The sequence below is a fragment of the Coccinella septempunctata genome, chromosome 1 (genome assembly GCF_907165205.1).
Source record: "Coccinella septempunctata chromosome 1, icCocSept1.1, whole genome shotgun sequence".
NCBI lineage: Eukaryota > Metazoa > Arthropoda > Insecta > Coleoptera > Coccinellidae > Coccinella > Coccinella septempunctata.
The window spans coordinates 46143485-46287663 of NC_058189.1; the positions used below are offsets into that span (position 1 = coordinate 46143485).

Here is a 144179-nt window from a genome sequence, read left to right on the forward strand (position 1 = left end):
ATCTTATAATATATTTTTTTATTTATTTTAGCCTTGAAAAAGAAACGAATTTGTTTCGAAACGTCGGCGTTGTCACGAAATGAAAACAATAGAAATCAAACAGTGGCCAATATTCCCAATAATTTTTTCTTCCACATTATAAAGGTTCTGTACTTTATTCAAACTATCGTGCCTGTTCGCAGACTCGTGGTGACTCGAAAGCACCACTGGAAAATCGAGCAAAAAGATTGGTTATATCCTCAGGTGAAGAAGCTTCAACTTTACCTATGAGGGACGTGTACCCACGACTAGTCGTGGGTACATGCTGATGTACAAGGTTGTGTAAGGTGTCATAAAAGAGCTCCACTTGAGACTCCACATCTGTACCTGACAAAATGGAAGATTGATTATTTTGTCTTCCATTTATGCACGATGAATTCCACATCCTTGTAATTATCCATTAATGGCTTCGAGAGATACCCATTCCCTACCACTGCATCGAATGCATTTCATCTTTGGGATGATTTTTTTGAATCCAACAACTGATATAACGTCTTGAACCATAAGCCAAAGAAGATATCCAACATTTTCTCCTCTCAAAAACTGCATATTATTTGTCAACAATAAAAACTTTCCCTATGGCAAAATTAAATATATGTATTCAAAAACTCTTGTCCTATCCATGCAAATAACTAGGATTCCCTTCAATCAGTTTGTATGAACTTAAATTGTGTTCATCACTGATTCTTTAATTCATTTATTTTCTGAAGTTAATTCACATTATGAGTTATAGGTAATTGCTGAGACCTTTATGTAGAACGGAAGGACAACACAGCATTGATTTAAGACCCAAAACTATTTTGACAACCTCATATTTCCGTACTATAGAGTGTGCGCTTTTGTGAATGTGAATGGAGTATATGTATCCTGAAAATTCTGCGGCTAAGCGAATCAAAGATGAAGATCACACAAGAATGTGTTTCACAATTGCGAAAAACGGCTTTAGAAAGAACTCGAAATTGACAGGTGAAGAAATAATGGTGTGATCACTTCGCATTTCAAGATATAGTCAGAGTGAGACATAAAATGACAATATGTCATGGGTGTAATTTCGATACCTAATTGAAACATGAGTCACCTCCATCTTGCTGACGTAGCTGTAATGGAAATTACTTTGTCCTCGCAACTTTTAGCATCTGATGAACTGTCGAGAAGAAAATGTAGACGAAGGATAACGTCGTCCTAATCAATATTCTTCGAAGATGATTGAATAACAAAGTTTGAATTGAAATTGGTTCAGTTAAAATTCCAGAAAAATCGTCGATGTGAAGTTTATTGAATATTGAATTAAACTTCAACAATGATGGACTATTTGCTATTCAAGAAGCAGTCAAGAGAACAGGTACAGAATCAAATGGTGGATTTTGAAACATAAAAAAAGACTTAGATATTCATTATCTCTGCGAAATTTGTAGTACCTAGAAATCTATCAAAGGATATATTTTCAACAATAATGAAAAGTATCTTGCGTCATTTATGCAACCATTTCAAAAAGTGGGAAGTATCGATCTACCAGATGCAGTGCGGAGAAATTGTGAATTTTTTTCCGGATCATATCTCGGAAATGGCATATTTTCAGTCATGATATTGATTGATATTATGATTTGCAGACGTTGAACAATTAAAAGATTAGGTACATACTCAGGCATGTACCAAGAATTGTTTTGCTCGAAACCAAATCAATTCAAGATTTCAATAACTCAGATTTATGATTTCGCCATATTACAATTCCATTATCAAATAAATTCCACACGATCGCATCGTGGTAGTTGATATACAAGGTGGTATTGAAAACGATCACTTGAATCCCCTCGAGCACCTCTTATAACTCTGTAATTTTTATACTCATCGGAGAAGTTGAAACTACTGAATTCAGTAACGTAGTTGAAATAATCATAGAAATTTGCAAAGCAAAAGTAAGAATGGGACGGAAAATAAAATCGGACTGTAATGCATTTCAAAGATTACCTTTTCGTTTTTCTACGACCATGAAATTCTCTTCAATTCGACTTTCTATCCCCTTCCAAATACCTGTGATATCATCATGAATTCCAAATGCTAACCAACCTAACCTAACCATCAATGAAAATTTTATGAAATTAATTTATAAAATGAAAGAATATTGGGAATCTTGGACTAATTTTATTTATTGTTCCTCAATACAACGCCGACGTTTCGAAACGACTTGTTTCGAATGATCTCGAATGAAAATTTTAAAAATTTTAATGTGTTTAAATTTTTAGCCTTGAAAAAGAAACAAGTCGTTTCGAAACGTCGGCGTTGTATTGAGGAACAATAAATAAAATTAGTCCAAGATTCCCAATATTCTTTCATTTCATCTAACTAAATGGACGATAACCTAAGAACAATTAATTTATAAAATTTATAAACGATTGATTTAATTTCTGCGAAATTCCATGTGAATAAGACAAAACTCCTATTCTTCTCTTATGTCAACTTTGATTACTCCAGCACCATCTGTGTATGTAAGAAATAATTCGTGTCCATTAATATCAATACGTTCCTTCGCCATTATGCTATCGAAATACGCCAACTGCGTGTGAAATAATCATTGCGTACGTTACGTGGTATTTTAGCAGCACCAGTAAAGTGATACCTATTTTCCAAATTATTAGTTTTAACGACCATCGATAGCAGTTTGCAATCGCAGTACAATTAGAGCCCAACTACATGATATAATCCAGTACACGTTTCGCACGTATCTATTATCATTTACAGCGTAAGCTCTATTAGAATGGTATCATTGAATCTGTTGTATGTGCACTTTCGGTGGCGTGTATTATGCATTAAATGTCGACATGTACGCAACACCGACAGCAATCATATTTCCATTATTCCAGGGGATTATAAGACGAAACAAACAACCCTGTTGAATATGGCATTGATCGTGATAGTTATGACACAATAGTCAATAATTTTTCAACAAGTATTTATTATTCACGAATATTGTTATTTATCCATACTCATAATCAATTTATTCCCTTGATCATTATGAAATTCGTGATTAATGAACAATTATATTCTATGAAACATATTCATTCAACATATTTGTTCGATTTCAACAGTCGGTGTGGTGATGGAATACACCATATTGCCATCTGACAGGAAACGAGGACCAACATTCCTTGCTTGATGATCGCGATATACCTACGATTCTTGTAATCTGAGAGTTCGAGAAAATTGATACATGCTGCCATCTTCTCTCTGAGGGTTGGGGAAGTGAATTGGGTTGGTCCTCGTTTCTGTCAGATAGCGCTATGGTGTTTCACTTCACTATACCATAGCCGTCTATAGAGAAAGCCTGGAATACAATCTGACAACGCAGCAGATTGGCCAACTTGGTGGGCTGATTTTAGTTCTGTAAATAGCGCTGTATGCTTGCGTTTCCGAATCTTATATGCAATATTGAAAGGTTTTTGAAATGGTTCCGTGATGAAATACCTGCAAGTATATAGCGTAATGCCCTACTTAGTCAAGGAATTAAATACATACCGCGATGAATAGTTCGTAAAAGAATTGAATTCTAGAAATATTCCTGAAATCATTTTCAAATCAAATGAAAGAATTTTTTTTCCAGGTTGACAAATAATTACTTTCACAAGAAAAAACACAAGAGTTCTTGGCTATGATTGAAAATGGCTTTTTCATGGCATGGGCCCTACTGCGACGTTGTATTTCAATCGTAAACCACTAACCAGGCTCCCTAAAGACGGCTGTGACCATACCTAATGCGACCATTTTCATTGAGGTATGAATTATGTTGTTCTGACGAGGTCAAATGAGACCGAAACTCTTCTCAAATGGTATTTCTGTTCATACTTGAAGTTATGGTGTTTTGGTAATTTGATTCAGATCGTAATATTCATTTATTTTATATCTTCGGATGTTATATACCTACCTGGAATAATTTCAATTTTTTAAATTTTATTTATCTGCCAGAAGGCGCAATCAATTCACGAGTTTGACTTCCGTGGCACTAACCAAGGCAGTGGTTATTGCCACGAATTCGAACGTTTCCAGAGCTCTATCTCGCTGCTTGATGATTGCGATATGCGATTCCTGCAATCTCAGGGTTTAGGCAAATGGAACGTGAAATGAAGGGAACAGTAATTCATCCCATTTTCGTCATTGTATGAGTTGTGTTGCTTTGAGGAGGTCAGGTAAAACCGTCAGGTCAGCATCTCTCCTAGGTAAACGAAATGGTCTTTCTGTTAAACAAGAGTGATGGTGACTTGCATAGCGTGTGCTATGTATCTGAATTGATTCCCTTCATTATTGGTAACCTGCCAGATGGCGCGCTGAATTTATGATAGATATAAAATAAAATTAGGTGAGATATTTCAGAAATAACATTTTCACAGTTCTTTTAAACATTGTACCGCCCCATATTCGTAGACAGACTCCAGTTCAGAATTGTTGGAATAACGTTCACTCCTTTTCCTACTCATTTCCAATTCTGTCCTATATTCCAGAAAATACGATTTCAAGACTGAAGTCGCGCAAACCGAAAGATTTTTTTTAGTGTTGGAACGTTATTTGAATATTAGTGTTCTTGATTACATATTATCAAGAATGGATTGTGATGAAATGAATGGCACTAACGCTCCTCTAGAGCTCAGGGAATTTCATAAAGATATAAAGAGGTTGATGAAAAAATGTTATACGCATAAACTGTCCATTGTCTCGCCTGCTTGCTAGCCTAGGCTATGAATTTGCTGGCCGTATTATAATAGAGATTTTGTCGTCCTTACTGAATGAAAATCTATGCGTGTCATTTCCTCGAAATGAGGAAAATTCATCATTTTTCTTATTTTGTTCATGACCATTATTATTATTTTTTGAACCGCGGTCGTTATGGCTCGGTTAGCCTTCTGGGAACTGCGACCATTCATGAACTCAAGGAGGTCGTAAATGGTGTTGATAAAACTTACAACATTCTTAGGGGCCGTAGCCTTTAGTGAGCATCCAGGACCTGTTTCTCTATATAGTTATGAAACACGTATCTTAAGTTCTATTTTTAAAAAGAATTTTTTTCTTTTCGATATTGCCTATTACAACTTTACAGATAAATAATCGAACATCTACAGATCAGATAACTTTAATTTTGAAATAAATCACAGCAGTTTTCAAGTCGAGCTCTAGACATCAACTAACTCATAATTCTTATATGAAAAATTAATAAAGGAATATTCCCATCTCTTGCACTTGTGATTTCCTGGAAATCCTGGGTATCGAGTTCGGTGTCAAGTCGGTTGTTTCTCTTAGAGACGGTCTCGTAACAATATGAATGGTTCTTAGGCCAGTTCATGACTAACAATCATCATTTTGCAATACCTGTGCTTCCGATCGAAATAAAAATGACCTGCCCTTTGTAGCTCAATTCTGTTCAAAATGAACTCCCAACAGATATACGTAAAGTAACTGTAGAATTTCCATAGATAACGTTATTTAGTTGCACCCATAATGTAGATAATTTCCGCAATGCTAATCTTGTTTTATCTCCTGATTCATAAGTTTCGATTACTTTCAGTTTCGGAAAGTTTTATCTCCATTGAATGGGTGAGTGATAAAGCCTCGGATAAAGCTACTGACTCTGATAGAAAACGATGTTTCAGACAATTGCGTCCAACTTGGCCTATCATTCATTTCAAAAGTTCAATTATTGATATAGGTTGATCGCTAAAGACCAACATTTTTTCTAAGAGTGTTACAATTAGAAGAATAGTTTTGTTTGGTTATGTCGCTCTACTTCTGGAATTGAAATCGTTCCTATTGTAGTATTATAGTGAACCATGCTAGAAAATTACAGACCAAAACTCAAAATTTTTTTTTTTTGCTTTCACGTCTAATAAAATACTCTTCGCCTTGCATTAATAGAATTCGTCTTCAAATGATTCGACACAGATCTGTCCTTCGACATAGATTTGTCCATGTTTTCTACTCGAACAAAAAATAGGCTGTTAATTTTTTTCTCCTAAAATCAATCGACGCTTATCACCGAACGGTACGGCTGGCCGTACGGAAGAGTTGAAAATGGCCTACTGCCTCAGCTGCATCACTTTACGATCTATACAGTTTTCAGTTTTTCAGAGTGAACACACAAATGAATGGAATATTTATGAAATATGTCAAAGACCACCGGCACCGTGTTTCACATAAAATACCCTGAAAATTGTCTTGTATGGAAAAAATAGGGAAAAGTGATTATATGAATACGAAGCTCGACGGAGTTGTTCTTCTGAATATCACTATACTTCTCAAGTCGAAAAAATATTTCACTATTTCAAATCAGAACTGAAAGGGAAAAATTTTCGACCCGAAAGAGCCTCGACCTCGAACGATTCGTAACAATACGGATTATTTTCTATTCCATCTAAAAACTACAGATAAAAAATGTTTAGGATGAATAAGTATAATTTGAATTTCGAATATTCTCCGAAATATTCAGGAGACTACAAGACCACTGCGAGACTCGAGACGAGACAGAGAAAAGTCTCGCCAATGAAATATCAAGTTTCGTCGAGTGTCTTGTCTCGGAAATGAGATGAGACTCTCGTGGGCATCAATAGCATTCATAATAATAAGGATAAATTCAGATGCATACCACCCGCTGATATGGATATCAACAAGTGTTACGATCTGAATTGAACTAGACAATTTGCCATCGTCGAGGCCCCAAATGGAGTACGCCCCATCGAAGAAAAGCAGATGCTGACCATGGTTTCGGTCTCATTTGACCTCATCAGAGAAACATAGCTATTTTCTCCGCGCTATGGAAAATCATGGAACGTCTTGGAGTACCCGAAAAATTCTTAGAAGTGTGTAAAAGCCTTCATACCAACAACACCGCTAGAATACCTCATAATGGCTCTGCAACCGATTATTTCTTAACCAACTCAGGAATAAAACAAGGCTGCGTGTTAGCGCCTTTACTGTTCAATATTTTCGCCATAGCTGTGTCGATGATTGCTGACATGAGTATGCCTGTAAGAGGCGTTGGGATAAGATTCAGATTTGATGGAGGCTTGTTTAACCTGAAGCGCCTCAGAGCAAAAACCCGTACCAAGTTTATCAAGGAACTTCAATATGCAGACGACTGTTCACTTATCGCTAGCAGCTCAGAGGAGCTACAGATAATGTTGGACACCTATAAACATATATACGAAGCTTTAGGCCTTAGACTCAATATCGACAAAACCAAAATCCTGGTTAGTCCGCCAGAAAGCCTTCAATCAGATATCAGCCTGGAAAATGAAACTCTAGAACAGGTCGAGCAGTTCAAATACTTGGGAAGCTTCATAAATACTAGGGCTAACCTAGACACGGAAATTTAAAACCGTATCAATTCGGCACCACGGGCATTCTGGAAGCTAAAGGACAGAGTGTTTCAAAATCACGACCTCAATCTGAAGACCAAGACAGCTGTTTACAAGGCAGTGGTCCTCCAAATGCTTCTTCATGAAAGCGAAAGCTGGACGCCCTACTGGCGACATATTAAACAGCTTGAACAAACGCAACAACGTCATCTAAGACAGATAATGCACATCAGATGGTTCCACAAAGTTTCGAATGCAGAAGTCTTGCAGCGCGCGACTTGTACAACAGTTGAGACTCAGGTAAAGAGAGCCCGACTCAGATGGAGCGGCCACATTCTGAGGATGCAAGACACAAGACTCCCCAAAATAGCTCTATATGGCGCATTCACTGAGGGAGCCCGGAAACCAGGAGGCCAGTATAGGCGGTTTAAGGATATACTACATCAATTCTAAAATCAGTTAATGCCAATCATAACCGGGAACAACTAGCGTTAGATAGGTCACAGTGGAGGTCTTTGGTACACAGTTATAATGGAGACTCGAGGAGGACACAGCGGCGGCCAGATCTGGTTGGTGACTATCCATGCCCGGAGTGTGGTAGGTCACGGTTGGGTCTCTACAGTCACAGGAGGGCACACAATCGCAATTAGCCCTGAAAAATTATAAGTCTGTTCGAGCCTTTTTTTTCTTTTTTTTTCCCTGTTTTGGTCTTTTGGTAGATTCATTCCTGGTAACGGGATACAGCAATGATGATGATGATGATGACGTAACACCGGTTGATATTCATAACAGCGGGTAGTATGCATCTCAATTTATCCTTATTATTGTATTCATCATAAAGTAAGTCAAGGGGTCTGTTCTGTGGTATTCATTGCCTCACCGTTTAGGCGTGATCTTTCCTATTAGTATTCACAATATCGAGACCAATAAAAAATGTTATTTGATGCTATATCATCCATAACTACCTTATGTTTGGTTATTTGCTCCTCAAACTGCATTCAATGATCAATACTCTCACTTCACTTCCCTCTCCCTGCTGTATTCATGTTCAGCACCTGTTTCTTACCACGTAAACGCTTCGTATCTAAGGAAGCCGTAATTATTTGGTGAAACCATCGAAACGAGATCTATTGTTGTATACACAACGGAGAAATAAAAGTAATCACATAGGAATTCACCGTGGTAGATGGGAAGAGTATCTTCGAATAGACCATATTCATTCTTCGAAATGTGTAGCGCTATACCTGAATTTCACTCCATTCAGGCATTTCGATGCGGAGTAATCTCATTACGTAAACGGAACGGCGATTGGACTGCTATTGGGAGATCTCCCGTTATTGCTTTGTGCTATTGTTATATCTAGATATCAGAGTGCACTCTTCAAAGAATAAGACTCCGCTTTCCTATACGATACATCGATTTTCGTATCACGATAAAGCGTATCTAGTTTTTAGTTGGAATATACAGAGGGTGAGCTCAAAAAGAAACACTTTTCTCCTATACCATTTTTTCCGATTGGGCCCTAATAAAAATATACAGGGTTAGAACTATTTAGAGGGGGACTACAGGGATATCGAGAACCGTTAGAAATACAGGGTAGCTTAAATTACGAAAAAGTTGCGTTATTCAAGCAGTGGCGGATTTACATATTTGCCGCCAGTAGGCTATTCAAATTTTGCCGCCCTCACCATAATTATTTCGTTCAAGTTCAGCATTTCGTTCAGCAACTATAAAAACAAGTAGGAAAGACGAAAACAAACAGCAAATATAATATATACATGGTGCATAGGAATAGTTGCGAAAAATTAAATTCTTTGTCAAAAAATAGGATGGATCTTCAATGTAAAATTTTTTTTATGAGCCCCCTGCTGAGTTACAGCTCCCTAAAGGTGGCACCTGAAAAGCAGTTTTTAATTTTTTGCTTGAGAATCGAAAAACTGACAAGAATGAAATTAAGCAGATATTTTATGCGGGGAAGTTTTCGGTGCTGTTCCTCTATGATCGAAAGCCATTCCTAAAGATTGTTCCGCAAGAAACTTTTTTCCATATCCATATTTCACAATAAAAAAATTGATTTTGGGTAGCTTGATCCATTCTTAACAAATAAGGTCTTTTATAGTATCTTGCGAAAATTCACGGTTTTTTAGAAAAAAAGACCGTAAACAAAGTGCATATCGGACATTTCTGCGTTTGCGCACACAATCATTTTAATGAGTATGTGACAAAATTCTCAAGATGATAGCCAAGTCAACAAATAATTGTAACTAAATCAAGTTAATCAAAACTAGTCAGTTATCATATCAAAATTACATCCACTTACTGAATAAATTCTAGTTCAGAAATGATTCCAGCCTCTACGACTCACGCTATCATCATGATTAGTTTTTTTTATACCGTGAATTTTAGCAAGAAATCACAAGAGACCTTATTTTTGAAAATGGATTTAGTTATCCAAAATTAATTTTTCATTGTAAAATATGAATATCGAAAAAGTTTCTTGCTAAACAAAGATCAGGGATGGCTTTTTCTACCCCTTTCTATCACAGAAAGAGAACCTAAGATTTTTTTTAATGCCTACCTGCCCATATAAAATGTCTGCTTGATTTAATACGTAATCAGTTTATTGATTTTCAATAAAATAAAATTGAAAACTGTTTTTCGGGCGCCATCTTTAGGGGGCTGTAACTAAGCAGGGGTACAAAAAAGGAAAGACCTTCACTATTTTTTTAAAGCCCCCTAAATTTTCTGCAACTATTCATATGTAGGTATCATATGGCCACAAACTAACTGACGCTGACAATAAAATAAGAAGGTAAGTCATAAAAGTCTCACCTCGGGTTTCATGAACCTTGATCAGGGAATCAACCAATATGTAAATTTGTTTTTGTTTTCAAGTTATAATTCAGTCAAGATTATTTAGAATATCATTCTCGCATCAAATAATGATGTTTATTGGTCCACTAAATTATTCTCAATTGCAACTTGTTCAATATATTCAAAAATAAAAAGGTTTCAGTGACTTCGTTTTAGAAATCAAGTGACTGTCTAGACTGTCAAATCGTTGATCGCAAAATCAAAGTTTTATGAAACCCACTGTTGAAATATCTTTCTGCTATGTCGTCATACGAAATTTTGTTCATTAGTTCTGACTCTATACACAAAAAAACCAAAGCGTTCAGCTTTTCTTGCCTCAATGTGGTTCTTAGGTACCTAACTTTTCACCTTTTTCAAGCAAAAAAAGCTTCTCTCGGCCGAACCAATTGTCACTAGTGTATACATAGAGCCATAGGTACGAACTGCTATATTGAAGTTTGGACAAACATTTCCTGAATTGTGTTTTTGTAGCAACCAAAGAAACACATCCCAATGATTCAGAATCTCCAAAAATTTTTCACCCTCACGAAGTTTCAGTAAAGAGTCCAATGCGGCCGAAATAAGAGGGAAACAGGAAAATAATAACCATGCAGGGCAAAATAATGATGCACTTCTTGTTAAGTTTTTTTTTATATTTCGGGAAAATCAGATGTAGATAGATATTAAAATAGCTTTGAAATACAAGTATTTCAGTTTCTATAATGGGTTAAAAAAAAATAGTCCCCAAATTTGCCGCCTCCTAAAATCTGCCGCCCTAGGCTTCAGCCTACTCAGCCTCTATGGTGAATCCTTCACTGTATTCAAGGATGGGTGGGTGGGTGTAAACAGTTCCCAAAAATCTCTGATGGTTCCTGAGATATCTCGAAAAAACTGAAAATCAAGATTATCATTTTTTCTTCATAACTCATTCGTTTTTGGAGATAACTACACGAAATTCGGTGTGTAGTCATAATCCTATATAGCATATAATCCTACTTTTTTGTAATTCAAGCCACCCTTTATTTTTAACGGTTTTCGATATTCCTATAGTCAGCCTCAAAATAGTTCTAACCCTGTATAGTCGTTTCAATTCTTCATAATGATCTATGCCAACAAAATTCCCTTCAGAATAGCAAGCTCGCCCCTGTTTCACAAGGCTCGATCGGGGAATCAACGCTTGATTTACGGATAAACGTTAATTTGTTTTCAATCGATAATTCAGTCCTGAGCATTCGGAATATCATTCTAGCATCAAATTATGATTCATAGACATCCACTCAATGATTCTCTATTAATTGCTACTCTTTCAATATATTCAAAAATGAAAAGGTTCCAGTGATTTCGCTTTGGAAATCGAGTGACTGTCGAATCGTTGATCGCAGAATCAAAGTTTTGTGAAACCGGGGGTAAATCTATTCACATCCGTGGATCTTTTGAACAGAGTTGCATTCAGAAAAATTATCAAATTTTTTTATTTTTGAACATAAGATTATTGGAAAGCGGCACATTATACGAGAAAATATGAAGAATACTTCGTGTTCCGTTTTCTAATGCGAGATCAAAGTATCAAGAGTTCAGTTGCTATAGATATAATAAAAAAAAGATGGATGACAAGATAATTTGTCTAGAGGAGTAAAAAATTGTAGAGCTACGAATAATAAACGTTCTGCTTATAAAATTGAAATAGTCTTTATTACTTGAAACTGTATACTTCGATTTTTCAAAACGTTCAAATATTCAGAGAAACCGTCCAACTTAGTTTCAAGAATTGGGTTCTTTAAATTTTTGGTATTTTTATGGTACGTAATGGTTATAATGAGAAAAATGAAACACGTGGAGGATATCTTCTGTTCGAAAAAGATCAATCAAATAAATGAAAAACTATATTCCGAAATTTTTTTCATTCGATAAAACTGTTTGTGAGATGGTTTTTGATTTTTCAACAGCCTGTATCATTTAAACTGAGCCAATTCGCAAAAAATTGGAAAAGAAAAAGTGTTTTTTTGACCTCAAGATTCTACCGTTAAAATATTTGTACGAGTCAAAGACTCACCCGGTATAGCCCAGTATATATGTCTATATCCTTTCGATTAAGAGCATTACAATTTTTAACATCAACCAATAATTATAGCATGTGTATGAGATACAGTTTCAGCAGAGGTTAGCATAACGGGGTACCATACAGTTTTGCGTATGATATAAGAGCTTGGGGAAAAACAGCATACTAAACTCGCGACGTCCCTTTGATATTTAGTTCGGACTGACAGTATATCTCCAAAGTATTTGACCTATCTATGTGAGTTTTAATAGTTTCAATTACCACAGCTCAATTCTTCATGCATGTTGAAACTTCGAAATTTTATTGTTTTGAAATGGGTATTGAAGAAAACGCTCTTGATGCTATGCGACGCAGAATTGAATGCTCAAGCAATTTGATAGAGACAACCTTCCAGTATGGCTTTTAAGATGACTGTATAGTCGAAACATGTAGGCCGGAAAATAAATTGTTTTCAAATAAGAGTATATTTTTTTAGACTATTAAACTTTTTTAATATTATCGCCATAGCATTACTGTTGTAGACTGATGTTTTTCAGCAATGTACTTTTAGATGATTATTTTCAACAAACATCAAGGACAAAAAAATGTTACCAAGAATTGTAAATAAGGAAACTCTAGTTGAAAATGGGTTTTAACTGTAGCATATAACATATAACGTATACAACGAGGTTAACTTGTATTATTTACGAGTAGATTCTTGTCATGAAATATAAAACGGTTTTCATTTTTCGATAAATATGTGTAGGTTTATATTGAAATCACGAAAAATCATTTCTTCCATTTATGTCTGGAAAATTCATTCGATACCTACATTGATTTTGATGAGGTTATAAGTTATAACCCCACCTTGTTTAAAATAATTTTCAGATCACATTGTGTGTATAAATTCAGTATTGAAGATAAATCCCACGTAATACACCAATCCTGAAAAGCTTTTTTAAATAACCAGAGTTTTACGAATTATAGGTACGTGAGTTTATGAAATGTTTAGAGTGTTTTCTGAATCCTCATAGTTGTAAAATATCGAGAATTATTCGAAGCCAGTACATTCTTTTTTATGTTGTTTATAAGCAACCTCTAATGGATACACTTTCGTGCGAAATATTCCAGAGCAAGCCGTTTGAATCCTGCAGGATGATTCGCAAAATGCAAGCATCAGAAATGTGGGGAACTTGTTTGGAACCAAAAAATACTCTGTCGTTCATTCACAAAATACATCGTTTACGAAGAAAGTTTTCTGTGAAATATTTTTATACCATATTTGTATAAATGCGGGATCTCTGCTATCTAACTTGTTTCCTGCTGTATGAAACACTCAATTCTTTACGGAAAAGGATTCATTAGACGTAATGAACTCTTAATCTATTCAACAAAACGTAACATATTCTTGATACTCTATACGTCTACTATATTCTAAATCTAGAATTGGGTTCCATTTATACAAAATACCTCTAAATATTGTATAGCGCTGAGTCATATTCATTTATCTTTTACTCTTGGGTTCGGGTTTCAATGATATCAGCTCCATGTTAGTTATTATATTATGGATTTTCCTTCTAATTCATTTGAGCAGCTAAATCAATACGTGGGAGGAATTTGAATAACAATTTTCAATTATTCAATTGTTCAGATTTGACTCCTGCCAAAATTTAATCAATTGAAAGAGTATTTTCACGTTTAGCTTTTCAACTCGTTCGTTTCAGTTCTGATCCAATTGCGAACTTCAATATTTGACATATTCCAAGTTGAAGTCGATCATGGACACTAAATAGAAAACTTGTTTTCTGGCAGATGCAGGTCCGGATTTTCCTATGAGCGGATTTTTCCATGAACGGAAGAAGAGCTTGGTCTTTATTGTGCGAATTCATAGGTTCAGTGAGTATTAAATAGTATCAGGATGCGAAGTTGCTCGTTAGACCATAGGGTAATATACTCGTTCATCAACTCAACGAAATTAAATTACTCTTTATTTTTTTCAGGACCACCGTTTTCAGTTATTACACCATTATCAAATACTGGACTGAGGAAAGTAAACCTGTGAAATGGTTGGTATAATATGTGAATGTAAAATGTAAGGATACCTCTGGGATCTTGACTTATTAACTTCCAATATTGAAAATTATTTATTATACACTTTAGAAACACTCTACATTTGTATACCTAGTTCTTACTCTAGTCATGCTTAGACTAACTTAACAACTGAAACTTCTACTGCTGTCATATTAGAACCATACACCTTAATTGTTAGATACAAACCCAACAAACACAAATATACAGCCACTGTACTTAATAACAAGTTCCATCTGAATGCAGCACAGAAATTGCTGTAGGTACCTACTGAACCTGCACTGTTTCTGTATTGATAATACTGCATTTTAAGAATGCAATTTTTTATACACAGTGACTGCATAGTTTCTGTATTGATAATTCTGCATTAAAAAATGCAGTATTTGATATACAGTTACTGTATTGATTATTCTGGATTTTAAAAATGCAGCTTTTGATATACAGTGGTTGCACAGTTTCTGTATTTATAATTCTGCATCTCAAAAATGCAATATTTGAAATACGGTTACTATATAGTTTTGTATTGATAATTCTGCATTTCAAAAATGCGAATTGAGACACGTCCAGTCTCGGAGACTAGTATTGACTTGCGTGTCAGAGAGTGCTTGATACTGCTCTCGATACTATTTTATCGCTGGTGGACAGGTACCACAAAGTTATTGAGCAACCCAAAACATTGAGATAAATGATGAATTGCAAATATTCCGAGTTGCTCAGCAGTTGAAACCCCCCCATATTGGCGATTAGGTTATTAATTAGGGTAGGGATGCTGTCAGACGATGGACAAGTATGTTGAAGAACGTTTATTGGATTGTCAGTAAAACACATAAAGTAAACCGTGCATTCATCAATCAAAAAAATATTGTTTGATATCTTATAATTAAGAAGGCAGAAAATGTTACAGTTATTGCACAGTTTTTGTATTCATAATATAATACTTCATTTTAAAGTTCAGTTTTTGGTAAAAAGCTATGTTCGATTATTTTAGTCATCCTTCTATGTACTTTAGCCATAAATTTCCTTGACTGGCTATTTTGAACTGACTTATCTTCTGGTGAAGGAATACTTAAAGCATTCTGAATAGAAAAAAAAAAACAGAATATCGGTTCATTTTGATCGTTGGAGGTGGAGTTCTAAGGCTGTCAGAATGAAACATACTGCATCAATCCCTAAAATCAGTTAATGCCAAACATAACTAGGAACAACTAGCGTTAGACAAATCACAGTGGAGGTCTTTGGTCCACAGTTATAAAGGAGACTCGAGAAGAATACAGCGGCGCGGCGGTCAGATCTGGTTGGCACACTCCACACTCCATGCTCGGAGTGTGGAAGGATCTGTAGGTCACGGATGGGTCTCTTCAGTCACAGGAGGGCACACAGTCGCAAGAAGCCCTAAGAAATTATAAGTTTGATCGCACCGTAAGTTTTGTTTTTGAGTCTATTTGTAGATTAATTCTCGGTAACGGGATACAGCAATGATGATGATGGTTTAGATTAGATTCGGATAGAGACTGAAAATCTGTTGAGTAGGTGAATAGTGTGTGCGAAACTATTGAACTGTGTTAAATAGTGAACAGACCTTACTCTGTTTTTCGTTGTGATAAAAGTGTGCGAGGTGCATTTTCACGTGATGATTGATTCACAATTTGCAAAAGTGACTATTGAAACATGGTGGAGAAAGAGATACGAGAAACATTGTTGACAATAAATGGGAAAATGTGAAAAAAATTAAGTATGCGATATTTCAAAAATATCTCCTTCACATGTGTTATGTTGAAATTTTCAATGAAGGTTATGTCTATTTGAACCCTCTGTCATTTTTCAATAATTCAAAAACCTTTCAGAAAATATGCATATCCGTACGAAGCTTATTCAATATTCAAAAGCTCCAGTATAAGGAAATCGCAAGAAGGAATCGTAACTTACAGGGATAAACACAATGTCACGCGCATGCGAAGGACCAATATTTAACACGGCTGGTTCACATTTGAATCCTGGCAGCAGTTGAGCGCGAAGCAGCAAGCGTGAGCGGGGCATTTAATGAAAAAACTTTTCTTTTGCGACAAGTAATTACGAACTTGGTTTCTGGTTACTCATTGACAATACCGTTCAATTTAAAAATAAAAGAGAACTGTGCGTGACTCGGGATAAAGTTTCATAAACAATTTATGTCTTTCACTATCATAACTTCTGAGACTAAATGTGAGTTGAAATTGCTACACATTACCATTACTGAAACGAAAAAGAGAGGCGAATAAGAGTTGAATGCACCAGCCCTAATTGATATAATCCGAAATTCCTTACTCTCCAACAATTTTCGGGAATAATAAGAAAAATTCATATGAAATATATCAAAAATATTCCCTCTGGCTATTCCAATAATTGGACAAGTGAATCATCTGTTCTACATCAAACATCAATACAAATAAAGATTGCGTAGAAAATATGCAGTATTAAGGCAATTCCAGAAGAGAAATCATGAAAAAGCATTTCAGATAATTGCGGTATTCTGAATTCAAATAGTTAGTTACAACTTCACATCTGACGATCAATCATCAGTTTGTTTTCCATACGTAAAAATACTTAGTGTAAGCCTTATAAAATTGAATAAGCAACCTACCAAATCACCCATTCTTCGAGAGTGAAGAGTTAGAATACCCTTATATCCCAATCTTTAAAAAAAAAACACCTTTTGGCCATAATAGGCTACAAATTGAATAGGAACCGACAGAATTGAATCATAGGTTGTACTTATCATGGGTTCTGCTTATAAGCAGAAGCCTGAAGTTTGTCGCACTTACTCTATAGAGAATTCAAATGGACCCTATCATATACAGGTTAGTGAATAAGTGCGACAAACTTCAGGAGATGATTCTGCATAAAAAAACAATAAGATTATGCTATATTACTTTTGTCCGAAAATGCTTCATTTTCCGAGATACTATTTATAGTTATTACGCATTTTCTGACATGCAATCAAGAGTTTTATGGCGCCATCATTGGCGCGCATACCGGTAATGATCTCCATTTTGTGAAAAAAATTATTTATATTACTTCAAACTATCAATCATTTTCGAATTCTTCTATCTAATACAATAACATTTAACCAGAACAATTACATAATATAACACTAATAAAAAATAAGCGTAAAGCTAGAACAAATGTTCAAAATGACCTCCCTCAGATGTAATAAATGATTCGACTCTTCGCCTCATTGATTGTCGTATTCGCGCAAATATTTCTGGTGTGTTTCTTATTGGCTCAAAGCCGATTGGTTTCCCAACATTTCCGATGAGAGTGGAATAAACTAACGACTTAAGAAAACCCCAATGGCTAATATCGAGAGGATTTAAATCAGGCCATCGAGCAGGCCAATATTCCGTTCCCCCCCTACCTACACTGTATCTAAGTAGTTGATTGCATACATGAATGCTAAAATAGGCTGGTGCACCATCATGCATGAACCATAAGTGTTGTCTCAGCTGTAGAAAGATTTCTTCAAGAATAAGAATTTCCCATAGGAAATGAAGGTAAGAGTCGCCTGTTAGTTATGATGGGAAGAAACATGGACCGACTAAATGATCATCAATTACTCTTATCCATACATTTACTGAAAACTGATGCTAAAAATAAGCTTCAAAGATTCCAGGTGGATTTTCCTCAGCCCAGAAGTGATTGTTATGGAAGTTTCTTATACACTGTCGTCCAAAATTAGCTATTTAAACAAAACGTCATTCAAAAATTATGATTTTGAGCGATTTGATGGGGAATCCAATCGTGAAAAACTAGGCGCGGAAAAAAGGCTTTAGGTAGTAAAGCTTGCACACGTTGAATATAAAATGGATACGATTGCTGTTCATTAAGAATTCTGAATGAAGCTTAAATTCAAGATGTTGGCAATTTTTTGATTACTTGTTTCAGGACACTGCGCCACTCGAGAACTGCTTCTTCGAGTTGCACAGTATTTGTCGCGGACGCCCGTAGCCATTTGTTTTTTAATTGTACCATTTTCGCGCAAACGTTGGTGAAGACGAGCAAATATTGTGTAATGGGGTACCCTACGTCCTGATACAACTCAGCATACAATCGTCGAGATGGCAGACCATTTCCATTACTTCGACCATAGACAATTCCACATTTGTATAATTTTCCATTCTTTTCGATAAAAAAGTTACTCGTTAAGATGTTTTTTTTTGTGCTTAAAAACGGCGCCCCATACAAAAAAGGAATAGCAATAAATAAATAGTCAACTTTAACCCCCCGTATCTCGAAAAACGAAGATTTGCGGACAAAAGTTGTATAGCATGATGTCATTATTTATTCATGCAGAATCACCCCCTAAAGTTTGTCGGACTTATTCCCTGACAACCTATATACATATTATCATACTTCCAAGCAGCATTTGTTGTTTTTCTAGGTCTTCTCATTCGCATTCACGAAATGCCTTTTTATGCTTATTGTATAATTTTGTTTGAATGAATATTAATGAGGATACCAAACTAAATTCAATAAAAAGAGCATCCAGTCGTAAAAGCCAACATCAGTATAATGAAAGAATGGTTGTAAAAACTGCATTCACCTTCCAAGTACCTACTTCACGCATTATTTTTCAGAAGCAGATTCCTCAGAACAATATTCCTTGATAAATATAATCCAAACGAGCAGTTTCAGAGTCTACAATTCCTCCATACAATAAATTGATATTTTCAGAATTATTTCCCTGAAAACTTCTTTGGAAAATTGCTGAGACCTCCCAGTATATTCCTTAGTCACATAGTTATCATAATATTTGAAATTTTGGGAGAGTTCGTTGTATTTTTTGGTTGAAAATTTTTTTTCTATTCTATGGAATAGATTTCGAGAAGGCTTTTTATCAAGTATTGTAAAAAACCATTATGAAAAATTAAATATGAATCGCATTATTTATGTGACTGTATGGATGGCCCTTTCTTCTATTCTCATATTGGTTTACTTTTATTACTTTATTCATCACATTTTTTTGGTGAGTCGTGATTGTTTATATTTGCGTACAGGATTAAGGCCAAGGTGTTTTTTTATCCTGACTTTATCTTGACGTTTGCGAATTAACTGCTAATGGTCCCATCTATCAATGTTCTATTGAACAAAAATATACCTATTTCCTTATTGAGTTGAGTAGACGGTTAAACGGCGAATAATATTATGTATAATTTTTGTTGTTGGAGATGTATCGAGAGAAAACGAAATTTATAGGTTTCAAGGGATCTCCAAGTATTTTGCACTTTTATTTACCTGCGAATGATGTTGTTTCGTTCTTCCGCAAAACTGCAAGTAGTGAGTCAATACAGAAGCGTTCATTTCTCAAATTATTTTTCCAAATTTGTCTCCGCTAAATTTTACAAAATAATATCTTTTTCGGTCTCCGAATAAAGAGAAATTCTTTGTCATCTCTTTACTCGCTATCTTCCTGATTGTGGAAATATAAGTCGTTCAGTTTTATATGAAACATAAATATTAATTAAGTCACACCGAATATGTTTAATACCGTCTGATAAACCATCGATATCAATATATCAGGGTTACTATTAGAAATATTAGAATGAGCAGCTTGCAATTCAAAAGAGCAATTCCTGATACTTTTGCTTTGCTTTTTGGCAAAAACTGTCGGCATTATAATATAGGAGTTGATTGATGGTTGAGGCAACGTCCTTTTGATATTAACGATATCAACTTTACTCAGTTCTAGTAATAAAGACATAGTTCCATGGCCAACCGACTGCTTTTATAAAAGTGAATGGACTATACATCGGTCGAGTGCTTTGTCATATTTATAAACTTTCTAGAATTTCACATTTATTTTCTTTACTAGTTTCTAGTATTATTAGATATTGATACATCCGTTAACCTGCTCAGAACCATTGAGTATTAAACCCATTAATACTCAATGTTAAGAGTCAAAATTCAAAACCTCCCTTATACAGCTCAATTCACCGCGATGGTCTTTTAGACGTTTATGGAGAACTACTCATGATTTTGTTCTGAAAATTTTGGGATCATCGGCAATGAACTTCCTTCCTAAAATATTTTCAGATCTCTTGCTTCAGTTATACTGGCAACAGCCTACTACTTTTTTATTTCGAATGGAACACTCAGTATATCTTCTTATCGTAAGATAACTGATTTAATGACAATACAACAGTTTATCATACCTTGGGTAAAAACTCAACGTTTTATGAGTTAATGAACAAAGTGGTGAAAACTAGAGGTCAAACTTTTTGAGATATTTCTGCTGCTGAAAATCTTAACCATTATCAGTTTTAAACTGTTTGCTTTTTGGATCTAAAAATATTTAGGGTCATCAAGATTATAAGATCATCAAGTTGAACAAATCGAATTCGTCTAAACTATAATGTATATTTTTCATTGTTCTTGGAAATGGAGTGGAGTTAATAAACTGAATCCTATACCAAAATTGGAAACTTCGAGAGTGATCAAAGAAGAACTTGAAATGGGGGCAAAGAGCCATTTCGGACTACTTCATGATTCTGTGACTTTCGGAAACTGAAAAAACTCAAATTTTATGTTCCGCTAAATAATTCTGACGTTTCAAGAATTGTGTCTGATGAATTATTCGTTGGAATTGTTGAGAATTCATCAACAGGTCATGAAATGTCAAAATTGCTCAGGTGAACATCGAATATCTTAGGTATAGTTATAAATTTACCCTATTTTATCTGCAAAGAATCTACTGACAAAATTTAAAATGAATTTTGTAATTTTAAAATATTGAGTTTAGATGAATTCGATTTGTGCAACTTGATGATCTTCCCATAAACACGCTGTAGATTACAGGCCGAGGCAGCAAAGAGATTTACCTACATAATAGAAAAATCAAAAATGGTGAAAATTTTCTGAAAAATACTTCCCCAGCAGAAATATATAAGAAATGTGACCTCTAATTTTTCCCATTTTTCTAATTAAAATCCAACAAACTAATAAACCTTTCAGTTTTCAACCAAGCAGTGGTAGAATGTTGAAATTGCCATCAAATCAGCTATCGAACGATGAGAACGATGTAGAGGTATAATACTGGTTGTGCCGTGCAAATTTTAATACAAAATTGTGATTAATTTATATAAGTGTATATATTATATAGTATATAATTACACATTATTCACAAAATCTAACCGAAAAATTCAGACATTCTTTGTTTGACAGTAAAGCAAGAATTAAACACTTGTTATGAAATGGTTTAGGATTTCCTGTTCCAAAACGTAAACATCACCCTCTGTTTGCAATAAACAGATCCCCCACGCTACCCCAACAAGAGTAATTCCAACAATAACATTGTCCAGACTGGATCTCATAACAAAGGTTGTCTCGAATACATACAAGACTACACGTCACCTCCTGGAGCCAAACCCGGAATAGTTGCAGATCAAATAATCGTCATAATCGTGGTGGCCTACGAGAGACTCCTTAGAGTAAAGCCAAATAAACATAATTTCCTTGGAAGAACCACAAAAAGGTCCATTTAATGTGGAGTGAGACATCTTCTGATCGCAAATTCGTAGGCGTGTGATCATTTTGGTACCTTCCTTGATTTGGTGACCCCGCATGATAGTTGTGGAGACTCAGTGGGTTTTGGAGATTAGATGGTATGATGGTAAAAAGAAAAAAAAAGTTTTTACGATGTATGCACTTTCAGCGGTAGAGAAAGCGTCTGCAGGTTTTTGAAGATGTAAAAAAAATCGTCAGGTATACATACTAGAGCGTGTCAGATTCAGATACTGTATGTATATGCCCTACGTGTCTCTGATAATAAATTCATGTTAATCGGACAGTTTGCGTGGTGGGACTGGTCGTATGGAAGAGTTGAAAATGGCAAAAAAAAATTTGACGAGCGTGTCACCTTTTTAGAGGATATGTTAATTGGGCTCAAAGGAAGCTACTTTTCAAGAGACTGAGATTTCGGATGTGACACAAGGTCACAGTAGTCGTTTGAAATCGTTTGAAAATGCAAGAAAAAATAGTTACTCGTACATACTCGAGCGTGTCAGATTTTCATAAAGATGGTGAATCTTGCTGTTGCAGAGGTGTTGACCCATTAATCTAACATTAATCAGAAGAGTTCTCTCAATCCGACACTTTGAAGATGATAACAAGGCATTTTTTCAATACCTCCCTTCCTGTACCTCTAATCGTTTATGTATTCATTATGAAAGTTGTAGATAATAAAATGCTGTACAACTTCTGCCTGAAGCAATTTTACATACTCTTAACCGTTTTCGAGTTAGAGGGCTATAAGGGCGAGGAGCTCAGCCGCACATGCGAAATGCCAAGGTCAATGTAGAAACTCGGTCTGATGTACATTAATTGCCATATATCTTAAAACGTCCAAACGTTAAAAAAATTTCTTCGTAGAAAATTTGTAGAAAATATTATGCTCTACAACGTTTATAATGAATGCGAAAACAATTTGAACCCAGCAGAGGAGTGATCAAAAAAACTGATTTTTGTGAACCTTATGGCCAATTTTTATAGTTTCAGCTTGCATAAGTTTTCAAATAAAAAACGCAGCCACCACGCTAGATAATGTATTCTTGACGTGTGACTTTGCAAGTTTGGTGCCCTCCCAAACATTTTCGTCACGCTTAAATTGTCACATAAAGGGAATATATACTTTTCAACATGTAATTTACCACATATATTTTAATATGACACGCTCGAGTATGTTTAATTTTTGGTAGAAATATTCTACAGGGTCCAAGGTATCTCTCCTTATGTTAATCTGACAGGCTTCAATAAATCCCGAATTTCCCTCTAGGGCTTCCCCACAATGGGCCTGTTCCGATATTGCTGGTTTTACTGGCCAGCAATCGAATAACAATAGAACTCGAACGACTGGGCCAATAGGCATCGTCTCTGAAATACTGACAGTACTGTTCAGGAATATCGGAACAGACGGTATGAGAAACGTAAATAGTAATTATATATCATTCTGAAGGATCTTCAGTTCTTTTGATGAATATGCTTGAACACTTATTTTTGTCGTGTTAGGATTGATGGGTTAAGTTATTAAGTTATTATTAAGTATTAAGTAGTGGAGTTTCTGGACGATTTTTTATTTATTAAATATTCAGATTATCTACCGTTCATTTCTTAGCAGAAACACAGTGTCTTCGTTCAACATTTCGTCTTACCTTCGTACTATTCTAAGTAAAACCTCATCACATTATCCTGACCCTGTTATGTTTTCTAGAAAAGTTTATTTTTATTTTTAATCTTTTACTCATACCTCAAGTGCAACATAATATTGGAGAAAACATTAAATAAGAAGCTCAACATGTCAATACTTAAACATCTGAACGTTCAAACGTTGTCTTGTTGACAAACACAGAACCATAGACATAGAGACATGGACTGAGCAATGTCAGCATGAAATTGGCTTTTTTTATAGAAAGAGAGAAATGATCGTCGGGCATTTACCTTCTCTTTTTTGTTCACATAGAGGTGAGTGTGGACCAATCAATATTCTAGAAAGAGACAACTGCATGCCTGACGTGCGTTTCTCTCTGTCACTTTTCTTGACCGTATTTCATGCATAGATAGAAAGGGAAGGCACAGTCCATGTCTATATGTCTATGCACAGAACACTCTAATGACAAAAAAATTCCTTTCAGAATAACAATCTGAATATATGACGCTGCACATTTGTTATCTGTTATGTTTTGATATTCGTATGTGTGGATCTTAAACAGGGTTGCATTGGGCCAAAGTACCCACTAAATTTTTCGAAAATCACAAACATATTTTTCATTTTTGAATATCAAATTACTCGAAAAAGGCGCATTATTGCATTATTCGAGTATATTATTAGGAATACTTTTATATTTTTTATATTCGTAAAATAATAATCATGACACTCTCTTCATTGAAACTAATTTAGAAATATACACCAGAAGAGAATTATAACAAAAGAAATATGTTCAGCAAACGCAAATCGTTTGAAGTCGCACATCATTTTTCAAGCCCTTTGTGAAAAAGATCGAGATCGCTACCTTCTACCTTCAAATTCTAATGGGCATTTAATGGTATGTGATACTATTGGTCTTTAATGTCGTAGACTGAAAAACTCCTGAGACTCGCCCGATATTCTTTTTTTGCAGAATTGATATCCTGAAAATATTTTCAATTGTGTGTAATTGAATCACATGAGTAAATTATTTCTGATGAGTTTGGCCATGTAAAATGAAGCAGCTACGGTGGTTCTCTTCAAAATTTACAAATCAAGATGCAACTCAATGTAATTCCCACTTCGAATGCCAGTGGCAATTTATGGATAGTCAATTGCGATATTTAGCAATTAACGCTCCAGCATAGTTCACTAGAATATGATCAATATCGATTACAGTGAATATTCTATTTTGAGCGACAAAGGAGTTTGCTGTTGTAGCTATGTACGACCGTTCTGATAATGAATAAAAAAAAAGTTAATTTACTACGATTTAGATACCTACAATATGTTACTTCTAACTGATCCGTTGTTTCAGGAAAATCTGACCATCAACAAGATTCATCCAAACGTCAGGATGCTACCTATCGAAACAGTTTTCCTAGGTGAATACATTGGCACCTCGCTTGGTACCAAAAAAAGAGTTCACTGAGAAACCAATGACGACAATAGAACTATGAAAACCATGATCACAACAGCGTGATTGAACATTGAATTTCGAATGATGTGGATTTTCATGAGGTGGATTCATTTCGTTACATTTTTCGTAATACTTCAGGGTAAGTGCAATATTTAATGAAATAAATGTTTTGGAAAAAAATTCCAGAGCTTCCGTCAGATCTAACGTTATGTAAGAACATAATATCATTAAAAATATTACGTAGGTACTAAATTATGAAAGCTACCTTGAATACATACAAAATGAAATCGGTTTTAAGCTCGGTTTTGAATCATGATTTCAACTATAATGTTTTGAGTGAACAAGAGAACTTGAAAAAAGCATGTTGATAGCATCAAATTTCTCCAGAGAATATTCCGTGAGATATATCAGGTTGAAAAAATACGAATTTAGGCAGTGAGGATGAGGGTTTTCGTTACATGCTTATCAATTTTTTGATGCGTATCATTAACTATCATTCCTTTTCGGTTTCATTTTTTATAGTCAGGTTTGTTTATTTTCTGTTCATTTTCTTTCTTGAATTATTTTTGTGATACCTTAACTGGCGTTTCACCATAAAATGCTTTTTTATTTTCAAGATTAATACTTTAAAGTTTATTTCAATAAACACGATTAGTCCTGTGTTTTGTCAACCTCAAAGTGATGAAAATACTTGACACAAAATGGTGTCTTGAAAAGTAAACTGTAAAGTTTGGCTTTGATTTCATTGGCTTACGAGAAACGGCTTTTAGGGAACAAGGATAGATATAATGGAACAAATCTGCTCCGACAAACTCACGAAAAAACTAAAACCAAAAGCCTCAAAGGACTGAGGTCGAATAATATTGAAACGTCTCAGTTGGGAAATATCGGTCTTACGAACCAAGAGCCCAACGCAACTATTTCTTCACGACGTTTCGGCAATTTAGTATGCCTCCTTAGGCAAAATATCAACATAAAAAAATTACAGAAAAAAACAGTGACAGGGGAAGAAAATAAATAGTATAGGAACATCACAATATTCGTATAAACCATGAAAAACATCACAAATTATACACTATAATTCAACACTTATTACGAAAAAATAATAATTCAAAACATTAAAGCCCGACAGAGGCAAAATAATTTGCCGAAACGCATTGAAGGAATAGTTGCGTTGTGTTTTTTTTCCTAAGACCGATATTTCTCAACTGAGATTATAACTTCGAATGAGATTTTTTCCTATGAATTATTATTAAATGAATATCAAAACGAATTCGTCCTCATCGAATACGTACCTATGAAGAAACGAATCACATTGCATTGAAGAGAACTGCTAATTTTGTGCTTCATGTGTTCATCAGTGGAGCGAACATTCATTATTAATTGGATTTCCTTTCACTTCACCTTCATGAATTTGTTTCGAATAAGCCTGAAATAGGCTTAATTGCTAGAATTGTCCATAAAATATCTTCATTCGTATGTTTTCCTCTACACCTAAAACACGCTGTAGAGAGGGGTTTCATACTCATAATTGATGGAACTTCCAATGAATTGAACGTTCTTATTAGCGTCCATAGCTTGGTGGTTAGAAGCGTCGGTCGGCTTATAGCTTATTAGTATATCGCAACCGCAAGGTACTGAGTTCGATCCCGGGCAAAAGAAGGAATTTTCTAGTCCATACGGGTACGGGTCACCATTCACCGTTGGGTTCAAATTAACAGTGCTGTGCACAGATTACAGAGTAGAATAGATCTGACACTCACGTTCTACGATGAAAAATACAGTTTATCCCGCCCTCAGCGCCCCCATGCGCTTGCCACCCAACTAACCGGGAGAAATGTCGGTATAACGGGAAACTGCAATCGCATGGCGCGAAATTTAAATTAGCCCATTCACTGGTATTTTAGACGTCGATAGAATAATATGGATTATTAGGGCGAATTTTAAGGAGAAATAAAACTTGTCATGAACAATATACATATATTGATATACCCAGCACAGGAAAAAAAAAATGGAAATACATAAGCTATAATTATGGCAATGAATATATGAGCAGAGGTAAAATGTCAATAGGGTCACATATCTTCGTAAGACAATAATTATAATAAACAGTAATAATATTGTTCATAGGAAATGAGGTTGAAATTATTATTTCTTCAGAAATCTTCAACATTATCCAAAAAGGACAAAATGTTTGTTGGGAGTCGGCAATAGAAATCAAAAACAGCATGCCAAAGCTTAGCATGCATTAATAATTTGGAAAAAAAAAATTAGTTGCCCAAAGACCCATGTGGATTTTATATTTTCCTGCAGGAAAGATTTCAAAGTCTCTAAACAACGACTCCGTTTTATCTTCCTCACAGTTAGATCCCCCGGAATGCACTGACATAAAATTAAATAACTATAGTTTTGAATGATGAAATAAAGTGTTCAACATTTGGGTCAGTATTTCTTACTCCATGTGCTCTAATGTACACAAAAAGGTTTTCCAAATAATCTTGATTGAAAGCCCCAGTGAGAATATATTTAAAGTGATAATCACTGAACAGTTTTTGCCTAAGGTAAAGGAATGCTTTCAATGTTGTCACTATATTCTTCAAAGTGGGCACCACAATGGATCTTTTCTTTCGAGGGCAATAAAATGAAATACTGTTGAAAATTTGTATCGCCTGCTCCCAACAAACATTGTGTTCTGTTTGAATACTAACCGTCTTCTTTGAGAGTTTCGCAGTGGATGTGCAAACTCTGGATACATTCAACGAATCAAATAACTCTTCCAAGAATAGTATAAAGTCAGCAGTGTCGATAGCCTCTCTGGGAAGCTGAAGCGGATGCTTGATTTCTAAAAAGGAAAATAGTAAATTTTTGTATTATTATGTTTGAAAAAAAAACTTACCCTATTGAGAAATGAGCTTCATCATTGACCCCACGGAGTGGCTTAATACCTGACTACACAGTTTGACTTTCATTTCCATTAACACAATTTTTAAAGGGTTTGGTTGGATTGATTTAAGTATAAACGATTAATGTTATAATTACGTGGTTCTTTGAATCAAACATTTCTTACAAGAAAATCGATTTCCTGATAAGACTGTCGAGTTCAATAAATGGGTATTTTTAATTTACTCTCGTATAAGATCTCGTTTGTAAACAAGAATTTGCATTAAAACATATTGACATTGACACTGTTGGCGTTCACAAATCCAATATGTCAGAATACAGTAATCTGTGGAGAATATGATATATATTTTCGTATGCAGAGTCACATAGCGACTGATTGCAGAACTAAAAACCGTATTTGGGGTGGGGGTAAGGAAGTGCTGTGCCTAAGGTGGCGTGAGGACACAGTAACAAAGCCTACACAGAACACAACTGACTCTCCGAACTCGCACAAGCTTACGGAGCTTCTGAAGGGTACTTCGGTACCTATGGAGAATCAGGATAATATGAATATGAGTAATTATGATATTTCGAAATCAATAAAATAGGAGAATTTGGGCGATATGCAATTTGAATTATCGCAGCTTTTTGGGAATATTAATTTTCTTGCGAATAACTAGTTATTCTAGTATTAGGTACGATTGCTATTCTGTACATTCGTTTCACATTATTCAACTAAAACACAATTTTATTTATTACTTCTACAATATCAACTGATATTTTTGATCTTCCTTCATCACAATCCCAATATAATGCTATTTGTTATAATATTAAACTACTTGATCTTTACCCACCCCATCACAGATGCAGGATGATAAATCAGTTTTAAGTCTCACCTATTTTGAAAGCCTCTTTTCCACTTGTAATTAACATATCTTATCAACACATCGACAAAGCACGAGTGCGAATCAAAACTCCATATTGAGGTAGAATAATTGGGAATATGAAATTATTAGAATAATATTATAATTAATGAAAATGAAAAAGTAGTGAAAAATACCAGAACCATTGTATAAAGACCTTTATACAATGCCAGAATTAGACTACGAGTACATGTACGAGTATGTATATGTGAAATAATTATGGATCATATTGACGCCCCATATCTTTATTTCAATGTATTAGGAAATCAATTCTTTATAAAGGTAGCAAACATTCAAAATGAAAATAAAACAGCAGAATGGTATATGCTCACTGCAATATTTGAGAATGTGAAATTATTCGAACAACTCCTTGAACAAGAAATGTAAATCTGGGTAAAAATAAAATGAATACTGAAGGAAATATCGAAAACAACCACTACTGGTACTATAGTGTCTAGTGTCGTTTCGGTAGTTATACCGGAAGTTAAGCCAAACTTCTTTATTTAAAATCCTAAATTTTATTACATTTTCCATTTTTCCAATAAACTACGGTTTATTTGAATATTTTCATGCCCAAACCTCAAGATTGTCAAATTTGATGTAAAGATAGTCTTGAAGTTAATCCAACTGTTTCTTGATTGAACTCGACTCTAATTGAGTTATAACAGTTCATTCAAAACCATCTTCACGTGAAATTGGAGATCAATGAATTAATAACTCCAGAACCTTGAAGCATGGGTGTGGAATTTTTCAAATAAACCATTGATAAAATTCGCGTGAAACACCTTGTACAGGGCATCGCAAATTGCTTGATTTTGAATGTTGATGATATTCTTAGATTTTCGAATCAATTTGTTTTCTGAAGTAAATTCACATTGTCGGAAGAACGTGATTACTGAGGATTTTCACGACCTCATATTTTCATACTATACAAAGTGAAATGGTCAACCGAGTGCTTTTATGAACGTGAATGGACCATATGTTGTTGGTATAACAAAAAATGAGTTTCTACATGTTAGCTTGGAATAATTGGTTATGGGAAATTTATTGTCAGATTTTCCAACGATTTGCAAAGCATTCGAAAGATATCTTATGGTCTTCAGAAATTCTTTTTATTTCAACCGAACATTGGGTCACATTCTTTCAGTCATCAGCAAAAGTTTTGTGTGAAGGCCGGTCCACACTACTCATGCTCGTGCTTATGTAACTAGGGTGGCTAACGAGTAATGTGGACGATAGCCCGAGCCAGGACAAGCGCGCAAGCCTTATGAATTTTTGGCTTGAGTGGCTCCGCTTGTTGTCGGCATAGTTGTCTCTGTTTGTCGGTTCATCAAAGGTAAGATGTCTAAAACACTGTTGTGTGCACTTGTCACTTTTTGCGAGCATCATCATTTCAGAAAATCGGGGATATGGAAACAGTTTCGTGGCGGCGACACCATGTCATTTGCTTCGTTCTCTCCTTGTTCTACCAAAGGAAGTCGAATGATCTCTCGTTTTATTTTGTTTTGCATTGATATGTCGAATATCGATCAACGAGTGCAAAATATGAACTGGCCCATTTTGTCAGCTGTTAAGGATTATTTGTGATTTACAGTTTAATTTTCTTTGTAAAAACAAATCGGTTAATATTCAAACACTATCGAATAAAGGTTCGAAGGAGTACATATTTACTATTCTCCTTCAAGATAATTTCCCTTTGACAAATTGAATTCGTGAGGGGAGTTATTCAATATGATTTCGATAAAACACAGTTGACGAAAAAAGAATTTTCACTGTATCTACTCATACAGAATATTTGAAGAACAGAGTCGAATAGATGGATGTATTTCTGATTCTCAATACATGTTCGCAATTCACATTACGTATTTCCAATACAGTTTCTTTGAAATATATGCCATAAAATTTAGCAATATCGTCCCGAATGTTCGTTCATCTGATTTGGCTCTGCCTCAAATTCCAACAACACCGAATTCTTAGCTGTAGTTCTTGATTGTCCATACAGAAAACTGAACGACATGTTGAATAAATGAATGTTCTACATCCCTTTATCGAAACTTATACATTTTCACACACCAATAATCGCTTATAAATACAACATATTCGTAAGTCGTAGTAAAGTATTCAATATATTTTCAAATATCAATTGACAATGCTCTGTCTGTCTGTCAAATTCTAAACAGCGCCACCTACACTGGGAAAAACGGAACTGATCCCATATCCCCACGAAATTAAAAACAAAATCGAATCAGTGAATACACCAGAGTTTTAAAAATCTTAGGCGGATCGGCCACCGAATGCGAAGTTGCGCGAAGCTGAGCATTTTCAGTACTAATATAATTGACAAGCTACGAATCGAGTGACGTAGCTCGTGATTTAGCATTGAAAAAGCACAGCTTCGCTCAACTTCGCATTCGGTGGCCGATCCGCCTTAATCAAAGGAAAGAGTCGCTCGATGCTCGTCGAGCCGCCCAAGTCATATGGACGACGACATGCTTGAATGAGGGCAAATGAAGTGCATCCTCGCGAGTAAAAGCTGGACAAGCAATTTAAATAAAGTTGATAATGATAGAACGAATACGACCTCCAATCAGACGAGTCACACTAGCCAAAAAAATGATAATACTGAGTTCACCATTTTTGCAAGATCGTCATATTGATTGTACCTCATTACAGGGTATTTATCAGCGACTGGACTGAAGTGGGTCCGCGTGAATATTCCCGAATTCAAGATGCCAGGAGAGTCGGCAGTTCTGTATTGCAACTACGATTTGGGCGGAGACGCTCTTTACGCTGTCAAATGGTACAAGGGACATGAAGAATTTTATAGATACCTTCCCAGAGCCTCTCCACCAGCAACATCATATGACGTAGATGGAATTTACGTTGATGTGAGTTTATTTTGTATTCACTTAGGTATCAGCTGTTCTACTATAAACTGAATAATTTCAGTGTGTTGATGAATTTTTCGAGAAAGTGTTGAAGATATTGTGCGCAATTCCTGTTCATTGCAGTACGTTCAACGATCTGCCACGCGCATGTCATGGCCAGTCTCGATTCTTACGAAAACTGGAAAACTAGTAACTGTTAGATGTAGTGAACACACTATATGTTTGTCAAAGAGTTATTATCACAAAGCACTAATATAGATTATAATGACTTTTCTATTTCCATGGTGACGGAATAATTGAATTTTGCGTCGATTGTGACGGACGGAATAAAGTTTAATATAAAATATATTATAATATTTTCTTTTTGTACAGAGTAGAGGACATTATAAATGGAGACGAGGTTGAAAGCAAAATGTTAAAATTGTGGAAAAGTGGCAGATTCTTCAAATAAATTGATAAACTAAGAACTCACAATGGTTTTCAAGCCCTGAAGCATTATAAGTCTCCTTTTTCCTCATTATCCGTGCGAAATGCAGTTTGTGAACGACTGGGATCGTTGGAGGCAAACTCTGAATTTCTACTTTACGGCCGAAAAAATTACTGATGCCAAAGCAAAATTTATGTTGCTAGGCGGTCAAGAAATTCAGGATTAATTTTAATTTCGTTGAGAATGGTGTCCCATGAATGTTGCGCTATCCTCTGTGCCCTACTCAAGCTTGAAATCTTCTATTATAAGAGTATTAAAAGAAGGATTTCGGTAATATCGTCATAAAATGCTTCCACTTCATCATCTGAATATGCAGTCATCGGGGCGTAAGTTTGAATGATTCTCAGATGGTATCTGAAGTTCAGTTTCAGGGTAAGATACATTACTCTATAATGAAGCATGTGACCTGAATACAGCAGGAGTTGTTCTTCGCCTGCTCTTTTATGTCGCTAAAGACTAAGATGCCCCAATTGATGTGTAACAGTTCTTCCTCAAGATCTTCCAATTTTGGTTATGTTCTCGTGTTATAGAAATGTTGCAAAGAATTTTCTTCTGTCCCACCCTAGGGGGCAAGATGGGGTATGGGCGATATATTTCATATCTGACAATAAAACTCGCATACAAATATTGCTTGATCACCCTCGTCATCTATTCCAGCACAGTTACAGTGTGCCCATTTCCCCCAGATAGAATATGCGACCCATTCGTCGTTTTTGTTCTCTTACCATTTTTTTCATATTTCTATCAACTTCCGTCAGTTACTTTTTTATAATCGTTTCCTTTTGAAGACTACGTTAAGATTGCAGTTTTTTCTTACTTTGAGACTATCTTGAGATAGAATAAATCCCAATTGAGCTCAAGAATCATTATGGGCTATGGGGTAGCTATACCTCATCATGATTTTCCCCATCTTGCCGTCCTGTGAGTTTTTGAATGAAACAATGTTACTCAAACAACCAAATAGAGATATGGAAAAAATCACGTTCTCAACTTTTAGTGTTATAACAAATCAGCAAGAATTACTTCCATTCTGTTCTAAAAAACTAATATTGAAATACACAACACCTGCGATGTAAAATATGAAAATAACAACACTTGACAAAAACCGTGTTTTTGAGCGTTTTCAAAAGATAGATATACATTTGGGTAAATGAGTTCTCTTTTCTCAGTAGCATTTTCACTATGTCTTGTAGTGTTCTAGCAGTATTGTTGGAACAGTTCTTGTGAATTTTCACCTGAATTTCGATTTATGATCAAATCAGCCTGGAATATGGAAGTATGTTGAAAAAATTGGGATAATGACTCAAAACATAAATTATTCCCATCATATTGATTACAACCATGACGAAGAATATTTCATAACATTACTGATGATAAATTCGATATTTTCCGTTTTATTTTCATGAATATGGAATAAATGAACTTCTGTCCTGCGCTGAGTGATTTCGTGGAGACAACCTTTCATATATCACAGGAAACAGGAGACTTACTCTGTACCTATCTATTATGTACAGGGGGGGCAAAATTCGTTGTTTGCTGAAGGGATCTCGAGAACTATAGCAGCTAGAAGAAAACGGATGACACATTCTCGAGCTCTTTTTTCCTGACTATTCCAAATCTGAACACACATCCAGCCTAACGGTCATAGATTTTGAGTTATGAAAGAAAATTGAGGAATTGTCATTTTCAATGAAGATGAATAACTCGCTTATTTGAACTCGTATTCGAAATCTGTTGTTACATTCTACAGGAACTTTTTTATGAGGAATTTGTATATGATAATATTAAATTTTTTGATACTGTCATTTTCGAGATACGACAGACGACAGGGATTTCTGATTTTTCAAATGTAAATTATAGTTGAAAGTTCTTTAATCTTGCTGGAATTTTTTTGCTGATTTAAAAATGTATCATATGTCACCATTCAAATGAATGTTACACGAAAAAAAAATTCAATACTTTTTCCTGCCTTTCGTTTCTCTGTTGAATTATAAGTAGGCTGGCTTACCATAGCAACCGTTGAAAATGCATTATATTTTGTGAACCTGAGCCTCTATGATTGGAATCACGGATTGCCATCGTTTGTTCACGTGATGTTTGGTATGCTCATCTTACGATGGTTCACAATTCGAACAGTACCGTTAACAGAAGTACCTATTTTTCATCATCTTACTTTTGTAAAAATTATAATTATAGATAGCTATCGTATTTCATTTATATTACTGACCCTTTAAGTTTCTTTCATATAAATAAAAAAACGATAATTGAATAAATTTCCTTCTTTAATAATCAGACGAAAGTCTTTTACTCTCTTTTAAAGGATATCAATATATAAAAGAAACAATTATTCGACTGTCGGTGATTCCTATCACAGAAGGTTGAGTTCCCATAGGATTATGTGAAGTTCACAAACCATAATGCATTTTCTACGGTCGCTATGGTTACGCCAGCCTACTGAAAATTCAACACTGAATAGAAAAGCATGAAAAAGTATTGAATTTTTTTTTACGTTATATTCATGTGAATAGCGACATATGATACATTTTTGAAATCAGCAAAAAAATTGCAGCAAGATGAAAGAACATTCAACTATAGTTTACATTCAAAAAATCAGAAATCCCTGTCGTATCTCGAAAATGACTGTATCAAAAAATTTATTAATATCATATTCGAATTCCTCATAACAAAAGTGACTGTAGAATGTAACAACAGATTTCGAATACGAGTTCAAATAAGCGAGTTATTATTCAGCTTCATTGAGAATGACAATCTCTCAATTTTCGTTCATAACTCAAAATCTATGAACGTTAGGCTGGATCTGTTTTCAGTTTTGGAATAGTCAGGAAAAAAGAGCTCGAGAATGTGTCATCCGTTTTCTTCTAGCTGCTATAGTTCTCGAGATCCTCTCAGTATACAACGAATTTTGCCCATTCTGTACAGGGTGACTGCGACATGGGGCAGCGGTCGATAATTCTAATCCTATCAACTTTACAAAAAAGAGTTTCAAATAAAACTTTCCTATTTTCAAGTAGAGCATCTCCTTAAATTATTTAGAACTATACAAAGTGTTTCGTTTCTTCTGCACAGCTATCAACTTCGTTATTTTAAATGGAACAGCCAATATGTTTTTACATTTTTGAATTGCTTGTTAAATTTCAATATGAGTTTGATAATAAAACTATGACTGAATTCAAAGGTTTTCGAGAAACGTGACTTTTTATCAACATTTTGACAGTTTGAGTTACTTACATAAAGGACTATAGCTCCGTCCCTACTCTATGTAATTGATTCAAATTTGGACTGTGTCTAGTCAATAAATTAAACACTAAAAAGTTTCTTTGTAAATAACCATATCATATACTTTTTATATACTTATAAATATTCAATGTGCATCTCGGAGAATCAGGATGAAATAATAATAATAAAAAATACAAAATTATCTAAATTAGCTCGGCTGCTTGCTAGCCTTGGCTGCGCTTCGGATATCAATTCGCAGGCTCGACTGTAACAATCAGTTTTTCGTCCTTGGGTACATAAATAACTGTTTAGCACTCCAACATGAATTAAATAAAATAATTATTTAATTCTGACAGATATAAGGATTCAGTCATCGTAATTTCAAGAGTGATTCCAAGTGAACAATTTTCTTGCCGAATTTGTAGATTGGATATAGCCTTCCTGATTAGGAAGGATTTCTTAATTTGTCGCAAAAATTATGTTCATCAGCTGGTCTCTTGACTGGATGTGTTCAGCATAAACCATATAATTCAAATTTTCCATAAGAAATATTCTATTGGGTGAAGATCCAGAGATCTAGGAGGCCATGAAACGGGTGCCTCTCGTCCTTTCCATATATTTGTCAAGGTAATTCCTCACTTCCAAGCCAAAATGGGATCCAGGTTCATCATGTTGAATATATTGAATTGATATGGCAGATCCTTGATGAAAATCCATCTGTTTACCTTCATCCACTTGAAGATGCTATTGTTTCAACTTTGTCCTGTTTCAAAAATTAATGAAAAACGAATTATGGATTTGTCAGCGTTGAGTGTTGCCACGTAGTGAAGCTTAATTCAGGTTCTTTTTAAAAAGCGAAAAAATTATGTATTTGAAATTTCAAATTCGAAGAGATATTTTTACCTTGAACAATTCAAATGGAGAGATATAAGTCCAGCCCTGGAATATTGACATAAGTGATATCTCTTTGACTAGATCTCAGCCTACCAAGTTTCCGTAAACTCCGTCGATAATCTTTCAGTAGAGAAGTAGTACAAAACTTTGAAAGAAAAATTCGCAATTTCCAGAGTAGGGGGTGGGCATGAAGATAGCCGGTACAAAACTGTAGCGTTAACATAAGTGAAAAATTGAAATTTGGGGCAGCTGGATACATGGATCTATAAACTGTCTAACCCATAACTCATAACTCTTCAGATTTTCTGACTGGACACTTCTCATAACTAAACCAAGGATTCCTACGCAAATATACCTTTTTAATTTCAGCATTCGAAATCAGATGACACGAAAGTGACACTTCATTCAGTTGGTTGGAGGACGAGCGGTCTCTTCAGATGCGAGGTGTCAGCAGAAAAGCCCTCCTTCGCTTCAGCTCAGAGTGAAGCGAGAATGGAAGTTGTGTGTAAGTCTTGAAATGCTTATTTCTCAGCGAAAATGGGAAACTGTTTATATTCCTGCAACGAGCTTTTTTCGTTGAAGATTTTTTGCATTCACTTCATTACCGTAAATAATTACTTTCATAGTCATAAATGTAAGGAATCTAACTATACAGGGTGGGTCTTTGACTCGCACAAATATTTTAACAGTAGATACTTGAGGTCAAAAGAAACACTCTCTTATTTTTGCCATTTTTTTCAAATTAGCTCAGTTTAAGTGATACAGACTGTTGAAAAGCCATAAAAAAATGATATTTTCAATTCTAAATCATAAACGGTTTTATCAATGAAATGAATTTCGGAATACAGTTTTTCATTAATTTGATGAATACAACATTTAACAAGGATAAATTCAGATGCATACCACCCGCCGATATGAATATCAACAAGTGTTACGATCAGAATTGGACTAGCCAATTTGCCATCGTCAAGGCCCCAAATGGAGTACACCCCATCGAAGAAAAGCAGATGCTGACCATGATTTCGGTCTCATTTGACCTCATCAATTCACATCGTAACACTTGTTGATATTCATATCGGCGGGTGGTATGCATCTGAATTTATCCTTGTTATTGTATTCATTGCCTTTAGGCGTGATCATTCTATTTTTACAACATTTAACATACCCACCTCTTCCCGTTTTCTCATCATGACCATCACGTACCAAAAAAATACCAAAAATTCCAAGAACCCAAATCTTGAAAGTAAGTTGGACGCTATTAAATGAACATTTTTTGTAACATAAAAGTATTCCTCATATTTTCTCGTAAAATGCGCTGTTTTCGAATAATTCAATGTTAAAAAATTCAAAAGTATCTGTGAAATGTGAAAAACTGGGTACTTTGACTGAAAACAACTTTGTGCAAAAGATCCACAGATGTGTAGTGTCACAGATTTAGCTAGTTATTCTGAAGGTTATCTGTTTTTTCTAGGGTTGGCACAGTTCATCATGAAAACTTAAAATGGCTATCTCTTTTTATCAGGGCTAATTCGGAAAAAATGGTACTTACAGAAAAAAGTGTTTCTTTTGAACTCAAGAATCTAGTTTTGAAATATTTGTACGAATCAAAGACTTACCCTGTATGTCGTATTTCAATAATAACTTCGATTCGATATTCGATACAGTGAAGAAATTCAAAAAGAGATAGATGGGAGTTGCTATACAGGTTGTTTCACAGGGGGTTGGCCATAGGCTAGTGGTGAATAAGAGTCATCTAGACCTCTCAGAAATATTGCTTCTTTTGTGTCCAAAAGCCATTAGTTTCGAAGATACTGTGGTTTATGGATTTCGGCCCTAATTTTCGATATCTATAACGAGAGAATGAGTGGTCGGATTTAAATGAAATTTTGTGGTCTTGTTTACTTTAAATCGCTCTTCAAGATGGCACATGCAATTTCAAAATTATCAAAACAGTCTTCAGAATATTGGGATTTACCTTTCAAATATCGAAATCTCTATTTTCTGAATCAGCTGAAAAACATTTGTTTTCAGAGTTGAAAAAAGAACATTTTGGCCAATTCACACGACAGACTTTTTGAAAAAGAGAAACGAAGGAACGAAATCGTATTTCGTGTTCAATGAAGTGTAAAGAATTCACTACATTTTTATAGATTCATAAGAATGTAACCAATTAATTCATTACTTCTCAATAAAAGAATCAAATTTTTTTTATATCGTTCATCTGAATTATCTGATATAATATTCCGCCGGGACAGTGTGGATGCCGACTACGGTTTCGGTCTCATTTGACCTAGTCAGAGAAACACAACCCAAACCGCGAACACAATGGAAATAATTGATGGCCCTTTTATCCGATGTCAGTAATCGTTATGGTGAAAGAAAACCCTTTAGCGCCATCTGACAGGAAACGAGAACCAACTCAACTCACCTTCCTCACTCTCAAAGTGAAGATCAGCATATCTCCATTCGTCCAAGCCCTCCAATTTGCAGGAATGGTAACATGCGTAGCACTATTATCGAGCCGGGAGAGAGGGCGCTAAAAACACCAATATCGTTAGTATGTCACACATATACTCCATTCACTTTTATTTTAGCACTCGGTTGGCTATGGAAATTTGTGGGGTTATGACGCTTGTCAAAACATTTTTGGCTTTCAAATCAGAGCTATGTTGTCCGTTCTACGTAAAAGACTCAGTAAATACGTATTTCATCACATTTCAAATCACTTCGGAAAATATAAAGTCGAAAATATGTGACGAACATAATTGAAGTTTATACAAACTGATTAAAAGCATACCAAATCTAGTTATTTGCATGGAAAATACTTACAAAAGATCAGTTATTAAATGTATTTATTTTTGCTGTGAAAGAAAATTGACTCATAAAATGCACTAGCTAGAGGATACTTAATGTTGGTTATCTTCTTTGGCTAATGTTTGAATACGTTACATCAGTTCTAGATTTGATAAATATCAACCTAAAGATTAAATACATATGATGCAGTGGTGGAGAATCTCTCGAAGGAAATAACGGATAATTACAAGAATGTTAAATTCTTCAACAAAAATCATCTTGCATCAATGGAAGTAAAAAGAATTAAAGGAAGTTCCTAGTCAAGAGGAACTTTTGATCAAAAATTTCACATGAATAAACAGGACAGCTGGCTCTTATTTATGGTTGTATATTTTCAAAACTTTGATATAATAATAATAATTATGTATTCATTGGTATCTTAAGAAATTTACAATTCACAATTGGACAAGTCAAATGAAAAATAGAAGAATCAATTTTTGGGAACTTTTTATACGATGGCATTCATCGAAAATCCTGTAGTGAGTTTTTGCATTATTTCACCCAAACATATAATTCTCTAATGTCACCACTTTTTTCGGTCTCCCAGTTAGTCACCCTCTTCATTCATAATCTTTATGATTGTGGTAATATTCAGCTAAAATGTAAGTCTCTTAGATTTAGATGAAATTCACAATTGGACAAGTCAAATGAAAAATAGAAGAATCAATTTTTGGGAACTTTTTATACGATGGCATTCATCGAAAATCCTGTAGTGAGTTTTTGCATTATTTCACCCAAACATATAATTCTCTAATGTCACCACTTTTTTCGGTCTCCCAGTTAGTCACCCTCTTCATTCATAATCTTTATGATTGTGGTAATATTCAGCTAAAATGTAAGTCTCTTAGATTTAGATGAAACATTATATAAATTCACTTACATTGAATATGCTCGCTACCGTCTGACGTATTGAGGATTTCAGAATATCAGGGTAACTCTTTGAATGAACGGACCTGAATTCTGAATAGCACTTTCTGAAAACCTGTCTTCTCTTTCTTCAATCACTTTCCACATTTTCGTAATTTAAATTTATATAAGTTGTGGCAACGGCGTTATGACATCAACGACATTTCATGAGTGCCAACCTTACAAAAGCGAAAATTATTTCATGGCCAACCGAGTGCTAAAATAAATGTGAATGGAGTATATATACAATAGAAAAAACAAACTAAAACAAGAAGCAATTCAATTCAGATCAATTCTGAAAGCATTGAATTATGGAGCAAAAAGCATTACCCATCGAAATTGCTTCCAACCTTGTTTTGAATTCGGCCCTTGGTAGTCTTTGAACCAACAAGGCAACCTATTATAAATGGAATTAGCCGACTGTGTTCTGATGGCCACAGTCAGATGTAATCTATACTTATACACTACTGATTTCCTGTGTTGTACCCATGGATATCTGATTGCAAATCTCTCAAAATTATCATAGACATACATGAACATACATACATAATCATACATATTTACATACAAGTTTGGAAATACAAGAAAATATCAGTAATCTCCAAATTCTTGAATTTTTTTTTTTTTTTTTTGGTGTAGCAGGGGGAAAATCTGCAAGACAGACGAACCACCCTCATCTCCTGAGGGGGAACAGCGTGAGGTTTCTCACTCTCCTGAGCTCGAGACTCACTAAAAACCCTACTGCTTCTTGAATTTTGGTTCCGGGCATTTGCCTATAAACCGTTCATCTCTTGGTCGGTTTTCTTCTCGCACACTATCGTGCTGGGATTTATGTGTTTATCCTCTATTGGATTAACACTTTATTGAAATTTTCAATAAGTTTCTGTTGTTATTTTAATCTCTTTTTAATTGATCTCTTGGTCTCCTTCGGTAAATTCGCATTCTCCTTTTGTCTTCCTCTGGGTCGTAGTCCACAAGTCTCCTGAGTTCTTGATTCGGATGGTTTTTCGCTGTTTCGAATAATTTCTCTGCTTTTCTGTTCATGAATTCCGTTATGGTTTCCCATTTCAGGTCCTTATAAATCTGTCTATTCCTGACAAACCAAGGTGCATCTCTTGCACATCGTAGCAGCTTGTTTTCAGTGGCCTGAATTCTTTTGATATGGCTCTTTGCCGCGAAACCCCAGGCAACTGATCCATAAGTCAGTTGAGGCCTAGCAACGGCTTTGATTATCTTCAATTTTGTCTCTTTCGACATGTGGCTCCTTCTTCCTATCAGAGGATAGAGTCTATTCATCGCTGCTTTCGTTTTGTCGATTGCTTGTTTGATATGATTTTTCCAGGTAAGTCCTTTGTCAAGCGTTATTCCTAAATATTTGGCTTCATTTTTCCAGTCGATTTCTTCGCCGTCAACATCCAGTTTTGTTGTGGGTCGCAGTCTTCTCTTCTGTAGTAATATTGCTTGGCTCTTTTGTCCATTGAGCTTGATTTTCCACTTTATGCACCAGTCATTTGTTTCGTCAATCGACTCTTGTAGAACTCGTTCTATTATTTCAGGGTTTCGGTGTCGAGTTGCTATGCCTGTGTCGTCAGCATATAACGTTAGCATGGTTCTTGGATTTTTCGGAATATCGTGGATGTATATGTTGTAAAGAAGTGGCCCAAGTACTGATCCTTGGGGTACTCCAGCCTCTATATCTCTTGTTGAGGAGCATTCTCCTCCCACTTTTACGTAAAATCTTCTATTTTTGAGATAATTCCTGATCAACTTGCATATTTTGATCGAATATCCAGCACATCTCATCTTATATATTAATCCTTCATGCCATACTCTGTCGAATGCTCTGGCGACGTCTAGTAAAATAAGACCTGTAGCTTGTTTATTTTGAAATCCCTCTGTTATGTACTCTGTGAGCCTTAATAATTGTTGTTCTGTTGAATGCTCTCTTCTGAATCCGAACTGTTCTGGTGGTATTAGTTCCAGATTTTCGGTTTCCTCATTTAGCCTCGTGGCGATAATTCTTTCTACTACTTTTCCTAACGCCGAAAGTAGACTTAGACCGATAGTAGTTTTGTGGAAACTTCTTCTCTTTGAATGGTTTATTGAATACTATGACTTCTGCTGTTTTCCATTTTTCTGGGTAGTGTTCTGTCCCCATAATTCCATTCGCGATATTTGTTAGAGCGGCTATACCTTTTCTAGGAAATTTCTTTAACATAACATTCGTTATTTTATCGCTTCCGGGAGCTTTCCTCTTCTTCAAACTTCTAATTATTTCCCTGATTTCATTTGGCGATGTTGGCTTGTCTATTTCAGCAGTCGCTGGTAATTCATCCATTTCTTCATCATTTTCTTCAACCAGTTCTTCCAAATCTTCATTATCGTCGTCTATCCTGTAATTTATTCTCGATTCTCGTTCGATCGAGTCCGCCAATGCATCTGCCTTATCAGTATTGGTATAAGCCATTCCCCTTTCTCCGTGTAGGGGTGGAATTTTAGTCTTTTCTCCTCGTAGGCTTTTTTGCATTCTCCATGCAGAATGATCGATTGTATTCAGTTCTTGAACCCTTTTGTTCCATCTGCTTGTTCTTAGATCTTTCAGAGCATTTTTCAGAACTTGGCTATGTCGGTTGAGGTTCCTTCTATTTAGATCATTTTTGTTCATCCTATATATTCTTCTAAGTCTTCGATTTTCTTGTATAAGATCTTTTACTTCTTTAGGCGTATCGCCATGCGGATGACTTGGTGCTGGTCTCTTCACTCTTCTCGTGCTTTTTTCGTAAGCTTTTAATATAATCTCTTCCAGTTTATCAACCGCACATTCCAAATCGTCTGGAGTGCTTATTGTTGGAATTTCTGTTATTTCCGATTGTATTAAATGGCTGTATTTAGTCCAATTGGTATATTCTCTTATTTCCAGCAGTTTTTCTCTTGGTTCTTCTCCAATTGTCAATTCCACGGGATTGTGGTTTGAGGTTCCATCTTCCAAAGTTTCAATCGAGAATTCTTGAGTTATATTTTTCAATATCGCGATATCTATTACATCTGGTATTCCTCTTCCAAAAGCAAGATATGTCGGTAGCTCTGGTCCAATAACTATGGCATTTTGTTTTTCGGCGAAATCCTTGAGTTTTTTGCCATTTCTATTCTCTGTTATGCTATTCCATAATGGGGATTCACAGTTGAAATCTCCGATGGAGATTTTCGGGTTTGATCCTTCCAACATGTTGTTTATCTCTTCTTCCAATAGATTGTTTTGTGGTGGCTTATACGCCGAGGTTATTTCGACTCTTTGCCGATTTAATTCGGCAAAAATCGTCACTTTTTCTGTTTTTCCTTGTGTTTCGTCGGATCTACTTTTAAAGTAGTGTTTCAGATCTGTTCTCACCAATATTGCTACTCCTCCTCCGGTGTTTGTAATTCTGTCACATCTATATGTTTCATAATTCATGAAATTCAATCTTCTGTTCCGGTTTATTCTTGTTTCCTGTAGGGCTATAATATCAGGTTGTCTTTCTGATATTATTTGTTCTATCTCGGCTTTCCGAGTGTTGATCCCGTTTATGTTCCACGAGATTATCTTGAGGGATTTCTTCCTAATATCCGTAAGGTCCATTAATTCAGTTTACTGAATAATGCTTGGAGTTTTTTCTCCATTTCCCTCTCAATATTCAACATTATCTTGTTGAAAATTTTTTCCGTGAAGATATCTAAATCATCGGCTGATTCAGATATCTTTTTCTTCTCCTGTTGGCTGTTCACAGCCTGTTTCATTGTAAGTTTTTTCTGTCCTTCTTTTTTCTGGACGGGTTTTGGAGTTTCCCTCTTCTTTTCCTGCTCTGTAGGTTGGGTCTTCGCTACTTCCTGAATTTTTTGTTCAGAAGTTGTTGTTTTTGTTACCTTCTTTTTCTGTTCAACTGATTTTCGGGAATTTTTCTTTCTGGTCACCAACTTGAACTCGCTACATCCTTTGTAGCTAGCTGGATGGCCCTCTTCTCCACATAAGACGCATGTGGCATTTCTCTCTTCACCTTTTCTGGTGAGAGTGCAGTCATTGCTGCTATGACTTCCTGAGCACTTCACGCATCTCCACGGGAAGGAGCATTTGTTTTGTGCATGTCCGTACCTTTGGCATCTAAAGCACTGGCTTGGACTTTCAGGCCTCTTTTTATGTTCAACCACAATACAGAGGTTGTAGAGTCGCTTCACTTCGAAGATTTCCTTTTTCTGGGTTTTAATCAGGTAGAGAGGTATTGCCTTCTTTGTCTTGTTCGATGTCATTCTGGATACCTCAGCGTCTGATATTCCCTGGAATATCAGGTCGTCCTTAATCAACGCAATATCAGCGTCGATTGGTAAATGCCTAATAACGGCATATATCTTCTTCTCCTCCTCCATTTGGTAGGTAAAAAATTCTTTACCATGCTGCTCGAAGAATGTAGTGATTTTTCCAAAATCATCTACGGTTGACGCGATGATTTTTATACTGTCTTTAACTGTAGTTGCACGGTTGTAATTTATCCTTTTTGTGTAGAGAGCTTTAGATATCTCTACCCAATCTGAGGTGCCCATCATCGTGATGGGTGGAATTTTATCTCTTTTAGGCACTTCCGTTGCCTTCTTGACAGTCTCCTCATCAGAAGAGGAGCTTTCTTTTCGCGCGCGTTTAGTTGGGGGCGCGTTTGGGGCCTTCGCGACCTGCGTTGAATCATTTTTCCTTGTTTCGGGTAGTGGAACAATTCCTATAAGGGAATTATTCTTGGAACCCGCTACCGGCTTTGTGATTGCGGCGTAAGTGGGAGATTTCGTCATATTATTGCGGGTCATTTCCTCCCTCAAGAGGCGCATCTCACCGACCAACTGTGACACAGTTTCAGTCAGTTTGACTATTTGAGCTTTCAACTGCCCATTTTCTTCTCTGAGCTTTACAAGCTCCTCGTGTTCGCCTTCGCTGAACTCTTCAGCATCGGTCGCTTCCATGTAGGAACCCTCATTATCTGAGGTTTCCGACATGGTTTTATAATCAAAAATCTCAAAATATCAAACAATTTGAAAATAATAAAATATTCAGAAATCTTCACTGAAATAGTCTAATATAAAACTATGGTATAAAGCCGAATGTTTTATACGCTATGATGAAAATCAGAAAAGGGATACGAAAAATGAGCTCACCTGATGTTTTCTGCAGTACCAACGAGAAAAAAAAAATTCTCTGGACACTTAGGATGAACACCAACTTTGAAAATTTTAACGAATTGAAATTCCGATAACAAATATAGAACCTACACAAACTTCACAGACGGAATCAAATATTCCGTAGCTTGGTTAGTGGGCACTTTCACCTCCGCTTTCTCTTTTACGGCACTGTGACACTTCGACTTTCTCGTCCGCTTTCTCTTTTATGGCACTAGGAGCACTGTAGCACGTCTTCTCTTGTCAAGCGAATGACTCGGAGAAATTCTTGAAAGATTCCTTACAACATTCTCTGTATCCAATACCAACTACCAATCTGATCGCACGTGTTTGCAACCTGAAAATATCATCTAGTCTAGCACAACTTCCCCAGATCAGGACACCATATTTTAGCCTAGACTCCACGAATGCGAGGTAAACAGTTTTCAAAACCTCACCGGAGAGATGATGCGATAAAAATGTTCTTGCTGAGAGTGGATACTAGTTCATCCACATGTGACACCCAGGTGAGCTCAGCGTCCAAACGTACAACAACGAATCTTATCCATTGCCCTATATTCCTTCAATGGCTTCGGTCTTCAGGCTCAAAATTAGTTGCTGTGTCTTTCCATCATTCATACGCAGTACACCACTCCAAAGCTGAAGCCCTGAGACCTGGCCTCATCAGAAATGCTGGACAACTAAGCCATATCAGATGATCCGTCTGCAATGGTAGTATCATCTACGATCAAGATTATTTCAGCATCAGGAATATAATCCAGAAAATCATTGATAGAATTAAAAAAAAAAAAAAGAGAGGTCCTAATCCTTGTGGTACTCCAATTTCTATTGGTCTCATTTCTGAATAAGTACCATCAACAAATAGTGTTTGATATCTACCACTCAGAAAAGAATGAAAAAGTCTCACAACATCCGACTTTATTCCGTACTTGCTCATTTTCATCAAAAGTTTGTCAAAAGCCTTCCAAAAATCGATAAATAAAGCAAGACAGGCCTCTCCACTCTCGAAGCAGTCTACCACAAAATCCCAGAGTCCATCACTGCCTTGGTTGTGGCTCATACTCTTCGTATAAACACATTGCTTACTCGGGGGTATACTTCAACAGCACTAACCTCATGAAAACTGAATTTTATCGTGTGGTACTGGTACACTTCTTCTGGCAGTATCTTCTTAACTCAATAGAGAATGCGGCAAACTCCTCAAAGTTTTTCCGCTAACGTAGAAAAATTATATAATCTTCATGAACATTTTTTTTATTTCGAGTTTGAGGAAAAGAAATATGAAATCCGACAGAAAGATACTCCATCTTGACAGCGAAATCAGTCGTGAAACTTCAAGTTCTCCCTATTTTCAATACAATAAATTTCAAATTGCTTTGTTGGAATTGATATCAGGCATAAATTAGAACTTAACACCTGCAAGCGTAGCGCGAAGAGTCCCTGAAGTAATTTATGTTTTCATTTGTAAGTTGCTTACTTAGGGTTGAGTCATTCGCAGTTTTTGGGCTGTAATTTTGTTGGTAGTGGTCTTTTATGGCACCTGATGACGCCACACAGCCGAAGTTTACGACAGTCTAGGGAATAGACCTACATTTATCCTTCTCTCATTCATGTTGCCTACTCCCTCTGGTATAACGTACGGACAAGGAGCGATCGCTTCATTTCAGAACAGCACCAAACCGAAAACAAGCAATCGAATGTTATCCAATCGGTAACAGTAAGCATCGCAATCCAATATAAAAATTTGAATATTTTTTTGGAAGATATAAACCTGAAAGGGAAACCAACAGTGTCTTCATTTTCCTTCGGGTTCATTCAAGAATTTTGCGAATAAAAATGAAAATAACTTTTTTTACGAATAATTCTAAACGATCATGTGAAATCATACTTAGTTACGATTGACTACGAAGTTTGCGAAGAACACAACTTTGAGCTAAAATTCTGTTTCTGGATTGAAGGTTTGATTATTTTTTTAATTTGAATCTGATATATTTCTGAAATCATTTTGTGTTTTTTTGTTATCACAAAGGAGTGAAATAATAATCCCCTATGAATTAGATGATAGTTATAATGTGTGGTAACGAGAGTAGAAAAAAGAAGAACGATCGCTGCTTGGAGACCACAGATTTTTTTAATCCCGATCATTTACTAGTAGACATTTTATTTTTTCAATTAATGTGTAAATTTTGATTCAAACTATAGTTTGTATAGTTAGTTAGAGTTGGCTGAATTTTCCAGCAGTGTTGACAGATTATTTGATTCCAAAATCGTCTAGACGCAGATTAATGCTGCTCCGTCTCCTTCATATTTGATGTTTACTTATACAATTATTTCATTTATTACGACATTAAAATTGACGGCTGTTTTTGAAATTTTCATTTAAAATCTCAATAATCTATATCTCAGAAACAAGGTGTCACAGACCGAAAGACCATGGAATCTTTGACTCATAAAATCATCCGAGGAAGAAGAATTTGTGGAACATTATTCTGAACCACACTGTTTATTTGGCGACAGTTTGAAACTTTATTTATCCTATGAATGGAGTTAGTTCTACGGAGAACACGTTAATTACATTAATTTTGGAAATGAGAAAGTAGGAGGATAAATTCAGAAATTACACACAAATGACGCCGCGCCCTATCGATGTCCTTTTGAACTTGATCGAACACCGGATAGTAGGATACCAACTACAGGAAAGCTGTAACTGCGGGGAAAAATTTGTTCGTTAAATTGAGGTAAGAAAATTGAAATAAACCAATTATTCTTCATTAATAATAATAATAATAATAATAATAATGTCTGGCCTGTCTGGCAGCTATCTAGTAGATGGCCTGCCCGGCAGCCATCGTAACGACGTAGACGGTGCAGCCAGCCACGCCTGCTGTCCGCAGTCCCATTCCTTTTTCCTCTCTCTTTCACATCCTTAATAGGGGTGCTCTTTCTGCTCTCATTTCTCTACCCCTCACCCAAACCGAGAAAGGGGAGAACAAACCCATGAAAATGGTGATAACGAGAAGCCTCGGAAACAAGTCGCTGCCTGGGGATCGTCAGGGCATGTCTGGAGCCGGCGCTGGACATGACAGCATGCGGGACGTCGGTGGCAGGATGTTGAGGAAGCGGACTCCTGCTGCAAAAGAAGCTACAGCTCCAAAGCAACAACAGCAACCAACGAGTCCAATTCAATCGCCGACTCGAACCGCTGAAGGTGCTGCGCAGGATATTCAGCCAGTGCTCACCCAAGCGGGGTTAGTTAGAAAGCGCATGAAGTGGACAACGTCCATGAATGAAACTATAGTGCGCATATATAACTCCATCACGGGACTAGGTCAGAACACGAACAACTATAGGAAAAGGCTCCATGAGGAATTCTGCAACGCCTACCCAAATCTCAATGTCACAGAACAACGAGTGGCAGACCAGTACCGCGTAATTCTGAGGAATGAACTAATACCAACGGCCCAAATAGACGCAATTAAACGAGAACTTCAGAGTCCGCCTGCAATAGAGAATAACAACAACATCTCTGATGAAATTCACATGCCTGGGCAACAACAGGCAGAAGAAACTGATACTGAAAGTCCATCTTGCAACGCAATTGAGCCTGAACACCAGGACGATAGGGAAGAGCTCCGCCGACAAATTGACTCTGACATGAGGAGATACTTTGCCGAACTGGAAGGAACAGATCCTCTTCATCGAGTAGCACCTCCACGGCTCAATACATCCAAGAAACTGTCACTTATAATCGACATCTTGAATAAGGACGTTTTACCTGAATACCTACAGAACGGAAGTTCATTGGAATATCTGCATCTAGTTTTTCACTGTGCAGCGCTAACGACAGCGAAAACCATAGGGGCAAAAATTCGCCGAACGAGCAATGATGGTCCAAAATTACACAAATTACACGCGCCAGCATGGCAGAAACGTCTTCAACACAAAACAGAAAGACTAAGAAGAGACATTGGACGACTGACGGAGTACTTGAACGGGAATCGAGGAAGAAAGGTTGTGAAAGCTGCCAAAGAGATCATGGATAGAAACAGGACACACACAGAACGAGAGACGAAGAATGCTTCAGCTCACCATTGCCTCGACACTCTGAAGCAAAAATTAAGTCTGTATGCAGAACGCCTGAGGAGATATAAAAGCAATTATAGCCGGAAAAGAGACAATAATTCATTCGAAAAGTCGGAAGAATCTTTCTACCGGTCACTCACATCTTCGGATGGAGAGAATGGAAAGTTACCACCAAAGGAAGCCATTGAACAATTCTGGACCGAACAATTATCAACGAAATCTCACTTCAATGGAGATACTGGATGGATTGAAGATGAAAAATCTGAAGCTATAAAATATGAGCCGATGCAGCATGACATGATCACAATTGAAGAAGTAAAATCAGCTATCAGAGGACTGCACAACTGGAAAGCACCTGGGCCTGATGGATTACAGAACTTCTGGATCAAGAAACTTTGGATCATGCATGACAAATTGACCTCCGCAATAAATGATGTCATTGAAAATCCTGAAAGAATGCCAGTATTCCTTACACATGGCACAACATTCTTGTTACCTAAAGACCAAAGGAATACAGAAGACCCATCCAAGTACCGACCAATCACATGTCTTCCAACGATGTACAAATTAATCACATCGTGCATTTCAAACCGAATTCACAACCATTGCGAAAGAAATAACATCATCGCCATGCAACAGAAAGGATGCACCAAAGACAGCCGAGGATGCAAAGAACAACTAATAATAGATTCAGTTATCTGCAATCAAGCGTTCTCCAAGCGAAGGAATCTTTACGCTGCGTACATAGACTACAAAAAAGCATTCGATTCTATACCTCACGAATGGCTCTTGACGATTTTGAAGATTTACAAGGTGGATCCCAATATTGTTAAGTTCCTGAAAAACGCCATGTCAACCTGGCGTACTAGTCTTCAAATGAAAGCAGCAGATTGCTCCATTACAACAGGACCTATTCCAATAAGACGCGGAATTTTCCAAGGAGACTCGCTGAGCCCTCTGTGGTTCTGCATGGCCCTGAATCCCTTGTCTCATAGATTGAATTCTACGGACTACGGATTTTCCATCAAAAGCGGCAGTAGAACTATGATGAAACTGAATCATCTCCTTTACATGGACGACTTGAAACTCTTCGCATCTACCAAAAAACAAATGCAACTGATGCTGAAAATGGTGGAAGGATTCTCGGAAGACATCAAAATGAAGTTTGGACTAGAAAAATGTCGACTGCTTAACATAACGAGAGGGAAAATAGAAGATGGTACGTTCAAACTCAGGGAAGGTGCAGAAATTGAAGCATTGAAGGAAGGAGACACATACAAGTATCTAGGCATAAAACAGGCAAGAAAAATCAATCAGACCCAGATGAAGAAAGAATTAACGGAGGAGTTCACTCGAAGATTGAGGAGGATAATGAGAACTGGTCTTAACAGCAAGAATCTGATAAAAGCGATTAACACCTACGCTTGCTCGGCGCTGAGCTATTCATTTGGTATTATCTCTTGGACGACCACCGATTTAGCAGCTTTACAGAGAAAAATAAGGACGATGCTGACTAAACACAATAAACATCACCCTAAAAGCTCAATAGAACGGACAGAGCTGCCACGACATCTTGGGGGTAGAGGAATTGTTGATTTGTCCAACCGGATGTCCCAGGAAATTGAAGGACTTCGAAAATATTTCTTGAGCAAGGCAGCTTCGTCAGAAGTCCATCGAGTAGTTTGTGTTGCTGATAGTTCTACACCATTAAAGCTACAACAGGATCACTTGGAAACCGTCGAACACTCTGCAGAAAGTAAAATGCAGAAACTGATTGGCAAACCTTTGCATGGGAGGCACCAGAACGAGGTCAACCATGATTACGTCGACATATCTGCGTCGAACTACTGGTTGACTTCCGGAAGGTTGTTTCCTGAGACAGAGGGCTTCATGCTCGCCATCCAGGATCAGGTGATTCCAACAAGAAATTACATGAAGTACATCGCCAAGGATGCCTCAGTGGCGGACGATAGCTGTCGTTATGGCTGTGCGACACATGAAACTATCCAGCACATCACCGGGGGATGTCAGAAGTTCGCGGGCACGGAGTACAAAAATAGACATGATGCTGTTGCCAAGATTCTTCACCAAGAATTGGCACTAAAACACCAACTTCTAACTTCGAAAAAGGTTCCTTATTACAAATACCATCCAGATGCTGTGCTGGAAAACGAACATCACAAGCTCTACTGGGATCGCACGGTTCTCACAGACCGAAAAATAACCCACAATAGACCAGACCTCATATTGCTCAATAAGGATGAGGACAGAGCACTATTCATCGACGTGGCAATTCCAAATAATACCAATCTTCTAGATAGGCACACTGAAAAAATTTCAAAATACAGAGATCTCGAGGAACAGACCAGAAGACAGTGGAAGCTGAAAGATATAAAGACCATCCCTATTGTCATTTCATCTACAGGCCTGATACCGAAGAAACTACTAGAGAACTTGAGGAAACTTCAGTTGGACGAAAATATCTATAGAGTCATGCAGAAGGCGGTACTGCTCGGAACGGCGAGAACTGTACGCAAGTACATGGGGAATGCAGAGGAACACCGTCTACTCCGACAGGAAGTGCGGGTGGAGCAGGAATCCAACCTACAGCAGGGAGGCGAGGAGCGACCCGGACCCGACCACCACCACGAGCCCGAAAACCTGGAAAGGGCTCCAACAGAGCTTAATCCTTTTGATATCTGAGATATCTGGGATAAGTGAATTTTCCTCTGGAGAGGAGTGTGAAAGCCGCAAGGCTAAAGTCATAATAATATATTTATTGATCCTCTGAGACATATAAACAAACATGTATAGGACAGGTCAAAAAACAAAAAGAAAACAGAAAAATTACTCGACTTGAAATACAAATGGTTGTCGATAATAATCAGCAACACTATAAAAACATTCCTTAATCAGTTTAGCCTTAACCTTCCTTTTAAATTCCTGGAGTTCGAGAGACTTAACACATTTTGGTAAATGATTAAATAATTTGATACACTGATATTTCTATCTAGTTGTTTTATGTTTGGGAATGTGGAATAGTTCCCCATTTCTAGTACTATAGCTGTGAAAGCTGGAAAGTTTTATGAAGTCCCTCTCATTCTCCTTAAAATACACCAGGCACTTAAAGATGTATACACACGCCACTGTTAGAATCCCACTCTCTACAAATGTCGGACGACAAGAGGTTCTGGGATGGATATTGAACATCATTCGCAAGATTCTTTTCTGAGTTAAGAATACCCTATCAACATCAGTGGAGTTTCCCCAGAGCATAATATTGTAGGAAAGATGGCTGTAAACAAGACTATAATATATGTTGACAATAGCGCTTATAGGAAGTGAGTTTTTGACCCTGCTTATTGCATAGTAAGAACTATTTAGTTTCTTACAAACGGAATCGACATGTGCAACCCATCTTAGATTGGAATCAATGTAAATACCAAGAAATTTTGAGTGCTGCGCCGACGAAATGATGTCATCCATATGACGTATAACTAGAACTCGCTCACGACCCCTCAGAATGAAATGAACACATTGTGTTTTCTCAATGTTTATTATGAGTGAATTTGAACGACACCACTCAACAAAGCATTTCACCAACTTACAACACAGTTCCTGAAGGTCATCAAAAGTACGAGCAGTTACCAACATAGAGGTATCGTCAGCAAACAAAAGTATTCTGATGAACTTGATTAGCGGAAGTAGATCTGAGAAATTAGATGAATTAGCCATCATCTTTCTCAGATAGTCAGGTAAGTCATTAATGAATAGTAGGAAAAGGAGTGGTCCCAGAACGGAACCTTGTGGGACTCCAAGGTTCAACTCTCGTTCGGTTGAAATGAAATCAGCCACCTTGACGGACATTGTTCGACCCTTAAGATAACTTGATAGCCAATCAAGAAACACACCTCTAAAACCCAAATTGTAGCACTTGTCAAGAAGAACTTGAAAAGAAAGACTGTCGAATGCCCTCGAGAGGTCAAAAAATAACCCGGTGACGAATTGGCCATCATCGAGATACTCATACACGAATTCAACAAAATAAAGTGCTCCTGACTGAGTTGAGCGACCTGATCGAAACCCATGCTGAGAGGTATCAAGTATATGGTATTTGTCCAAGTAGTTCATCATTCTATTGAACACAATTCGCTCAAAAACCTTAGAAAAAACACTTAGGATGGAAATTGGTCTGTAGTTTGCTACATCATATGCAGAGTTATTTTTGTAAATGGGAACGACTACAGCCCTTTTGAGAAGGTGAGGGAAAACGCCACAGCTTATAGAAAGATTAATCAGATGGACTAAATGTGGAGCAATATTCACACTAATCAGCTTCAAGATACGAGAAGAAATAGAATCAACTCCACTACTCATTTTGCTCTTAAGTGATTTTATAGTGTCCAATACTTCACACTCTACAACAGGATAGAAAAAAAAATTTGAATCGAGTATTTTGGATTGGGTACCGGGAAAAGAAGATAAATTTTTGTAAAAGGAGTTGAGTTTTCTCTCAGTTATGGTAGAAAAATAATCAACGAAGAACGTCGCAACATCTTCAGCCTTAGTGTACGAAACATCATCAATCAGAAGCTCAATAGGTCGTATTATTCTGTTGGATCTTCCAGTCATAGCATTCACCAAACTCCAAATAGTTTTGTTTTTATTTTCAGAATTTTGTATGAGTTGGTTATTATATCTTAATTTAGTATCCCTAATTAGTGTGCTGTAAGATTTTTTCGCTCGCTTATATAAATTATAGGTTGATTGGCATGACAAATTTTGATGTAACCAATGAAGGTTCTTGAGCTCTTTCTTGGCTGTGACAATCTCTGCATTAATCCACTTTTTGTTGTTGTTTTGGGAAAAATGTTTACATTCTGTCAGTGGGCAGCACACATTTATTTAGTACTCCAAATCAATCCAAAACCTTCAAATCACCAATTTCAGCTTTCAATTTTCTTTTTCAAATAGCGGATAATGAAAAAAATCAGTAGATTGTTTGAAAATCAGTGTAGGTACATGGCAACAGGCCTATTATTCTCTTGTGGATCGCAACTTTCCATAAACAACATACGACTCGTTAAGTTTTGCATAATTTTGCATTCTTTGTTTTTTTTTTTGAAATAATAGTAAAAAAGTATGGGGAGTTGAACCCCCTTTCACTCTGAAGCCACTCAAGTTGAATCTGTAAATGGTAGCAACTCATTTTTGGCGTGATGATATCATGCCCAAATAGGTAACGATAATAGTAGAGTGATGGTGAGATGAACATTTTGAGTACAGAAATGTCTGCCTAATCCATGGAGAGTCAAATATAGGAGGCAACAGAGACTTGACTATAAGTTCGTTTATCAGGAAAAACATTGAAAGAAAACAATTTCCAATGACCAACGATTGTCTTTGTCAAGGTTTCCATCATCAGATATATCAGCGTATGAAATACATACTTTTTATTTCAGAGTCACTATCCCTTATTTCCGAGATGTTGTTCACTTTTTTGAACCTTTGTATATTTTTTATAGTTATTTCTATCATTCAATTTTCTTTTTTTTTGAAGAATAGTATTATCTGATGATCATGAATTATATTCATGATATTTTATCTCCTGTCACTACATCATTCGAATACAATATATCGAATTCCAAAGATTTTGTAGACTTCGTCAAGGAAATTAGAGTACCTAAGGAAAGTGAATGGGTGTCACTCGACGTTATATCGTTATATACTAATATTCCTAAAGCCCTAGTTTTACACATTATAAAGAAACGATGGCAGTATATATCTGCATATACAACAATTCCACAAAATTTATTTTGCAAAATGGTTGAGTACATTTTTGACTCTAGTTACTTCTCCTTTAACGGTGTAATATATGTGCAGATTGATGGCGCAGCCATGGGAAATCCTGCTAGCGGCACACTAGCCGCCTTGGTTATGGATGAAGTAATAACGATAAGCTTAAGAACGCTGACCTTTGATGTCCACTTCATCAAATTATATGTAGATGACACTATTTTCTCAATACCGAAAGGGAAATCTGACGAATTACTCCTCAAGTTCAATAACGTTCATCATAAATTGCAATTCACCATTGAACGGGAGTCCGAGGCAACAATACCATTTTTGGATATACTGTTGATTCGGAACGAAGATGGAACTATAAGCACCAATTGGTATACCAAACCCACCTCGTCTGGTAGAATGTTGAACTACCGATCACAACACCCCACATCCCAAAAGATAGCAACGATAACAAACTTAATGTTCCGTGCTATTCACTTGAGTGATGAAAGATTTCACAGAGAAAATGAACTAAAAATAACTGAATTACTAACAAAAAATAATTACCCAACAACCTTGGTCAAACGTGTTCTCAATCAATATAAAAGAAAAGTGCTCACTGACAGTGCAGGCTCGAGAGGTGATGAACGAACCAGATATTACCGTTTTCCTTATATACAGGGTTTATCTGAAAACATGAGTAGAGCATTACAACAAACTAACCCTTCTACAAGACTGGCCTTCTATCCACTGAAATGCGTCAGTTCCCTCTTCTCGAAAATCAAAGACAAAACTCCAGATGATTTACAGTCGGAATTAATATACAAAATCCCTTGTAAAGACTGCAGCAGATGCTACATAGGTATGACCAAACAGTATCTTAAAAATAGAGTCTACCAGCACAGATATGATTGTAGAACCATTAATAAAGATAAAAATGAAAAAACCGCTCTAGCTGCCCATCACTTCAACGAAGACCACAATTTCGATTTCGAGAACGTCACCATCTTGGAAAAGGAAAAAAATTATAAAAGGAGATGTATCGGTGAGATGGTTCATATTTCTTTGAACGAGACGGTGAATTTGAGGACTGACGTACAGAATTTGAGCACAATATATCACAATATTTTAGAGAGGTATAAACGGATGATTCGTTCTTGAAGAATTTCAGGAACATACCTGCTACTGTGATATTAGATTACCATATGACGCTCGATGCTCTGTATACGTCAGATAATACGGAGTCTGGTTCAGTTGTTTATTGTAGGAAACGAAAGATTTTAAATAATTTTTATCTATTGACAAGTGGACCTTTATATTGAGTTTTTAAAAGAATTGACGACACAGTTTCATGTCCACCTCAGAATATTATGAGGGATAATCCATATGAATAGGTATGTGTTTTTAAGTATGTTTTTTATATTGCCCTATTGTATATTGTATTGTGTGGTATTGTATATTGTATTTTATTTCTACACCTACTAGATTATACTGTTTTTATATTATGGCACTATGTTGCGCCCCATATTTTCAATGTCGTTCTGTTTCCAGCCTTGAAAAAGACCAGAAATAAAGGTCGAAACGTCGGCATCTCATTAAGGATTTTTATTTTCCCCTGTCCTCTTTGCCACTACATGGTTGATTATAGTATTATCTGAGCTCAGTGCGGAAAATTTGGACACTTTTAGTCTATTCCGCAGATATTTTCTTGAAACTTTTACAACTATTATTAAAAAGGCTTAAAAAGGCGTTTGTAATACAATATTAATCAGTGAAAACAATAAAACTAAAAACAAATACGCACCTATTGAACTTTTCAGACAGTGTAACAAACAAAAATTATTCAATTTCTTACTTCCTATAACAAAATCACGTTCAACCCTCTCACTCCCAAACCGTTCTGATGGCGGCCAAAATAGTTGTTGTGCCATGTTCCGAGTATGTCGCAAGCTATTTACGATACCGGTAGCGCGAAATTTGTATTGAAATATTTGAGGTGGTTTGAGTCTCCTACCTGAACCATTCTCCCGGACTCCCCCTAGTTTACCGGTAGATCTGTATCGGTAGATGCACCAGTTCGGTAAATTCACTCTTTGGGCAAATACTACTCATCAAATTATAAAAAACATAAATACGGTACCTCTAGACGATGAAAGAAAAAAGAATACGAAATCCCGTCAAAATATACGTTTTGAAATATGCCCCTATAGAACTATCTGTGAACTGTGACCATTATATATTTTTGTCATTTGTTTCCACGAAAAAAATTGCGAAGAAATTTGTTGAAATCGAAAAAAAAAAACATGAAAGATACAACGGCTACAAGTCATTGGTCGTTTTCAATCACTAATGGCCAGTCAGATGTTACGCTCCTGTCTGTGCCGTTCACTTCACGTCAGCTGAACCTCTTCAATTCTATGGCTTCTTCTGATGACGTGTGAAACCTCGAACAGTCCTCATTTTTGGAATTTTTTAAACAAGTATTTCGAATATTTCTCGTATTGATTGTAAATCGAGGAGTGAAGCTAGAAATATCATTACGCTACCAACCAATAGCTGAATTTTTTGGCTTTCTCACTGCAGCACTCCACGTCGGAATCATACATTGACTTATAGTGTTTTTTATTTGTAAAACTAGTGCTGCACTGGTGCAGTTTTCATGTTCCATTGGTGTTCCGAGTGCAAAAAGTCATTTTTCGACACGGGATCTGAGAGCTCGTGCCAGTGTTGATGCAATTCGTGTTTAATTTTCATTAAAATAGCGTGCGTGTTCATGTCATATTAGTTACTAGGGTGATTCGTTAATATAAAAAACAGTCGAAAATACATCAGTCAATTCATCAGAAGCTTTTCAATTTTCTATCCTAAAATAATCAATTCTAAAAAGAATATTCGTTGAGTGACCAGGACCGACCTACAGTATTGTTCAATTCTTCGTTCCCTAATAAAAACCAGCAACACAAATATTTATGTGTTCATCTTATTGAATGGATACATAAATTTGGTCCTTCGAGCCGGATTTGAGAGTGAAGGTTGATTTCAATTCCTATCCCGAGGAATAGTGAAGAGGTTTGCTGTTTCATGGTTGGATTTTAATCACCCCCAGAAGACAGAGGAATCGGGTGACAGCTGGTTGTTTAATACTTCTACTGAGCGAGTTCATAGCTGGATTTTCGATAAGTAGCACTATCATCGTGCAAATTTCGTCTCATTTTTATTGAGCTTTGTTTTCTACTGTGCTTATAACAATAACAATGTCTGAAGATAATTCAAAATCGAGTGAAGTCGATGATGAAGTGAGAACTCTGATTAAAAACAGAGGTATAGTTAAAGCCAAGATGACTAGAATGGAAAATTGGTTCAAACAAGATAAACCTCTTGATATTGTTCAATGTAAATTACGTTTGGAACAACTAATGCAAATTTTCAAAGACTATGACAATTTTCAAACTGAATTAGAGGTTATGGATTATGAATCACATCATCAAGACAGAGAAATTATGGAAGATAAATATTTTGATTTGATTTCTTTTGTAACTAAAATTGTTAATCAGTCTGAGGACACTCAACAATCCAATTCTTCAACTGATAATCGGTCTACAATATCTCATTCAAGTATAAAGTTACCTGAAATTTCTATTCCAAATTTCTCGGGCGATATCAAACACTGGCCAAGCTTCTTCGAACTATTTACTGCACTGATAACAAATAATCAAAAATTATCTAATGTTCAAAAATTAATGTATCTGAAATCTGCTCTAACAGGGGAGCCATTACAACTCATAGAAAAAATTTGGAATGTGGAAGTGATCGGGTTGAACTTTCCCATAGCTATTAATACGTTGAGGGATAGATTCGATAATAAATACCTAATTGTTAACGCATATATAAGAAATTTACTGAATGTTCCATCCTTAACAAAAGGTAATGATAACAATCTGAGAAACTTTATTTCACAAATTAAAACAAATTTGGCAGCTTTAAACACCTATAATTTATCAGAAAAACTTACTGACTTGATCCTTATTCAAATTTTCACACAGAAGCTAGATTTTGGTTTAAGAAAAGAATTTGAAGGGGAAAGAAATGTTCGCGATTTTCCAACGCTCCCAGAATTTATACAATTTTTAGAAAGAAAATATAAGGTTCTCGAAAATTTGAGTGAGTCAACTCAAAATTCAAAATTAAATTCTTCGCACAAAAATAATAATACTTCTCGTAGTTCTTATCATGTTGATACTTCAGATAAAACTAAATTCTTCAAATGTTTCATCTGTGGTACCGATGAGCACAGAATATATTCCTGTAAAAGGTTCCTGAATTTATCTCCAAACTAGTATAGCCAGGAGATCCACCTTGTAGGTAGATTCACCTTTACTGGCAGATTCGCCTTTCGTCCGTAGCTCGGGCCTACGGCCCTCGCGATACGCCTTTTGTTCGTAGCTCGGGCCTTCGGCCCTCGCTCGATTCCCCTTTTATAAATATCTAGGCCAAAAACGATTTTTAAAAGCCCGATCGATTTAAGGCACCTCGTTCTGTGATCGCTGCCAAGCCGTCAAAACTGACGTTAACCTTTAAATCACACTCTGACATCGATTGTCAAAGTGCACTTTCACTTGATTTTCTCTGATAATCAACAGAAAATAATTTAATTTTGTGGAATGTCACTCGATTTTTAATAGACGTCAAAAATTTTCAAAATTCTTACGCTTTTTTTGGGAAATTTCGTTCGGGCTCCGGGAAAAAAAACAGGCCTATTTTAATTTCGGGTCCTTCGAGCTTAGTTCGACACCCATCCCGGCTTTCGAGCTACCGCGGATCTCTCAAGCTAATCAAATAACTTTGGCACCTTTTCGCGAAAATCGTGAATTTCGCGATTTTCTCACGCAATTTTCGGACACTTTTAGACGGGGTAAAAATACGATCTAGGCATTTTCGGAGAGCTCGATTCTTCTTCTAGCGTTCCATTTACCGCTCTACCCGGCCACGCGCCTTCGGCGCTCGCCATTTCAAATTTCCCATACCCTCCACCGACACTTCAACGTGGCAAAAAATTTGATACGATTCAGTGATCATTTTTTATCAACGTTATAGTATTAACTAGTATAGCCAGGAGATCCACCTTGTAGGTAGATTCACCTTTACTGGCAGATTCGCCTTTCGTCCGTAGCTCGGGCCTTCGGCCCTCGCTCGATTCCCCTTTTATAAATATCTAGGCCAAAAACGTTTTTTAAAAGCCCGATCGATTTAAGGCACCTCGTTCTGTGATCGCTGCCAAGCCGTCAAAACTGACGTTAACCTTTAAATCACACTCTGACATCGATTGTCAAAGTGCACTTTCACTTAATTTTCTCTGATAATCAATAGAAAATAATTTAATTTTGTGGAATGTCACTCGATTTTTAATAGACGTCAAAAATTTTCAAAATTCTTACGCTTTTTTAGGTAATATCGTTCGGGCTCCGGGAAAAAAAAACAGGCCTATTTTAATTTCGGGTTCTTCGAGCTTAGTTCGACACCCATCCCGGCTCTCGAGCTACCGCGGATCTCTCAAGCTAATCAAATCAAATTGGTACCTTTTCGCGAAAATCGTGAATTTCGCGATTTTCTCACGCAATTTTCGGACACTTCTAGACGGGGTAAAAATACGATCTAGGCATTTTCGGAAACCTCGATTCTTACTCTTGCGTTCCATTTACCGCTCTACCCGGCCACGCGCCTTCGGCGCTCGCCATTTCAAATTTCCCATACCCTACACCGACACTTCAACATGGCAAAAAATTTGATACGATTCAGTGATCATTTTTTATCAACGTTATAGTATTAACTAGTATAGCCAGGAGATCCACCTTGTAGGTAGATTCACCTTTACTGGCAGATTCGCCTTTCGTCCGTAGCTCGGGCCTTCGGCCCTCGCGATACGCCTTTTGTTCGTAGCTCGGGCCTTCGGCCCTCGCTCGATTCCCCTTTTATAAATATCTAGGCCAAAAACGTTTTTTAAAAGCCCGATCGATTTAAGGCACCTCGTTCTGTGATCGCTGCCAAGCCGTCAAAACTGACGTTAACCTTTAAATCACACTCTGACATCGATTGTCAAAGTGCACTTTCACTTAATTTTCTCTGATAATCAATAGAAAATAATTTAATTTTGTGGAATGTCACTCGATTTTTAATAGACGTCAAAAATTTTCAAAATTCTTACGCTTTTTTAGGTAATATCGTTCGGGCTCCGGGAAAAAAAACAGGCCTATTTTAATTTCGGGTCCTTCGAGCTTAGTTCGACACCCATCCCGGCTCTCGAGCTACCGCGGATCTCTCAAGCTAATCAAATCAAATTGGTACCTTTTCGCGAAAATCGTGAATTTCGCGATTTTCTAGCGCAATTTTCGGACACTTCTAGACGGGGTAAAAATACGATATAGGCATTCTCGGAAAGCTCGATTCTTACTCTTGCGTTCCATTTACCGCTCTACCCGGCCACGCGCCTTCGGCGCTCGCCATTTCAAATTTCCCATACCCTCCACCGACACTTCAACATGGCAAAAAATTTGATACGATTCAGTGATCATTTTTTATCAACGTTATAGTATTAACTAGTATAGCCAGGAGATCCACCTTGTAGGTAGATTCACCTTTACTGGCAGATTCGCCTTTCGTCCGTAGCTCGGGCCTTCGGCCCTCGCGATACGCCTTTTGTTCGTAGCTCGGGCCTTCGGCCCTCGCTCGATTCCCCTTTTATAAATATCTAGGCCAAAAACGTTTTTTAAAAGCCCGATCGATTTAAGGCACCTCGTTCTGTGATCGCTGCCAAGCCGTCAAAACTGACGTTAACCTTTAAATCACACTTTGACATCGATTGTCAAAGTGCACTTTCACTTAATTTTCTCTGATAATCAATAGAAAATAATTTAATTTCCTGGAATGTCACTCGATTTTTAATAGACGTCAAAAATTTTCAAAATTCTTACGCTTTCTTAGGTAATATCGTTCGGGCTCCGGGAAAAAAAACAGGCCTATTTTAATTTCGGGTTCTTCGAGCTTAGTTCGACACCCATCCCGGCTCTCGAGCTACCGCGGATCTCTCAAGCTAATCAAATCATTTTGGTATCTTTTCGCGAAAATCGTGAATTTCGCGATTTTCTCACGCAATTTTCGTACACTTCTAGACGGGGTAAAAATACGATCTAGGCATTTTCGGAAAGCTCGATTCTTCCTCTAGCGTTCCATTTACCGCTCTACCCGGCCACGCGCCTTCGGCGCTCACCATTTCAAATTTCATATACCCTCCCCCGACACTTCAACAAGGCAAAAAATTTGATACGATTCGGTGATCATTTTTTATCAACGTTATAGTATTAACTAGCACGGCCAGGAGATCCACCTTGTAGGTAGATTCACCTTTACTGGCAGATTCGCCTTTCGTCCGTAGCTCGGGCCTACGGCCCTCGTAATACGCCTTTTGTTCGTAGCTCGGGCCTACGGCCCTCGCAATTCGCCTTTCGTCCATAGTTCGATTCCCCTTTTATAAATATCTAGGCCAAAAACGTTTTCTCAAAAGTCCGATCGATTTAAGGCACCTCGTTCTGTGATCGCTGCCAATTCCGTCAAAACTGACGTTAACCTTTAAATCACACTCTGACATCGATTGTCAAAGTGCACTTTCACTCAATTTTCTCTGATAATCAATAGAAAATAATTTAATTTTGTGGAATGTCACTCGATTTTTAATAGACGTCAAAAATTTTCAAAATTCTTACGCTTTTTTAGGTAATATCGTTCGGGCTCCGGGAAAAAAAACAGGCCTATTTTAATTTCGGGTTCTTCGAGCTTAGTTCGACACCCATCCCGGCTCTCGAGCTACCGCGGATCTCTCAAGCTAATCAAATCAAATTGGTACCTTTTCGCGAAAATCGTGAATTTCGCGATTTTCTCACGCAATTTTCGGACACTTCTAGACGGGGTGAAAATACGATCTAGGCATTCTCGGAAAGCTCGATTCTTACTCTTGCGTTCCATTTACCGCTCTACCCGGCCACGCGCCTTCGGCGCTCGCCATTTCAAATTTCCCATACCCTCCCCCCGACACTTCAACATGGCAAAAAATTTGATACGATTCAGTGATCATTTTTTATCAACGTTATAGTATTAACTAGTAAGCCCATAGATCTACCTTTATTGATAGATCTACTTTTTTTGGCAGATCAGTATAGCCAGGAGATCCACCTTGTAGGTAGATTCGCCTTCATGGACAGATTCGCCTTTTGTCCGTAGCTCGGGCCTACGGCCCTCGTGATTCGCCTTCCGCCGTAGCTCGAGCCTACGGCCCACGCGATTCGCCTTTCGTCAGTAGCTCGGGCCTTCGGCCCTCGCCATTCACCTTCCGACCGTAGCTCGGGCCTACGGCCCTCGCTTTTAATGATATGCGAATACTATACAATACTGAGTATCACACATAACTCACAGCGTTCGATATATACAGGCATTGTCGCAAATTTCACGAAAAAATACAAATAATCTCATACACAGCTTAAAAATTGGCAAAAATCAGTTATATTCAGTTGGACAGAAGCCTTATAACGGAGATTCCATGCATTCAGTTCATCTTGAATAGAAACTTACAAAGTTCTTTCTTTACGATGAAACAAAAAACTAAGTTGAAATGAGAATAACTGGTCAAAAGTCTATAAAAGTAGAATTTTAACGCAAAAAAAACCACCCTGCTATTGTATTCCAATAATCATTATATCATTCCACTCAAATAAGTTATTCGAAAACATTTTTCCTTCCATCTGGAATGATTAACACGTTGACGGACAGTTGCGTCTATAGCCGTCAAGTTCAAGTTCACTATGTGACATGACGGCAATAGCCGTCCAATACGAAACGGTCGTTTTTAGACACTGCGGCTGTAGCAGCACAAATAAGCTGTGTCAATTTTCGAATTTCACTTGTTTCTACTGTCCGTCAACGTGTTAAATACAATAATCCTCGTACAATTATCAAAAAGCTTAAAAATTGGCCGAAATATGTTATATGGAATGGGAAAGAAGCCTAATTATAAAAATTTCAAGCATCATAATATTTAATTCAGTTTATTTTGAACAAAATCTACAAAATCCTTTCATCTACGATAAGAAAAAAAAACCTAACCTCAAATGACAAAAACTTGGCGAAAGTCTATACATATATAGAATTTTTATGTTAAAACTAAGATGTCTAAAACACTGGTGTGTGCACTTGTCACTTTTTGCAGGCATCAACAATTCGGAAAATCGGGGATATGGGATCAGTTTCGTGGCGGCGCCACCATGTCATTTGCTTCGTTCTGTCCTTTTTCTACCAAAGGAAGTCCAATGATACTCTCTCGTTTTATTTTGTTCTGCGTTTTGCGAATGTCGATCAACGAGTTCAAAATATGAACTGGCCCATTTTGTCAGCTGTTAAGGAATATTTGTGCTTTACAGTTCAATTTTCGTTGTAAAAACAAATCTGTCAATATTTCAACACTATGGGATAAGGGTTCGAAGGAGGATTTACTGTTCTTCTTCAAGATAATTTCCGTTTGACAACTTGAATTCGTGAGGGGGGTAATTCAATATGATTTTAATAAAACACAGTTGATTGGACAAACATCAAATATATTCAGTTGACGGAAAGGGAATTTTCACTATATCTACTCAGGAAGAATATTTGAAGAACAAACTCGAATTTATCACTTTCTGATTCTCAATACATGCTCACAATTCACATTACGTATTTCCAATACAGTTTCATTAAAATATTGGTGAAGTTGCCATAAAACTTAGCTATATCCTTCCCGAATGTTCGTTCATCTGATTTTGTCTGCCACAAATTCCAACAACACCGAATTATTAGCTGTAGTTCTTGATTGTCCATACAGAAACCTGAACTTACTGAACGACATGTTGAATAAATGAATGTTCTACACCCCTTTCTCGAAACTAATACATTTTCACACACCAATAATCGCTTATAAATACAACATATTCGTTAGTCGTAGGAAAGTATTCAAATTATTTTCAAATATCAATTGACAATGCTCTGTCAAATTCTAAACAGCGCTACCTACAGTGGGAAAAACGAAACTGGTCCGATATCCCCACGAAATTAAAAACAATATCGAATCAGTGAATACACCAGAGTTTTAGACATCTTAGTTAAAACTTACTCATAGATTGTGTTTCAATATGCTTTTTATCATCCCAATAAGCATTTTATTATTCCACTTGAATGAGTTATTTGAAAACATTTCTCCTATTATCTGGAATGAGTAAATATAATAATCCTTGTACACTAATCAAAAAGCTTAAAAATTGGCCAAAATCTGTCATATGGAATTGAAAAGAAGCCTTATTATGAAGATTTCAAGTATTATAACATTTCATTCAGTTTATTTTGAACAAAATCCTACAGAGTCCCTCTCTCTACGATAAGAGTAACAATCTTACCTTAAATGAGAAAACTTGACAAATGTCTATAAATATAGAATTTTAACGCAAAAACTCACTCATAGATTGTGTTTCAATAATCATTATATCATTCCAAATGAATAACTTATCTCAAAACATTTTTCCATAGATCTAGACTAAGAAAATCATCTCCGTACACTACCCAATTGCATGGAAGTTGTCAGAAATCTGTTGTATTCAGTTGAAAAAAAGCGAAATAGATCATTTACTTCACATAGAAACTATCCTGAATGATATGCTTTATAAACTTACTCTGAACTACCTCTTTTTTACCAAATAACACTGTCCGAGAAATGATATTATACATTTCTTGATCTGATAAATTTATATGTGCCTGAAAATAAATTTCAATTATGAAATATAGAATCTCCTGGTCGATTTTCTGTGCAGACTCACCCCCAAGAACCGTTTGTTATCTAGAAATTCTTATGTTCATACACCAAGATCAAAGATGTTTCTCATTCTGTGAGTTTGCATGTAATTTGATCTGAAGTACATTATGTAAACTTGACAAATGGATCATATATTTCAAATAGAAACTCTCCTGAACGAACTGCTTCAGGACTTTACCCCTGAAGAAGGATTTTCATTCCAAATACAGTCTCTCCGAGGGATGATAATTGCCATCCTAGGATTTTTTCATTTCTGTATCTGATAAATTGATATGTGCCTGAAAAAATAAGTATTATTAGTGACAAAATATACTATCAGTTATAATATTCGATCTCTCATACAGATTCACGTCCAAGAACTGTGTTTTATATCTCAGAATTCAATAATAACCTAACCTTCCGATTATGGAAAAAAGTTCAACTGTGATGAGAGCTTCGAAGTTTTATCGTACGGGGAGAAATGTAGTAAATATATTGAATATATCCTTTAATTTCAATAATAATTAAACCTTAAAAATTTGCATCAATTTTTTCACGGTCTGAATGAAACTGAATGAAACTGGCCTAAGGATCCCTCAACACTTGACAGGAAAACACGTTATAGGGATTGAAAAATTATGGAAATTTTAAAATTTTAAGTTATTTTTGGTTGAATAGTGACCTCGACTTTCCTAATATAAATTTATTTTGGCAATTTCAACGCTAAAAATCACGGAATGACTAAAAATATTCAGGGCCAAAACGAAGGTTATGAACGGTGCTTAACTGAGGTGGTTTCGTAATATCGAAAATTGCAAACTTACCTGTACATATTGAGCCGAAATATGGGTACCTGGAGATGCTACAGGCAATGGAGAATGATTCTCTAGCATTTATCTTCCCTATTTTGGCATTATTCATATAATAATCGACTCGAGTTTCCGAAAACTGCAAAAACCCCTTTCGAAACGTCAGAAGTGAAATTACCTCTATGCTCTTGGAAATTAATTTATCAAATTTTCGTAGACGTCAAAAATTTTCAAATTTCTTACGCTTTTTTGGGAAATTTCGTTCGGACTCCGGGAAAAAAAACAGGCCTATTTTAATTTCGGGTCCTTCGAGCTTAGTTCGACACCCATCCCGGCTCTCGAGCTACCGCGGATCTCTCAAGCTAATCAAATAACTTTCGCGAAAATCGTGAATTTCGCGATTTTCTCACGCAATTTTCGGACACTTTTGGACGGGGTAAAAATACGATCTAGGCATTTTCGGAGAGCTCGATTCTTCTTCTAGCGTTCCATGTACCGCTCTACCCAGCCACGCGCCTTCGGCGCTCACCATCTCAAATTTCCCATACCCTCCCCCGACACTTCAACGTGGCAAAAAATTTGATACGATTCGGTGATCATTTTTTATCAACGTTATAGTATTAACTAGTATAGCCAGGAGATCCACCTTGTAGGTAGATTCACCTTTACTGGCAGATTCGCCTTTCGTCCGTAGCTCGGGCCTTCGGCCCTCGCTCGATTCCCCTTTTATAAATATCTAGGCCAAAAACGTTTTTTAAAAGCCCGATCGATTCAAGGCACCTCGTTCTGTGATCGCTGCCAAGCCGTCAAAACTGACGTTAACCTTTAAATCACACTCTGACATCGATTGTCAAAGTGCACTTTCACTTAATTTTCTCTGATAATCAATAGAAAATAATTTAATTTTGTGGAATGTCACTCGATTTTTAATAGACGTCAAAAATTTTCAAAATTCTTACGCTTTTTTAGGTAATATCGTTCGGGCTCCGGGAAAAAAAACAGGCCTATTTTAATTTCGGGTTCTTCGAGCTTAGTTCGACACCCATCCCGGCTCTCGAGCTACCGCGGATCTCTCAAGCTAATCAAATCAAATTGGTACCTTTTCGCGAAAATCGTGAATTTCGCGATTTTCTCACGCAATTTTCGGACACTTCTAGACGGGGTAAAAATACGATCTAGGCATTTTCGGAATGCTCGATTCTTACTCTTGCGTTCCATATACCGCTCTACCCGGCCACGCGCCTTCGGCGCTCGCCATTTCAAATTTCCCATACCCTCCACCGACACTTCAACGTGGCAAAAAATTTGATACGATTCAGTGATCATTTTTTATCAACGTTATAGTATTAACTAGCATGGCCAGGAGATCCACCTTGTAGGTAGATTCACCTTTACTGGCAGATTCGCCTTTCGTCCGTAGCTCGGGCCTACGGCCCTCGCGATACGCCTTTTGTTCGTAGCTCGATTCCCCTTTTATGAATATCTAGGCCAAAAACTTTTTTTTAGAGCCCGATCGATTTAAGGCACCTCGTTCTGTGATCGCTGCCAAGATAATTCCGTCAAAACTGACGTTAACCTTTAAATCACACTCTGACATCGATTGTCAAAGTGCACTTACACTTAATTTTCTCTGATAATCAATAGAAAATAATTTAATTTTGTGGAATGTCACTCGATTTTTAATAGACGTCAACAATTTTCAAATTTCTTACGCTTTTTTAGGTAATATCGTTCGGGCTCCAGGAAAAAGAACAGGCCTATTTTAATTTCGGGTCCTTCGAGCTTAGTTCGACACCCATACCGGCTCTCGAGCTACCGCGGATCCCTCAAGTTAATCAAATCAATTTGGTACCTTTTCGCGAAAATCGTGAATTTCGCGATTTTCTAACGCAATTTTCGGACACTTTTAGACGGGGTAAAAATACGATCTATGAATTTTCGGAAAGCTCGATTCTTCTTCTAGCGTTCCATGTACCGCTCTACCCGGCCACGCGCCTTCGGCGCTCGCCATTTCAAATTTCCCATACCCTCCACCGACACTTCAACATGGCAAAAAATTTGATACGATTCAGTGATCATTTTTTATCAACGTTATAGTATTAACTAGTATAGCCAGGAGATCCACCTTGTAGGTAGATTCACCTTTACTGGCAGATTCGCCTTTCGTCCGTAGCTCGGGCCTTCGGCCCTCGCGATACGCCTTTTGTTCGTAGCTCGGGCCTTCGGCCCTCGCTCGATTCCCCTTTTATAAATATCTAGGCCAAAAACGTTTTTTAAAAGCCCGATCGATTTAAGGCAGCTCGTTCTGTGATCGCTGCCAAGCCGTCAAAACTGACGTTAACCTTTAAATCACACTCTGACATCGATTGTCAAAGTGCACTTTCACTTAATTTTCTCTGATAATCAATAGAAAATAATTTAATTTTGTGGAATGTCACTCGATTTTTAATAGATGTCAAAAATTTTCAAAATTCTTACGCTTTTTTAGGTAATATCGTTCGGGCTCCGGGAAAAAAAACAGGCCTATTTTAATTTCGGGTTCTTCGAGCTTAGTTCGACACCCATCCCGGCTCTCGAGCTACCGCGGATCTCTCAAGCTAATCAAATCAAATTGGTACCTTTTCGCGAAAATCGTGAATTTCGCGATTTTCTCACGCAATTTTCGGACACTTCTAGACGGGGTAAAAATACGATCTAGGCATTTTCGGAAAGCTCGGTTCTTACTCTTGCGTTCCATTTACCGCTCTACCCGGCCACGCGCCTTCGGCGCTCGCCATTTCAAATTTCCCATACCCTCCACCGACACTTCAACATGGCAAAAAATTTGATACGATTCGGTGATCATTTTTTATCAACGTTATAGTATTAACTAGCATGGCCAGAAGATCCACCCTGTAGGTAGATTCACCTTTACTGGCAGATTCGCCTTTCGTCCGTAGCTCGGGCCTACGGCCCTCGCGATACGCCTTTTGTGCGTAGCTCGATTCCCCTTTTATAAATATCTAGGCCAAAAACGTTTTTTTAAAAGCCCGATCGATTTAAGGCACCTCGTTCTGTGATCGCTGCCAAGATAATTCCGTCAAAACTGACGTTAACCTTTAAATCACACTCTGACATCGATTGTCAAAGTGCACTTACACTCAATTTTCTATGATAATCAATAGAAAATAATTTAATTTTGTGGAATGTCACTCGGTTTTTAATAGACGTCAAAAATTTTCAAATTTCTTACGCTTTTTTAGGTAATTTCGTTCGGGCTCCGGGAAAAAAAACAGGCCTATTTTAATTTCGGGTCCTTCGAGCTTAGTTCTACACCCGTCCTGGCTCTCGAGCTACCGCGGATCTCTCAAGCTAATCAAATCAGTTTGGTACCTTTTCGCGAAAATCGTGAATTTCGCGATTTTCTCACGCAATTTTCGGACACTTCTAGACGGGGTAAAAATACGATCTGGGCATTTTCGGAAAGCTTGATTCTTCCTCTAGATATTCATACCCAGCATGTCCACGCGTCGCGCCTTCGGCGCTCGCCATTTCAAATTTCCTATACCATCCCCCGACACTTCAACATGGCAAAAAATTTGATACGATTCAGTGATCATTTTTATCAACGTTATAGTATTAACTAGTATAGCCAGGAGATCCACCTTGTAGGTAGATTCACCTTTACTGGCAGATTCGCCTTTCGTCCGTAGCTCGGGCCTTCGGCCCTCGCGATACGCCTTTTGTTCGTAGCTCGGGCCTTCGGCCCTTGCTCGATTCCCCTTTTATAAATATCTAGGCCAAAAACGTTTTTTAAAAGCCCGATCGATTCAAGGCACCTCGTTCTGTGATCGCTGCCAAGCCGTCAAAACTGACGTTTACCTTTAAATCACACTCTGACATCGATTGTCAAAGTGCACTTTCACTTAATTTTCTCTGATAATCAATAGAAAATAATTTAATTTTGTGGAATGTCACTCGATTTTTAATAGACGTCAAAAATTTTCAAAATTCTTACGCTTTTTTAGGTAATATCGTTCGGGCTCCGGGAAAAAAAACAGGCCTATTTTAATTTCGGGTTCTTCGAGCTTAGTTCGACACCCATCCCGGCTCTCGAGCTACCGCGGATCTCTCAAGCTAATCAAATCAAATTGGTACCTTTTCGCGAAAATCGTGAATTTCGCGATTTTCTCACGCAATTTTCGGACACTTTTAGACGGAGTAAAAATAAGATCTAGGCATTTTCGGAGAGCTCGATTCTTCTTCTAGCGTTCCATGTACCGCTCTACCCAGCCACGCGCCTTCGGCGCTCACCATCTCAAATTTCCCATACCCTCCCCCGACACTTCAACGTGGCAAAAAATTTGATACGATTCAGTGATCATTTTTTATCAACGTTATAGTATTAACTAGTATAGCCAGGAGATCCACCTTGTAGGTAGATTAACCTTTACTGGCAGATTCGCCTTTCGTCCGTAGCTCGGGCCTACGGCCCTCGCGATACGCCTTTTGTTCGTAGCTCGGGCCTTCGGCCCTCGCTCGATTCCCCTTTTATAAATATCTAGGCCAAAAACGTTTTTTAAAAGCCCGATCGATTTAAGACACCTCGTTCTGTGATCGCTGCCAAGCCGTCAAAACTGACGTTAACCCTTAAATCACACTCTGACATCGATTGTCAAATTGCACTCACACTTAATTTTCTCTGATAATCAATAGAAAATAATTCAATTTTGTGGAATGTCACTCGATTTTTAATAGACGTCAAAAATTTTCAAATTTCTTACGCTTTTTTACGTGATTTCGTCGGGCTCCGGGAAAAAGAATAGGCCTATTTTAATTTCGGGTCCTTCGAGCTTAGTTCGACACCCATCCCGGCTCTCGAGCTATCGCGGATCCCTCAAGTTAATCAAATCAATTTGGTACCTTTTCGCGAAAATCGTGAATTTCGCGATTTTCTAACGCAATTTTCGGACACTTTTAGACGGGGTAAAAATACGATCTAGGCATTTTCGGAAAGCTCGATTCTTCCTCTAGCTATCCATGTACCGCTCTACCCGGCCACGCGCCTTCGGCGCTCGCCATTTCAAATTTCCCATACCCTCCCCCGACACTTCAACATGGCAAAAAATTTGATACGATTCAGTGATCATTTTTTATCAACGTTATAGTATTAATTAATTAATTAACGATCGTCATGCTGCTGCTAAAGCAAAAAATGCCTGTTTGAATTGTCTTTCATTAGGCCATACTGTTCAGTCATGTTCTAGTCAACGCAAATGTTCCAATTGTCAAAGGTCTCATCATAGTTTATTGCATTTCAATAAGAATTAATCTCGAAATTCATTTTCCCATTCCAGATCTCATGATGAACCATCCAGATCAACTAGTTCGACGCAAGCATCTTCCCATTTATCCACTAGTGCTCAACCATACATTCCAGTGCGAGAAGAGGTTGATTCTTCTGCTCAAAATTTGTCTTCTCTTTCAGTACAGTCCTCTAATAATGAAGTGCTTCTAGCTACGTCATGTGTCAAATTGTATAATTCTCACAACCAGACAATTATAGCTCGTTGTTTGACAGACTCAGCAAGTCAAACATCATTTAGTTAGAAAACTCAATCTCAAAACTTATGACCAGAAAATTCAAATTTCCGGTATCTCTCAAAGATGTTCTATGTCAAATAGAATGATTGATCTAAAAATTCACTCATTAGTACACACCGACCGAAAGTTTAGTGTTTCTTGTGCTGTTCTTAAAACTATAACTTGTGAACAACCACAGTTACCAATTAGTTTGAGTTCTATTCCTATTCCAATGAACATTCAATTAGCAGATATCCATTTCAACACTCCATCTAATGTTGATATACTTTTGGGTGCAGACATATACTTTGACATCATTACTGATGGTATAATTAAATTAGGTCCTGGATTGCCTGTTCTTCAAAATTCACATCTAGGATATTTAATTGCTGGAAATATTCCTCAGTCAGGATGCATGTCTCGTGCAACTCATTTAACTGCATCACAATATTTATTCGAATGTACAGAACCTACTGCCAATCCAGATGATATGTTGAATGATACTTTAACCAAATTTTGGGAAATTGAAGAAGTACAAATTCAATCTGAATCTATATTGACTCAAGCAGAGCAACAAGCTGAACAAATATTCAAAGACACAACCATTCGGTTGCCGTCTGGTAGATTTCAGGTTGACCTACCATTCAAAGGTCCAAATGAACCTTCAAAACTAGGTGATTCATTCTCTCAAGCAAAAAAGAGATTTTTAAATTTAGAAAAGAGACTTGAAAGTTTCCCTGAACGAAAGGCCCAATATTCAGAATTCATCAATGAATATTTATCCTTAGGACATGCAGCAATTGTACCTTTAACTCTAACCAATGAATTATCCCTTAACAAATATTTCGTACCTCATCATTGTGTCATTCGTGATCAAAGTATCACAACTAAGCTTCGTGTAGTATTTGATGGTTCTATGAAAACCTCAACTGGTATTTCTCTTAATGATATTATGCTTAAAGGTTATACTGTACAACCAGACTTATTCGATATATTAATATGTTTTCGTACATTCAGGTACGTTCTTATTGCTGACATTGAAAAAATGTTTAGGCAAATTCAAATAAATCCTAATCACACATATTTATTGAACATCTTGTGGCGTGACAATCCTCAAGATAAACTGAAGTGTATAGAATTGAAAACAGTTACTTATGGCACAAATTCAGCCCCCTTCTTAAGTACAAGATGCTTAAAAGAACTAGCAATGCAAAATAGGGAGAAATTTCCTCTCGCAAGCGAAGCAATTCTGAACTCCTGTTATGTGGATGATTTTCTTTTTGGCTGTCATGATGTATCAACTTTGATTGAGGCTCACCATCAACTCACTAATTGCTTACAATCAGCTTGCATATCACTCCACAAGTGGGGTTCAAATTCTCAGGAATTCTTAAATTCTATTTCAAAAAATTCTCACAAGGAAAATTATACTTTAGATTCAGGAAAATCTTCAAACAAAATTTTAGGTATGCTATGGGATTCGCGTTCTGATAAATTTAGAATTGCATTGCCAAAATTTTAAATGAAAGAATCCTATAGTAAACGAGAAGTTCTCTCCACCATAGCATCCATTTATGATCCTCTAGGAATCATAAATCCTTTTGTTGTTAGTTTGAAAATTCTCTTGCAAAAAATTTGGATTTCAAAAATTGGATGGGATGAAAACATAAGTTCAGAACTTCTTTTTGATTGGAAGACTGCCTTAAAAGGTCTTTCAATGCTTTCCCAATTAAAAATTCCAAGAACTATTCTTCAATTTGAATCAAAAATTTTACGACATGAAATTCACGGATTTGCCGATGCCAGCTCTCAGGCATATGGAGCCTGTATTTATTTAAGGACAGTCTATTTGAATAAATCTGTCTCTTCAAAGCTGATAACAGCTAAAAGTCGTGTTGCACCATTGAAAATCTTATCTATACCTAAACTAGAATTGATGGGAGTTGTACTATTATCAAAACTAATTTCAAAAATCTCTAATTCATTGTCATCCCACTTACAAAATATTGATTCCATTAATCTATGGTCTGATTCAGAAATAGTGTTAGCATGGATCCGATCTCATCCATCCCGTTGGTCTGTGTTTGTTTCTAATAGGGTAGTTCAAATCCAAGAAAATTCAAAAGGTGCCACATGGAGACATATAAGTTCCAAACTCAATCCTGCTGATTTACTCTCCAGAGGTACATTGCCAGCACAATTGATAGTCTCAGATTTGTGGTGGCACGGTCCCAGTTTATTTTTTCAACCAGACCTTGATTTAACCCTATTCAATGTCAAGGAATTCTTTTGTAATCTTCCAGAGCAAAAGAAAACTGTTCATTTCGTTCAAAACACTTTGGATATTTATGATGTTTTCACACAGTATTCTGATTTATTTCACTTAAAAAGGGTAATGGCCTATTGCATCAGATTCATTCAAAATTGCAGAAGACCATTCAAAAAATTGATTGATTCGTTATCTGTTACTGAACTCAACTCAGCAGAGATCAAAATTGTTGAAGTTACTCAACGACGGTATTTTTCCTGTGAAATAGGAAATATAAAGAACGAAAAGATATTGAAAAACAAAGTTATTCAAAAACTCAATCCATTTATCGATTCCACAGGTATTCTGAGAGTTGGAGGTAGACTCTCAAATGCTATTCTTCCCTTCAATCAAAGATTTCCCATATTACTTCCTTCTAAAAATCATATTTCAACACTTTTGTTGAAATCAGAACATTTGAGACTATTGCATCCAGGCCCTCAAAACACGCTTTCGAGTATCAGACTTAAATATTGGCCACTAGATGGACTGAGAGAAATAAAGCGTATCATTAATAAATGTCATACTTGTTATAAATTCAAACCACAATTGTGTTCACAATTAATGGGAGATCTTCCGAAGGAAAGGCTTCAAGTATCACGCCCTTTCACAAACACCTCTGTTGACTTTGGTGGTCCTTATTTAATAAAATCTTATCCACTGAGAAGGTCTCCACTTATGAAATGCTATATGGCAGTGTTTGTTTGTATGACAACTCGTGCAGTTCACATCGAATTGGTTTCAGGGTTAAATACAGAGTCATTTCTACTCACTCTAAAAAGATTCATAGCTAGACGTGGAAATCCTTCTATAATATTCTCTGACAATGCCACTAATTTCCTGGGCGCAAAAAACCAGTTGAAGGAATTAAATGAATTCTTCAAAAAACCTGGAACTTCTGAAATATTGCAAAGGTATGCTGTTCAAAACAATATTCAGTGGAAATTTATTCCCCCTCGTTCACCTCATCATGGTGGCCTGTGGGAGGCAGCCATTAAGAGCGCAAAATATCATCTCATAAGAATTAAGAAAAATTATATTTTCACTTTCGAGGAATTTAGTACTGTACTAGCCCAAATTGAGGCAGTACTTAATTCACGCCCCATCTGTGGCATTTCCAATGACCCTTCAGATTTTAACGTTTTAACACCAGGACATTTTTTGATAGGGACTAGTTTGACAACTTATCCAGAAAAAGATATCACTTGTTCTCCAATGAATAGATTATCGCTTTGGCAGAAATGCGGCCAAATTCAACAGCATTTCTGGGCACGTTGGAAAACCGACTACTTGAATAGATTACAAAATAGACCTAAATGGTTCATTCCTTATAATAATATTCATGTAAATGATATTGTATTATTGAAGGATGAAGCAACACCTCCACTCAAATGGCCACTAGCACGTGTTATTGAATTGATTAAGGGCAAAGACTCACGCGTTCGTATTGTCAAAGTTAAAACTCAAGGAGGAACATTCACTAGATCAATCACTAAAATATGCCCTCTTCCATATTGCGATAACAATATTGAATCTTAATATGAAGTGTTAAAATATATCGTAATTTTAGAACTCTTTATTTTTAATTCTTAACCTCAACGGTTCAGCCCGGGGAGTATGTTTAATTTTCATTAAAATAGCGTGCGTGTTCATGTCATATTAGTTACTAGGGTGATTCGTTAATATAAAAAGACAGTCGAAAATACATCAGTCAATTCATCAGAAGCTTTTCAATTTTCTATCCTAAAATAATCAATTCTAAAAAGAATATTCGTTGAGTGACCAGGACCGACCTACAGTATTGTTCAATTCTTCGTTCCCTAATAAAAACCAGCAACACAAATATTTATGTGTTCATCTTATTGAATGGATACAATTCGGTTAGATCCAAAACCAGAGAACACTGACCAAATTAATGTTAAAATTTTAAAATTGGAATATGTTGAAAATTTGAAAAACATTTTCAGGATATTGTTTATAGTAGGTACTGTTTTGCAACTTTTGTCGTCATGAACGGTGAGGATATTTTTGCTGTTATGGATTTGTTATCTTTATTTGCTGACAGTGAAGATGAACTTGAATATTTAGCTGTTTTATCTGAACAGAAGGACACTCCGAAAATAAAAAAAATTTCTTACAGACGTTGTTCACAAGAGGAGTGATGCTGAGTAACAAATAGAAGCCTTTTTTTATTTTAATTATCCGTTCAAGAATGAATGAATTGCAGAAATGAAATTAATCTGAAGTCGCGAACTTACTAGTTACATAATTTGAATGCACGATCAGGATTATCTTCTGCAACTGCTTCAGTTATAGAAATTATTTCTTGATTGAATCTGAAAATGAATACAAAAACATTTTCCATTTTTTATTCCAAAAAGGGCAAATTGGCCCACAACAAACAAGGCAAAATGACATCGAACCCATAGATTTCTTTCGAATCTATGATCGACCAGTTCAAATTTCGGTTTCGTATGTAGGAGCTGCACTAGATGTGCTCCTTGACAGCACGGAAATAATATTCGAGTGCACCCAGTGCAGAACTAGTTTTACTAATAGAAAACGCTATTAAAAATCTGTTATATGTCTGTGGTTGGTACTCTCATGCCCGTTTTCACCAACGATCCCTGAACAAGTCCTATCTAAGCCTATCTAAGTATTCCTTAGCTTTAGGGAGTACCTAACTCTACCCTTAATATAAATTCGTTTTCACCGTACAAAGGTACACTTTGTTAAGGAATACTTATCTAGGGAATGAATAGGAGCTCGTAGCTACGAAATTTGGCTACGAGGGTACAGACGTAATGGTTCACCGAATCGCACGATTTTTTATGTCTTGCAAACAGATTTCCGTTTATATTCTCTTGAAATATTCCAATGTCCTGTGCCCTATATTCATTGTTTCCCTGTAATAAATTAAAAAGAAATGTTTTTCGTGTCAGATTTCAACAGTATTTCGAAAACATAAGGATCTGTGTTCGTGACATTAACCTGTCGTTAAAAATATTAATTTTTTTGAGAGAAATTACGCAAGTATCTGGCTATTAAATCCGAATAATCATGAAAAGAGAAAATACAAGTGAGCTTTTATAGAATACATAGTACTCCGCTCTACACATGCACTCCTACATAACACTGGATTACGTGATCTATCTAAAAACAGAAAGTGGATGTGTGGATATCTTCGAAAAATGATTCAAATTCATTTCATAATAAAGTTCAGTACACACCAAATTCTTGGCAGAATCTTGACAAAGAAGTTAGATCAAAAAAGGAGTTACCTATATGAAATATTCCAAATGGAAAGATTCATGAGAAGAGAATATGTATTCCAGAATGTGCTCATGTTTTTAAATAATGTGAAGATTGAAAGATGAGAATAGAACAAAGTGGTATATTTTTTCTTGGATTGAATGCTATATTGAGAAACACTCTTGAAGCATATTTCAACAACAGTTGAATTGTTCTTATGTGAAGTGTTAATGTCGATTACACAACTTTCAGTACTCTCCTCAAGCATATCGATAAAAAATTCTGATTTCTATATACTGTTCATTATTTTTTCCCAAATATTCAATTTCCTATTGATAATAATTCACTCAGCTTTCTTTCTTTAGGAAGAAATATTCATCCAAATAAAATAGTTCCGTAGTAGTTTTTTTTTTATTAATACACATAAAGACAGAAACATAAATCCAATATTCCCTTCGCGTTGATAGTCATACAAATCATTCTATATGGTGCCACCAAACATCCTCCTCGAGATATAAAGAATCGCCAAATTCCAACATGAGTGAATTTTTTCATAAACTTCCATTGTATATGTTCAAAATTTTTCACACAATTTCAACACAACTGCTTTTACTTATTCCTAAGAACAAGCTCTGCTTTATGGTATTCGAGCGATTTCTACTCTTGAAAGCTCTCAAATATTATTGTTCATTTGCTAGAAATTGGTGTTTAAAAAATATCACTGTGAAGCGGTTTTTAGTTCAATCACTTCCCAAACAACCGTGTATCCAAATAAATACACAAATCTCAAACCAACCCCTCAAAATTTGATGATTGGGATTTCGAAGAGCGATCATTTCCACAAATTCACGACTAACATTTATCAATTTCTCAAAAAAAATTTTTTTTGCGTATCGTAGACATGTCAATATCCGCTGTCACTTTATTAGGGATTCGATAGGGGATCGAGTTTCGGGCATTTATAATTTAGGGTGTCCCCTAGCACTTAAGAGTTCCCTAACCGTTAGTGAAAACGAAATTGTAGCTAAGAGTCTCTTAAATGGGCTTAGGTATTCCTTAAAATTTAGGGATTTGGTTGGTGAAAACGGGCATCAGAAGTTCTTAAATTTCCGAAAAATATTTTGACATTAATTTGATGGTCTCCGTTTCCATACATGACCCTTTCTGTAGATTAGTGGATAATTTGAAATTGCCTAATCATCTTAAGCCCGATTCTAGGAACATCCGCAACCCATTACGTAAATAATTACCCGATAAGACCAACAAGAAGTGCTTCATATCAGTATATCTCAATGGAGGCGGGGATTATCGAAATCACGTACTGGTTCATCTATAGAAGCGAGCGGCTTTTGTGTTCTATCAGTTATCGGGAGGATTTCTGCAATTTACGCTGCAGGATGGAGTTTCCGTTCGGCTGCCAACTTTCGGGAATTCGGCCCCCTTCCAATGCGATCCTGTGGTAAAGACGCTCAGGACCGTTAAATTCGCTATGTAGCTTATCCCTCTTCCTCCGGGGATTATATTCCGTGATACAAATCAGCTGTTGCATATTCTGGATCGGTGGCTCGCATAGCGTATAAATAAATGCTGGCAAGTTGATCTCATATTTCTTCATGCGGACGCGAGTGCATTTTCGTTCTTCTTTTTATAATACAGCCTACTCAGGGTTATTGGATATTTCTCATCCAATTTACGAAATTTCAGTTTCGATTGCATCTGAAATTTTTGTGTTCAAGTAATGTTTTTCCGTACCAGAAATCCAAAGTTTGTCCATATGAGGTTTGCGAAAACTAAACACCTCCAATTTCTCCTCCTAACCATATAAAAAAAGGATTTTTAAGGAAACCGAAATGAGGGAATGGCTGAGAAAGTGATTTTTATATCAGAAATAAATTATATATATGATATAGGTATATGATATATGATATAGATATAGAAACATTCCATAAGAACAAAACAACTTCATATAAATTTATTATAAGTAGGTACTACTTTGTTCATTTCTTTTAATTTTCATCTAACTTCTTCCGTCGTGTCATCCTTATCGCTAAAAACATCTCTTCGATATAGAAAAATCATGCAGTAGGTATAATTTGAAATAAAAAAAGCTGGAGCACACAAGTTTCTATAGGATGTTAATATTTTTCACAATGATTATTATTACATAGAAATCTGTTTCAAGAAGGGGTGTTCGATCGTGAATTGGGTTGCCTGACTCCGCTATGTCAGGCGCCGACTTTATGCGGAAGAAACAAAAATTTTGTCGTCTGTCAATCACGACAACGAATTTTGAAGACAACGGCATTCTTGGCAGCCATCAGCATGGATTCAGAAACACGAAATCGACAACAACGTTGCTGTTGGCGCTGCTGAAGGACATAGTCAGCGCACTTGATTCAAAGTGGATAGCGAAGATTGCTTCACGAGGTTTGTCGAAGGCTTTCGACACTGTAAACCATGATATTCTTATAGATAAGCTCAAATATTATGGACTGAGGAGTCCAGCCTTGAATTTGATCTGTTCGTTTCTTTCAAACAGATCACAGTGTATTCACTGGAATGGTGCGATGTCGAAGGAGGGAAGCGTGGGGTCTGGAGTTCCTCATGGTTCGAAGTTGGGTCCATTGCTGTTCATAATCTTTATGAATGACCTGGATTTGGAGTCTGATGGTGTCGAGAGATTTGTCAGAACTCTTTTAATGAAAAAGACGAAATTTTCGTGTCTGCTCCAAATTCTTTATTAAAAATTGCTACATATGTTTCGGCCCTTACAAAATTAGGGCCATCTTCAGGCATCTGCAGACAAATACAAAGATGTATGAAAACTGAATTAAAATAAAAGACAGCAACAAAAAAGTACATGGAAAGAGAAAACAACAGTACAAAGACAAAACAGTAAATCAACAAATATTGAGAGTCGAATTGTAAATTTAAGGAAAGTAACTTACATGTTTAAAATTATAACCGAAATTATTCGTCAAGAAACGATGAAAGTAAATATGTCAAATTGTCAGGGATCGACAAAGGCAAACAGAAATAGCAGAAAGAAGCGCAGAAACCACAGAAAAACACAGAAATGACTGAGTTTCTGTTGAGTGGCGACTATCGGGTTGTGTGAAGTATCAAAATTGGAAGAAAAGGGGGAAGAACGGTATCGGAGTCATCGCGATGGGAGAAAGCCGAGCAAATGCGGACAAATAAGCAGTTCAGGGAACTCCTGCTGGGTGTTCAGAAGTTTAGTTGGGGTGTTGTGTTTTGCCTTTGTGATATGTATCCTCTCCAATGAGTCACATAAACTTCTGTTTTGAGGTAGAGACAGGATGCAGGGCTCCAACGAAGGAACGTGGCCGGAGTTCGAGAGGATGTGCTCCGCGAAAGTGGACTTGTTGGGGTTGTTGCTCCTAATGGCTCTGAAGTGTTCATCGATCCTTGTTTTGATGCTTCTAAAGGATCGGCCTATGTAGAAACTACCACAAGAACATTCCAGCTGATAGACTCCCATTCTCTCGACTGGGTCGACCTTATCCTTACCTCTGGAGAGGATTGCTCTAAGGGAGTTTTCAACTTTGAAGGATATCTGAATGTTGAACTGTTTTAGGTATTTTTGGATTCTCTCAGAAACCCCAGGAACATAAGGGATGCTCTTGAAAATAATGTTTTCATCTGATATAGGGGTTAAATGGGTGTTATGTCTAATCATGATCTTATGGGAAATCCTGCGAAAAGTGTTCTGGACCAAGTTCATAGGGAAGCCATTGTTGTGTGCTATTTGTAGTATAATGTTGTATTCTGTTTCGTAATCTTCAGCGGACAAAGGAGTTGTCAACAGTCTATAGAAGAAGAAACGGAAGGCGGCAAGCTTGTACTGGAGTGGATGATTTGATGAGAAAGGGATCACATGATCAGTTATTGTGGGCTTCCTTTAGATAGAGAATTCGATCTTATCATCTCTCGAGCGCAAAAGTAAGTCTAGAAACGGAAGGGTTCCATTTGTCTGTGCTTCAACGGTGAAGGTGATTCTAGGATGCAGTGTGTTAATGAAATCTAGAAACATATCGAGGTCAGATTGATCTCCCAGAAAGATGCAAAAAATGTCGTCCACATAGCGTCTCCAAAATAGAATGTGTTTTTTGAACAAGTTAGTGTCCTTGAGTTTATTTTCAAGATATTTAAGAAAACACTCTGCAAGCAATGGCGCCAGGGGAGATCCCATACTTAGGCCGTTTTTTTGGATGCAAAATCGGTTGTTGAATTTGAAAAAGTTCTGCTCCAGGCAAACTTTTAGTAAAGCTGAGAGAGAAGACACAACATCGTCGCTAAGATCGGAAAAGGCCAAAAGTTGGTTGATTAATTCAGCGGCTTCAACCGGTGGAGTAGATGGGTATAAGTTGACTATATCGAAGGAGACCATGGTTGCTCCCTCGGGAAATTTGAGGTCTTTGATCTGATGCACCAGTTCTGAAGAATTTTTGATAGAGATTTCTGATCTGTAATCTAAATGGCGTTGAAAAACATCACAGAGGAAGGAAGACAAGCCGTGGGCAGGGGTGCCAACAAAGGAAACGATTGGGCGAACGGGTATGCCTGGTTTGTGGATCTTCGGCAAACTATATAACAGAGGAGTGACCGGTACAGACGAGATAAGCCAATCTATTCTAAAATTGAAAAGTTGCAAAATATCTTTATTTTGTTTGATGGTAGAATTTACCTTCTTAAGAAAACCAGGTGTGAGATCTTTGGGGGTTGTGTCGAAATCTGTTGAATTTAGGAAGTCTTCAGTTTTGCAAATGTAATCAGACTTTCTCATGATCACGGTGCAGTTGCCCTTGTCAGCTTTGGTGACCAAGAGATTGTTTACGTTGATTTTGTTCAACAATGATTTTATGACAGAGGAAGAACTCCCAAATTTAGTAGTTTGATGTCTTAAGGAGGATTTGATGATGTTAGTTGTCTCTAATGTTATGGTGGCCAAATTTTCTAATCTGCACCGATTAAAAATGTTCTCAATATGTAAGGTGAACGAGTCTAAAAGTACAGGAGAAGGCTTGAGAGGTGCGGAATATTTAAGGCCCTGGTTAAGAAGATCTTGTTCGGCAGATGATAGTGAAACGTCGGTCATGTTTAATGTTCTTGGGTGAAATTTAAACGTCGAATATACTGTTTGGATGGCGATGGATATGGTTGTTTCGACCAGCAAAGTTATCAAATCTGTTATCCATCCAAACAGTATATCCGACGTTTAAATTTCACCCAAGAACATTAAACATGACCGACGTTTCACTATCATCTGCCGAACAAGATCTTCTTAACCAGGGCCTTAAATATTCCGCACCTCTCAAGCCTTCTCCTGTACTTTTAGACTCGTTCACCAATGGTAAACAATCGGTGCTTCTACAAACGTGTACTTAGTCACGTACGCCACTACATCCCGGTATTGCCGGTATTGGACGGTTTCTCACCAGCATTTTACCGTCACCGATCAGTGGTCGGCGTATGTGCAAGGTCCCGTTCCCACACGTGGTTCACTATTGGAATTTGGACGACCGAAATAAAATCGGCCAATATTTTATCGGTAGCAGTTGCGAGCACACTCACCGGATTTTTACCGGTCAAACGATCAGCCAAACGAATTCGACTGATATGGTCGGAAAACAACAATGAACTCAAGAAAGAACCCTTTCTTAAGTTCAATGGTAAACAATCGGTGCTAGAACAAAGGTGTACTTAGTCACGTACGCCACTACATCCCGGTATTGCCGGTATTGGACGGTTGCTCACCGGCATTTTACCGGCACAGTTCACTGGTCCTCGTGTATGCCAGGTCCCGTTCCCACACTTGGTTCACTATTGGAATTTGGACGAACGATATAAAATCGGCCGTCCAAAATCGGTGTGTTTGCAAGTAGGCTAAGGGGGACACTTAAATTTCAGAATTTGATGAGAATTATCCATTTGATAATTCGAAGTGATCCTTCCAAGAGGTTATATTATAAGTAATTTCTGACAAATTCAGCCCAGAAATCAATCATTGGTAAATAATATATGTCCTGCCATAGTGAGGGTATATTAAAAGTAGGTAGTTGGAAGAGAAATGAGAGATAAAAATTCGTTTTTACATTGTATAGAATTGTTATTTAAAACATTATTGTTCTGAAAAAATACAACTTAAGGTAAAGGTTGATTTTGGCTGTTTCTAGTACTTCCATCTATGCTAGATAGGTAAAAATGTTGAGGGTGGTCCAGGGATCGACTTTCGTGAAAAGTCAATTTTCCACAATATCTTCATTTGTCGTGAAGATATAACCAAGATATTTTGTCGATTCAAAAAATGTGCAATAACTTTTTTATTTTCGAAAATATCTAACAGTAAAAACTTTCTATTCAACTTTTTTATGTCTTGTACTGAAGATGAAAAAAGGATAACGTTTTAATTTTGAATAATCTTTTTCTGATCGCATTTTATACAGAAAAATGAGCTCTTCAAAAATATTCACGATATATCGTAAAACAGTTTCCACTAATGGACTTTTCACGAAAATCGAGCTCAGCTCTCCTTTCAACGTTTTTCCTTATCGAGACTAGAAGTACCAGAAATAGCCAAAATCGAGCAATTTAAGATACCTGTTCATTTTTGAATCGATACTTGATGAAATCCCATAAGTGACCATAAACTGTGTAACGGGGTTTTCCTCGGCGGACTCGAGCGCCAGCTATTCTTTAAGGGAGAATAGCAAACCTACCCCGGCAGCTACTAGCCGGAGACAGGGTTCCCTGGTGTCTAGGGTGTTAGCGACGCACAATGATAGGCAGAATCAACGTGTACAACTTTTATTCGTCGAAAAGGGGAACACAAATAGCACTACTACTAAATTTTACAGTGATTCTAAAGACGGACAAGACGGACGGAATAGCACGGGATCCGATCTCAAGCGTTATACGGGGGTTAACGGACTTGTTCGCCAGCCAGAACCTGAGACGTACACTTAACGGACAGATATCGGACCTCAGCCAGGTTAGGGGATGAAAGACGGCACAGATTCACAACAGCTCACCCCTAGTTGCGCTCTTCGCCCCCTGAGTGTCCACGCCAGCGGGGTTCTTCGATAGCAACTGAAGTGAGCGTCGAAACAACGGGGAAGGAAAGAGGGTTAGCCACTCCAGAGTGCCTCCGCACCCCCTGAGTATCCACGCCAGCGGGGTGCTTTAGCAATAGGGGTGGAACTTAACCCGGGGTAGGAAGGGATAGAGGAAGGTTTTCTGCCACTCCAAAGTGTCTCCGCGCTCCCTGAGTATCCACGCCAGCGGGGTGCTTTAACAGTAGGAGTGGAGCTGAAACCGGGGTAGGAAGGGATGAAGGGAGGCTGAAGTAAATAGTGAAGTCAATATAAAAGAAAATAACGGCGTGTCGTCTTACCTTTGGCTTGGCCACTTGCACTCGTCAATTTTATAATCACCTACTATGGTGAAGGAAAAAAAAATAAGGGAAAATAAAATATACTCTGAATCGAAAAAAAAATGAAAAGCAACTCTAATTCTTTAACGGCGGACGGCACTTATTATCGTCAATTAAGCACGAGTGAAACAATCAAGGGAAAAATCGTAAGTCAACCAGGAAAATAAATCGTAAGTCAACCAGGAAAATAAATCGTAAGTCAACCAGGAAAATAAATCGTAAGTGAAGTGGCCTGCGGGGGAACATCTGATTTTATACCCACAGGGGGGGTGCGGAAATCAGATGTGCCCGACAGTCGAAATTCGGTAATTTTGCGTCGATGAAAACGTCTTAATTTCGACTTATCTGTGCTAGCGAACAAAAAACTCGGTTATCTTCCAATTCAGGATGTTTTATACGGTGCGACATCGTTTTTAGGGAATAAAAACGGAATAAAAACGGTACGGTATGTTTACAATTCCGAACGATGTCGGAATCCTGAATTGGAAATTCGAAAAGATTTCTCGGAAAATTAATTCAAAATAAAATTATTGAAAAATGAAAACTAAAATAATGATTCTAAAATGAGGGGGTAGGTTCGAAAACTACCCTCTCCTTACAACTGAATCACATGATGTTCCCTTACATGAGTTAATCAACTGAGATATGCATTTCGGTCTCATAGTAGCATCTTCAAATGAGTGAAGGTTTACATTTAAATATAATGAAAAAGTGAAAATCTCAATCGTGATTTACACATATCACTTAATAGTCAATGCATGTACTGTGACCACTAATCTCTTAGGCCCGGTTGTTCAGATCAAGATTAAGCCGAGATTTATGTTTATAATAGATTAATTTTCATATTTCCATTCAATTCTGTCGGGATAAACTAGGAATAACGCTCAATCCTAGACTGAACAAGACCTTTGGGAACGTTAAATCAATATTGTGATCGAATGGCAGACATGACTTGTTGTTCACTTGTCAACTGTCAACCACCATAAAGTGTTAACCACTTGTCTATGGAGGCTAGAATTCTATGCTATATTTAAATTTTGTATAGTTTTCTTGATTTTTCCGGCTTCCCAGGCAAATCTTGAACGGTTTTTATGTGATGCGATAACAACGTAAAACCAGGCTTCATTCCTATTTCACGAGAAATGTAATTCCACTTTTCTTTGAATTTTGTGATTATCAGAAGTGTTAAGTATTTAATAATGATGAGTGAATTGTACATTGTAATTAGTTGATGTTACAAGGGGAAACACAAGTCTCTCGAAAAAAATCAAAGAAATATTTTCTCAACTTGAAATTAAAAAGATGAGCCACGTAAATTGAGAAACATTTTTACTTATGTTAGCAAATGTTAATTTGACCCCCTTCATAATATACTGATAATGTCCGACGACGAATGTCGAAGGAAGAATAAGAGTATAGAACCCATGCTCTGTGAACTCTGTGCTATAATGTTACCTGCTCTCTCTTTGCACAGGCCGAGCACACAATTACTCGAACTACCTTGTCGGGCGGTACGCTTTGTACCTTACCCTTTGTTAGAGCACCTTCACGTGCTAGATAACCGACCGCCATCTTACTTTGTGAATAAAAAGTACCAACCACGTGTTTTATTAAATCTAACATCAGAAGTGGGATTAAATTTCTTCTTTCGAGAAAAGAAATTGAGGATCCTATTTTGTGAGTGAAAATCGTTTGTGTTTTGTGAGAATCTATAAGAATGCCGCAGCGCGAGCCAGCGCATCAAACAGAGCTATGTACACAAATGTTTTATGTTTACAAGCTCTCTTTAACAATGTTGTTTGTTATTTAGATATTGTTTATGTCTACTAAGTGAAACGAGGACGTTTCAGTAGTCAGTATGGCCGTGTTAGCAAATGTTAATTTGACTCCCTTCATAATATACTGATAATGTCCGACGACGAATATCGAAGGAAGAATAAGAGTATAGAACCCATGCTCTGTGAACTCTGTGCTCCAATGTTACCTGCTCTCTCTTTGCAAGGCCGAGCACACAATTACCTTGTCGGGCGGTACGCTTTGTACCTTACCCTTTGTTAGAGCACCTCCACGTGCTAGATAACCGACCGCCATCTTACTTTGTGAATAAAAAGTACCAACCACGTGTTTTATTAAATCTAACACTTATTTTTTTTTCAAATAAAATCAAATGGCCACAAGATCCCAAGACTTAAATGGGAATCATACCACGAGACTTTTCAGATAATCTTGCAAAGAATTAACGTATTTTTTCGATTCCCTTTACATAATACAGGGACGTAAAATAATGTAACTAGTTGATGTTGCTGAAACATGGCAATATCCACTGATTGAAGAAATAATTTAGACATAGGTATACTACACTCGATAAAGAGAATTCCGAAGATTTGTTCCGCTGGTTTTGGATTCTTATTCGATTATTTTTGGTATAAAATGCTTAAAATGGATGGTGTATCAGTGCAATGTCTATTTTGTAACCGAAAAAACGTGGAAAATATTTTTTTTTCGTTTTCGAATGTAGTATGGTTGGCTCTGCCCAATGAACTGCATTTGTCAAGAAATATTCTCGAGAACTACATGTCAATAGGAGGTCCGTAGCATGAGAAAAATGTCATTTGAATTTGAATGTGGTGTAACTCCCTCTTGACGAAATTGGATTACTTTCTTTTTTAGATTTCAAGTGAAAGATCTGTCAAATTAGGATAGCTAATATTGGAGTTTAAAAGGCCAATATTAGAATCCAACCTAATAGCATATTCGGTATTCTTCTGAAGGAGTTTATCATGAACTGTCTGAGAGCATGCCAAGTAGTATCTAACTACGGGACATTTGCAGCACCTATGTATAGGTACTACTAACAGAGTATGTAGGTTGTTATTTTCGAAAGAATTTTTATATGTTTCTGATAATAAATAACAATAAAGACTATGGTAAGATTCCGTTTTTCGTGGGAGGTTGGCGAAAAATATTTAATTTCAAATTTCCAATGCATAAGAACAAACGGGACAAAATTAAAGTGTTCCGTTTGATTTTCAAGTTATGGGTATGGGTATTTTCATTTGTTTCTTCAAGAGATTTCGTATTTCTCCTGATGGACGGGGTTTCAGCTAAGTTATTGAAAAAACCAAACTCTATTGCCAGAAAATGAGATGTATTAACATTAAATTAAGGAGTTGCAACGTTTCCGTCTTTAATTATCCGTTGAAAAAAAATATTAATTTTATTTCAGAACTATGCCCTATCCTGTATAAATATTAACCCTCCCCCAATTGGCCAACCGCCAGGTACACTCAGAACTCAGCCTACCCTTTTCAGCACATTCATCATTGTGGATGATTTCCACCAATTATTTTGAAACTTCGTCGTTATACAAACAGAGTTTTTTGCGAACGAATCTGCATAATGCATGCAAAAAATCTGTGCATGGAAATACAAATTCAAGTTGTTTTCACCGTGGGCATACGCATATTTTTCTGATTGTATATTTGAATTTCAAATTGAAGAGTGCACAGGAAACAAGCAACGGCAGAGCGGTATTTACTACGCCATCGTTGTATCAAACAAACCGCTACGAATTCTGACTGCTCGAATGAAAATTTTCATACATTCCTCATTATTTCACGGCATACTCTATAATGGCGCTTTTTACAGAAATGAAGATTTAACTCAAAAAGTTTTCAGTGACAAATAATGTTTCATTGTTAATCATTCGTTCAACCACAGTGAATGACTCCATATCGATAAATACATTATGTATTATGTATTATGTATTATAAGCCCCTACTTTTACATTTTCACTGAATATGATGCAATCTAGTATTCGATTTTCGATAAATCACAAATTGTATGGGTCAATTAACTCATTATTGAATGATTGGAATCACCTGTGAATTGAATTTATATCGATCTAGAGGTTTCATTATGGTGATTGATTATGATTGACTTCGATACCATGCATTAAGTGAAACGGAATCATTTGAATTAATCGATTAGTGTTTAATTAAGGTACTGTGGGAATTTGGGACTGTGGAAACGGAGGTGTAGCGAACAAATGTATTCACATGAATACGGAATAGGCTCTATTCATTTGTGATGTTTTTTTATCGATATACTATCCATCATATTTCGAATGGTTTCCAGCCGAATTCAGATCTGTATGGGCATTGAAATATTTTGCTAGTAGTAACAGCGAACAAAACATCAAGCTTTCACAAGTTGGCAACAGTAGTACTTGATATCTAATTAATGGAAATTGTATGATAGTTCTATCATCTTTCTTGCAGCACCCAGAACGCATTCCAACTATTCAGCAATTCAGATTTTACTATAGAAATTTGAAGGTTGAAATTCCGTATTTTTTGAAATACTAAACAGTCAAAATTTTTCTCTGACGACAATTTTTTCGTACTCTAGTTTGGCCGAATCTCTTGCAATAAACTTTTCCGAATGATCAACAAAAAGTGCAGCGGGTTTCATAAAACTCTTACTGCCCGATCAAAGATTTGACAGTCATTGGATTTCAAAAACGAAATCACTAAAACTTTTTCATTCCTACATATATTGAACAAGAAGCAATTTAGAATCATTGAATAGATGTATATAGATCATAATTTTATTCGAGAATTTAATTCCGAATTCTTATGACTGAATTATTGATTGAAAACAAATTGACGTTTATCTGTCAATCAAGCGTTGATTCCCCGATCGAGCTTTATGAAACCGGGGGCATACCACTACTATTTACATGTTGAAATATATAATACAAGGTGTTCCGATCTCGTTTCGGATTAAACTTTTATAAATTTCCGGGGACGATTTTACAGGTCGAAATGTGAAAAAAGGTGAGGTAATTTAGAGTAGTTCGAATGAGAAGTCACTTGAAGTCAGTCTCAGACATTGAGAAAGTTCAACAAATTCAATATTAACACAATGTTTACAGTGACACAGCAATCAATGAAAATTGATTGTAAGAGCCTCTTTATAATGCCAGAAAAACAGGAGGTTATAATAATGAATTTTAATGATAAGGCTCATTTGATATAATTTGGATATGTCGGGTCCACAATGAGATCAATACATAAAATATGAGTAGAGCAATAACTCGCATTTAAAGTCTTACGGAGCATCATTCCCGAGACAGAAATGATTTTGTGAAAAACATAATAAGCGTTCATTACTTTGACATTATCTATAAAACAAGAAAATTGTGTGGGTATTTTGTACAGTTCTGTATCTCGAAAGTAATTGATGAAATGGCTAAGACGCATTTTATGTATGGAAAAGCTGATGGAAACTCGCGTGCTGCCAGACGATTGTACGATGAAGCTTTTCCTGATTAAGTTCTTCCTTGCGAGTTAATGTTGAGTGGTTCCAAAGACATTGTGGCCTAGTTAAAAAAAATCTTAAGTTGATCAATCGCCAAAGTAGATATCACTATGAGATTTCGCATATATTGAAACTCCTGTCTACCAAATTCAATGATTCTCGTATGACCGGATACTGACATGAAAGGGGAAGGCTAGGTATTTTTAGTGGCCAAATTCAGGTGGCTTCCTGGAACAAATAAAAACTTAGGGTCTCCTAATTTCATGGTCGAGTTTCTGTGACCAAATTTTGTTGTTTTAATATCGGGACACCCAGTAGAGAAAGTATTCGGTAAACCGAATATCAGCTCAAACAACAATAATACCAGTTTAACTGGCAGTACAGGATTTTTGGCATTTCCGATGAACTAATATCTTGATTGGTTATCGAGGCAGGTGTGCAAAAATGGAAGAATGTTCGCACAGAAATAATATAGAACTGTGCAATGCGATGAATTGATATAATTTTGTACTTTTATCGTTAAATACAGGGTGCGCTTTCTGAAACGAAACAGACGAGATAACCGGCGAAATAAATTTATTTCGAAAAAGTGCTCGGACACGTCGATTTTTGTTTCGAGGGGGACAACATTTAAGGTCAAAGTCACAACATTATCGCTTCAACCCTTAGTGTAAGAACAACAACCCCTAAATTTTCGATGAGGAAGATGGAGTAAATTTCACCTCATTTAGAAGGTCTTCTCATCCTGAGTTCAGCATATTGGTTTTTTCTTCATTTGATTCATTGGTTCTTGAAATATTGACCTTTGAATTTGAAACAACTATGGTATTGTCGTCAAGCAAGCTGTCTGAATCAAGCGAATTTATTATTCATTTATTCTGTAGATTTGATGAAATTCCATGACTGCCATACACCAGATATCAAAATAATGTTCATTTCTCTCGTCAACAATGAAAAATAAAGAAATAATTTCAATTCTTTCTGCCAAAGAATATACCATTTTCACCTTAATTGTTGAAGAAAGTAAGAACCAATTATAATTATTTCGTTGTCTAATGTTGACAATTAACGGTTAGTCAAATAATTGATGATTTCACATAGCATGGTTAGCGGAATGACTGGTACTGTACGAAATTCAAAATTGAATATCTCGAAAACGAATGGATTAAATGAGAAAAAAAATCAATAAGCTGAATTCAGCATGGAAAGGCCTTTCAAATGAGGTATCACTCACCTTATCTTTCCTCTTCAAAATTTAGGGGTTGTTGTTCTAACACTAAGGGTTGAAGCGATATATGTGAATTTGACCTTAAAAGTGGTCCCCCCCGAAACAAAAATCGACGTGTCCGAGCATTTTTTCGAAATAAATTTATTCCTCCTGTTATCTCGTCTGTTTCGTTTTAAAAAGCCCAGCCTGTATATTAAATTCACATATTTCAGAGATATTTCTGAATAACACTTTTACTCAAAAAAATTACTGTTCTAATCGAATAGAATGAAAACATTCCTACATTCTTGATATCAGATTCAATAAGAGTATTTTCTAAGCCTCAGTATATTCATTACGTCGTATGTCGGATTGGCTAGAAGTAAACGAAACTTGAATTGTCCAAATAAGAAACAGATTACCCAGTCCACATACAAAACATATAATTCGCGGAATTAATGAAACAATTCACTTTCATGCGGGTGCTTGATAGGGTACATAAGTAGCAGCAGCACGCAACTTCCTACGGACATGTCAAGTTTTTCTTTCTTTTTCATGAAAGGAGTGCTTTATGGAAAGAAACGACATCAGACGTAACGAACACTTGTTTGCGTGCCGACTGAGTTCTGTTGGGACAGGCCGTCCCTAACCTTGAGTATGACCGATCATTTTTTTTTCAAGTTTAATATCCTTAATCATGCGACATGTTATACAAGGGAAAATTTTAAAATAATCGGAAAATATACCATTAGCGATCGATGAAACACCAGCATGAAATGCGCACATTTGCCCCCAGCGAACAGTAATATTTCTTCAATATTTCAATATAGTTACAGAGTGATTCACCGTGATTATAGGCTTTTATGAACTAATCGACTGAACGACAATGAACTTTCTCCCTAAAATTTTCAGACCCTCGCAACTTCCAGTTATACCGGAAACTCCTTTCTTATTTCAGGAGATTCTATAGAAAAAAAGTCCAGTGGAGCCAGATCAGGTTATCTGGATGGCCCTTCTTCCGATTCAAATGTGAGCAAAATTTTCATCGAAGAACTGACGCACCGTTTGAACAAAATGAGGTGGTGCGCCATCTTGTTGAAAAATTATCATTTTACGGTCTTCTTCATTCTCCAATACTTGCACGGGGGCTGAACGAATCGTCCTTCAATAGATCTAAATAGGTTTTATCAGTGAGATTACCGGGTATTAGAAAAGGTTAGTTATGTGATTTCCATAAATAAACCCCCCCCCCAAACATTAAATTTTTGAAGAAGTATACACCTAACGAAATAATTTTGGATTTTCATCCGACCAATACCGACAGTTATGCCGGTTTACAAAGCCATTGAGGAAAAATGAACAATTGTTCCTAATACAGTCTTATTTTATATTGTTAAACACCAGATACATCGAATAATTTCCTAGTACTAAAAGTCATCAAATTTCGCAACCAGTTGCAGCAAGTGAGCAGTTGATTTTTTCCAGAATCTTGTTCGTTCAATAATACTGCTGTTATTCGCGCAGAGTAGTTATTTCTAAATAATAATTTCATCATATTTACCTTTTCTTCTACAGAATACACCATTTTAATTCTATTACAAATTTATAATCGCTTTGATACACTTGTAGCGTTCTCAAAAATTCACTTTGGACTAGGGTGAATCAAAAACGTGGTGCGTTTATTTTTTTGAACAAAAAATTAATACTAAATACCTTCGAAAATGTGTCGGATATACGAATAATATTCTCGAGATAAATTTCACATTGCCAGTTTTACTATTTTCGCTGTTATTTCATTATATATTATATATTATTTTAAGGTCAGATTGTACTCGATACGATCTTCAACATTAGTTATAGCAACTCCCTCCATCCCTATTCAATATCTAGTGGTTGTGCTCAAGTGTTTGGGGCGTTGAAGTTACGGAAAGTTTGAAATGGACGCATCATTGCGATTTTCTACATTTTCATTTTTAAGTCGAAAAATCGGGGTTTATTTAAAACGGCCGTTACTCAACTTAAAAATAGGGTAGGGAACAGTGAAAAAACGTTATTACTGTCAGGTTGTGCACTTGTCGTAAGCTTTCGGTACAACTACTGGTTTGACTTTTTGTCGTGAAACGCTACAATAACTTTTCTTGAATATTATTTTCATCAATATTTCCACGAAGAACACTATCCTTTAGAAATTCTTATTTATATAATATCATCAGAAGAACAACAAAATGTATTTTTTCAGCACTACCCCAGGAAGACCCAGTGATAACAGGGGTAGAATCCCAATATCAGATTGGAGAGGAGATAAATCTGAACTGTACATCCGGAAGAAGTTACCCAGCTTCAATACTGCATTGGTACATAAACGAACAGCAAGTGAGTTTAAGCATGGATTTCTTTTTCGCTGTTTCTTTTATTCACATCAAAATCTCTCATTGTTAATGGAAAAGGGCAGGAAATATACGAACCATAAAAATTTCATAACTGAAAAAGTACGTCAGCACTTGAAAATGAATAGTATCCTTACTTTCAATAAATCATGTGATATTCTAGATGCTTGAAAAGTTATTTGTATATAAAGGCAGGTACTTTATATAGTCGAGTTTTTTGCCGATCGGCATATTACACCTTACACCACAAAACTAGAATGGTCAAATTCCTCGGCTATGAAAGGATTTTCATAGATCTTTTATATATAAATGTCGTCGAACTAGACATGCAAAGAAGCATTCTTCTTCATGGATAGATTATTTATTGGCGAATCCAAAAATCTAGACGCCCTCTGAATACTGAATTACGAAACTACTTTGTCAGTACTCCAAAGTCAAAACTAGTTTAATTTCTTCTGTTTTCTCTTATCTCACGTTGTCCAAAAAAGTATGTAGGGGAAAGGAGGGTAAGATGACGACAGTAAGATTAAAAGTAAAAAATTAAAAAAACTGTCATCTGCTCCTCTATCGAAATAAATGTATCGACACGGTCATTGGCTGATATCAGTTCTTCACATTTTCAATTTGGATTATATAATGGTTAATATTCTAAATAAAAAAATAGAGATATATCTCCTTGCGTCATATTCGTCATCTTATCCTCCATGGAGAGAAATGCGAGAAGTGAGATGACGAAGGGTATTCTAAGAAAAAAGGTAGTTAGGTATATGCCAAAATAAACAAATCAAAGTAAAATATATTTATTCTTCGAATAAGGCAACATTATTAACCTACATTTTTACATGCACCAATCACATTGTTTCACCTTTGCCTCTCGATGGTCCATACCAGTGCATTTCACTGCAGATGATGCAATCTCTTTCAACTTCTGAATCATTATCAGTGTCAGCAAAGTCGATATCTATTGACGAGTCCGAAGAGTCAAACTTTATTTTTCTCCTGATGGTTTTCTCCATAGATTAATAAAACAGGAGATAGAGCATCTCGACAAAAACGCGTTCACAAAATACTGCCATAAATATGAATTTAGATTTCTTGGGTGGGGAAACTGAACAGGGGCGGATTCAGAACTAGTCACACTGTGAATATTTCAGGTAGTCGGCAATAATCAACTAATCAAAGGGATGTAGAACTAATAATACCAAAACACCTGATGTAAAAAAGAATTTATTTTGAATACAATGTTACCATACACAAATAGTCAATATGACCCTAACCTACGTACAGATTATTTGAAATTTTATTCACTAAGTATACAGGGTGATTTTTTTAAGTGTTTCATTAGAAGTTTTCGAGGAAGGAATTGTAATACAGATTCAAGATTCTGTTCTAACTCTAGTCATTGCTCTCTTCAGATTATCCTTCGACCATGATTGCCTGTCAGTTTTTCTTTGATAAATTTTACCCATTTTACCCACTCGCCATCTTACCCGCTGGCGTCATTTTTTATTTCGAAAATCATAACATAAAATTTATAATTCATAACGAAAGTTTTCATTGATAAAATTATTCGCGAAGTATATAGGTTTCGAAAAAAAAATTATAACAGTTGACCAATACTTACATAAAACACTAAAAATAGTATTTTCCGGAGCATAAATATTGTTTGAGTCAACACGCAACGGTTATCCGCGCTCGTATCTTACTAAACTCGCGGCGTATTCAGCTCGTAGTCAATTGCTGAACAGATAGCACTACGTCTTCGGTTCTGATAGAAGCCGGTGTTGTCAAATTCGTATATTCAGGAAATATCGGGAATTCGTCATCTTACCCGATTCGCCATCTTAACCTCCTTTCCCATATTATAATTATTATTTGGAGAAGATATATTGGGATTATGGTCTGGGTTTCTGAATAGAAATATTGATTCCGAAAAAATATTGGAAAAGGTATTTATACCAGTGCTTTCAACTGGCAGGAGTTAGGTTAAACAATTTTTCTTTGTCTAGGTACAGTGATCACCAATATCATCGCCCGATTTTATTCCACAATTCATCCCTCTCAAATAAAGTATTTCCAAAGAATGTTGATCTTTCTTTACGAAATTAAACTTCTTTTCTGATAATTCCGATAAATATCCTGATTTACTAGAAAAACTCGAAAACAAATCTCGAAAAGAGTACTGACAAACGTCAAAGTTTGTTTACATTTCGCAGCGCCCTCAACGGTAATTAGATTTGCGAATAACACTCACTGCATTTCAACAAGTTGTTATTCAATTCAGGTGGTCACTCCAACATCGCTGGTCCATTATCCACATACATTGCACAAACATGGACAGGTTTCTGTGACAGTAGGGCTCAAGTTCAATTTGAGCAGTCGACATTTCCTGGGCGGTTCGATGAGGGTCAAATGTGTAGCAACAGTTTCTCCAGAACTTTGGAGAGGGGACATGGAGAGTGTCGTACAGAGTACGTCGATGAAAGACATGAGAGAAGCTCTTCTACTTGGTGAGTGGACAAGCCTCATCCAATATTCTCATCATGGTGTGTATATCACTTAATTTATTTATATAAATTTTGAATATAATTGGTTGGAGCATAATCGAAACGAATAATACATACAGAAACACTTTAAGTAGTGGTTCGTTTCGAAAAAATAATGATTCTATGATATGTTTTCCACTGAACATCGATATTTTTGATTTTTCCAATACAAGCACTCGTGTATAAAATATATTTTACGATTAGTAACACTGCCTTGGTTTTCAAGACATTGGAGATTTTCGAAAATTCAAGAGAATTACATCCTTCGGCACTCATCTTGCAGGCAAGACTCCAAATGAAGGAATTTTTTTAAACTGTTTTCTGGATAGTATTCCTGGATAGATGATCTATTGAATGTAATTCTTTATTTTTGAGGCGCATAAATAGTTCTTCATTAAAAAAACTTTTCCGTTTTCTTATTTTTTTTTCATAAGTTCAACCTAGCGTGGTGTAAAAAATAATATGGTTACCTGAGAGCCAATGCAAGAAAAAACATGACCGTTTCATTGAGAATCCGAAATGGTATAATTCTCTGTATTTCCAGCATTTAATACAAAATGAATTCTTATCAGTTGAGGGTGTTTCTAAAATTATTAGCAGCTAAAATGAGAAATGAAAGCAGAATAAATCATCCATAAGAAGGTATAGAGCATTTACTGAAGCTCATGGTGGCGTCTTAGGCATCTTTTGTGAAATTTAATTCAATGAAACGATACTCATTTTAAAATTGTTGATATGCAATAAAGCTATGATTCATTAGAAAGTGTAGACTGTAGAGCATGTATCAGAACTCATGTTGGCCAATTTAAACATCATTTGTGAAACTTTATTCAATGAAATAATATTTTCAAATTGTTATTTTGTATCGTTTTCTTTCATTATTGAACCCCAACGTTGTGAAATTAGTATTTTCAAGTTAATTCCGAGTTATGAATTAAATTTCAGCATTTTTGTAACAAAGGTCTTGACCCAATGTAATAGGAATTAATTTTTTCTTCATAACAAAAGTGCTAAAATTCACTTCATTACTTGAAATTCGCTTAAAAACTATTAACTTTATTACTATAGGGCTTAATAATGAAAGAATACGAGAAAAAAAAAATAATTATAAAATATCGTTTAATTGAATCGAGTTTTACAAAAAGTGTTCGAAGTGGGCATCAGGAGCTCTACTAGATGCTTTACAACTTCTTATGAATAATTGCTTTATTCTGCTTGCAAGTCTCATTTCAGTTGCTAAAAATTGAAGAAAAAGGCTAACATCACTCTGCCTTGAAGCATTGTAATAAAAATTTATTTTGTATTTAATGCTGGAAATAAAGTGAGTTATACCATTTCAGAATCTCATTGATACAGGCATGTTTCCTCTTGCTTTGGAACTCAGTAACCATTTTATATCTTCCAACACGCTGGGTTGGAAAAAAAATAAGCAAAACAGAAAATTTGAGTTAGATCTTTTTTTTATGAAAAACAATTCCTGCGCCCCAAAAATTATAATTTACATTCGATAGCGCATCTATCCAGGAATACTATCCAAAAAACAGTTCGAATAAATTCCTTCATTCAGGAGTCTTGCCTGCAAAACTAGTGGCGAAGGGTGTGATATTCTTGAATTTTCGAAAATCTCCAACATCTCGAAAACCAAGGGACTTTTACAAACCATAAAATATATTTTTCTGAACCGCCATAAGGTCCTCTAACCGCAGGCACCATATTATCCATTCCTTACGACACACACAAACAAAATTTTAATGTCAAAATATTTTATTACTCAACATATTTTCCTCTTAATTGGATACATTTATCACAGCCAACCTGCAACGTCTCTAGACCCTTCAAAAAAAATATTTCTTCTTGCTCTGCAAACCAGACCTCCACAGCTGTTATTACCTCCTTGTTCGAAGAAATGTTACGACCTTTTAAACCTTTTCAAACCTTTAAACAAATCTGGTGAATAAGGGGGGTGTTCTAGTAATTCAAACCCTGAATCACGAATTTTTGCATGCCAACATGAGATTTGTGTGCAGTGGCGTTGTCCTTCAAAAACAAAACACCTTTGGATAGCTTTTCGCGTCATTTCTCTTTAATTTTTTTCCGTAAAGTGGTCAGTAATGTCGAATAGTAATCTCCGGTTATTGTTTTACTCTTATCCAAAAAATCAATCATGATTACTCCATTGCAATCCCGAAAAACTGAAGTAAGAAATTTGCCACCAGATTTTTGGACATGAAACTTCTTAGGTCTTGGAGAACCAGAGTGTCGCTATTCCATCGATTGTTGCTTTGTTTCTGGATCATAGAAATGTACCCAAGTCTTATCTATAGTACCTACTTATTCGGTTTAAGAAGTTTACATTGTTTTCAAATCGAGCACAGATCGAACGCGATGCTTCTACCCTTGCACACTTTTGGTCAACATTCAAACATTTGGGTATCAATTTGGCAGCAATTTTTCTTATGTCCGAATTGACGTGAACTATATGATGAACGCGTTCTTATGAAATATTCAGTGCCTCAGATATCCTCGTATTACGAGAATGAACCAGTGGGAATTCATGGTATTCCGGATTTGGCGCTGCCCTCTTGGTCGCCAGACCTCAGTCCCATTGAACACGCTTGATATCGGGTACACAGAATTCTGTATTGTCATCCACCTCTGCATAGATTTCAAAAACTCAGACGGCTTTTACTTCAACTATGGAGAGAAATTGATCATGGCTATTTCAACTATCTGATGGAAAGTATTGCCAGGCCGTGGTTGATAATCGATGAAGACCTACGCTTTATTCAATTCTCTCTAATTTTTTAATACACTTATGGGCAAAACAATGAGTTAGATAAGTGACTGAAAATTCACAATCCCATATATTCAAAAATTTTGTGAAAACATGAAATGTTTTGAAAGAATCTCAAAATTTATGAATTTCATAAATTTTTGTGGAGCAGTCTCGCCACAAGGCTTCTTTTTGGGATCAATATCTATTGAATCAATAAAATTAAGTACTATATCAGCCTTCGACTGACTGCAAAACACCTCCTCAGGTAGCTTTTTATCTTGTATGTTAAGTAGAAATGTACATATATTGTCCATTCAAGAATGATTGATATCCCAGTAGGCCTTGAAAGTCCAGACGCAGCTTAATATCTAGTCACGAAAGATCTTCAATAATTTCTGTAGTTTGAATCACAGAACTGAAATATATAAATATAACCCAGTTAAGTATTCGAAAACAAGAAATATTAAAATTCATATATTAATCAGAATTGAAAATTGATAGTGTAGTCCAATTTATATCTACTATTAAATTTAGAACGTAAACAGCAGTACAAAATTAAAATTTTTCTTTGTCAGTGCTTACATTCATATATAGTAGGTCTATTTATAGATTATTGTTTATTCACAATACCAACCTGAATTTCGCAACACAAAAGCTTATAGACTCTATTATCAATATAAATTCAATTTTCCATAGCCACACGAGATATCAATTATTTTTGAATATAGGCACATACTTTTCCTAACAGTTGCTGTGTGTCACATGCCTTATAATATTTTTTATTCACATTCAATAATCTTTCAATATAACGATTAATCTAATGATTTCCATAAGGCGAATGCCTTCATATCTATATTTTTCATATTGTTTGTTAAAAATATTTCATATATTATGTGTATTGATATTGCAGTGAAAAGTTCAACCTGTAAGATTTCATCTGTAGCAATGATGTCTCTGGTAATATCCATAATAAGCTGCATGACGGGACGTGTCATATGAAGAAGAATGGATAGTGAAAGTGTCGGCGAATTTGTGAAAAGCCAGTCGTCTAAAAATGTAGTATACACAAATTATTAACGGACAAACTGTGAGAAAGGACAAGGACGATATATAATGTGAATATTTGATTTTGATTCATGTTTCGGAAGTATCAGACACAAAGCATCGAAAAGAGCCGATTACGAGCATACAAAAAAGGTTCGTCCTCTAGTAGGTCATGAATTTTTCAGGGATTTTCAGGTTTGCTGAAACATATCGTTTCGGATTTCACGGAGTTTCATCGAACGTGAAAGTCGTTAATAAGGTCAATTGAAACGTTTATGAACATAATATAATTTCCGAAGCAATTAATATAAATAATAATAAATATCAATTATTCGTTTCTTATAATATATACATATTTGTATTTTTTGGTATACATTTATTTCACTTGGAGAACAATTGTCAAATCATGAGTGAGTTTGGAAATCAAATTAACTGTCAATATGAATTCGAGCAGTTTCTTCAAATCCCTCAATCGCAAGAATGTAGACACATATCAATGTATGAGCTTCAACAATCTTTCTATATTTTTATCGATCATATCTAATGTATGACTTCAATCGTGTTTGTCACTGGATTATCTCGAATAAATTGTTAAAAAGAATGTTCCTGTTTTCTTAACCTTGTATACACAAGTATATGAACCATTCAAAAGAAAGCTTTTTGCAGTTTGGATCCATGGATAAATTGAAGGTGAGTCGGATGAAAGAAAATTTAAGGTCCGTATAGATGCTAGCAGCCAATAGTAGATATCGAAAATCTATAATAAAAATCGAATTCATTATTTTCTCGATTGTTTGTTTGAATAATCAACGACAATTTCCAAGCATATGCTGGACGAATCGTTGGAAAGAATAATCTTGAAGAATGAAAATTGAAGAGCAAAATATGTATGTCTTTATGCATTATTTAACTATCCAAAATGTTCATGTGGTAGTGATTTCACTACCACATAGTGCACTAAAAAGGCCCTTAAGATGGTGCAGGATGCTTATGCATCACTTCTCTATAGAAGGCACCGTCGGGCAGCCAGCTTCTACGCTTCTGCGCTTCTGCTTTGACAAACCGCACAGGGTAATTACATGGAACATAGATACATGGAATGGAAAATAAACATTTGTTGTTGTCCAAAGACTGGAGTGAGATAGTTGCTTAGTGTCGCCAATCACAATTGAGAGAATCTGACATCATTGTCACGTCAATTCTCCGTACAAAAGGGTAGAAGCTATATAAATTTATTTATTTTACGCCATTGCCTCAGTGTCGCGCAGACAGAGAAGCATCGAATGTTTGTACCACAACAAATACATTCATAGCACGTCAATGTCCATTCCATGTATTTATCTTCTAAGGATAATTATTCCTGATTGAGATCAGCATGGCTTCATAGCAGAAAATTTGTTTATCTGTTCCTCACAAGATGAAAAGGCTCAAACTGCCGGAATATTTTCCGACTCACCTCGTGCATTCGATTGCCCACAATTTGAGTTTCTCATCGACAAAACATTTAAAATTGGTTGAGGTAGAAGATTACTATTCCCGAAAATATTATATCAAATTGGGTTACCCCAAAGGTTCATTGTTGGGCCATTTTATTCTGTTCATCAACGAGCTTCCCCATTATGTTGTGGCGAGCATCATAGCTCTTTTCGCTGATGATATATCCCTGGCCAGTTTCCAGAAATATTTACTCGAACAACAATGCACCCACAATGCAACAATGCAAAGTACATCCGGCTGTTCACCTAGAGAATAAAGTTTTATATAATAATAATAATAAAGGGCTTTTATTTTGTACTTGAAGTTTAGCCTATAGCTATTCTACTTAACCTCTTACAATAATTTTATCGAAAACAAATACGAAAGAAAAAATTCTGATGTAACACAACAAAACAAGATGAAAAAAACTATTTTCTACGAAAACTGCAACTATACTATACTACAAAAACAATAATCTCAACTATTCTGAGAAAGTAGCAAGTGTCTTCTCAAATGTTTCCTAACACCATTCACAGAGTAACTATCGAACTGGCGATCCCAGAGAGCGAACCTCGCTCATTGAATTATCTGCGTCTGTATATTCGCTGGTTATTGAGAAAATATAACAAAACATTGAAAATCTCATATATGATATCAACAATAACTTACGTTCAATGAAAACCGTAATTTGCTCTTAGAAGTGTGAACGAATATGAAAAATTCGACTGCTAATGTTATTGAATCCAGAGAAAGCCAGAACTGTCGCAAATTCATATGAGATTTATTATATTATTTTTCATTTATATATGACGCAGATATTTCAATAAACCTAAAAAGCCTAAAACCGTTGCTAGAAATGTGCTGCTAGTTTCACGCCCGTCTTTAAGCTATTATATACGTATACTGACAGCACAAAACGTGAAGGATGGCTGATCTAAATCGGGGCAGCATAAGCCTATTCCTATGTCTTACAGACACATCATGAACATCTCCTCGAAAGATAAGCTTATTTATATATCTATATATATGGTCCTTCCATGTTGACCACTTGTACAAGGAAATGAATAATTGCATAAAGAAATCATTCGTCTTATATTCAACCTGAAACCTGAAACCTGAATCATGTCGTCCTGTATTTAAGAACAAAAATCTATTTATTATTTCCTAGATTTACATACTGAAATGCTTAATTTATATACACCAGGCTGTGCGACACATGAAACTATCCAGCACATCACCGGGGTATGTCGAAAATTCGCGGGCACGGAGTACAAAAATAGACATGATGCTGTTGCCAAGATTCTTCACCAAGAATTGGCACTAAAACACCAACTTCTAAATTCTGTAACGATACTTGATTGTTTTTATAAAAATCAAGAATTTTCCAGTTAAAGCAATGCAACACTGTCTGATGGAGATTTCAGTTTTAATATGGATATTCCGTTTCATTTTAGAAATATTTCTCAGAATCCTGATTAATAAATTCAAATTCCGTATAATTGAAATTTCCATCATTAATATGCCGTAATAATCCAAAACAGAGAAAAAGTGTCTTTCTGCATTCGGCGTTGTTTTTCCACACAAAAACACACCGAATTCAGCATAAAAACAACGTGGATTGCAGATAACGACAGTTTCTTTTGCCGGTAAGGAGATAACAGCCACCGAGAATATTTCTTCTGGGGAGAATATTCGAGAATACCGAATTTTTGGATGCTATTTTGATCACATGACCGTTCACATGTTGGAAAGTGGATATATAGGGCCACACCACCAGACGAACGTCAGTCTTTATTCGGTAATTCATCATTATTTATTCTTGATTCCTGATTCATTGTTCGACCATTGTTCATTATTCGGCAATTGTAGATTCCTTAATCTGCGTGCGACATTATTCTTGATTTATTCAGCTCCTAATTTGATTTGATTTCACTTTTAATTTTTTTTTGTAATTCGAAGATCCTACGATCTGTTTCTGTTTCTTTTCTTCAAGTGGTGGTGTAACCGTACCGGAACAAACCGTAAGTCTTTTCTTGATACCGCATACTTCGTGATTCGAAGTTGCATTCTTTTATTTCTTTAATTGTGTGAATCCTTATTGTTAATCCCCCTGTTTAGCGCAGACTTCTGTCGCCTAGCTCTCTAGTGAACCAAGAACAACCGACACAAGTCTCGAAGTCGTTCCGCTGGTAATGCTTGGCGTGTACATCCAAGGTTGCCACGGAAAGACCACAGTAACCTATCCCGTCCTACCCCTGTTGTGTTCCGTTTAGATTTCCCGTTTACCGCAGACTTCTGTCGCCTGGCTCTCTGGTGACGGAAACCAATTGGCAGAGGTCTCGAAGTCTTTCTGCTGGTAATGCTTGGCGTGTACACCCAAGGTTGCCACGAAGAGACCACGATAAACTACCCCGTCGTCCTGCAAATTGTTGCATTGTGTTTCACCTGCATCAACCCCGTCCCGTTTATTGAATAGTTTCGATTCTGATTGTTCTATACATTGAAAATCACTGAAAGTGCTCGGGATCAAACCCATCGCTAAATTAACCGATTACAGGGACTTGGATCTTTCTGAGACAACCGGTTAGTGTAAATTTTGTGTAAACCATGTACATCCCTTATTGTCTCAGAAGGAATCAAAGTGACCGCTATTGATTTCTTTCTTAATAGTATTTATTAATACCTGATATTTTGACTGAATATAATTAATTTGAATATTGTTTAATTCATTAATTTCACTGGGTTGAGTTTGAATTTCTGATCAGCGCGACGTTTGAGTGTTATTTAAGTGATTATCTTATTTGTATGATTAGAATTATATTTATTATTATGTTAGACAAAATAATTATCAACGGTTGAAGAAATTGTTTTTCTGATTACTAAAATTGTAGTAGAAAATAAATATTACGAGATATTTTCTTCTCGATATTATGAGGATGCTGGAAACCTACAGAACACTTTCACGATCATCACAAATCTATTCATACGGATAATAATAATAATATACGTGAGATAGCTAACATCTGTTGAAAGTAAATTATTCATTCAATATACGCAAATCAAGAATCCGCATGATGAATTCTGCTGATTATTTCAAGGAACAGTAGTCACTTGAAATACCTGGAAGGTCATATTGAAATAAATTCAATTCCACTCGAATAGTAATCGCCATACAGGACATGAATAGCAACGTGAAATATAAAACAGACTTCTCTCAAATTGCTCCTGAACAGCAATATTAATAATATGTTATTATCACTTCCATCCGAATTAGGCAAACTAAAAGTTTTAAAATTCGAAAGCCTTATGTTTCTTAAAAAGTACAGGGTGGGCAAAATTCGTTTTCTACTGAAGGGATCTCGAGAACTGTAGCAGCTAGAAGCAAACGGACGACACATTCTCTAGTTCTTTTTTCTTGACTAATCCAAAACTGAAAACAGATCCAGCCTAACTTCCATAGATTTTGAGTTATGAACGAAAATTGAAAAATTGTAATTTTCAAAGAAGCTGAATAACTCGCCAAACTAAGGACCTATAACCGGAGCTACTGCTACTCTTCACTTGGGAAACAGATGGAAAATAAGAAAGAAAAGGTTCAGAAATTCGAGATTTTTGCAACACAAATGTAAACGCATCCAGCTTCACTTAGGGCCTGTTGCCGTTTCCTATAATTTCGGGAGCAGTTTTTTAATACTGGTAACCTACCTCATTTTCTATACGAAACCAACCTGGAAACGCCTACTAATAGCACGAAAATCTTTCTCCATATCCCGTACCACGATCCGTAACCCACTTTCGGGAGCAAAATTTCTAGATGAATTGTGAATTTTCAAAAATCCGAGCTCACTTCGTTCTGTTTCCTCAAGTCCATAAGGTCCATTTTCGCAAAACACTAAACAGCCACGCGAGATCAGCTGACATTGACAAGAAGATACCTTCTTGGTGCCTAACTTCAATGTATGTCACGGTCAGCCACTGACCCTGTTTACTTAACTATTTTGGTTTTTCATAAATGTTAGAAGTTATAGTAGAAAAACATGTTGTTCCCGATTAACCATGCCAATCCGATATATAGAATCTTTCAAAATTTAGAGGTTAAGTTAGATTTGGTACATCATGATCGCCAGTCACAATTTCCAATAATTACTTACACGAATTTTTTCCAAGGAATATAGTAACTGAAGTTGAAGATGAATTGACCCTGAATAAGGAAGGAAACATAAAACGAACATCAATGGCAAAATTTAAATAAAAACTATATTCACTTTATTTTCCACTCATATAATACCTACTCTAAATAGTATATTTTCTCTGTGAGCAGAAAGTAGAAATCATGAAGTATGTAGTTTCAATTGAATGAATGTTCTGAGAAAACGAAACAAATGTTGCAATAATGAATGTGAAAAATTCCGGGTTTCTATGGAAAATATTTGAATATTTATTCTTGAAAGTTCAATTCAAAATGAATTGATGGTGAAACTCACAGTTCTTGGTATATTTTTGACATCATATCATATCTTTTTCTGATGGAAATAGTCCAAAATTATAATCGAACTTGGTCAACGTAGAAAAAATTGACGAAAAATTAAGTAAGGTGAGAAATTTTTTGAAAAACACAAGAACTCAAATATCTCGGAAACTATTGATTTTTAGTTATCAATAAATATGGCCCAAACGACAGCAAATGAGTGATACTAACACCTCCTCCAAGGTTCACGTCTAATTTGTAAATACACTGTATATACAGGTGTTTTTCAAACTCTACTATGACAAAGTTTGAAAGAAGGTGTTTTTTCTGAACACGTTTTTTCTTATGAACATTAGTCCGATTCGATTTTTTTAGGATATACAAGCATTTGAAAAATTATATTTAATGTTCAAATCATAATTATGAATAGAAATTATGAGACTATAAAAACATGAAAATAAATTTTTTCAAATGCTTGTAACTCCTGAACGAAACTGAATCGGCCTATGTTCATAGGAAAAAAATGTTCAAAAGAAGCACAGCCAATCCCTTAGATTTTCATTTATGGGGACATATATAGCAGATTGTTTATCATGTTGAAATCCAATCGCATCAACAATTACTTGATAGAATTCAAGATGCAGCAAACCAAATACGAAACGACCCAAATCTGATCCGCCGAGTAACGGCATCTTTTGTTCGTCGATGAGAAGCTTGCATTCATGCCGAAGGTGGACATTTCGAACAATTTTTATAGACCCGCACTCTTGAAAACTCAGAGAAAAGGTTATATATAAATGACAGCTTTGTCTATGGATATTTTTCACGTTTTAGGCCCGTAAGATTAATCGTAGTTTAAACTTCCGATTAGGAAATCTCCGATTGAAGTTAATCTATGGTTTAAATTAAACCGTCGTGTTAAGATCAAGTACAAAATGAGAAGAGATTAACTAAGCCTGTGCAGTTGTCAAAATAGTTGGCTATTTGAACTAATTGTGACTCATTTGTTGTCATTTCTTAGTTTTCTGTGTTAATCTTTGGATCAGTGCTTCTGTCAGACTGCAGCGATCAGTTTATTCTTTTATTGTGTTCTGTTGTGATCTTTGTATCAGCATTATTATTGTTATATTATTGAGGTGTGTGGTAAAACCTATGATTGATACATAGCATTCAGTGCTTCGTTTCTGAAAATATCTATACTTAGTATCTTACAAATACAAATTGCGAAGTGGAAATTGCTTTTGAACATAGCAATTCAGAAAATGGATTGCGAGTGAGACAAAATATGAAATTGAATGTTGATATTTCATCTTGAGGTGGGGTGGCTCATTTTTTTCTCAATCTCACTCAAAATTGCTCTTGCAGAAGTTTTGGAGATCGAATGAATTCGATATCATCCCATTTATCCCAATGATTTTCTCAATCGCGGATAATATATGATCTATCATGATACCTATTGAAACCATTCAACTCGTGCAATATTTCAATATCTGAATCCGAATCACTATCATATTCCAATTCCATGTTCATTTTCAAAATGAAAATAGTTTCATAGAATATATAGGATTCAAACACTTTTGGATGGTTTAAACCTACCGTCCCGAAGGTTTAAACTACATAATCGATAGTTTAAACCATCTTTGATGGATTAACTATGTTTGATCTTAATAAATAATCGTTATCCAAAGTTTAAACCCTCATTCTTGGCTTAAACTACCATTAATCTTACGGGCCTTAGCGAAAAAAAACAGCTATGTTTTAAACTTGAATGTGGGTATAACCATTCTGCTACCATTGGTTGGACTCGCATAAACACGCCTATCCTAACTATTCCAAAACTTTCGAAACGCGTTAAAAATGACAAATTATTCTAATTTACTATACATAACATGGCGAACAGAAAAATCGCAATATTCGACTGAACACCGATCGCTGTCCTTCGTTCGTTCCATAGTTGGCGTGATTTTTAGGGCCCATTAGTGAAATGTGGGTTCGTTTGTATACAGACCTGTAATTTATTCCTTCAGTTGTGTCCGAAACACGCGAAATGAAGCCATTTATTACCACTTTGCGCCTTCGTTTCCTACGAGGTGAGACTCGAACCCACCTTTCCGCAATGAAAGATTGCGGCTATATTTCAATGGTTCAGATCGGAATTGGAAGTTTACAAATGATTTCATGTCGTACGATGTTGATGAAGGACTAGATTTTGCGACAATTTTAATAATTTAGAGGTGAAAATAGTATTCAGGACTGAGAGATGTGAACTGTTTCAATGTGAGTAGAGAAGTGTACTTTACTTGCTGAATATTCGAAAATTGAAAGACTTGCTGGACAAAAATAAATTGATTTTTAGATCAGACAATCCCTGTTCCCTTTTTATGCAATTTGGAATTATTATTTTACAATAATTTTCTTTTTTTTTTCGTTGCTTTACCGATTTCCGGCAGTTTAGATTCTAGGTTAGCCGACCACAGAACTGTGTGACAGCGTTCACTTCGATCACCGGACTCTATGGTCTCTCTCTGACAGGCAGCCATTTTGAAGACCACCAAGAGACACGGATAGAGACAGAGAGAGAGGGCGCACTGCAATTTGACGTAGTACGTAGTACCAACAGCTGTTATTCATATCCACCCAAGCAGAGGGGTGGATTTACTTGACAGGTTTTCAACTTATTGACTGCAACGTGTTGCTTCAACCGTATTTTCTTGACTCTTTCTGATTGACCGTGTTTCCTTGACCTCCCACACACCTACCAGTGTACAGGGTGGTCAAAATTGGTGATACCCACAACTTTTTGAACCCAACGGGATAGAGGAAAATGCAAGGCACATTAAGGTCGCCTTTTCTCGAGAAACTCATAATGTTATCAACTGCATTCCTCTATCTTTTTTGTTTTCGAGTTATAGGTCAAAATTAATATTCCAACTGTGGTCATTATCTCCGTTTCTGTTTGTAATAGGATGCTGAAATGATAACATTATACAGACACTTTTTTGATAGTAATCCAGTGGCGTACTATGGTTTGCTCAACAGGTTTAATTGCTGAGCTATAACATTAAGATATGTTTTTTCTTAGGCTGGAAACGCACCGGATTCAACATTTTGTTGCGAGACGTTGCGCATCATTTTGTCTCGCAACAAAATGTTGCAAGCTAAAATTTAACTATCTTTCGCTTGCAACATTTCGGTTGCAACAAACTTTTCCTAGTGTATTTCTGCAGTTTGACAGGATCACACGTATTTCGACATTCGTGTTTTCGAGGTGAATTAATTTGTATACGTATAGAAAATGGACCAGAATATCCTTATATGGCAATTTCTTCAATTACTGGAACCTGAAAAGAAGATTTGGATAAATCCTTTCAACAAAAAAAGAAACATACTGGGATTCATTGGAGAGCACAGGAATGATCCATAGAAATTTTATAACTATTGCCGAATGAACATCGAAGCTTTCGACCATCTTTTGAGTTAAATCAAAGAAAAAATTCGCAAGCAAGATACGAATTATTATTCATTATTCATTATTATGATTATTTCGAGAGTTTGGAGGTCATGAAGACTATTGAGAAATGTCCTATAGTATATAACATTACTAGCAAGGTAAGAGAGTTTTACCTCCTTGAGCCAGTAAAACCCGTTACCTTGCGTGTATTGTTTTATATTTTATTTGTTTCTCATTTGTAAAAAGCTTAGATAAATTCCAAAAAAATCTCAATAATTTGTAGCAAATGTCGTAAGCTATGGAAGCGTTGCCATGAACTGTCTGTTTATTTTTCTTTACATTTGTTTTGGCGAAAGCGAAAATGAATGTACCGAAAGAAATGATTCAGGCAGCCAGCAATGTAGCTTCAAGTTTATTACCTGCAAAATCAGCTTCAAGTACGAGCGAGATAGTGTGATTGGGGTAACTGAAGATGTTTTGTTGGTCTACTTGAATCAACTATCAGCTAGATTCAGCCCTGATACTTTATAGGCAAAATGGTCTATGCTGAAAAGCTGCTTGGAAATGAAAGAAAATGCCCCTATTCGCAGGTTTGTTTTCCTTAAAAAATTAATTGAAAAATATGACGTTTAGTTGTCATTTGCAGATTTCAAAAGGTAATAGCGTTTCTGAAACGAAAAAATGAGCGTTATACGCCAAAAAAGGCCAAGGTATTAAGTAAAGAAGAGGCTGAACAATTTCTTTTACATGCTCCTGATGACCAGTGGTTGCTGGCGAAAATTGTAACAATATTTGGGATTTTTGGATGTTGTCGATGTGACGAAATTCTCTCCTTAAACATGAATGAAGTAAAAGATATGGGAAAATACGTTATTCTGACATTGCGGCAAACAAAAAATTTAACAACAAGAAGATTCACCATAACCGATTATGGCTGCAGCTTCAAGCCCTGCATGTTATACAGAAAACATGTAAATCTTCGGCCTCCTGGAACAGAAAGCACCGAAATTGCGATGAGTTATGTCGATGATTCGGTCAACAAAAAAATCGAAATGTCTAGCAAATTATTTGGTAGTAAGGAAAGTACAAATGTTCTGCAGTCCTCGAGTTCAGCAATTTCTGAGTCAACAGATGGTTCATCATCAAAAATCTGTGTTACTGGAAATAACAATTGTACCATCATTTTCAACATATATGACGATAAAACAAAATTTTCTAATTTAAATAATACTGCTAACTTGTAAAAATTTTGCAAGTTAACTGTCAGTTTAACAAGTTAGTGACTTGATAAAATAAACTTTCTCGATTAATATTGTGTTTTTGGAAACTGACGTTTACAAATGAGAAACAAATAAAAACCTTAACTGCACTGAATAGTACAGGTATAAATTTTCTCGCATTGGTGACGCAATGAGATACATTATGCCTCATAATGTAAAAGCAAAAAGTGACCTAAATCAACTATTGACTAAAGTATAGTTTGTATTATTTCAACTCGTCATCAGAACTTCGATCAATAGATCAATCCTCTAGTATGTTGCAAGGTGAATGTTGCAACCTCTTCGGCAGGGCTGCTTCGCCTTTTTGTTGCGAAACGTCTCGCAACGTTGCAAGCAGTTACTTTCTTCCCATTCCATTCTGAAGGGAACGAGAAGCTTGCAACATCTTGAAACAAAATGTTGCATTCGATCATTTCGAACCTTCGGTAGAGCACCTACTAAATTTGATGCGAAACACCTCGCAACATCTCGCAACGTCTCGCAACGTTTCGAACCCGTGTTGCAAGCGGTGCGTGCCGTCCCATTTGATTCTGAAGAAAATGCGGAGCTTGCAACATCTTGCAACATCCCGCAACGTCTCGCAACAAAATGTTGCATCCGGTGCGTTTCCAGCCCTATGAAAACAGTAGTTTAAAATGACCTTATAGAAAGACTCAGGGCTGATATATTTCTGAAATGATAAAAAAATGGCGATTCTTTCTGAGTCATTTTAAACAACTGTTTTCATGCGAAAGAACAAAACTTTATGTTATATCTCTGCAAATAAACCTGTTTGAAAAATCATAGTTCGCCACTGGATTGCTACAAAAAAATTGTCTCATTAATGTTTTCGTTTCAATATCTTGGTACAAACAGAAACGAAGATAATGACCAAAGTTGAAATCGTCTAAACTCGCCTATAACTCAAACACAAAAAAAGATAGAGGAATTAAGTTGATGGCATTATTAGTTTCAGGAAAAAAAAAGACAGTAATGTGCTATTCATTTTCCTCTATCTCGTTGACTCAAAAAGTTGTAGTTCAAGTATCACCAGTTTTGCCCACCCTATACAGTACTTTTCTTGAGTAGTTTTTTGTATATAATTTGATTAAGTTCAAGAGAAATAAATAACTGTTTCTATATTTCCTAGCCATTTATTATTGCCAGTGAGGGTTTGTTCGGAAATCAGTTACATCAAGGTTTTAGCTGGAAGAGGTAAGCACTCTTTTCAACACTTAAGACCCGTTTAAAAGCAGAATACTGGAAAACGCTACCACCCTAATCTCCACTGACACACTTCTACAGCGATATTCAAAGTCTACCCCGCTTCTCTATTATTAAGATTCTGTAACAGACGTGGTGTTTCACTGATTGTCCCACTGGCGCCCGAACGAAGGCAAGGTACTACCCAGAGTGCAAAAAAATCTATCACAACAGTTATTGCTGATGAATAATATTATTAGAAATCACTCTCAAACAACTGTATCTAAATAAACGTCAAAATACTAGTTGGGGAGCCCAAGAGGGAAATTCGGGATATACCTACTCGAGAGTGTCAGATTAATATAAAGATACCCTGGACCCTGTAGATTGTACTACTCTACCAAACATTAGACCTGTATGTACGGAGAATTGTCCACACACAAAAAATGATAATTCGACATACTCGAGCGTGTCAGATTAAGATATACAAAATGAGTCGTATTGAATTTCAACAGTAGATTCTTGAGGTCATGAGAAATATTTTTTCCTCCAGCGTTTTTTCTGAATCGGCTATATTTACAGGATATGGAAAAACCAAAAAGAATGATATTTTCATTTATCTCACAAACGTTTTTATCGAATGAAATGAATTTCGGAATATCTATAGTTTTCGATTTATTTGATGAAACTTTTTTGAACTCCAGATATCACCTACGTGTTTCAGTTTTCTCATTATGACCATAACGTACCATAAATCCGAAATACCTGAAATATCCGAATCCCAGCAGGATGATTATGATGTGAAATTCGATTGAGCTAGGAGTTTTTCATGTCTCAAAAGAAACTTTCAATTGATCAGCTGATTTTTCTCATCATGACCATTACGAACCATAAAAATACCAAAAATTTAAAGAACCCAACTCTTGAAACTATGTTAGACGCTATCTAATGAATATTTGAAGGTTTTGTAAAATAAAGACATTTTCTCATATACCGTTTATGAGTAATTTGATGTTCAAAAATTGAAATATAAAATTTTTAGAAATTTGGTGTTTTGGCTGTTTACATATCCGTTTAAAAGATCCACAGATGTGTTACACACTATAGTAGTATCACAGAATCGCCACCAACATCACACATGTATGCCAAAAAAAAACACAAATAAACATGGAGGTCAGACCAAATTGTCCCTTCAGAACAAGATACATAATGAAATTAAAAAACGTACAAAAAAATATCATCAAAACCTTGAAGGACATGACAACAACCTCGCAGACCAACTGGCATAAAATCCCTTCAGCACAAGAAGACAACAAAGAACTTGGCCAATTTTCCTAAATTCTTCATGTCAGTTAAGATATCAACACATATCCTTAATACTGAATAATGTAGATAGAATAAAGGTGAAAAAAATTTGTGTAAATATGATGCAGTACCTATGCATAAAGAACTTTCTGCTTTTTAGATGCGCATCATTCTATAACAAAAACATAGATTTATCTAAAATTCGGCGGGAGTACCTATTATATTTATATTTTGCATCTCAACCATACTGTTTCTTGAAGCTTTCACGATGAATTTCCTCAGGAATGTAAATTCAGTGCATCCATAAATCACATGATATAATTTAATGAAGCTATGAATTTTAAGTTATAAGCAAAACGCATGATTTACGATTCGCTATAATGGGAGACCTACACTTGCCAAAACAAGAGAACGTCAGCTGTAATTAGGGCAGTTCATACCAGTTCATTGTTCGGAAGAGAATGAAAATTTAATAAGTCTATTGAGTTCAACTCGAGTATGAGCGCAGAATTTCATACCAGTTGAACAGTGATATGTGTTCTAACAGTTAAAACGATGAGCCGGTTCAGCAGAAATGAATTTTAATCAATAATCTGTAATGGCTCTGAACATTTTCAAACATAGGAATCATTCCCCTTCTTTCATCAGGAGGCTGGGAAATATATGATCAATGAACTGTCACAAGAAATACAATTTTTTTTGGACATAATGTGTTTGTTGCATCTTACAAAGGGTTAGAACTATTTAGAGGCTGACTACAAGAATATCGAAAACCGTTAAAAATAAAGGGTGGCTTAAATTCAGAAAAGTAGTACATCAGTATAATCGCTATTTAGGATTTGGACTACACACCGAATTTCGTGTAGTTATCACCAAAAACAAATGAGTTATGAAGAAAAAATGATAATCTTGATTTTTCGAGATATCTCAGGAACCATCAGAGATATTTGGGAACTGTTTACACCCACCCACTCATCCTTGAATAACGCAACTTTTTCGTAATTTAAGCTACTCTGTATTTCTAACGGTTTTCGATATCCCTGTAGTCCTCCTCTAAATAGTTCTAACCTTGTATAATGCGATTTTAATATAATTGAACTTATTTTGATAGTGGTGAATCTTAGATTCTGAGTGAAGGTTGCATATAAAATTTAATTTTGAATCTTAGGAAAGATTTAGAATTAAGGCAATTGAAAAAAAATGGATGAACATATAATAATAATAATAATGCTAAGTTAAAAGATATCAAGACCACCCCTATTTTCATTTCATCGACAGGCCTAATACCAAAGAAACTAATAGAGAATTCAAAGCAACTAAATTTGAACGAAAATATCTATCTATAGAATCATGTAAAAAGCGGTACTGCAAAAGACGGCTAGCACGGTACACCCAATAGATGGAAAGTGGAAGAACGAGGAAAAGAACACCATCCACCTCGACAATGAGTGCGGGGACATCAGGAATCGAACCTGTTAAAAGAGAATTTAAAAATGGAGATAACCAGAATTCCAATTGATTGTTCACGATTGGATCTGCTCGTTTATGAGCAGAAGATATTTCCAAAAATTCTAATATTTTGTTTTTTCCCTGCATGTGAAATTTTGATTTCATTTTAATCTATAAAATGATTACACGTTATACAATAATCAGAGGAGCCATTTGAGGATTTGGTTTTCAAAATTGCTGCATCTGCTTATGTTACTCGAGTGATACATCAAGAAATATTTCAATGAGAAATACTAAAGTTCTGTTGAATGAATAGGAAGGGACGAACAGGAATGACATCGGCTTAAGGTTACAAGAATCATTATTTCAGTTCTTTCATTACTTTATTACTTCATATCGTCTTTCCCTAATGAAATAATAATCTTCCGGCTTGTTCCATTTTCTTATTTCCTGAAATAATCATTTCGGTTCACCCCCTGCTAACCATGAATTTCAAACTCAGGGCGTATTGCATTAAATATACTTTGCTTAATTGAAAATTGGGAAAATTCAATAGAAGTAAATTGGCGATATGCACCGCTACAAATACCTACTTTGCGTACTTTTTTATAGAGAGTAATTCTTCGTTTAATATTTGAAATGGATTTACGTAACTTCAGATGCACGAAACCTGTCATTAGCAATCATTACATAGTGAAAATATCGTAACCCAATGCGATATTTATTTATATGTATACAGGGCGAGTCGTTGACGGGTACAAATATTTCAACGGTAGATTTTTTAGGTCCAAATTAACAGTGATAAAAAGATATAGCCATTTTTAGTTTTCATGATGAGCTGTGCCACCCCTGGGACAACAAAATTACCTTCAGAAGAACTAGTTAAATCTGTGACACTACACATCTGTGGTTCTTTCGAAAAGAGTTGCTAAATATTCATTAGATAGCCTCCAATTTAGTTTTTTTCAGGAAACCTGTACCTCATGTCGCAGTACCTGTAAAGTCTTTGGAGGATGGGTTAAAAAAAGTAATCTTTTTTCAAGTTGATCCAGACGCCTCTTTGGTGTAGACCATAGGTGTCTATCGGGAACCCTGTAGGGTTCGGCGAAGTAGAAGCTAGTGCCGGCTCGGTCCTCTCTATGGAGAAGGGATGCGTTGGCATACTCCACCAACTTGAGAGCCCTCCTGTGTCCCCTGAACAGTCCACTTCCACGCTATTGTCCCTATTTCCAGACTCTGAAAGCTGTCTTTATAGCCACCTCTGTAACCACAAGTCCACCAAGATAGAAGTCCACCACACCATAGATGCGTAGGTAAGTATAGGCCTCACCACTACAGTTTACAACCAGTGCATAATGCGTGGATTGAAGCCCCATTCCTGACCAGGTAAGAGAGTAGGGCACCTACTTCACAATATTTATATCCATGATGTACCGAAAAATCCAAAAAACAAGCTTGCATTATACAGAGATGACACCGGAATAGAGTGGGCCCAGAACTCAGAAGATTGGGGAATTCTAATCTGTGTCCGTCAGGAGAGATGTGGTTCGTCTTTTTGAAGATGTCCCGCTGCAATATGAGAAACAAATCCATTCAAATAGGTAATGAAATTCAATCTGGGAGGAGACCGCATCTTCTGAAACTCTTTAGGGTTGTCACTCCAGTATGTGAAACAAATTCGATTAAAAAATTGAAAAAATCGATTTGCTCCTGCGTAAATTCTTGCACTAATTTCTCAGGAGTATATCAGATTGTTGCCTGACAAAATTTCAGAGACTGGGAGTGAAAATTCTAAAAAGTTTCAGTAAATCCATTCAAGATCCTTGTTCAACCATTTACTACACCAAGCTAATCAATCACTAAGCTGCCTTGGAGAGAGATGTAGGACCAACTGAGGAGGTTACCGACGGCAACGAAGTGATTGACTAGCTTCTGGTCCGTCGATGAACAGTTCGCATAATTATTGGCATCCTGCAAACCATTGGTTCGCAATTGACCTTGGATGTGAAGCGGACCTATGAAGCCAAAAGCCTACGGCTGCAATCTTCAAATGGTTTCGTTGTCTGACAAGTCCTAGCTTTTCGTGTGAGGCCTTCTTGATTCCACACCCGACAAAAATCCAATAGGTACCGTATTCACATTTCTGTACATTCTCATGACTATTTCTCTGAGTCTCATTCACATCATCAGGTTTTTACCATCAGGTTTTCACCCGATGTTTCGTTTCGAGCTACAGTGACATAATTGTATCTTTCACAGGTGTTCCGGTTCGTGTTTCGGCGGCGCTAATTGCCGCAAGATTCGAGAGTTCGATGTGCCCACAGTACGGATAAAACCCGATGAATGATTTTTCATCCGCTCGTTTTCCGGTAGAAACCGGACGGTAAAATCCCGTCGTGTGAAAGGAGTCTAAAGGACTTTGGCGGTATGTGCTGGGGTGAGTTCACGCCATTTGAAGAATTGTTTCGTCCCACTGCTAGGGTCGGACTCATCAGGTAGGTTAATGAACCCTAGCAGCTACCTACGACAATCGCCGAAGCAGCGTAGTTTGTGCCTGCTATAAACGCCGGTTACGTCGAGGGTATAGAGTTGTGCGTCGCCGGTGGCGCCATCGTTTGGCGTATGCTGCACCGCAATAGACGTATATTCTACCCTGTGATCGCAACCGTCGTGCGCAGTGATGCCATCGTTTGGCTACCCTTGGTACCATCATGGTGAGATGAAGTATTCCTCTACCATGGGTACAACTACGCCGCCACAACACTCCCCCACCAGCGGCGCTGACTGGGGAAGCGATGCGATACGGTAGGCAGGGTACCGCCGTTTACGAAGATGGGAAAGGGCGTCTAGAGTAGCGTCAGAAATACCAGAGATGGGAGCGTGCGTTGTGAGCGAGCTATTGTCTCAACCGGTCTGGCCTTCTGGGATACGTCGTTAAGACGGCCCTCCCTCATCACGTCGGGGTCACCACTTTGGCGGTATGTGCTGGGGTGAGTTCACGCCATTTGAAGAATGGCGTGCTCTTGGGGTGATTGTTTCGTCCCACTGCTAGGGTCGGACTCATCAGGTAGGTTAATGAACCCTAGCAGCTACCTACGACAATCGCCGAAGCAGCGTAGTTTGTGCCTGCTATGAACGCCGGTTACGTCGAGGGTATAGAGTTGTGCGTCGCCGGTGGCGCCATCGTTTGGCGTATGCTGCACCGCAATAGACGTATATTCTACCCTGTGATCGCAACCGTCGTGCGCAGTGATGCCATCGTTTGGCTACCCTTGGTACCATCATGGTGAGATGAAGTATTCCTCTACCATGGGTACAACTACGCCGCCACAGGACTAACTAGCCTCGTGTATGCCCTCTATTCAAACTGCTTAGGCTGTTGAAAATTTTCTAGTCTTCACACTCTAGGCATGTTCAACAAATTAAAGTAGCTCTTCACAACATACAGGTTTGGCAACGGGTAATCTAGGGTAAGGGGGTATCCCATGAAAGTAAGTTGAAGGCGAATCGCATCAGTAAAACATAAATTTTTTAAGGCACGCCCAATTGAAATTTGCCGGCGCTCAGATGAACTGCGTTGTAATTCGTTGAGGGGAAATAGTAGGGAAATGATAGAAGGGAAATATTTGTTCTCTTCATTTCGCGCCTGGTTTTATGGGTAACTGTGCGCAGAGAACGTAAGTGTGCGCAGTGCGTATATCTCGACTATGAAATGTATGAAAGAAGGGTTCATTGGGGTGAAGCAAGGGCGCAGAATCACCAAATTAGTTTTCTCATAGAACTGCGCCGTGCGACGTTTTGTTAACTTTTTATTTGCAATCAATCAAATTTACTAGTTTTCTTATTAATTTTCAGCATCTCTGCAAATTCCTTCCAGGTCCAAGTGCCGAGTCCGATAGTGTTAAACAATATTTTATTCGATCACGCGCATATTAATCTAAATATATGTATAATAAAATATTTCAGGTTCTGTTAGCTGCTCAACTCTATACGAACTTGAATTCACATTTTGGCTTACTGGGGAAAGTGTGCGCATAGATTCATTATATGGGCATTAGTTCAGTGAGGAATAAATGACGACATTATTGATTTTCTTGGTTAAAACTCGATTGTCCTATTTGTACAGAAAAACATGAAGAACTACCAACAGAGAAATGTATCAAGTGTTTACCAGAAATGGTGGCACGAACAATAATGCACTGCTTGTGAAAAGGCGCTTCTGTATTGACAATAGACAGCATTTCTCTAATATTGTAACATTTTGATGACATTATTTTATAATTTGTTTTGATTGTGTGGTTCATTAAGCACTTCGTTCACTTACCCCGTGAGGGTGCGCACGCTTACCCGCATGTGAACGCTGTAATGAGAAAATGGGTTTTCCAACCTATTCCCTCATTTTAGAATAATTATTTTAGTTTTCATTTTAAAAAATGTTGTTTCGAATTAATTTCCGAAAAATCTTTTCGAATTTCCAATTCAGGATTTCGACATCGTTCGGAATTGTAAACATACCGTACCGTTTTTATTCCGTTTTTATTTCCTAAAAACGATGTCGCACCGTATAAAACATCCTGAATTGGAAGATAACCGAGGTTTTTTGTTCGCTAGCACAGATAAGTCGAAAATAAGACGTTTTCATCGACGCAAATTTACCGAATTTCGACTGTCGGGCACATCTGATTTCCGCACCCCCCCTGTGGGTATAAAATCAGATGTTCCCCCGCAGGCCACTTCACTTACGAGTTATTACGATTTTCGCCGGACTTCCGATTTTCACTCTACGCCGTTGAGTTCTAACATAAGTTTCTTTTTTTTCTTTTGAGTTTTGGGATCAGTTTCTTTTTGGCCGTTCAGAATATAAATTTTTTAGTTTTGTTTTCTCACCATAATTACCGTACATTCGAGGGATTTCGAGTTTTGAGTGTAAGTGGCCGAATATAGAACCAGAGGTAAGACGACACGCCGTTATATTTTTTTTTTAATATTGGAACTTCAGTTTTCCGTCGACATCCCTCTCATACCCGAGTCTGAGCTCCGCCCCTACTGTCGTTAAAGTACCCTGCTGGTGCGGACGCCCGGGGGGTACCGAGGACACTTTGGGGTGGCGCACCCTTTCCTCAGTTCCCGTCTTTTTTACCCCGTTCCGGTGTTCACCTTTACGGTTAGGGAGGCATTCTGCTGGTGCGGATGCCCGGGGAGTGCCGAACGAGCCTGAAGGTGAGCCGTCGTATTTCTGTGCTGTCTTTCATCCCCTAACCTGGCTGAAGTCCAATATCTGTCCGTCAAGTGTACGTCTCAGGTTCTGGCCGTTTGAGATCGGATCCAGTGTTATTCCGTCAGTTTTGCCCTGTAAATCTCACTGATTTCGAGTCACCGAATTTTGTAATAGTGCTATTTGTGTTCCCCTTTTTCGAATCGACAAATAAAAGTTGTATACGTTGATTCTGCCTATCATTGTGCGTCGCTAACACCCTAGACACAAGGGAACCCTGTCTCCGGCTAGTAGCTGCCAGGGTAGGTTTGCTATTCTCCCTTAAAGAATAGCTGGCGCTCGAGTCCACCGAGGAAAACCCCGTTACAACGCATTCCGACTTTCACTATTAAATTTTTTTTCGCAGAAAATAAACGTTTTTGTTTATTCACTTTTCCTAGATTACAAAATGCTCTATCTTATGAATATGTCTTAATTTTCCTAGCTTCAACATTTGAAACAGGATATGGCTTAAAAGGCAAAAGTGCGCACAGTTGCCCCGAACACACTACATCTTTTTTCTGCTAGTTGATTTTCTACCTCTAGAAAAATTTTGCGGAACCTGTATATTGTAAAACTTCGAAATACAAAATATATATGGACAACACAATATTATCGACTTCTTTTTTGTTATTGAAAACAATCTTCAACATAGAATCCACTTAGAAAATATCGTTGAAAAACCCATCATTTCCATATTGAGTTGAAATAGTTATTTAATCAACTAGGTTATTAATAAAAGCGATTAATGATTGAGATATTTTAACGTGTGAGCGAAGCGCTGCTCACACGTTAATGTTCGGGATCATTAATCGCTCAAATTAATAACCGAGTTGATTAAAAGATTTTTTCTACAAGCGTGCGCGTTCAACCTTTTTCCCGCACGCATTCCAAGTTGCAAAGAGTCACTTTGCCAAAAGGTGCGGGAAAAACGCCTGCTATTTTGAATGGATTAGCAGGGGTTTTTCCCACACGCAATTATTATAGAATAAATTAAATTCTATCATGTTTCTATGCACAGAACGTCAACGATGAGAAACCCATAGTACTGACATGTAGAATTACGTCTGTCATTATATATGAATTAATCAAATGAGATATGATCTGCTTCGTGAAATGGATATATTTATATATTTCAAGCGCTTGTAGAAAAAATATTGTTCCTAATGCCGCCCACAGACTTCGTTCTTTTCCATCCGTTCGAATCGCCGCGATTCGAACCGTCGTTCCAAAAACGCCAAAAACCGATGTGTGTGGTGAAAAACCGACGATTCGGAAGGACGGTTTTTCACCACACACATCGGTTTTTGCCGTTTTTGGAACGACGGTTCGAATCGCGGCGATTCGAACGGATGGAAAAGAACGAAGTCTGTGGGCGGCATAACTCTTGCGGAAAGTGTCTTGCCCGCACGAAACTGCCGTTGCCCGAACGATGCGAAGCAGAGTTCGGGTAAGCAGTTAAGTATCACTTTCCGCACTTGATAGGAAGATAACTATTCCGTCGACCACATTTTGAATTGAATGTGAATTCTTGATTGCAAAAATTTTCTATCGATACCTAGTCAAATTTGACACCTTATAAATTTTCTATGCTCCTATCAGAATGTTGATATTTATGCGGCCGATCGTCCATGAGTAAATCATATTGATATCGTTCCCTATAATATCTGTTAAAGAATTTGTGGAGCTGGTGGAAGCTGGAGTTGTAGTACATAGATATATTGATTACTTTTTAACCATCATAATTTTTCTGCGATCTCCACAATTCATCTCTTCTCAATTCACCCGCTAGGAACAACGAAAATCAATGCGACATACAAATAAAATAATTATTTGGGAAGCTGCTGAATACTTCTATCTTCGATTACCCATGACAAAATGCATTAATAGGAAATTAACCAATAAAAGGGTTCGTTAACAGCTAATTTCGTGTACGTTAAACAGTGCTATTATTAAGAGGTCGGCGGAAAAAATACATTCCTGGGAATTCTATCTAATAAATTCAAAAATAATGGGTGTTTTATTCTCTACGTCACTTAGCACATATTTTTTACACTTGGATCCATATTCGATTCAATGCATATCCATAGCAATTTCATCTAGCCAATGTGGGTTATATCGTAGCCTCAGAAAACTTGTAAATTCGAAAGTACACATCAGCAACTTTTGATTGAGCTTTATGAGCAGCTTATTAGAAATTGCAGCAGAACTCGATCTATCGCTTCTTCCAAAGTTCTCCTGAACCTTCCTCATTGAACGTATAATTAAGTTTCTACCCATATTCGAGGTTTACCGCTAACTAACTCATCGTCCATTTCGTAATCACAGCAAACGATCCGAGAGGATTTAAAATTTCATGCAACCGAAACTTCAATCAACGCTCTCTTTCATTTCCACGAATTTAATATTCATAAAGGCGGAATAAAAACATTAAGACGGAATTATTGCTGGCTAGAGAGAGTGCTTGAGGATTTTAACCGATGAATGGTGCTCCTCAGACAATAATACATTACCTGATAGGGTGGCTATTCGAAGGAAAATTCGTGCAGCTTTTGAAGAGATGGGATGGAATTAAAGTACATGAGCCTTTTCTCAAGTCAACACGACTCAATGAAAACTTTACGCTTTGAACGCATTTGTATTAGCTTCACCCGTATATTTTTATGTACAGGTTACGCGATCTTTCAACCTAAATAATTTTCAATAAGATGTCCGAAAGTCTGGGAATAAGACGAGTGTTCATAATGCACATTGAATGATTTTGTCAGAAAACGGCGGTTGCACAATGAATCTAGGGGTTTTTATTATGGTCCGATTCGACCGAGGTATACTACTTTCACTTTTATTTTAGCACTTGGTTGGCCATATGAAATAATTTTCTCAATTTTTTGTAACTAGAACGGAGTAAGGTTGAAACTCATGAAATGCCGTTAATGTCATAACACCGTTGCCACAACTAATATCATTTCTTCTTCTTCTTCCTCCTTATTCTTATGACCATTTCTTGTTATTTTCTGTTCATCCAGCCTCCTGCGATGTGGACGTCCAACTCTCATACCATCTCTTTGGTGGTCGGCCGGGAGGGCGCTTTGAGTTTGGCTTTTCGTTCTTTGCCCACTTTGCCCATCGATCGTTGCTCATTCTTGCCACGTGGTCTCTCCAGTTCCTGCGTCTTGACCGCACAAACCGAAAAATATCCTGCACTTCCAGTTCTTCTCGTATAACACTGCTTCTTATTTGGCCCCGCAGTGTTACTCCCTTTATTGTTCTTAGGATTTTCATCCCCGTACTTCTCATCAGAGTCTTTGTTTTGGAGGTTTCAGCATGGGTTTCTGCTGCGTATGTTAATATTGGTCTCACAGCCGTTTTGTATATACGGACTTTACTTTCTGCTGTCATATGTTTGTTCTTCCATATAATTTCTCTTAAGCATCCAGATATTCGGGATGCTTCATTCGTAATTATTATTTGTAATATCAATTAATATTACAAAAATGCCGAAAGTGATTGAAAAGAAGAAAAGACAGAGTTTCTGAAAATGCTATTTAGAATTCAGGTCCGCTCATTTAAATAGTAGGTAACCCTGATATTCTAATATCTAAAATATATCAGTCGCTAGCGAACATATTGAATGTAAGTGAATTTATATAATGTTTCATCTGAATCTAAGAGACTTTTTTTAGATGAATGTTTAAACCATCAGAAAGATTGTAAATAAAGAAGATGACAAAAAATTTCCTTCTATTGGAAAAAAAAAGTGGTGGCATTTGAGAATTTCATTTCATGGTGAATGAATGCGAAAAGTTACTACCTCATCGCAGAATAATTTCCAGAAAATTAATTTTTCTATTTTTCATTCCACTTGTTCTATATATTGTAAATGTCTTAAGGAATCAATAAATATATAATAATTATCATTATATCAAAGTATTAAAAAGAAGCAGCCATAAAGTGGTCCTGTCAATTGCTAATTCATGTGAAATTTTTGTTTTAAGGTGAAATTCCTCTTATTGTATTGAAACTTTCTCTAATTCTTTTGGCTTGAATTGGTGGAAGATGATTTCTGTTAAAGAATGTAACATGCTTGTAATTATCAGTTAATTCCTTTGAGAGACTCTTATTCCCAACCACTGCATCATATACATTTCACCTAGGGTTGATTTTTTTGGAATTTACAACTGATGTAGCGTATTCAACCTTTATTCAAAGAAGGTAACCAACATTAACTTTCTTCAAGCTAATACACATTATGTGTCAATAATTCAATTTTCTTCATAGCTAAAATGAAGATATTTTGAAACTGATCTCTTATATTTTCCATATATTCTTTTGATATATATATATATATATATATATATATATATATATATATAGTATACGGTCGTAGTATTCGAAAGCTAGGCTATGATTAAAGAGTAAACATCTTTCTTTATTTTATTACTTGGTCGACATCCCTTAACCTATTTTACTATATATATATATATATATATATATATATATATATATATATATATATATATATATATATATATATATATATATATATATATATATATATATATATATATATATATATATATATATATTTATTTTATTACTTGGTCGACATCCCTTAACCTATTTTACTATATATATATATATATATATATATATATATATATATATATATATATATTTTTTTTTTTTTTTTTCCCTTCACACATAGTCGTGGTGTTCATAGAGTTCTCGGGTGCCCGCACCAAGAGGAGCTCTGTTCACTAATTGGGTGTGACCACTCGTCTGATTATTCCGACGGTGCCCAGTATGACCGCCTTCTGCATCCAGGTGACAGTACTGGGTGGTAGCTGTAGTTCCTCCAAATTTGAGACGGTTTTCTTCAATATTAGACCATTGACACTTATTATCAAAGGCACTATATCCACTCTCCTCAACCTCCACATATCCCTGATCTGTCCCGACAGTGCCTCGTACTTACTGATCTTCTCCGCATATGTCTTTTGCATGTTATAATCCTGTGGAACTGCGAAGTCTATAATGGTGGCCGTGTTCTCTTTTTTGTTCCAAACCACCATATCGGGTCTGTTGTGTTCCACTGCTAAGTCGGTTGTTATAGAGAGATCCCAATAAACCTTCGTGTTCTCGTTTTCCAGGATGGGTGTTGGTACATACAAATGGTGTGGGGTAAAGTGTTGAATCAGGTCTTTATTGAGGCACAGTAGTTGATGTACCACCTTACCCATATTGTCATGTCGAGACAGATATTTGGTCCCTGCTATTGAGGAGCATCCCGCTGAGAGATGTTGTACAGTTTCCTCTGCACCATTGCAAAGCCGGCACTTTGTGCTTTCAACGTGTTTTTTCATTATATGGTGGGTGTAATTTCGGGTGGGTACGACCTGGTCTTGTATAGCGAAGATTGTTCCCTCCGTTTGTGGAAACAGATAGCCCTGGGTGAGGTAAGTATTAGATGCCGCGATGTCGATGTCATCCTGATGTAAGCTTGCATAAAACCTTCCATGGAGTTGTTTTGATTGCCATTTCCGTCTGAGGTCGTCGGTCGTGTTTTCTCTTCCAGGTTCGCTTTCATTTGCCTCCGCTTCAGCGTAAGAAGCTGTTTGTGCCGCTATCCATTGGTGGACTGGTAAGTGCATACTATTGAAGTGATTGTTAATATTAACTTGTTCTTTCCAACAGGTATTCTCTATGGAGCTCAGTCCTCGTCCCCCCTCCCTTCGCGGTAAGTATAATCTCTCAATGGCCGAGTTGGGATGAAGTAGTCCAAACTGGGTCATTGTGGTTCTGATCTTTCTGTCCATCTGTTGTAGGTCGGTTTTCGGCCAAGACAGTATCCCTGCTGTGTAGGTGAAAGCGGGTATGGCCCAGATGTTGATTGCCATTATCTTGTTCTTGGCGGATAGCTGTGATCTGAGTACGAGTCTTGTGCGTCTGATTAGTTCCGTTCTTGCTTGTTCCTTGTTTTCCCGTTGTTTAATTTCGAACGTTTCTTGTATCCCCAGGTATTTATATCTTTCTTCCGTACTCAGACTGATTATTTCGTTGCCATCTCGCAGCCGTATATTCTCCTCCTCTGCCAATTTTCCCCTTCTAACTATCACCGCAGCACATTTCTCCAGTCCCAGCGTCATCTTGATGTCGATGCTAAATTTCCGTACTAGTTCTAGAAGCCCTTCGAGTTGTACCCTCCCCTTTGCAAATAATTTCAGATCGTCCATATAAAATAGATGAGTGATTTTTGTTTGATCTGTGAGAGAATACCCATAAGTTGTTCTATTGAGCTTACTGCTAAGGGCGTTGAGTGCTAGACAGAACCAGGTTGGGCTCAAGCCGTCTCCCTACCTTAAGGCGGGCTACCTGTTTCCTGAAACCGAAGGCCGGCTGCTTGCAATACAGGATCAGGTGGTTCCTACCAGGTCTTACCTCAAAAACATAGCGGGACAACAACTTACCTCTGATCTATGTAGAAAATGCAAGCAGGGACGTGAACACATCCAACATGTTACGTCTGGTTGCTCAATCCTTGCACCGAGAGAATACACGGATAGACACAACCAAATGGCAAAAGTTTACCATCAGGCCATGGCACTGAAATTAAAATTAATTAAAACAAAGAGAAAAAATCATCTATACTTACCTGAGAATGTCCTCGAGAACGAAGAATTTAAACTGTATTGGGACACCACGATGGTGACAGACAGACCAGTTGCAAATAACCGACCGGATATCGTCTTACTAAATAAAAGAGAAAAAAGCTGTGTGATCATCGATATAACGGTTCCTTCAGACGACAATATTTCAAGGGCCTACACTGAAAAACTGACAAAATACTTCGATCTGTCGTTCGAACTAAAGGAGATGTATAGGCTCAAGAAAATATCTATTATCCCACTGGTGATGTCGGTCAACGGACTCGTAGAGGAACATCTTGTTGATAATACAAAGCTGTTGGAACTTGACAGCTATGTTGTCTCGAGTGCCCAGAAGGAGGTCATACTGGGCACTACACGTAACGTAAGACGCTTCCTTCATAGCTCTTGATTCCACTTTGGCTCCCAGAGCCCGGTGGTATTTCGTAATTCCCTGAAAGGTGATTGACAAAAAAAAAAAAAAAAAAAAAAAAAAAAAAATATATATATATATATATATATATATATATGTATGTAAATCGTCAAGTCTGGGGTACTTTTCAGTCGCTCAATGGTAAGTTTGGAGTCATTTGTCAACTTTGAGGTCGGCCCTCAAACTTTTCTCCTGGGAGTTGGTTAGTTTGGAGACCTGACCCCAAACTTTTTCAGAAATTGTTTAGATGGTTAGTTTGGGGACGTGAGTCCGAACTTCTTTGAAAAATGTAAATAAAATAAATTTTCGATAATAAATTCGTTCCGAGACAAGTAGAAGCATCTCTCCTGAGCGTATTGTTACCGTATTCTCTCGAATCATTCTGAATCTGTTGAACAATTTTGTACTTTTTCAAACGACCAAACTGAAAATGTCTCCGAAATATTTTCATTCCCCGACTGTTCATAAAATAACTAAAAACAAGCTCTAACCTCACAATTTACACAACAGAAAATCTAAGTTATGTGCAGTAAAGTTCAATGACCAATAATGATTCAATGATCGATATAAATGTACGAAATCAGATTGATAGGGATCGTGAAGAAATGTATCCTATATTCACTTCAAGAAATTCGTATTATGATGGTTTACATGGTTAACTTGATATTACCATAACAAAAATTCACTTTTTTCTGAACATTTTGCTGATTCGTCAGTTATCGACAATTGAGGGTGAAATATACTAGAATCAGGGTACATGATACATGTGATTACTATCTGAAATATGTAGTTGTTTCATTGTTCTCTCATTGCCAGGCAACAATTTTTCCAACTGATTTGCTCATGACGAATTGGTGCGGAATTGAGCTAGAGGTATTTCCATCATTCAATAAATGAAATTCTCAAACTGGCCGAAACGAAATACGTCCTCAAACTTTACGATTCACACACTTATAAATTTGTAGACCAAGATTCAAGATTTCCATAATGAATTAATTGAATATAATAAATACTTTCACCATATATAAAAACATATTTTATAATATATTGAAAAACACAAATATTTTTCGAATAATTATAGTCATAACACGACGTAGAGATTAACATGACGGCCTCATTGTGAATGCTCTTATTCTCCAGAAATAAAACCTGTTTCTCACTTTCACAAATGAAATTCATTTGTAAAAATTTCGTTGTAAGATCACTGAAATATTTTTATCCCAAACTGGCCATACCATAACGGAAAACGTCCTCAAATATTACGATTTAAACACATGTAAAGAAAATATCGCATGTTTCAGCGTTTCTCTGGTATAATTTGTCCTGTTACGTGATTTGAGAGTTTTTATGTTTGAAGTTCGCGTTCTTTGACGTATTAGATAAGATCAAATTAAATCCATAGGATTCCGTTATCGATCTAAGAAATCTGGATTGAAGGCTGGAAATGTTGTTTCTTTGATATTTGACGGCTATATCGACAATAGGTACTGCTTTGTATTTTTGTAAATTATAGTTTGGTATTCAGCAGAGAAACGTATTTGAGACTTTAATTCATCCTCACTGAATAGAAACTCATTTTAAACATATACATTTGGAGTCCATGAATATAGCGCCCAAACACTCAATTAATTGAATGAATTTTCAAGATGAGAAAAAGGTTCTGTAAATTCCGTATCTTATTCTTCAGATAATTTTATAATACAAAGAAACCATGGACTATGGGTTTGTTACGCATTGTTCCTGAAATACAGGCTGTTGAAATTCAGAACAAAAATTGGTTTTTTTCATTTGAGTTTTGGTAGGTTATGAGTACGCATTAAAACACATTTTTTCGAATTTCAAACTATTTCTAATATTTCTCAGAGGCGTCCGTACATACTTCTTTCCGAATAAATTCGGTAAAAAAATGGTTTGCCAATGCTTTTTTTCAAATTTGAAATTATTTTCTTAATTATCCAATAATCCACAGTCAGAATGGTTTCTTGAGTTTTTCATCTGAAATAAATACTTTCTGAGATAAAAATAAAAGCAATTTCATCAAATAGCTACGAAATTCTGCAATTACTTATCTCATGTACTCCGACATTGGAGATAAATTCTGATTTTACATTTTTTTTGTATTTGAACACCCTGTATTTCAGAAACAATATCCATAGCGTCTTTGTAGCATAAAATCATCTGAGGAATAGGATCCCGAATTGACGGAACTTTATTCTGAAACACCCTGTATATTTCATTGAACTTATTAGTTCAATGATATATATTAATTAGGCCTAATCGTGAAAAAATGTTCTTTTTCTTCAAAAATAAACTTCATTTCTTACGTCCAGAAATAAAATTCCTTTGTGGAATGTATTCTACCCGAAAATGGTTCATTTATAGTATATACTTGAGTCTAAAATTTTCCTTCTGTTGTAGACCTTTGACAAGATTTTTCATTCGCCGAAGGTGTCCCCAAAAATATAGAGCAATCACTTCCCTCCTGTATTACTAGTCATTGAATTTCCAAATTTATTTCCGAAAAATCTGAACGATTTATAAGTTTTCAATGACTTTTCATGGATCAGTTATGGAAAAAATTAAAAACAGTTCTTTTCAGGAACTTTGACTTCATTTGATATACATTTCGGAAAAGAAGGTGAATCTTTTTAACGTCTCTGTATAAAATACGAAAAGATCCAATGTATCTAAGTATACAGGGTAATTTTTGACCAATGACCCATCGGGCAGGTGGTAATAGGGGATCATATGAGGAGTCAGAAATGGGCACTCAAACATCCAATTTCTGAGATACTTGGTGTTTTCTTAACATCACAGTATATTCAAACCTCTATTATTTCCAAACTTTTGAATATGTTTGTCTTTAAAGCCCGTTTACAACAGTTGAAAATTCTCTAGATAATTACTAGTGAATTCATGCACCGTGAATTCTCTGCAGTTACATACGTACTTTCAGAAGAATTCACTGTTCAGTTGCATACTTTCTGCAGTTTTCTTGCCAAAATTCTCTAAAGAAGGATCGTACTCTATTAAAAACATTTTACGCCCATCTATCAAAACATAACTCTGTACGCGAAGAATTTTTTTGTCAGTTTCGTGAAGAAAAGAAAAAATGCTATAGAAATCAATGATGAATTCGAAACTAACATATTCGTGAAGACGAGAAGAAATGATTCGGCAACAATGTATTCAATCAGCACATTTTTTTTAATTGATTAGACACACTTTTCGGAAAATTCATTCATAGACGAACAATTCATATTTGAATCGAACGTCAACGTCATCAGGGAATTCCTACGGCTGTTGCTATGTGGATATATTTCATTCGTTAATTTCATCGACAGCAGCGAACGGGTTAGAATATTCTAGAATTTTCAGGAGTTGATGAGCTTGTATATCCGAAATTTGTTCAGTTCGGGGTCAGTTCATGAAAAGGGGGGTTTACTTTGTCTGTATTCAGTTAAGTACAGAAATGCTGATTTCAGAAGTTTTTTCTCACAAATATTCTACATCCTTTCCTCAATCTGGTAATACCTATTAAGTCAATAATTATCATCAAAAATTCCTGATCGCTTTAGATGGATGGATATCGCACCCTATGGATTGGATTTATATTCAATCGTTTGAAACACGTAATTAATGAAAAAAATGGCTAATTACGGTTGAGAACTTTTACACTTTTCCAACCGGTGGAGGAGAAGTAGAATATTTCGATGATTCTGCCAGTTAAAATATATCGTTGTTAACGTTATACATATACGTATGCCCCTCGTAAAGTTTGGAACCTTTATGCTTTATGTTATAGTATGATGATCATGGGGACAATATTATCTTCAGAGTAGGTATCTCAACAATAGAATGGGTGGATTCGATGAGTTTTATTGAATTATGTCCATATATTTAGTTGAATATAAAAAATTTATATCTAACGTCCATGACCTTCACATAAGATATTTATACTCATGAAAATCGTGAAGTTTGGAACCTTTTTGTTATGGTATGGTAAGTTTGGGGTCAGTAATATTCCAAGTGTTCCTCAATGATGGAAAAAAAGGTTACAACGAATTTTATCGACTCATTTGATATATTCCATCCAACATTAATTGATTTATATCGGTCGGCAGTGGCGGCCCTTCGATATTCCTATATTTATAACATATTCATACCTACTTATGAGAATCGTAATGTTTTGAAAACTTTTTGTTATGGTAGCAATGAAAATATTGTTACCTGTAAAAATACAGTATTTCAACAACAGAACGATTGGCTGCAGTAAATTTTATTGAATAATTTGATATTTCAGTTTTCCTTAATTAGACCGACGGGAGGTTTTTCGACAGGAACTTTTTAGAAACTATTAGGTATTGCAGCGGGAAGCTCTATCGAGAACCCGGTTCTTTTGCTTTCGTTTCGCTGCAGTCTTCTATGGATGAAAAATATTAATCAATCAGCATTAAATTGATATTATTATTAGAAGTTTTCTATTATTAGTGTTTATGATTTGACATATTGATACTGTGGTTTCATTGTTAAATTCATGTTTTTCAATATACTTGACAGGTCAGTTTGTATATATGAGTTATATTGTAATTTGAAGAAACGATATAACTTCTTAACTTGTGAATAGATTATTGTGGACTAATTGTGTGTTGATATTACAGATGTTGGTTTCTTTCCCTTTCAATCTTTTTTTATAGATGCAGCATTTGTACCATGGACTCTTTTCAGCAATGAACTACTGAAATATTCATTCAACTTGCTGCATATAATAACCAGTTTGTCGGTTCGAATATTCAAATTCTCACAAATTGAAAAGATCTTAATCAATATTTCTGCCATAGATTTCAGTCATAGTAGATAGATAAGTTGAAGTGCTGTAATCCGGTGGCGAGCATGCTATCCGGGATTTACTGTTCTTTACTCAGTAGATAAGGTACGCCCACTGACCAACTATCATCTTTTATTTTGAGTAATTCGGCGAAATGAAATATCATGTGATATTTTGAATATTCTGCGTCTAAACTTTTTGACTCTTTATATAATTTTCACAGATTCATTGATTCCATTAGAAAATTCTCTAAAAAATATGTTCAGTTATTTTGTTTCAGTAATAATTGAAATGACTATTCCATATCATTCTTGGTTCAATCAGTTCAATGAAAATTCATAACATACATTATTTATACTCATGAAAATCGTAAAGTTTGGAACCTTTTTGTTATGGTATGGTAAGTTTGGGGTCAGTTATATTCCAAGTGTCCTCAACGATGGAAAAAAAGGGTACAACGAATTTTATCGACTCATTTGATATATTCCGTTTAACATGAATTAATTTATATCAGGCGGCAGTGGCGGCCCTTCGATCTTCCTATATTTATAACATATTCATACCTACTTATGAGAATCGTAATGTTTTGAAAACTTTTCGTTATGGTAACAATAAAAATATTGTTACCTGTAAAAATACAGTATTTCAACAACAGAACGATTGGCTGCAGTAAATTTTATTGAATAATTTGATATTTCAGTTTTCCTTAATTAGACCGACGGGAGGTTTTTCGACAGGAACTTTTTATAAACTATTAGGTATTGCAGCAGAAAGCTCTATGGAGAACCCGGTTCTTTTGCTTTCGTTTTGCTGCAGTCTTCTATGGATGAAAAATATTAATCAATCAGCATTAAATTGATATTATTATTAGAAGTTTTCTATTATTAGTGTTTATGATTTGACATATTGATACTGTGGTTTCATTGTTAAATTCATGTTTTTCAATATACTTGACAGGTCAGTTTGTATATATGAGTTATATTGTAATTTGAAGAAACGATATAACTTCTTAACTTGAATAGATTATTGTGGACTAATTGTGTGTGGATATTACAGATGTTGGTTTCTTTCCCTTTCAATCTTTTTTTATAGATGCAGCATTTGTACCATGGACTCTTTTCAGCAATGAACTACTGAAATATTCATTCAACTTGCTGCATATAATAACCAGTTTGTCGGTTCGAATATTCAAATTCTCACAAATTGAAAAGATCTTAATCAATATTTCTGCCATAGATTTCAGTCATAGTAGATAGATAAGTTGAAGTGCTGTAATCCGGTGGCGAGCATGCTATCCGGGATTTACTGTTCTTTACTCAGTAGATAAGGTACGCCCACTGACCAACTATCATCTTTTATTTTGAGTAATTCGGCGAAATGAAATATCATGTGATATTTTGAATATTCTGTGACTAAACTTTTTGACTCTTTATATAATTTTCACAGATTCATTGATTCCATTAGAAAATTCTGTAAAAAATATGTTCAGTTATTTATTTTTCAGTTCAATGAAAATTCATAACATACATTCAACCTGTATATATGCAATAGCCCATACAATCAGACTCAATAGCGTCTATTGATTACTCACCTGAGTGTTTTCAGACACAAAAAAAATCTATGAAATTTCCATTTCAATAAATTGAACACATATCATTACACGAGTGAATTGAACACTTTGTGCAAACGGACCGTGAAGATCCTGAAATAATGAATCAACAGAATTAAAGCAAATATTGAAAACAAACGTGTCTAATAACGATTGATTTTTCATTATCTGTGATTTTTCTGACTCCATTCACGGAATAACACATATGTATACCACAATATCAGAAAAAAAATCAAATATAAGGATGACCCCAAACTTGAAAAAATGTTTTTTTCTGGTTTTCTCCGGTCCAATAGGTCATATATACGAATGTATAGTAATGTATACAAAAAAAATGCCACCTTAAAAATGTCCCCTCTTCGCTGCCGGGCAAATTCTGCCAAGGCAGGTCAGAGGGATGTCAGGAACTTCCTCACCAGTCTTGTGTTCGCGAGGATAACTTCTTTTTGGGCTGCGCTGATGATCTCCTCGTCCAATTCCAGTCTCCGTGTATTCTCAACTAGATGTTTCTCGACCAATCTATATATATATACCAATATATATATATATATATATATATATATATATATATATATATATATATATATATATATATATATATATATATATATATATATATTGGTATATATATATATATATATTGGTATATATATATAGATTGGTCGAGAAACATCTAGTTGAGAATACACGGAGACTGGAATTGGACGAGGAGATCATCAGCGCAGCCCAAAAAGAAGTTATCCTCGCGAACACAAGACTGGTGAGGAAGTTCCTGACATCCCTCTGACCTGCCTTGGCAGAATTTGCCCGGCAGCGAAGAGTCCAACCCTATATGGTGAAGAGGAAAAAAAAAAAAAAAAAAAAAAAAAAAAAAAAGTATACAATTAACGGTCGTAGTATTCAGTAAAATAGGTTAAGGGATGTCGACCAAGTAATAAAATAAAGAAAGATGTTTACTCTTTAATCATAGCCTAGCTTTCGAAAACTCTTCGTTTCTTCTTCAGGGCAACTGAAATGGCAAATAACAGTAAAATTAAAAACAATGTTAAAATGAATCTCACAAACTTACTGAAATCTGAGGTTAAAACAAACACAAAATAATCATGGTTAAAATGGTAATAGTTTATGCTATTCTAATTCCAGGAGTCAAATATTCTTTCTATTCAAAAATCCACTAAATTACACAATCTAGGTTAAAAGTCAAAATCTCACGAAGTCAATTTTCTAGAAACGTCAAAAACCACAGAGCACAGAACAATCACCTCATCCCGACAAAAGACATTTCACGAGAATCTCATCCATCTACAGGACCGTCAAAAAATGGTATACGGGCGTACTCCAATAAGTAGGCATATATTGGACTTAGGTTTTGAGTGTCCGTTTTTTTATTAATTGAATTTTCTTGATTGTTTCTTATATGGATCATTTCCAAAATGCATCGTTTCCTGTAGTTGTTGTTCATGTCTAAAATTCTTGCATTTTCTAGGTCTGCAGCATGTGAATATCGATTGGCGTGAACAGACAATGCACATCTAGGGTTGTTTTTTTTTATATCACTTTTGTGTAGTGTTAATCTTTGTTTCAAGTGTTGGGATGTCTGACCAATGTATGTCTGGTGGCAGTCTGAACACTCTATTTCATATATGACATTTGATTTTAGATAATCTGGTATAGGGTCTTTTAATTTCGAGTAGAGTGATGAAATTTTCTTTTTCGACTGGGGTACAATCTTTATGGAATTTAAACCCTGAAAACACTTCTTTATTTTACCAGTTAGATTCTGTATGCTGGGTAGGCTACGATATTTAATTGGCTCATTGTTATCTAAGATTCCCAAATCAGTATTCCTGGTTGGTGTTTCTCTTTCAGATGACGAAAAGAGCAATTTGTTTAACATTGCTTTGGGATACGAGTTGTCTGATAAAAGTCTGAACAGTTTTTTTAAGTTGGTATGCTATTAGAATAGCATAAACTGTTACCATTTTAACCATGATTATTTTGTGTTTGTTTTAACCTCAGATTTCAGTAAGTTTGTGAGATTCATTTTAACATTGTTTTTAATTTTACTGTTATTTGCCATTACAGTTGCCCTGAAGAAGAAACGAAGAGTTTTCGAAAGCTAGGCTATGATTAAAGAGTAAACATCTTTCTTTATTTTATTACTTGGTCGACATCCCTTAACCTATTTTACTATATATATATATATATATAGTTATACTTGGGACCGTCGGCATAATTAGGCGAGTCGTCTCTCCAAACTGAAAACGAAGTCTCTCTTGGTGATTAGACCCGGGAGGCATCGGATTTACCACAGTCATGTGTGAAATTTAAAAAAAAAAAAAAAAAACTGGTGAGGAACCCCCGCAGTATATATATATATATATATATATATATATATATATATATATATATATATATATATATATATATATATATATATATATATATATATATATATATATGTATATATATATATATATATATATATATATATATATATATATATATATATATATATATATATATATATATATATATTTTTTTTTTTTTTTTTTTTTTCCTTCACACCTCAACGTGGTACGTTCTCTAACAATGCCCGGGTAGGATAACCAAGAGCACTGTTTAGTGTCAGTATGGAGAGATTATTCGTCGCACGATTCCGACCGTACCCAATATTGCCGCCTTCTGCATCCACAATATTGTGTTTCCAGGTAAGTTTAGCTCTTTTATATGTTGCACTGTTCTCCTGTGTACTAGACCGTTAACACTTATTACCAATGGCATTATAGACACCTTCCTGAGCTGCCACATCGATTTCATTTCCTGAGCTAATATTTGATATTTTTCATGTTTTTCTGCATAGGTTTTGGACAGATTGTGATCCGAAGGCACAGCGAAATCTACCAGGATTGCGGACTTTTCGGCCTTATTCCAGATGACCATGTCCGGCCGATTGTGTTCAACTTTTCTGTCAGAGATGATCGTGACATCCCAGTACATTTTGGTTTTTTCATCCTCCAGGACCGACTGAGGTGAGTATCTATAATGTGGGGTAAAGCCATTGAGCAAGTCCTTGCTTATGCATACCAGCTGGTGAACCACTTTACCCATATTATCATGCCTTTCCAGGTATTTAGTCGGAGCTATTGTACTGCAGCCTGCCGTCAGATGATATATTGTCTCCTCGGCCACGCCGCACATCCTGCATTTGGTGGTCTCTATGTCCTGATGTAAAATGTGCTTGACGTATACTCGAGTCTTAACAACCTGATCCTGGATCGCCAGAACTGCGCCCTCAGTTTCCGGAAACAGGTACCCAGACGTTAGGTAGGTGTTCGACATCTTTATATCAACGTCTGCCTGTTTAAGGCTAGCATAGAACCTGCCGTGTATGGTTTTATTCTGCCAAGTTGTTCTCATCCTTACTAAGGCATCTTCTACTTCAGGTTCCTCTGAACGTGACAAATTCAGGACTGTGAAATTTTTATCCCCATCAACTATCGTTCTGTAGAAAGGTAAGTTCTTATTTCTGAAATAATTTCTTAGTTTATCTCTTTCTTTCAGAATCATCACTTCTAGGTTTGCCAATCCTCGCCCTCCTTCCTCGCGGGGTACGTACAGCCTTTCAATGGCTGAATTGGGATGCAGCATACCCCGTTTAGTCAGCATTGTGCGGATTTTTTGGTCCAGTCGCTCCAGATCGGTTTTTGACCAGGTGAGTATGCCAGCGGTGTATGCGAGTGGTGGTATCGCCCAGACGTTGATAGCCACAACCTTGTTTTTTGCATTTAGGTGTGTGCTTAGAATCTTGTTTACCCTTCTTACTAGTTCCGCCTCAGCTATCTTCTTGTTTTCCTTTTGTCTTATTTCGTAAGATTGCTGGATTCCCAGATATCTATACGTGCTTTCAACTCCCAAATTTCTTATACAGTCTCCGTCTCTTAGTGTGATGTTTTCATTTTCTGTTAGTTTTCCTCTTCTTACGTGAACAGTCGCGCACTTATCCAAGCCAAACTTCATTCGAATATCCTCACTAAAGGCCCTAACAATCTCCATCTCTCCCTCTAGTTGTTGTTTCCCCCTGGCAAACAATTTCAGGTCGTCCATATAGAAAAGGTGGGTCAATTTCGTTACATCGTCGATGGCATACCCATAAGCGCTTCTATTCAGTATGTTACTCAGCGGATTTAGAGCGAGACAGAACCATAGAGGGCTCAGACTATCCCCCTGAAAAATGCCTCTTTTTATTGAAACAGTTTGAGTTCTGTATGTTTGGGTTGTTCCTTTCACTGACAATATTGTTCTCCATGTCGACATCAGGTGGCGGAGAAGACCGGAGACTTGTTGATCAACTTTATAGATATCCAAAATTTTGATCAACCAGGAATGGGGCATAGAGTCATAAGCTCTTTGGTAATCGATCCAACTCATAGATATGTTCTTTAGTCGTTTTCTGGCTTGCTTAGTGACGACGTTGTCAATTACCAGCAGTTCTTTACTTCCTCTAGCTTTATGCTTGCACCCATTTTGTTCCCAGGCTAAGATGTTATTTCTTTTAATATGGGAGTATAGTTTCTGACTGATGATAGATGTTAGTATTTTGTATGCTGATGGAAGACACGTTATGGGCCTGTAGTTCTTTGGTTGTGTGAGGTCGCCCTTCTTTGGAATCATGTGCGTCAGTCCTTTAGTAAAATATGAGGGGATTTCTTGAGGATTCTTCAAAGTGCTTTGAAGTAGATTTGCAAGTTTTTTGTGGCAACTAGTGAAGGTCTTCCACCAGTAGTTGTGAATGCCATCTATACCTGGTGCTGTCCAGTTCCTCATTCTCTTGAAGACTGCAATTAAATCTGACTCTGAGATATTAATTTCTGGCATTGCTGTGTAGCCCGAAGAGTTTCGGATTTCGGTATCGATATATATATATATATATATATATATATATATATATATATATATATATATATATATATATATATATATATATATATATATATATATATATATATATATATATATATATATATATATATATATATATATATATATATATATATAGTTATAAAGTGTTAATATCACCTCCAAAATAGTGACTCGTTTAACGCTCTCACCTCATATATATCGCTGTCACCTCCGAAATCGGAGGTGACAACGTTTTGCCTTGTTTTTTAGCTTGTTAGATTCAGGAGGCTTCAGGGACCAACATATCAAAAAATCGTTTTGAGGTCACAACGCACCCCGTTTATGTACTGAACAATCTTTTAGTTCGAGTGTACATCACTGGCGCTAGTGTGCTGAGCTGTATATCGAAGAATTGCTGTGGGGGACTCTTTGCTCGTTAGCACCTCCGAAGATGGCAACGTTGTATTTTGAAAGCAGATGTAGACAGGCGGAATATAAGTATACGGATGAATTAACTGTAGAGAGTTGCAGCGCGCTATCTCCTCCATAATTGCAATCCAGGCGGCATATCTCAACGATTTTTTATCGCATTTATCTGTAGGGGAAAGAATCACGTGAAAGAAAACCAATCTTGGCTCTCTCGAATGGAATTATGACTGTTTATATTTCATCGTGTGTATCTATGCATCCGTTGAACTTTTTTCATCTCAAGCTAAATATTCAGATGTATATGGTGATGAATATTCAAGGACAATAAGCCATTCCGAAAATTTTCATTTCAGAATCAAGAGAAAAAATGCTACAAATTTTACAATATCACAGAAATGAACAACGTCGGCTAAACCGAATGTTGGACATTGTTGTGTTATTTCAAATGGAACGCTCTATATATTTTTCTTAAATCGGATTGCTCAATGATTTTGAGGAATCCTTTGCTCAGAAACATCTGTTTTATTATTGATTATGTTTAATTATTGGATTTTCCCGAAAATTTGAATAGCTTGTACCATCTCTCTGGTTTAAAATACTGGAACCAACAATCTGCACTCAACTAGTAGAATACCTTGTAAAAGAAAAGATCCTTTTACCCACACAACATGGTTATGTAAGAGGTAGATCAACTCAGACAGCAGTGTTTGAGTTCATTTCAGGAATCCTTAATGCCTTGTAGGATTCTAATATAACAGTGGGTCTAATGCTGGATCTATCAAAGGCATTCGATACTCTGTCCCACGACATTATTCTCCATAAACTTTCTGCATATGGCATAAACAAGCTAGACTGGTTTGAATCATATTTAGCAAACCGCAGGCAGAGAGTGGTGATCTCTCAGAACGGAAAAACAACAGTTTCGGAAGAAGAACTCACAGAGTTCCGCAGGGTAGCATATTGGGTCCTATCATTTTCATCATTTTTCTAAACGACCTAAGTACCATATTCGATGAAACCATGGTTAGGACAGTGAATTATGCAGATGACACAAACTTCACTGTATTGGCCAAGCACGATTTAGAGTTGAGTTTACCATTTCACACTCAACTCTAACTCTAAATCGTGCTAGCCAGTGGTTTGAAGCAAACGGTTTGTGCATGAATTCTGAAAAAACAAGTGCCATCCTATTCAGGACAGCTCATTCCGGTCCCCAAGTGCCTACCAGCATTTCACTGTCTAACTCCACATCAGAACTGACTAATCCTTGTCGCTTCCTAGGCCTCACTATTGAGGTAACCCTTGATTGGGGAGAGCACATTTCCAACCTTTGCAATCAACTGGGTACCATATGCTACACTTTGGGAGCCCTCAATAAATATCTGGACATAACCTCACTAAGAACAATATACCAGGCAGTGTTTAGGTATGGCATCATGTTCTATGGTAGTTCATACAACCTACATAGAGTGCTGAAAATGAAGAAGAGAGCCTTCAGAATGATCTGGAGGATGAGGAGGATGGAATCATGCAGGGGAGTCTTCAGAAGGAATGGTCTTTTGACTGCTCCTGCTGTACACATCCAAGAAAGCCTGATATTTACATTCAAGAACTAGCACTACTTCGAAGAGAAAACAGTAAGTAATTACAATACGAGGACAACTGCACTAAAATATCCAAGACACATATTAAGCCTCACTGAAAAGGGACCTGAATATAGATATATTCGTTATTACAATAAGATAGCTCACAAACTAAGAGGAGAATGGACTCTACAACAGTTCAAGAAATTCATCTTCAAACTCCTACTTGAAATCGAACCCTACAGTGTGGAAGACACTATGGAACACAGACTATAAAGCAGAAAATCACCCTGTTTCACTTCAAGTGTTCAATGTCATGTGTACACTTTACCTGAAATAAAGCACATTATTTATTTATTTATTTATTTATTTAAATTTTTTAGTGATGTATCATAAAGAAAATTACAAATTATATCGAAACAAGTAAGATTTCATGAAGAATTATCCGAAACAGATTTGAAAAAATAAACAAAATTGAAGTCTTTTGAAGGCCTCGAGTCAACATATTTTGAAATAGCAACCATATTTTTGTCAAGACATGATGAATCTACAAAATGAAGGTAATAATATAGATACATACTCGGATACATATGATTGATTGGTAATTCCCAAAAGCTATGATGAACAGCGGACACTATGATGGACGCATGATGAAAGGAGAAAGACAAAAGTTAATTCAAGTATTTTCGCATGAAATTTTATTATTCAAAATAAATGATGATTCTTATAATTAACAAATCAGGTGCAATTAAAATTTTTGTTTTGGTCTTCGAAAATAACACATATTGATTAAACTTCTACTATCCAAAATGAATAGGTACATAGATAAAATGTATCTATATACAGGATATCTGTAAACGAATGCGAATGACTAAGGGAGATGATTCCTTAATGAAAATAAGCGGGGCTAGTTCCTCTAAATTTTTTTCCAAATAGACAGCTTTTCCAAGATGCAGCCTTGGAAGGCGATGACGAGTCTACAGTTTTTAATTTTTTTTCTACAGGTTCTGAAAAACACTGAGTCATAAAACTATACATATTATGAAGCACTGAGTAGATTGGTACCACTTTCAACTTCGGCAAGCTCGCAGTTTAGGCGGTAACTTGCTATCGATTTTTTTAATGAGTCTCTCCCTTAAATTCAAAAATTTCTGTGAAAATGTTGAAATTTGAGTTATTATGCTATTGTCATAGAAGTATACGAAACTATCAGGTCGGGGGATCCAAGATTTCGGGCCGATTCACATGAAAAAAAAACCATAATAAAATGAATTTCGTGAATACCGAGGCTGAAAACCACTATTCTCCGCTATAAAAATTTAATTTATTGCAATAATATACCGAGTTAATTAATGCTACGTTGCTATTACTATAAGGCCCGGTTGTTCAGTTCAGGATAAGGCCGAGATTTAAGATTATCCTAGATTAACCTGACAGAACTGAACTGAAATGTCAAAATCAATTTAGGATAAACTTTAATCTCGAACTGAACAACTGGGCCTATTCATGTAGAGTTTCGGATTTTGCGAGAATCTACTGCTGTTTCTTCAAAACAACAACTGCGCTGAAGGAAATGTGATTGACTGTTATCTATATCATTTACATCATTATTTGCCGAACTTCAAAGTTCTGAATGAATTAAAATCTAAACTTGGAAATATACGAGATAATTTTCGCAAGAATTTCAGTGAAATCTGAAAATTTTCATCATTCTGGAGCATTCTGGACATCAATAATTCTCGAATCATCCATGGAATAAATTCAATTTTATCCAATATAACACGCAAAACGAAATGTTATTCGAACTCGGCATCTTGAGCAATTCGTTCTAAAAAGCCCGAATCAGGTAGAAAATTTTGAACCCTTCATATCAGCGTTAACACGTGTTTTGCAGTAAACAGATGCCGATTTCGTTTTCAACGGGCCATGTAACAAGGGTCGGCGTTCGGTGAAAGGATGAACGGTTCTTACAACAAGAAGAATTTGAATTTTCATATGACGGTGAGGGCATTTGTTTTAAAATTTTCAGAGTACAAGAAGTATACAGGGTGTTTCACGAGTAAACAGACAAATGAAAACCGTGAATAGAGGGCATTGAGCTGAGTTCAGAATCATACCATATACAGGGTGTTCCAAAACTAGTGAATCAAACGTCACACCACGATAGAGTAAACCAAATATTATCGAATGACACCAACATTAGTTCGACGAAAATGTACCGTTTCCAAAATAATCAGAATTTTATTAAAATACATAAAGTTGCCGATTTTCGAACTATTTTTCTTAATAACAGGGCCAGTTTGTGAAAAAGGATATCGATTTTAGATTATATTGAAGTAATATTATTGTTTCATCTCCCCTAATTGAAATTATTTTAAGTAGTTAATCGATAACCATAACCTAAGTAAATGTAAATTAAAACAATTGTTTTTTCTACATGATTTTTAATACTCAGAATAAACAGGGGTGATAATATGGGAGAAAAACGCTATCCTTAATAACAAATTGGCCTTGTGACTGAAAAAATAGTTCGAAAATCGGCAACTTTAGGTTAGGGTTTTTTAGAAACGGTACATTTTCGCTCAACTAATGTTGGTGTCATTCGATAGTATTTGATCTACTCTATCGTGGTGTGACGTTTGATTCAATAGTTTTGGGGCACCCATCGAATTTCCGTTTGGCTATAACTCCTGAAATTTTGATCAAGTCGACTGAAAATTTATATTTAGCCTTGAGTTGTTAATTTCATTGAAACAAAGCATTAAAATTCGACAAAAATCTGGACCGGGCTCAGTGAGGCTTTACTTAACTTCAAACTCATAAAAACACCATGTATGTAGTTTTTTTTATCATAATTTCAACTTTTTTGTTATCTGCATTATTATCGTCTCAAAATGAATTGATTTTTGGGTTGCCCCACCTGTTGATCATGTTCTAGAAATAATTGTTTTGGTCAGACGCCTCTAAGGAATAGAGCACTTCATGAAAATGTATTTAGAAATCCTTTATTGATTTTTTTTCAAAGAATATTCTGTTGAATGTGTTCAACAATTATACCATATTCAGTCTTCAAAATACTCTTTCACAAGGATAAAATGTTTCAAAATTGATAATATCCAAATATGGATGGAAAAACTACGCTATCTTGAAACTAAAATTTAAAACTTGATATTCAAAATGAATCTATTTTTCTATGGACAACTAGTTGTTTGAATAAAAACAAAGAAAGAAATCGTGGGGTG

General features: G+C 36.3%; 3 protein-coding genes across 4 annotated transcripts; 2 read left to right on the plus strand and 1 right to left on the minus strand.

Annotated features, from left to right (window-relative positions):
- Positions 1-16369: 16369 nt before the first annotated feature.
- On the plus strand, positions 16370-101222 carry LOC123320442. Of its 2 annotated transcripts, none has more exons than XM_044907768.1 (7): positions 16370-16557; positions 24888-25128; positions 31466-31680; positions 36668-36803; positions 94131-94264; positions 96563-96824; positions 100511-101222. In XM_044907768.1, exons 2-7 carry the CDS (start codon positions 25071-25073, stop codon positions 100597-100599), a joined length of 894 nt encoding a protein of 297 aa, XP_044763703.1. In that variant the 5' UTR covers positions 16370-16557; positions 24888-25070; the 3' UTR covers positions 100600-101222. The 2 variants fall into 2 exon arrangements, with proteins under 2 accessions (XP_044763703.1, XP_044763712.1); XM_044907777.1 differs by having other exon boundaries at positions 96563-96788.
- On the plus strand, positions 54949-56755 carry LOC123320433. Its single transcript, XM_044907755.1, has 2 exons — positions 54949-56511; positions 56669-56755. The coding sequence occupies exon 1, from the start codon at positions 55157-55159 to the stop codon at positions 56276-56278; it is 1122 nt and encodes a 373-aa protein (XP_044763690.1). The 5' UTR covers positions 54949-55156; the 3' UTR covers positions 56279-56511; positions 56669-56755.
- A 24044-nt stretch (positions 101223-125266) lies between the features above and the next one.
- Positions 125267-126655, minus strand: LOC123306912. The gene has a single exon (XM_044889113.1). It carries the CDS (start codon positions 126653-126655, stop codon positions 125267-125269), a length of 1389 nt encoding a protein of 462 aa, XP_044745048.1.
- Between the last annotated feature and the right edge of the window lie 17524 nt (positions 126656-144179).

Excerpts from the sequence above, each read along its gene's own strand:
- LOC123320442 (XM_044907768.1), top strand. The coding sequence starts at position 25,071 with ATGATGTGGATTTTCATGAGGTGGATTCATTTCGTTACATTTTTCGTA. Across the intron at positions 25,129-31,465 it reads ATTTTTCGTAATACTTCAGG|GGTATTTATCAGCGACTGGA; the intron begins GTAAGTGCAATA and ends ACCTCATTACAG. Across the intron at positions 31,681-36,667 it reads TAGATGGAATTTACGTTGAT|CATTCGAAATCAGATGACAC; the intron begins GTGAGTTTATTT and ends TTTTAATTTCAG.
- LOC123320433 (XM_044907755.1), top strand. The coding sequence starts at position 55,157 with ATGGTTGAGTACATTTTTGACTCTAGTTACTTCTCCTTTAACGGTGTA.
- LOC123306912 (XM_044889113.1), bottom strand. The coding sequence starts at position 126,655 with ATGACGCTGGGACTGGAGAAATGTGCTGCGGTGATAGTTAGAAGGGGA.